We start from the raw sequence: 128,017 nt of genomic DNA on the forward strand, positions 1-128,017 counted from the left end.
CTGCAAAAATGAGAGAAGCCCTCCATGAGATGAATTGACGTAATAACCACAATAACGGACTCAAAAGGATGAAATTGGTCATCCGGATTCCTACTTTTAAAAATCAACTTTATGGAAGTATAGCTTATGTACAATAAACCTTATCATATTTAAAGTATAGAATTCAGTGACTCTTTTGGAGGTGACAAAAGATTTTTTGACAGTTGTATACACCTGCAAAGCCACTACTATAATCAAGATACAGAATATTTTCATCACCCCCAAAAGACTCTTTCTGCCCTTGTGATGGTTAAGATTGTGTGTCAGCTTGGCTGGGCCATGATTCTCAGTGTTTTGGCAGTTGTGTAATGTCGTGATCACTTACTTCCCTGTTGAGATTTGATATGTGATCACCCCCATGATGGGATCTGCTGTGAGTAGCCAATCAGTTGAAAGGGAGTTTCCTTGGGCTTGTGGCCTGCGTTGAATATAAGCGGACATTCTGGCAAGGCAGGGGGCCTTTTTACTCATGATGGATCCTGCAGCTGGCTCCTGTTGATCTGACTTCCGGTTCATGGTGCTTGAGCTAGCACCTTACCTTTGGTTTTGCCTAGCAATCTTGGGATTCATCGATCTCCACAGCCTGTGAGAAAAGCCCTGCTCTTTGACCCGTCTACCCTGGCTTCGCCAGCCCCTGTGGCTATATGAATCAGGAGAAACCTCCATCCTGACTCACAAACTGGAGATGTGCACCCTCTAAAACCTCATGAGCCATTTCCTTGATATAACTCTCTCTCTATGCATATATTTATATGTTTTACTGGTTTTGTTTCTCTAGAAAACCCAGCCTAAGATAGCCCTTTTGCAGTCCAACCTCTGTCCCTGTCCCCAGGCCACCGCTGACCTGCTTTTCATCTACAAATAAGTTCATTTTTTCCCAAATGGGTATTCAGTTGTTTCAGTACCATTTGTTAAAGAGAATTTTTTATTGAATTGCCTCGACACCTCTGTAAAAAATCAGTTGACATCTATATCTAGATATATTTCTAGGCTATTCTGTTGTATCGATCTACATGTCTATCCTTGCACCAGTACCACACTGTCTTGTTTCCTGTAGTTTCATTGTCTTCAAATCAGGTTGTGTAAATTCCCCAACTTTTTTTTCTTTTTGAAAATTGCTTTGGCTCTTAGGATTTTCCACCAATAGAATTTTTGCTTATTTATATTCTAATGCCATAAAAGGCAATTTGCTCCTAACGATAGTAATTTTTGGGTCCTCAAACTCTACCATGAATGAATGTCATAAAAATAAGACTGAAGAAAATGGAATTTTTTGTTGTTTTGATTATTTAATAGACTAACTGGTGTTACGTAGATATAAAAGTTTAAGAACACCATGGGCAAAAAGCTATAACATTTAAATGTGAGTTTATGAAACTTAGTTCAAAGAAAATACATTAAATGTGCAGCAAATGTATCCTTTAACCAACGTTACAAATAGTTGTCAGATACTAGTGTGTGGTGAAGAGCAACTGGGATGGAGTCATGAAGGCAAGTTTGAAATTTACCTCCCTAACTGGCTCCATGACATCTGAAAAAAGAAAAAAAAAAAACATTAAGAGATTATTCTCGTCTTCTATTTCCCCATTTGTTGCACTTGGAACCTGCTCTGTTGTTGGCTTCTCTTCTCTTATCCCTTCTCTCGTAGAAATGGAAAGCTGTGTGACAGTTTATTTGCAATTTTATTTAGCAATGCATTAAAAAAATTTACATTTATAGTGGTATAACCTATTAAAAATCAGGATATGACTATCATCTCCATTAATACACAGAAGTGAGAATTAGATGCTACTGGCATCTAACTGGTACAGATTAGGGCAGCCCCGAATGACAGAGAAAATTCTGACCCCAAATGCCAGCAGTGCTGAGGCTGAGAACCCCTGATATAGCTGCCTTTTTAGATGGACTCCAAAACCCCCTCTGTGTCTAAGAGTGCAGACTAAAATCAAAAGAAAGAATCAAAGGACCCTAATAACTCTTTTCTTCCTTTTGAATCTCCTTGTAAGATTTGTGTACTTTCAAGTAAATATGCAAAAGCACATAAAAGTAAAACTGAAGGCTAGTGCTTTTTTTTTTCCTGGTACAAGCCCTGAAGGATCTGATTATACCAGGTCTTAACCTGATTCTGACAACAGAATCTATGTCTTGCTCCTAGAGTTGGTTCCTGCAAGCAGGCTATATTTTCTTCTTGAGTTATTACACTGGGTTTGAAATACCTGATAGGCACCTAGGTTTTTTTACATGATGGCATGTTTACTTTCTCTTTTTTTTGGATTGATAAAGACTGCCTCTGTTCTCCAAAGAAGATATGTAAAGGGTCAATAAGCCTATAAGGGATGTTCAACATTGTTAGTCATTAAAAAAAAAAAAAAATCAAACCCATCGCTATTGAGTCGATTCCAACTCATAGTGACCCTATAGGACGAAGTAGAACTGCCCCACAGGGTTTCCAAGGAGCAGCTGGTGGATTCAAACTGCCAACCTTTTGGTTAGCAGCCAACCTCTTAACCACTGGGAAATGTAAATCAAAATCACAATGAGATACCACTTCACACCCACTAGGATGACTAGAATCAAAAAGACAATAACAAGTGTTGATAAGGTGTGCAGAAACCAGAGCCCTTGTGCACGGCTAGTGGAAATGTAAAATTGTGCAGCCTCTGTGGAAAACACAGTGGCAGTTCCTCAAAAGTGAAACACAGAATTACTGTATGACTCAGCATTTCCACTCATAGATACACACCCGAAAGAACTGAAAGCAGGGACAGATACTTGTATACGGATGTTCACAGCAGTACTATTCACAATCACCAGAAGGTGGAAACAACTCAGATGTCCATCAACTGATGGGTAAACATAATGTGGCATTTCTACATGATGGACTATCATTCAGCTATAAAGAAAAATGAAGTTCTGATACATGTCATAACATAGATGATCTTGAAAACATTATACTAAGTGAAAGAAGTCAGACACAAAAGCCTGTGTATTGTATGATTCATTTATAAGAAGTGCCTAAAATAGGCAAATCCACAGATAAAGAAAGTAGATTAGAGGTTACTAGGGACTGAGGAGATGGAGCCCTGGTGGTACAGTGGTTAAATGTTGGGCTCCTAACCAAAAGGTCAGCAGTTTGAATCTACCAGCTGCTCCTTGGGAACCCTTTTGGGCAGTTCTGTCACTATGAGTCAAAATCTACTTGAAGTCAGTGGATTTTTTTTTTTTTTTTAGTGTGTAGGAGGAGAGGAGGATGGGAGTGACTGCCTAAGGAGTACAGGGTTTCCTTTTGGGGTGGTGAAAATGTCCTGAAAATAGACAGTGGTGATGGTTATGGAACATTGTAAATGTACTAAATGCCACTGAGTTGTTCACTTTAAAATGGTAAGTTTTATATTATGTGTATTTTACCACACACACACAAGGAATTTTCTCTGCTTAAGACAACTGAATCTGAAAACAGAGCTCCACTGATGACTCAAGAGTCAGTGCCCTATATGAACTCGCATTAATTCTCCAGTGATGTTTTCCTAATTTTCAAGTACTTGATTATGGAGCCCTAGTGGCGCAGTGGTTAAGAGCTACAGCTGCTAACCAAAATGTCGGCTGTTTGAATCTACCAGTTGCTCCTTGGAAACCCTATGGGGCAGTTCTACTCGGTCCTATAGGGTCACTATGAGTCAGAATCAACTTGACGGCAACGGGTTTGGCTTTGTTTTTGGTACATCTAGTAAAGATAAAATGCTGAACATGTAATAGGAAGGGAGGGAAGAAAACAAATTAGGTAGCAGTTTGCTTTTAAATTTTATAAGCTATTTCTTCTATTATGGAAGCCCTGGTGGTGCAACTGTTAAGCGCTTGGGTTTTAACCAAAAGATCGGCGATTTGAACGCACCCAGCAACTTTGGGAGAAAAGACTTGGCAATCTGCTCGCATGAAGATTACAGGCTAGGAAGCCCTATGGGGGCAGTTCTACAGTGTCATATAGGTCCATTATGAGTCAGAATTGACTCAACAGCAAAGGACATTTCTTCCATCAAACTCATTTTCTGGCCTATAAATCCCGCTGCTGAGAGATCCACTGTAGGATATGGCCACGCCATTTAGCTCACAGTGAGGACTATTAGATGTACCTTGGTTTCTATTGGCAAATTAAAGTCACGAACAAAAAAATGAATGTTTTCGTTTTTATACCATTTGCCCAGCATTCACAGGAACCCATCCTGGAAGGGGAAAAATGAGGTATGAATTTAAAGAGCAGCTCATTTGATAGGTACTGAGAAGCTGGACTTAGAATGAGCAACAGGCCGTTCTTAGTTTTAAGGCCCTGGATTCACTCTGAAAACACAATTTCTCTCTGAATTTCATTTCCGTCCAGTCCTTGTAATTATTTGCTGAAATGCTTTTATCTTGCTTATTCCTGGAATTTTTCCTTTTGCTGGAATGAGAGCTTTGCCACCTGGCCGGGACCTCTGAAAACAAGCAGGCATTTTTTTTTCTGGGGATAAAGGTGCTTTGAGTCTTCAAAGATGCTCTGTGCTGCTCATTTTATTTGAAAGTCATGAGAGAGATCTATGGAATACAAAGGGAGAGCTAGTACGGGGGTTTTCAAGAATCCAAATAGCTAAAACAGGAAGGGCAATTCCGCTTGAAATGCCACGGAAAGCAATACCATTTTTTGAGTACTCACTATGTACTACATACCTTACCCACGTTTTATTATTTGTTCCTGACACCATTGCAACAGGATTGTTATTATTCCCATTTTACATATGAGAAAATTGAAGTTATTTGTCAGGATTTGAATCCAGATTTGTCTGACTCAAACTCAAACGCTCTTGCTCTTACCCATTATGTTCTGCCTCCAATGAATGTTTCAAGTACCTAGACCACACTGTTCAATATGGTAGCCCCTAGGAAACTCTGGTGCCATAGTGGTTAGAGCTCAGCTGCAAACCTAAAGGTCGGCAGTTTGAATCCACCAGGCACTCCTTGGAAACCCTATGGGGCAATTCTACTCTGTTTTATAGGGTTGCTATGAGTCAAAATTGACTCCACACCAAAGGGTCTGGTTTTTTTTTTTTAAGTCAAATATAGCTATTGAGAACTTGTAATATGGCTGTTCTGAATTGAGATGTGCTATAATATCTACTGAGCCCAGGTGGCGTAGTGGTTAAGAGCTTGGCTGCTAACCAAAAGGCTGGCAATTCAAATCCGCCTGCCACTCCTTGGAACCCTTTGGCATAGTTTTACTCTGTCCTATAGGGTTGCTACGAGTCAGAATTGACTTGACGGCAGTGGGTTTTTTTTTTTTTTTTTTAAATAATATATGCTATATTTTGAAGGCTTAATGCAAAATAAAGACTATAAAATATTTCAGTAAGTTTCTTATGTTTATCACATGGTGAAGTGGTAACATTTTGGGTATATTTGGTTAAATAATATGCATTATTAAAATCAATTTCATGTTTATCTTAATGTGGCTGTGAGAAAAAAATTTAAAATCACATGTGGCTTGCATTATATTTCTATTAGATAGCACTGATCTAAACGGTTTTTACTTAGGTTCCCAGAAGTGAAATATTTGGGGTTTCAAAGGGAAATTTCCAGGGATTTAAAACATCAGTGGAGCCCATGGGTGGTACAGAACGTCAACATGGTCAGCTGCTAACCAAAAGGTTTGAGGTTCTAGTCTACCCAGAGGCACCTAGAAAGAAAGGCCTGGCAATCTAGTTCTGAAAAAACAGCTATTGGAAACCCTATGGAGCACAACTCTATTCTGACACACATGGATTTGCTCTGAGTTGGAATCGACTTGATAGCAACTGGTTCAAAACATCAATAGGCTACACTCAATCCCTCTTAGTTTACTCTCTTTTGAATGTAATAAACATAGACATTGATACTCTGACACCAACGGATATCCTAAAATAATAATTGAAGCTCTCTCAAGACTGTTTAACATGATGACTCAGTTCATGTACCATCTTTAACTTTTCTGAGATGATCCAATTTATTTTCACCAAAAAACTGACACATGTATTTGATTAAAGAGTATCATTCCTTAGTCTAGGGTGATTGGGCCACATGTGCTGTCTCGAGAGGTAAACCATACTGGGCATTAAAAATATATAACTAAAAACAAGGGCAATTGGTAGTCTCCTTCCCCCCCTCCCCCCCCCCCCTTTTTTTTCCCTTAGCGTGTAAGTCCTGGTGTTGAGAAGTTAGAGGAAACCCTTTGGAAAGCCACAGAGGGGTTAGTAGTCAACGTGAAACTGCAGCTGGAGAGACTGAAAGAAAATATTAAATAAATGTATGCTGGATAAATAAAAGTATGTTATGGATCTAAGGAAGGTGCACACAAGTAAAAAAGAATTCATGCCTTTTTTGTCATTCAAAACTTGTCACTTTATTTATCCTGAAAATTTATGCTTTTGTCACTATCCACACAGTGGCTTAAACAACAACAACAAAAAGCCTCAGCCACATTGTGGTTCTAGCCCCAGTGTAGCAATCATCCTCTTGCTTATAGAATTCCTTTTCCCTTGTCACTGCTTTTGTATGGTTTGCATAAAATGAGGACCTTTGAAAATCAGCATTTCCTATGATCTCAGTGAGCAGTGCCCAAACCAGCAGAAATAGGTAAAATCAGCAGGCTAGCAGATAAAGTACAATCTTCTGGAGCAAGGCATAGTCATGTGCATGTCTAAAAGGTCATACTGACTCACCAGTGGAATAAGGATATGTAGCCTGACAAGACTGCTTTTGGGTGGCACAAACAGTTAATGCCCTTGGCTGCTAACAGAAAGGTTGGAGGTTCAAGTCCACCCAGTGGTACCTCGGGAGAAAGGCCTGACAATCTACTTTGAAAAACCAGCCACTGAAAACACTATGGAGCATAGGTCCACTAACACACATGGGACTGCCAGGTGTCAGGGTCGACTTGATTGCAACTGGTTAGGTTAGGCTGACAAGAGTGAGGTAGAAACGTCAACAGCACTGCATGAATTGTGGCAGGGGTGGCAACGTATACGCCTCACAGGTTAAAGACACAGTGGGGATTTAACATCCACCCAGGTGCTTTCCTGAAAATGATCTATGTTCTAAAAGACAAAGCTACCTAGGGCTTTTTTATGTTCTTCTAACTTACAGAGTAATTTGAGTCACTAATATGTTAGTCCTTCTGGTTTAAAATGAAAGCAACAGGCTATGGCAATGTAAAGAAGGCAGCTGAACTGCACCAGTGTATTTAAGACTTTTTCATTAAATTCTCAGTTACCTCACCTGGAAAAAATGGAGTACTCACTAAAGGAAAAATTTAATAAGGATTTAGCTGGAGTTACAAAAATACATGTCAATATACTAAGAACTGAACAAAGATATAAGATGTGGGGTATTTAAAATACATGCCTCTCCGATCAGCACTAAAAATACAATTTTTTTCTGTACAATCTGTGTTGTATTTAAATATAGGTAAGTTAAAGTTATTTCTGGTAAAAATCACATATGCCACAGAAATTCTTAACGATATACGAAAAAACCTTAAAGTACATTTTGACATCAAGGTCAGGCAATTCAGTTGGAAGGGAGTTAAAATGAATACCACCGAATTTTTGTAGTAAGACTTTTGCTGCCAATTTTGTATTATGTATTTGAATATTCTACATCTCACACAAGGAGGCACAGGTACTTAGGAACTTAGGAAAGTTACTAGAGCTGTTAACACTGAGGTGAAGAATTTGTGCAGCCTTCTACAATTTCAAAGAGGTAGTGGTAGATACTTGACCTCCTGGCGATATCAAATGCCGTCTCATCCAAGTTGTTTTTCAGACCCGGTTTGATGTAACGATTCATCAGAAGGAGTTCCAGGGTATCTCTGCTGTCTCTGTTCCCAGCAGCAAGATGTAATGGGGTCAAGAGGCCTTTTGTCTGGGCGTTGATATCTGCATCATGCTGAAGCAAGAAAGAAGCCACTCTGGTGTTATTCCACTTGCAAGCACTGTGCAGTGGCGTCCAGCCATCCACAGTCACTGCGTGCACATCTGCTCCCTGTGCAATCAGCTCACGCACAACAGCTAAGTGTCCGCTGTAGGCTGCTCGGTGAAGGGGGGTATACTCGTCTTCGTCTCTCGTGTTCACGTGTGCGGCCTTTTCAGAAAGCAGTCTCCGCACTGTACTTAGCTGAGAAGGAAAAAAAGACCTTCAGAAAACCCAACTTGAACCAAAAAAGTAAACAAAATAATACTGTCTAGCATTACTTAGAAACCCCGGCAGTGTAGTGGTTAAGAGCTATGGCTGCCAACCAAAAGATCAGCAGTTCAAATCCACCAGGTGCTCCTTGGAAACCCTATGGGGCAGTTCTACTCTGTCCTATAGGGTGGCTGTGAGTCAGAATCAACTTGATGGCAATGGGTTTGTGTTTTTTTGTTTTGTTTTGTCTTGTTAGTGTTACTTATTTTACTGTTTTTTATTTAACTTAACTTGATTAAATAAAAAATTATCTGTTAAGTTTAAAATAAGAGAACCCCTGAGGGAACAGGAGAGCAGTGGGATGCAGACCCCAAATTCTTGTAGAAAGACCAGACTTAACAGTCTGAATGAGACTAGAAGGACCCCAGAGGTCATGGTCCCCACATCTTCCGTTAGACCAAGACAGGAACCATTCCCAAAGCCAACTCTTCAGACTTGTACTGGACTGTGGGACAGAAAATGATAACTGGTGAAGAGTGAGCTTCTTAGATCAAGTAGACACATGAACTATGTGGGCAGGTCCTGTCTGGAGGGGAGATGAGACGGCAGAGGGGGTCAGAAGCTGGCCGAATGGACATGAAAATAAGAGAGTGGAGGGAAGGAGTGTGCTGTCTCATTAGGGGGAGAGCAACTAGGAGTATAGAGCAAGATGTATATAAATTTTTATATGAGAGACTGACTGGATTTGTAAACTTTCACTTTAAGCACAATAAAAATAAAAATAATTTAAGTTTTTGGGGGGTTATGGGAGAGGGCCAGTGATTTAAGAATGAACAAGTTAGTCTTAACCATACTCTGTTGCTTCTAAGGATATGGCTCTCTGGATATCAAATCATGCATTTACTCTTGGTCTGATTTAGGTTTCTTGCACAAAAACTTTTGTCCTAGGTGAATAATATAGGCTGTAATTGTATTTAACATTTTATATTTGATCTGTGAAGTAGACATAATGATGGATTGATTTTTTTATATTATTATATTTTTATAGTATATCATCACACCAATATAAAACCAAACCAAACCTGATGCCACTGAGTTGATTCCTACTCATAGTGACCCTATAGACCCTACAGGACAGAGTAGAACTGCCTGATAGGGTTTCCAAGGAGTGGCTAGAGGATTCAAACCACCGACTTTTTGGTTAGCAGCCAAGCTCTTAACCACTGCGCCACCAGGGCTCCCACACCAATATACAAAGCACAAAAAACTTTTAAAAAATAAAACTTCTTTTATAGAAGAACAATGGTAACAGGAAATCTAGGGGTTAAAGAGCTCAATTCCTTCTAGCTAGAAAGACCTTAGAATCATGCTTTCAGGTAGTGATTTTCAGTTCAGTCTATTGCCACGGGTGGGCTTGCAGGATGCTCTTGAATTAAAAAGTTATCTAAATATGCAAATCTGTTTCAACTATATCAGCTTACTAACACAGACATGGAGGAACTTGGCAAATCAAGGAAGAAGGTGACAAGAACAGACTTCTGGTGTTAATTTTACTTGGATGACCCTGAACAAATTAATATTCCTGAATTTCAATTTCTTAATTTGTAAAAGGGAAGAATACCTATCTTGTAAGGCTGTATGAGAATTAGATCAAATAATGTAGTAAGGCACCTAGTGTAGTTTGTATTCAATAAATGTTAATTTCCATCCTCCCTTTCCTAAATGATACTTGGCTCTAGGATGATCCTACTGATTTAATATACATATGATTTAATATAAATGACTTAGGAATATAGATGATTGCATTCTATTTTTATAATTACTCGTATTTTTTAGATACTAGATAATAAACAATATGGCACTTTGTGGCTTAATAAGTACTTTCATGTACATTGTCTCATTTGATTCATACAGCTCTGTATAAGGAGATAGGTATTATAATGTCTACTCTTACAGACAAGAAAATAAGAGGTTCAGAGGTGGTAAGATTTACTCAAAGTTCCAGACTAAACGGAGGCAGGTCTTCTAGCTCCAAACCCAATACCTTCCCCCACCATATAATGGTTTCTTCTTCAACTATTTTTTTTTTTTTACCCGATTTTGCTCAGCAGCCCAAAGAAGCAATTTGCTTGGATCTTTTTCCATTTTTTTTTCTTGCAATTGATACCACTCTTCTGTTTTTTCATCTTGCTCCTCGTCTTCATCAGAACTGCCTGCCCAGAGACTTGGGGTACCAGTAGGAATAAGGTGTCTGTGTGTTTCCAACAGATCAAGTTGGTTAAACTGTTCAGAAAAGTCCAGGGAATTCTCTGGGTCTGGTTTTTCATCATCATTTACTTTCTCTTTTTCCATTTTTACTGCTATTCTAAATAGAAGACATTTCAAATGCCAGGGTATAAATAAGTTTTCTAGAAATAGATTATGACTGCTTTATTTTATTCATCCAAACCTGAAAACACACAAACACAAAAATTATTAGCAAAACAGTAGTTAAGGCTTCGATAACATAGGTAACAGTTTTACAAGCATACACAAATAAACTCTGTCTGAACTTTTCAGTGTTTTCCTCACGACTGCTACCCTTTCACTACTGGAGCTGACAGATTTGTCACCTCCAAACTTCAACGGAGCCCTGGTGGAACAGTGGTTAAGAGCTTGGCTGCTAACCAAAACGTCGGCAGTCAAATCTACCACCTGCTCCCTTGGAAACCCTATGGGGCAGTTCTACTCTGTCCTATAGGGTCATTATGGGCAGGAATCAACTTGAAAGCAACAGGTATATGGACTTTAATGGCCTAACACTCTTCGGCTCTTTTTTTCCCTCCTACTCTGTCAATGGTTGACTATTATTTTGAATCTATTCGTTTAGGTATTATTGGTAAGAGTGATGAACACCTGAAGTTCTTAAAGTATAACTAGCACAATAAAGACAGGCACAATCAAGCTTTTTATAAACTAGACACACATAATATAGAATAGGAATAAAAACTTTAAGCGTCTAAAAAAACGACTTTAAAGAATCAGGGATTAGAGATGGGATAGCCCCCAAAGGACATCGGTCCCAACCTCTCACCAATGAAGATATCTTTATCACAGCATCCGTCATAATCATCCTGTTTCTACTTTAATGGTTTCTGGCCTGGGAAAATTCACTGCTTTCAGAAGCCCTAGTCACTGAGAGACAGCTATAATTTTTAGTTGCCGCATTCTTATTTTGAACTTAATTTTGGCTGTCATTCACTCCTTTACTCAATAACTATGAACAAAATATCCAGCATGTGCCATTTTCTGGGAACTGCAATTTAATTAAGATTCATGTCTTGATCTCGAGAATCTTGATGTCTAGTGGGGGTGACTGGCAAAGACAATGTGATACGTGCTACGATAGGACCATGTCCAAATATGCATATTCAGGAAGGTCATAATTAACCCAGTCCTAAGGCTGAGAGAAGGCTTCCTGAAGGAAGGAATGCTCATTCTGCTAGGCTGCCTTATTAATTTATAAACCAGTATCATAATTGCCCCATTCAGTTTCCAAGGATGGCTGGTGGATTTGAACTGCTGACCTTTTGGATAGTAGCTGAGTTCTTAGCCACTGCACCACCAGGGCTCCTAAAAAGTTACCCGCATATTAAGATTTAACCAATTAAAGAGAATGTGAATAATAGATAATTAAAAAAAAAAAATCTTTGCTAAGACTGTTTCTTCAGCCTCCCAGCTATATTTGTTGAAATCTTATCAGTCTTTCAAGGTTCTTCCCAGATGCTGCCTCTTTCATTAAGTCCTTGGTCCTCACAATAAGACTTCACCCTGCTTTCTACTTTTTTTCTTTTGGTGCTATATATTGCCTTTATTTCACCACTAATTTTGTTTTTGTTTTAGCTCCTTAAAAGATTGTAAGATTAATGATAGGGACTGCATTTAACTTTTACTTGTTCTGCTTGAATACACTAGGTGTTAATATTTGTAGAATTGAATTTAATTAAAGTCCTATCACTTAATTTTACCTGAAAATGGATTGAGAGGTTCCAGAGTTCATCACACCCCTTGGACACTGATTTCTTTCTACCTAATTTCACAAGTTTAATAGTATACAATCTTAAGGCAGGGTTAAATTTCATTACTAGTGCTAAGGGTACTAAACTTAGGTTCAAATCTATCACTCATGAGTTGTAACTTCTCTGAGCCTGTTGCTTCATTTGTAAAATGTTAAGGGTTGTATTAACGGATTTCCAAGGCTCAGCCAGCTTTTCCACCTAGTAAGAGACCCTATCAGAACTAATTCATTTCATTACTTTTCTTGGAGTTTCCATTTTTTTCAATCTCAAACTATTTCCTGAACCTTACAGCACAAAAGTGATCATACACCAATTCTCTGAACACTTTGCAGATACCGATAAATAATGTATAATGGAAAGTTTGGTTGTTAATTGCATTAAATATAGTAACATTATATATAGTAACAATATGAGTCAGAATCTATTTGAGGGCACTGGGTTTTATAGTAACATTAAAAAAAAATTTTTTTTTTTTTTTTACATTACAGCACACATATCTTACCCTCCAAATGCCTTTTCTTTTTGTAAAACTTCTTTATTACAAATTCTGAATTTACAGCTTCAGATACAACAAATTATGTATAAAACTTCCTCGGCTGATTTAATTCCAAAGGTCAAGCCCAGGTGCATCTCCCTGATTCAGAGTTTTAAAAAACGGACCAAGATTCTTATTTGATGACATTCCTCCAAGAAGACAGAGTATGTTTCTTTCTTTAAAGGACATACTCCATTTTGAGGGATCGAAACTCCTCACAACTCTGTGGCAGGTGGGGCTACACACTGTTTTACAGATGAAGGCGCTGAAGCTCACATAAATTAAAACAATTTGCCCTACATTAAGAACCCTTCAATGAATGGAAGTGAATAGCCAGACCTTCTAATGCAAAAGATTAACACTGTTTTCTTACTGCTGTCAGCACAAAGCGGTACAGATATGTTGAGCCCGTGGATCCAGTAGCCACAGTATGGGGACGGAGGAAATAAAGGCTTATAAACCGGAGGGTCTGAATGCTCCACCTCTGGCGAGTAGGAGTGAGAGAGAGGGACCGGCCATCAGACCCGGGCGTTCCGGCACGGGCTGGTCACCCCACAGCCTGGGAGTCTCGCTTGCGGCCTCCGAGACAGCAAAGGGCGGAGGAGAAGCCGTGTCAGCCCTACCTGGGACCCACGATGCGGCGTGACCTGTATGACTCGGTCCGGACCGACAAGCGATCCTTCCCTACGGGGCCAAGCGTTGGTAGACGGCACGATGCGCCCCGAAACCGTGGTGAGGCGCGGGGTGGAGGGTCTCACCTTACCGAACAGCCGCCTCCAACCTCGCTTCCGGGGTGCTTCTGGTCGGCTGCTCAGGATTGGCTCCTGCGTGGGGGCCGGGCCTCGCCGCTACTTTCCCCGCCCCCCTGCACTCGGCAGCCTATGAGAGCCTGAGAAGACTGGATGGTGCTTACGTCATCAATCAGGACTCGCGAGAGAAAGAGCTACTTTTCTCTCCCGCCTAAATTAGGTTTATGGCCGGACGCATTCGGTTTCAGGCCGTGCTAGTTGCATTTCTTCTTACGAACTTCGCTCGTTTTTCCCGGGTGAAAAGACTGCCTCGCGTTCCGAGAGGTGGGACTTTTAAGCGTCCAGGTGTGGGATAATTCAGGAGTCGTACCCGCCTCATCTTCGCAGGTTTCCGGGCGAGATCCCAGAGTGGATTGCACCCTGGGGGAAGGGCGGGGATCGGCGGGTTTTGCTGGGGTCCTGGAGGGCTCCGCGATTCTGCGTTCAAAGAGGCGAGTCCAGTGATGGGGGCATGCTGGACCTTGGGACCCCTGAAGAATCGGAGACGCTGGACGTGGAGGGGTTGTCGCGGTGGTGGCCATTTTCAGTTCCCCTGCTGGCGCTTGCAAGGAGCCTTGGTGGTGCGGTGGTTAAGTGCTCGGCTGCTAACCGGAAGGTGGGCGGTTGGACTCCACCAGCCGCTCTGCGGGAGAAAGATGTGGCAGTCTGTTTCCTTAAAGATTTACGGCCTTGGAAACCCTATGGAGCGGTTCTACTCTGCCCTACAGGGTAGCTGTGAGTGGGAATGGACTCCATGGCAGTGGGTTTGGTTTTGTTTTTTGGCTGGCGCCTGGAAGTGTTTATCCGTGGACCACGTGTTGGATTCTGGTGTTTGTTTACACTAACTTTAAACTTGGACCCGTCTCTTTCCACTGAACTAGCTCATTACTTTCAAAAATCTTGTGTTGAGCGGAACATAGGGGGCTGCTTTCAGGCCCCAGACTAGCCTGTGCATGCAACTTAAGAAAAATTTGTGTACACCCATAGTTATCAGTGTGCTAAATCAGAAGCACAGTAAGTGACCCTGCTTTGCTCGTTCATTAAACAAACATTTAACAAAAAAAAGGTTCCCATAAGGGCATGGACAAGAAAAATATTAGATGAGTTTAATCGTAATAGTGAATAGAATGACACTGGAGATGACATGTGTTGTTTTCTATACTTACCAAAAAACACAAAAAACTTAGCTCATTTAAAAAATAACAGCACAGTTGATGAAAATAAGATGCCATTCCAAAATTGCCAGTCTGTTTATTTAAGAAGTCTGTGCCCTGTACAACCTAAATCATGTTGGTTAAATGCATACAACCTTTTAAAATGTGTTTTGTGACAGTACAGTTTTGTTTTTGGAATTTGCTAGGAGAATTTGGAATCAAGTGAGTTTTCTGACATTTTATCACAGGACCCACTGGTACTTGGAGAAGGAATCTGGTCCCCAAGGAGCTGGACTGAACATAAAAATGAGTCCTCCAGATGCACTGTAAGCATATGTATCTTCTGGAATCTTCGTTGCTTTGGGTTTCTGAATCTCATTAGCTATGACCACCATAAGAGAAAACATCTTTAGTAAAGTTAATAACGCAGTAATAAAAGAGCTTGCCTGCGAGCAGAACTGTTAGTCATCAGGAAGAATACTTAGAATGTCTAAGAATTCATTTGCTTAAAAGGTGATAACGCAGTTATCAGTTGGGGGCTTGCAGAGTTTGATACACGCTATAGTATATAAGTTTGTGTTTTAAAAAAGTTGAAGCTATAAGTATTGCTGAACTTTTGTTACAGGATAAGGAGTCGCAGCGCAGGACTGAGCCCTGCTTAGGTTCTTACCTTCTTCTGACCAAGAATGACCAGGAGAGGCTCAGAGATTCCACATGAACAGAGGTTTATTAGAGACAGAGTAAAAGGCTCACGAGACAGAAAGGGACAGGGGTTTCCACCTATGCTAGCCTCCAGTCTCTCAACTGGACAAAGGATTTCATAGGGCTTATAAAAGGGTCGCTATGAGTCGGAATCGAGTCCATGGCACTGGGTTTGGGCTGGGTATACAGAGTTCTTGGTTGGGGGTGGGGGACATATTATCTTTATTCATTAGATGGGTGGGGATTTCTAGAAGGGGAGGGATTATGGAAATCACATGCACACGCTGTTAGAATTCAAGATGGACTTCCTCACAGAGGTGGCTGGAAGTAGGATGGAATCTGTCAGGCTGCTGGGATGTCGAACAGGACCTATTCTGGGATGTCGAACAGGACCTATTCTGGGATGTTGTGCATGTGTGATGCCTCTGGATCTCAGTTTGAGCCCCTGTGAGGAGTGTCTGTTCATGTTTGTCTCATGTGGAAGGTCATCCATAGGCCACGTTGATCTTTACTGTGTATGCTGTGCACCTGGTGAGGCCTTGAAAAAGCAACCCAGGAAGATTATCAGTAATTTATAGCTGGTGGAGCGCACAGGGCCTTGAAATGTAGCCTTTATTTAATTCAGCCAGCCTGATCTCTTCCCTGTCTCACTTTTGTTATGAAGTCTTTGGTTAATAGTCAGTGCAGTTCCATTTAAGCAGGGTTTTAGAGGAATAATTTGCTCTAGTATTGAATCAACTGGAAATTAATTTGAGTAAAATGGAAATAAAAAGACTGTATTATTTACTTGAAAAAGCTATGTGGAAAAGCTGTAAACTTGGAATCTTCTATCCTGGTTTCCTGTCCTTGTTCAGTACAAGCTGTGTGACCTCAGGCACGTCAGCGGCTCTCTGAGCCTTGTCTCAATTTCTTCATTTGTATCATGGGAATAATGCCTTTCTCAGAGCAATTTTGAGGTTTAAATGACAAAATTCCTGTGAAAATACTTAGTTGTTTTGGAAGTGTGGAGTGGTAATGTGATCTGAAAAGTATTCCGATCTTCCTGTGTACGTAGCAGTCAGAACTATGTGGATCTCATTTTTGAAGTTTTTAAAGAGTTCCTGAAGAGAACTCTTTTCTTGAAAGATCTTTTGTATATAAAGATTCAAATTTTGCGTATGCAAAATGTTTAAAGTTCATTATGGTTCAGTGAAGATAGCCTGCCTTTTGATCCTGGGTTTTATTTAGTCCTGTTCCTACCACTAGTTGTGTGGTAAATTAGTTAATTTCTCCATGTAGATTGGGTGGAGTCTTACTTTGTGGAAGCCCTGGTGGTATAGTGGTTAAGTGCTACAGCTGCTAACCAAGAGGTGGGCAGTTCAAATCCACCAGGCGCTCCTTGGAAACTCTGTGGGGCAGTTCTGTGCTGTCCTTTAGGGTCACTATGAGTCAGAATCGACTTGACGGCAGTGGGTTTGGTTAGTCTTACTTTGTAGAGATAATACCTACCTCCTTCCGTGTGGGACATTTCTACTGTGTTCTCAGGGTCGCTATGAGTTGGAATCAGCTCTGTGGCAGCGAGTTTCACATGTGAGACTTGAGATCATGGATACAAGAACATTTTATTTAAAAGTGACATTAAGTTTAATTTTGTGTCTGTGCTTCACTTGAAAGTATTTTTTAATACTACAGAATTAAAATTGAATTGTATTTTAAATAATTCTCTTTTGTTACATGGCAAAACTTATTAATGCAAAACTAACTTTGTATAGGGAGGTGAGTAAAGCAAGTGTCTTTTAGGGCCTGAATGTAAGTTAGTAGCGTATTAGTATAAAGTCTGCTTATAAAATTAGAGGAACCAAACCAAAAACCAAACCCAGTGCCGTGGAGTCGATTCCGACTCATAGTGACCCTATAGGACAGAGTAGAACTGCCCTGTACAGTTTCCAAGGAGCACCTGGCGGCTTCAAACTGCTGACGGTTTGTTTAGCAGCCGTGGCACTTAACCACTACTCCACCAGGGTTTCCAAAGTTAGAGGAAGGGCTTTTAAATTAACCAGTTAATTCTGAGTTTTCTGGAAAAGTGAAAAATCAGATAAATAGCATATTTAGAGATGGGCTCAATCCTGTTGGGTTTTTGCTGTGGAACAGAATGGTAAACAAGAATACTTTCGGGTCCAGGTTGCACCGTAGTTTTTAGTTGTCCTCCAGTCAATTCTAATTCATGGCACTATGAACGTATAAAACTGGTTATAGCAAGGTTGTACAATTTTGAAGCAGTTACAAAACCTTTTTACAGTTTTTGAATGTTTGTTCGGTGTTAAGGTAGTGGTAGAAAGATTATATGACTTAAAAATCTGTTGAATACCGCAAATTTTCAGACCAAGTTTAAGGCTAGAAAATGATTTTACTCTCTAACTGCTGTATGTAGCTTATAAATTCAGGTCTCAGTTTGCTTGAACATCCGTTTAATGAGTCGTATTGAAACAGTTCTTCTTTTTTTAATACAGTGACGATGAAAATACATTTAAAATCTTAGTTGCAACGGATATTCACCTTGGATATATGGAGAAAGATGCAGTCAGAGGAAATGACACATTTGTAACGCTCAATGAAATTTTAAGACTTGCCCAGGAAAATGAAGTGAGTTTGGTTTACGTTTTTGTAGTTTCTACTCTATTCCCTTAGTCAACAAGCTCTTTTCTAAAGTTAAAAGTGTGTTGTATAGGCTCATGTGCTTCCATTGCCTGTTTAAATATTAGTATACTAAAAGCCCAGGGTAGACTTCATGTGCTTTTGTGTCCTTAATTGAAATAGGTAGTTACATTTGTAAAAAGTATTTTTTACAAATATTTCTAAATATTTTTATAAATATGGGGTGTTTGCTGTGTGTGAAATTCTGTAGTTGTCTCTACGGAAGACATAAAGAGGAATCCTGAGTGGTCTCTAGTGGAGATGTAAAGATGACTGCCATAGTTTCTGCTCAGAGAACATACAGCAGGCCAGTACGTAGATAAGACAGATGTCCAGAAATCTCTGGTGCAAGGTCGTAAACCAAAACCAAACCTGCCACTGTCAAGTCGATTCAATGCAAGGTCATAGGTAATGAGAAAATTATAAACACCTTTTCCTGGGGCTTTAGAGGTAGAAGAGATCCCATTTAGATAAGATAATCAAGATGAGCTTAATGAAAGCCATAGCATTTAACGTGGGTTTTGAAGGATGGGTAGGCTTTTAACTAATGAAGAGCATAGAGAATGCACATCCTGGGGAACCCAGGAGTAAGGGCACAGAGGTGAGACAATATGAGGTATGTTAGAGAAGCAGCAGGTCCTTCTGGCTCGCCATGTGTTAGAAAGCATGCTGAAAGACTAGGAACACAGGTTTGAGCAAAATTAAGAAGGGCTTCAAGTACCAGGTTGAGCATTTTACTGCATTGATCATAACAAATTATGGATAACATCATGAACGGTGAGAATTCCAGAACGCTTAATTGTGCTCACGGGGAACCTGTGCATAGATCAAGAGGCACTCACTTGAACAGAACGAGGAAATACTGTGTGGTTTAAAGTCAGGAAAGGTGTATGTCAAGGTTGTACCCATTCACCATACTTCAGTCTGTATGCTGAGCAAATAATCTGAGAAGCTGGAATGTATGAAGAACATGGTATCAGGATTAGAGGAATACTCATTAACCACCTGCCACGTGCAGATGACACAGCCTTGCTTGCTGAAAGTGATGAGGACTTGAAGCACTTACTGATGAAGAAGATCAAAGACTGTAGCCTTTAGTGTGGGTTATACCGCAACATAAAATAAAAATCCTCACAACTGGACCAATAAGCAGCGTGATAAGTGGAGAAAAGATAGAAGTTGTCAAGAATTTCATTTTACTCGGATTCACAATGAATGCCCATGGAAGCAGCAGTCAAGAAATCAAGCAACACATTGCATTGGGCAGATCTGCTGTAAAAGACCTCTTTAAAGGTTGAAAAGCAAAGATTTCACTTTGAGGAATAAGGTGCTCCTGACCCAAGCCACGGTATTTTCAGTTGCCTCATATGCTTGTGAAAGCTGGACAATGATTAAGGAAGACCGAAGAACTGATGCCTTTGAATTATGGTGTTGGTGGAGAATATTGAATATACCATGGACTGCCAGAAGAATGAACAAATCTGTCTTGGAAAAAGTACAGCCGGAATGCTCCTTAGAAGTGAGGATGGTGAATCTTCATCTCATGTACTTTGAACATGTTACCAGGAGAGATCAGTCCCTGGAGAATGACTTCATGCTTGATAAGGTAGAGGATCAGCAAAGAAGACGAAGACCCTCAACAAGATGGATTGACACAGTAGCTGCAACAGTGGGCTCAAACGTAGCAAAAATTGTGAGAATGGCACGGGACCCAGCAGTGTTTCGTTTTTTTGTACATAGGGTTGCTCTGAATCAGAACCAACTGAACAGCGCCTAACAACACCACCACCCAATTCAATAGAAAGTCTTCTGGCAGCAGAGTATAGCCTGAATTGGAGACCGGGTTGAGGCTTTTTAAAGTGGTGGCATTGGGGATGGAAAAGAGGAAATGAATGCAAGTGATATATAGGATATGCATACTTTGGTTAGCTGTAGGAGGTGTGGATGAGGAAAAAGGGATTGACTGTGACTGATATGTGTTAAGTCTTAGGGAATAGTGGTGCTAGTAATCCAACCAACTGGTTCTTGTCCAGTTGATTCTGACATGCAACCCCTTGTGTGTCACTGTAGAACTGTGTTCCATAGGATTTTCAATGGCTGATTTTTTGGGAAATAGGTTGCCAGGCCTTTCTTCCTACTCTGTTTTAGTCTGCAAGCTCCATGGAAACCTGTTCAGCATCATAGCAACATGCAGGCCTCCACTGGTAGATGGGCGGTATCTGGGCATGAAGTGCATTGACTGGAAAACCAACCTGAGTCTCCCAAGTAGAAGGCAAGAACTCTACCATCGAACCACCAGCCGCCTCTCTTATTTAAATCCATTAATTGAATGAGGGAATGGCTCATGTTTTAAGCTATATTTCTGTTTCACTGAGGGCAGAGAAACTTAGACAAGCAAAGAAAGTCTATTTTCTGCCAGAGAACCCTATCTGTGAATTTTCTTTTTTTTTTAAAACTCTTAAGGGATGGAATGTTTCTTCCCTTAGAATGGATTTGAACATAAGTTTCTTCCCTCTACTTTGCCCTGTCCTTCCCTCTGTTTCGTCTTGTTTTCCTTAATCTTAATAACCCCCTTCCCCCATGCCGGGACTTTCAGATGAATATTATTTTTATTCAGCCCCAGCCAGGGAATCGAAGCCGGGGAGTAAGAGACTGTATAGGCGTGACACCCCATAATAAGTCCTGCTACGAATCCCAGAGGCCTCCAGGACAGGAGCCATCTTGGAAAGCTGCTGCCTGCACACAGTAGTTAACATATTTCCGCCTGCGCCTGAGAATAAACGTGAATCTTTTCCTGCCCAAGAACTTTTAAAAACCCAGGCTCATCTTTTGTTCTTTGCTCTAGGCCCTCCTCGTCTCTGCTTGCAAGCATCTTCAATAAAGCTTTGCTCGTGTGGAAAACTACGTGCCTTACCTGCTCATTCTTGACCAGTGAGAGGAAAGAACCTTATTCCAGTAACAATATATTCTCATGGGAAAGAGTTTCAGTTCTCCTAGAATCCAGATTTCTGGGTTCATGGAGTTGGGGTGACCCACTCAGGCCATCTGCCCCAGGGTGCCCTTTTGAGCCTTGATCCTTTAAGGAACTGTTTTTCTCAAGTCACCTTCAAGTCAAACAATAGCCTCGTGAGCAGCTTAGTGGGGATTGGTTTGCGTTATAGGCATTGGGCTCTTTTAGAGAATTATCTATGCGCAGCCAGTTTCGAGGAGGGTCTGACTGGAAAATTCATGGCATGTCCTTACAACTGACCTATCCTGGAACCCTGCATGTATTCTGAAGTTATTTCTGAGGAATTAACGTGACAGTGACATATGGAAGCTGCTTTCACTGTCCCCTCTTCGGAGCACCTTCCCGTAGCTTAGAGTTGGTGCTGGCCATTTCAAATCGTATTTACTCACAGTAAATATATTCAGTTGCACTAATTTTTGGTGTTTCTCTGTGCATTTAGGTTTTTGACACCCACAGTTAGATCAGGCTCTGTGCTTTTGGCAAGAATGCCATAGAGTGAGTTGTGCCCTTAGTGTTCCCTGGAGTCACAAGCCAGTTTCTAAAAACAGTTTTGCTTTATGTATTTTAGTTTTGTTTCTTCATGGCTTTGCTTATGATCATTTTCTTCCCTTACTAAAATCCTGTTCGTTCTTGAAGGCCTAGCTTAAATGCTGCATTTCTGATTAAAGTTTTTCCCACTACTCTAATGTACAGTGATCAGTATGCCTGTGTTCTAGGTACACCATATAAATAAGAACTTCAGTTTTTTTAGGTAAATTGTGTACTTTTTGGAAGTGAGTGTGTGCTGGACATTGGACATTTTTTTTTTCTCCCCTGTATAATTCCGCTCCTTTCCTGATGCTTTTTCTAGAATGCTCTTCCTCAAAGTCTTGTTTATCCTTTATAGTGCAACCAGTGCGCCATGTCAGTGCAGCCTTCCCAGACTCTCCCTCTTCAGAGACACCTTTCCGGCCTCTAGAATTAACTGTAATGTCATCTTTCCTCCTGGTTTGTTCACATATCCATTCTGGTGCATGGCAGAATCTGACTTGTGTTTAGATGCTTAGCAGTTTGTCTCTTCCATTAGATTTGGAACATATTTAGGATAGGGATCACATTTTATTCATCATTGTATCCTCAGGATCTGTACAGTATGAAGTATTGCTCATGATGGGTATTTAAAGAGAGCGAGGTATCATCTGTTTTGTTTATTGCTATTTCCTTAGCTATTAGAGCCTATTGGCACTCTGTAAATAATTGTCAAATGAATTGAATATCTTATCTAGGCTCTATTAAAGTGCTAAGTTTATGTTTGATTTAAATAATAAAAAAGAAATATGATCACCTTGGGCACCATGAATCAGGGACTTGGTGTAGTAATTTGAAGATGGCTTTTTTGAAGGTAGAGTTCCTGGGTGGTGCAGATGGTTAATGTGCTTGGCTGCTAACCAAAAGGTCGGAGGTTCAAGTCTACCCAAAGGCACCTTGGAAGAAAGTCCTGGTGATCCACTTCTGAAAAATCAACCGTTGAAAACCCTGTGGAGCACAGTTCTCTTAACACACATGGGGTCACCGTGAGTCAGAATCAACTCAGCGGCAACTGGTTTGGTTTTGTTTTTTGAAGGTGGCTCAGGAGCCCAACTTAGAATCTGCTTAATTACTAGATTGGAAGGCCCTTTGAATTTAAAAAAATGGAAAAATTTAAGTACCCATAAATAATTAATGTCTTGTGATTTTTTTTTCTATCTAAATTTAAAAAGTTTACCTCTGAAACATACTAATTTTAGCACCGTTTTCTGTTGATTAGGTGGATTTTATTTTGTTAGGTGGTGATCTTTTTCATGAAAATAAGCCGTCAAGGAAAACGTTACATACCTGCCTGGAGTTATTAAGAAAATATTGTATGGGTGATCGTCCTGTACAGTTTGAAATTATCAGTGACCAGTCAGTCAACTTTGGTTTTAGTAAGTAAGTATGTTTATATGCTTTAGTGAATATTTATTTTTTAACATTATTATATTTGAATTTCATAATTAATCATGGGACTAAGTATCTCAACTGTTTTTTGCCATTTTGGTATCTTTTGTTCACATCCTTGGCTAATTTTAAAAATCTGGTTTGTATTTTTTTTCTTGTCTTTTTCTATCTAATATGTAGAAATTATTTGTTTTCTAGGTCCTAAGGATTTGTAAGGGGCCCCAGTGGCACAGTGGTTAAAGCACTTGGCTGCCAATCAAAAGGTTGGCGATTCGAATCCACCACCTGCTCCGCAGGGGAAAGGTGTGGCAGTCTGCTTCCATAAAGATTATAGCCTTGGAAACCCTATGGGGCAGTTCTCCTCTGTCTATAGGGTTGCTGTGCGTCAGAATTGAATTGATAGCAGCGGGGTTAAAGATTTGTCAGGCTTATTTTTTTTTTTTTTTTTACCAAACAATGGATTGGCTTTTGGGTTTTTTTGTGGGGCCTTTTGTTGACAAAAATGTGTAGTTTTGACATAGTCAAATGTATCGTTCTTTTTCTTTAAAATTTTTGCTTTTTGGACTTATTTAAGAAACACATCTAGAATCTAATGTCATATACATTTTTTTTACTAAGCATTATGTAGTATATCACATTGCATTTATTGGAAATTTTTTTGGTTGTCTTCAGTCTGACAGATTCTGAATCTTTCCTTATCTTTCATAACTTTGACACTTTAAAAAAAGGTCATGGTTAGTCGTTTTGTAGAAATTCCCTCTATTTGGATTTTTCTGATTTTTTTCATGATTAGGCTGGGCTTATGGGTTTTAGGGAAAAAATAACAGAGGTGAAGTGCTGTTCTCATAGCATCATAATTAGGGATATATGATATCAACATGACTTATCACTGGTGATGTTAACCTTGATCACTTGGTTAAGGTGGTATCTGCCAGGTGTCTCCACTGTAAGCTTACTATTTTTACCTTCCCTACTCTGTTAGACGTAAGTGACTCAAGAGGAGAAGAATTAAGTTCCACTTCTTAGAGGGAGAGGCATTAAAGAATGTGTAGACATATTAAGAATCACCACCAAAAAAAAAAAAAAAAGCCAAATCATCGAGTCGATTCTGACTCATAGTGACCCTATGAGACAGAATATAACTGCCCCACTGATTTTAGCATTTATCAGTGGCCTGCAGCATTTATTACTGTGGTGTTCTAATGGTGATTATCTCTTTTCTACATTTATTAATTGGAGTTCTTCTGTAAGGAAGACTTATGCCTTCTCCCTCATTTGTATATTGGTAGGAACGTATTTAGTTGTTTATATCAGTGGGAACCTTTTTTCTTTTCTGTCTCTCATTTTTTTGGCATTATAAGATGCTCCTAATTAATTTTGTATTTTCCCTTCCCTAGCTTTAGGCACAACCATTTCTTCAAGGAAATCTTGGTTCCTATTAAACCCGTTGCTGTCGAGTCGATTCCGACTCATAAGGACCCTATAGGACAGAGTAGAACTGCCCCATATGGTTTCCAAGGAGTGCCTGGTGGATTTGAACTGCTGACCTTTTTGGTTAGCAGCTGTAGCTCTTAACCACTACACCACCAGGGTTTCCATTATTGGAGAATGGTAATTAGAAGTCAAATCTGAATGCTAGGTGTGCACATTGCTGCTGGGTTGTCACTGCGTCTAGACTCTGTCAGCAGACAGAGCTAGGAAATACACCTCTGTATGAAAACCCATGAAGGCAGACATACCCATATTTATTTCTTATCTATCATTCTGTATTTTTTAAAACTAAGTTTTTACTGGGAGATAATTTTTTTGAGATTTTGCATGTAAGAGTATGTCTTTATTTTTACCATCCCTCTCGATTGATAGTTTGGCTAAGTATAGAATTGAGTCTAAATGATTTTCATAATTTTTAACGTATGTACTGGTTTGTAAGAATTGTCATTAGTATCTGTACCCTTCTTTTCAAATCTAAAACTTTTGGGACATTTTAATTTAGTCTACCATCTTCCATCTTAGTTTCATCCTGTTTTTAAACTGCCCCCCTTCCAATAAACATGTTTACTTAATAAAATTGATTTATTTTTGCTTCCTCTTGCTTCTTGCATTTCATCCCTTTTATCTAGTATTAACTTCCCTCTTTTCTGAAGTACATTTTTAATAGTTATTTCATTGAATGTTAGTGAGTGGCAAACTTTTAATTTTTTTTTTTTTTTAAATAAAACATCCTCGTTTTACCTCAGCTCTTGAATGATAACTTAGCTGGCTGTAGAATTCTAAGTCGACAGTAGCTCTGTTGTTGCTTTTGAGAAGGCTGCTGTCAGTTTAGTTGCTGGAAAGAAGTATAACAGTGATTAAGAGTATGAATTCTGGAACAAGACTGTCACTTATTGTATGACAGTAACTCACCTGACTTCCTAGCCTCAGTTTCCTCATTTTTAAAATGAGAAAAGAATAGAGTCTGTCTTACAGAGTTGTTGTAAGAATCAATTGAATTAATACCTGAAAATTGCTTAGAATAGTGACTGGCATAAAGAAAACACTCAGGCACTGATTAACGTTCTCTTACTGTCCTTGGTCTTTCTCTGTCTTATTTAGTGGATTTAGTTCTGTTTATCCTATTTGGACTTCATCTTGCATTTCAATCCGAGAAATTTTTTTTCCAGCAATTCTGGGAAATTCTTATGCGTTATATTTTCTAACAGGATCCCTGGTAGTGCAACAGTTATGCTCTTGGCTGCTAACCACAAGGTTGGAGGTTTGAACCCAACCAGCAGCTCTGTGAGAGAAAGACCTGGCAACCTGCTCCCTTAAAGATTACAGCCTAGAAAGCCCTAAGGGGCAGTTCTACTCTGTTACATGGGGTTGCTGTGTGTTAAAATCGACTTGACAGGGCCCAACAACAGCAGCACATTTTCAGATGTTCCCATTCTTACTTTTTCTGAAGGTCCTTTACATCTCTTTCATATTGCCCATAATTTATCTCTTTTTGACACATTCTGGATAATTTCTTCTTCTGGTTTACTAGTTCATATTAAGAAATAGACAAAAATAGCAAAGTTCTGAAAAAGAAGACTATTGAGGAGTGACCAACCTTATTAGATATTAAAATATTACGGTATAGGAAACCCTGGTGGCATAGTGGTTAAGTGCTGCAGCTGCTAACTGAAGAGTCAGCAGTTCGAATCTGCCAGGCGCTCCTTGGAAACTATGGGGCAGTTCTACTCTGTCTTATAGGGTCGCTATGAGTCGGAATCGACTCGATAGCACTGGGTTTGGTTTGATTTGGTATTATGGTATAATAATAAAAAATGTGGTATGATTTGTGAATTGATAGGCACAGAAGTAGAACAGAAACTTCAGAAATAGCCTCAAACACAAATGAGAATTTAGTATTTGATGAAGGTGACGTCTGGCGAAAAATATGGATTATTCAATGAAAGTACTAGAAGAAATTGTTAGATCTTAAAAAATATAATCTAGATGTGGAAGAGGTTTTTTTAAGTATGACACAAAACCCCCAAGCCGTAAAGAAAAGATTGATACATTGTGTACATAAAGATAAATTTTTGCATGGCGAAAACCAAGTGAAGCAAAGGCAAAAGTCATAGTTCAACCAGGAAAAATATTTGTAATTCTTTGCAAATAGTGGCCTAATGTTCCCAATAATAAAGAGTTGAAATTTCAAGTCAATAAAAAAAATAATTAATGAGTTAATAGAAAGTGGATAAAGAATAGGGGCATTGTTCACAAAAGGAAGTAAAATTGCTCATAAAATATTAAAAATAAACTCTCAAGATATATATTATTTATTCTGAATATACATACAGTAAGTAAAATATATGAATGGGGGAAGAGAGGTATTACTCTGGACACTTCTTAGATGATATTTTATTCAGTCCTTTAATCCTCACAATAATTCCATGAGGATTCTGGTTTACCTAATTTATAAGGTAATCTGGAACTCAGGTACATTGTACAGTTTAATCGAGTTGCACAGGTAGTGAGTGGGAGTGCTGGAATTTTTAACCTAGGTCTTTTGAATTGCAAAATATATGGCCCCCACCCCGCAAATAACAACCTTACACAAGAATTTTTAAAATTCGGAAGGCCTACTAACTTTCCATTCATCAGCTATACCACTCTTACAGTTTACAAGCGTTTATTGTTGTTATTTTCTTTAAAATGCGATACTTTGAGATACTTTTAAACTTGAATTGTTGTCTCTGATTTTATTTTTTAATTTTTGGTGAAAGTATACACAACAAAACATACATCAGTAATTTCTGCATGTACAATTCAGTGACATTGGTTATATTCTTCAAGTTGTGCCACCCTTCTCGATAACCATTTCCGATTTGTTTCACCACTGTGGCCACAAACTCACTTGCCCCTTAAGCTTCTCCTCTAAGCTTTCAAGTTGCTGTTGCCAATTTGATCTTATATAGATAATTCTTTTAAAGAACATGATGCTCAAGGCAGACATTTTTTTCTAATTAAACTATTTGATTAAAGATGATTTTAGGGAGTTATTTCCATTTAAGGTTTAAAGATTTCCTGAGGGCAATAGTTTCAGAGGGGTCATCCAGCCTAAATGGCACTAGAAAGTCTGGGTTCCATGGGAGTTTAAAGTTCTGTTCTCCATTTTCTACAGAACCTTTGATCAAATCATTCATTAATGGTACTGGACACTGATTTTTTTTTTAAAGCTCCAAACTAGTGGTCATTTGCCAGTTGAGATCATCCTCTTTGCCTATAATTGCATTAATTTTTTTCAGGAGGATATTGGGAAAAGCAGCTTTTGCTCCTTAGAGAAATTTTAATTTTTTTTTTTTTTTTTTTTTAGGTTTCCATGGGTAAACTATCAAGATGACAACCTCAACATTTCGATTCCAGTGTTTAGTATTCATGGCAACCATGATGATCCCACGGGGGTAATTATTATGTTCTTACAGTTGGTTGAAATTTTACTAATGACCAGTTTAGTTTGTGAAAAGCATTCCTCCCCTTCTTCTCAGCAATTTTTAATTAGATTGACTTTTTAAATACCTAGACGTCCTTCATTTAAGCTTTTGTAATGCTTTTTTTATTTAATCTGCAATAAGAATTGGTATATGAGCCATGCTTTTGTTTCCTTAGCACTAAGGTTAACAGTAGGCAGCCAGGAGGAGGAATAAATACCTGAAATAGCATTTGTATTATGGTTTGCAGTTTACCAAGTGCTTTTTTATCTATTATCTCATAAAATCTCACCTGTAGGAAATGATTGTTTCATGGACAATTTTAAATCTAGCTGAGGTTATCTTATTTCCTCTCTGATATGAAAGACTTTTTGTTGTTAGGTGCTGTCGAGTCAATTTCAACTTATAGCAACCCCATATGACAGAATAGAAGTGCCCCGTAGGGTTTCCTATTCTGTAATCTTTTCTGAAGCAGATAGCCAAGTCTTTTTCCTGTGGAGCCACGGGTGGGTTTGAACCACCTTTCGGTTAGCCGCCAAGTGTTTACCTGCTTAGCCATTTTGTCACAAGGGCTACTTGCAAGTAAGACTAAAGGTCCTGAATTCAAAATACCTTTTAGTCTTATATGTTCATTGCTGTTATAAATCACTATTTAGCTAGTGTTTTTTCCCAGGTCTTCAGAGGTGTGCTTAATATTACAAAACACTTTATTTCATGGCCTGTTTTTGTTTTCATGATGTTTTGAGAGTTCCTGGGTGGTGCAAATGGTTAAGCGCTCAGTTACTAACCAGAAGGTTGGCAGTTCAGACCCACCCAGAGGTGTCAAGGAAGAAAGGCCTGATGATCTGCTTTCAGAAGGGCACAGCCGTGAAAGCCCTCTGGAGCACAGTTATACTGCGCAACACATGGGGTCACCATGAGTACACATTGACTTGATGGCAACTGGAATTTTTTTTGACAATATGTTAACTTTTCGTTTAGCATGTGATTCCAGTTGCAGTAGGTGATTTATTATAATATTAGAAAAAAGATAGCAAATCCTTTTACTGTTGTAATTTTATTTTGAGAAGACTCTCCTAATCTATGTTTTTGTAACTAGTATATAGAGTATGCTTTTAATAGTATGATATGCACGGAGCCCTGGTGGTACAGTGGTTAAAGTACTTGACTACTAACCAAGAGATTGGTGGTTCGAACCCACCAGCCTCTCTAAGGGAGAAAGATGTGGCAGTCTACTTCTTATAAATATTCACAGCCTTGGAAAGCCTATCGGGTTGCTATGAGTCGGAGCTGACTTGATGGCAGTGGGTTTTTGGGTAGTATGATACGCAGATTAATTACTTTTAGATACACATTAATATTGTTTTAAAATTTTTTTGCGTAGGCAGATGCACTGTGTGCTCTGGATATATTAAGTTGTGCAGGATTGGTAAATCACTTTGGACGTTCAATGTCTGTGGAGAAGATAGACATTAGTCCCGTTTTGCTACAGAAAGGAAGTACAAAAATTGCTTTATATGGTTTAGGTAAGATGGTCACAATTTTATTATTTATGTGTACATTACCATTTGTGAAATTGGTAAAGTGGTGTGGCCAGTGGACTAGATGGCTGAGGTGGAACACGGAGCACATAACTGGAGATGACGAGTCATGGCACTTAAAGTCGAGGGCATTAAAAGGTCGGTTTAAGTAGATGTTGAACCACTGAGAACACTGACAAAATTTGAAGGTAGGCAGATGAAAAATTTGAGGGGAAGGAGAGGGCAGTTTAGCCAGATGGCTTAAGCTTCAAGGGAGCAGGGTGTTCTGCAGTCAGGAAAGAAAGTAGTAGTGAGTGGATAGCAAGACAAGGAGGACAGCGACCCCCTTCTGCCCCACAGTACAGGGGTAAGAGCTGAACTGGATGAGACAACCTCACGGGCCAGCCAGGTTTCACTGATGGCCTGAAGGTAGAAACAACATTCAGAGAACAGACCGGTGACATTAGGGAATTTGCTGATTATAAGGAGAGAGCTCTACGGTACATGTGGAGGGTTGGAGTGGGGTGTAGAGCCAGGGTCCAGTTTCAGTGGAACTTGCAGACTAAAACAGACTGGGAAGAAAGGCCTAGTGATCTACTTCTGAAAATTATCCAGTGAAAACCTTACAGGGCACAATGGTCCGATCTGGAACCAATCATGGGGATGGTGTAGAGCATGGGTTTGCCATGAGTCAGGGGCCAACTCAATGGCAGTTTACAACAATAGCAAGGAAGAAAGAATGGTGGGATGAGCTTGGGTGAAAATAGGTGACTGAAGAGGTGTGAAATTCTGGTGGTGATGGGCATAATGGGATCTGTTCTAAGTCTGAAAGTGGGAGGAGCAACCATTTACTGGTGCTATGATACCTAACACTGTAATGGTATAAATACTTACTTGTTTAAACAGCTGTGGAATGAAATTTCTGGAGATAATACTGTTTCCAGTTAGAAAAAAAGTGAAGCAAATCTGATTATACTTATTGATGATGGTAACATGTGATAGAAGGTTTTAGTCAGGTGAATTTTTTTAGTACTTAATTAGAACCGATTAACTGCTAAGCAGCTGTCATACAAGAACCTGGAATTTATCCATTTGTAAGTAAATATTCCAGATTTCAAATACATCTCTAATAGTAAAATGAAATACATCGAGAAGCACATCATTTAGAAGCCTAAAATATATTCATTTTTTTTTAATCAAAGTAAGAAAACAGTTTTAAAATAATGTAATATCCATTTCAGGCGCCATTCCAGATGAAAGGCTCTATCGAATGTTTGTCAATAAGAAAGTAACAATGTTGAGACCAAAAGAAGATGAGAACTCTTGGTTTAACTTATTTGTGATTCATCAGAACAGGTAAAAATATTCTCTGAAAATTTTTGAGCCAAGTATTGGAGTTCCCCAAACCTTGGTGGGTTGTTCTCAAGATTACCTATTTTGAGTCAGTGCTAACTCATGTCGACGACGTGTGTATGAGTAGAACTGTGGTCCACAGGGTTTTCGGTGACTGATTTTTTCAGAAGCAGTTCCCCAGGCCTTTTCTTTCGAGGTACCTCTGGGTAAAGCTTCTGGGTGGACTTGAATTTCCAACCTGTTAGCAGCCAAGTGCATTAACTGCAGCACCCTGGGACTTCATAAACGTACATATAGGTGTGTGTGTGTGTATGTGTGTATATTTGCTGTTGTTGTTAATTGCTGTCGAATATATATAAGATTATTGTAAATGCTTGCAGTCCCCCTCTAGAGCAGGGACTTTGGTCACTGCCGTGTCTCCAGTGTCTGGAAGAGGCCTGGCACACAGCAAATATTTGTTGAATCAATGAATTAATATTAGTTCAGATTAAGTAAATGTTAGGTTGAAATATTTAAATATTTTACTTAAATTCCCAACAGTATAAGTCAATGTTAGAGAAAACTTTTTCTTCCTCTCGTCTTCCCTCACCTTGGGTTTTCATACATCTTTGAATAATAACAACTAATCTAGTTATAAAACCAGAGTTTGCAAATTATTATTTATACAATATTTTGTTTATAGTTGAAAACTCATACCTCTTTTATATAAGATTGGTATTTTCACTCCCATTGTTTTTATAATTAATAAAAGAAACAGATGATATTAAAAAATGATGGAGTATTTTTAGAGATTTGTTTTTATGTTACTAAGTTTAGCCTTAATTCTCTTTCATTGTCTGTATAGTCAGACCAGCTCATAGGTTTTTACTATTGGTAGAGCTCCTGACTTTCATAAAGTGGGAGTCACTCCTCTGTAAAGCCGTTCATGGCCTACCTCTAAATGAAGAATTGACCACTTTCTCTTTGGGGCTCCACCAGCTTGTCCTTGGAAACTCTATGGGGGCAGTTCTCCTCTGTCCTATAGGGTCGTTATGAGTCGAAATTGACTCGGTGGCAACAAGTTTGGGTTTTTGGTTTTTTTTAGTATACCAGGGCATTTTTGACTTCTAACATTTACTTTCTCGTCTGTGGTCTTCCAGTTTGTAACCCACCGGAGGGCGGGAATTAGATATTGATGATATTTGTATGCCCAGTCCCTTGCACAGTTCCTGGCACTTAGAAGGAATGTAATAAATCTTTGGCTGATAGATAAGGAAAGATCTGTATAGACATATTTCATATGAAATTTTTCTACATCTTTGGAAATTTGTGTTACCTTTTTTTTTCCCCTCCATCTCTGTATAGGAGTAAACACGGAAACACTAACTTCATTCCAGAACAATTTTTGGATGACTTCATTGATCTTGTTATTTGGGGCCATGAACATGAGTGTAAAATAGCTCCAAACAAAAATGAACAGCAGCTCTTTTATGTATCACAGCCTGGAAGTTCTGTGGTTACTTCTCTTTCCCCAGGAGAAGCTATAAAAAAGTGAGTAATTGTTATATATCCCTAATCAACTTAAAAAAAAATATGTGTTACAGTAGCCTTCTGATCATTCCATAAGTTCAAGTCACTGACGGTGTTCCTATTTATATGATAGATTTGTTTATGAAGGTGGATCGTCCTACATAGTCTGTTTTACCAGATTCTAAGCCATTTTTTATTGCTAATTGGTTTTGCTACTCCTTAGGCAAATTCAAGACTAACACTTTTGTTTATTAAATTTCAAGTTAGTGTTGTAGATAATGATTACAAATTTTACACAGTCCATTTGTAAACTCATTCACCTAAAACCATTTAATTGCAGCTTTTCTCATTATAAATGTAATATTAACGCATAATTCATTAAAAAATTTTTTTGGGGGGAATTATATAATAAAGTAGTTAACAGCAATTAAGCTCAATATTTAGAGTGGGTCTTATCCTTTGAGTCCCTCAGGTTCTGATTGCTATGATGATAAGAGGTTTCAAAAATAGGATGGTAGGATTTAAGTTTGTTGGCTTTGTTTTCATGGCTCCACTATGAATTCATTTTATGTATGTGTGTATACGTGTATACCAAAAACCAGGACCAAACCTGTTGCTCTCAAGTCGATTCCAACTCATAGCAACCCTACAGGACAACGTAGAACTGCCCCGTAGGGTTTCCAAAGAGCACCTGGTGAATTTGAACTGCCGACCATTTGGTTAGCATGCAGGCTCTTAAACACTGTGCCACCGGAGCTCCACGTATATATATACACAGTGCACGTATAAATATGTATATATATATGCATATAAAATGAATTTTATATATACTATTATAGTACTGATAACGTTCTTTTATACTTGTCCGTCTTCCCTTATTAGACTGTATTTGTCCAGACAGGAAAGATGAGAAACAAGTGGATTTTATCCTGGGGAAGAAGAATGTTAACATTTTTTTTCTCTGTGATTATAACCTTAAGGTTAAATTGTCAGAAACATTTATTTTAAGGGTATGATTTTATACAGAAATATTTTGTAGAAACTGAGTTATAAATATGTTAGTTTTGACGCACACACTTTCCTGAGGAAATTTACAGTCTGACTAGGCTTTCTTTTCCTCGTCACTTCAGACATGTTGGTTTGCTGCGTATTAAGGAGAGGAAGATGAATATGCAGAAAATTCAGCTTCGCACAGTGCGGCAGTTTCTCATGGAAGATGTTGTTCTGGCTAATCACCCAGCCCTTTTTAACCCGGATAATCCTAGGGTAACTCAAGCCATACAAAGCTTCTGTTTGGAGAAGGTAATTTACGTTATATGCATGTGAGTATCTTCGAACTGTTTGAGGCTGGGGCCCATAGCTTACTTTTCTATACAGGTATCCCCCATTTTTTGAAAGTGTGTTTTTTGCCAGTTCGCTTTTACAAAAGCCCTACATTATTACCTGTTTTGCTAACTGAAAGAAATCTGAGAGGATTTTTCACTTCCAAGAAAAGGGGGGAAAAGTGGAAATAGTGTCCAGCGTTTGTTTTGCAGCGCTTAAAGTGGCAGTATGACATCACCAAGCTGTTTCCCTGGGAACTATACTCAGCATCTCAGCTTTTACTATATATTAGTGTTGTTTTAGTTTTTATGTGCTGTTTGGTATGATTTGGTGAGTTGTATTTTGGGTCTAGGAACGATCAGAATTTTTTCCCATATAGATTAATGGTGATTGCGTCATCACTTTATGCCATATCTGCTTATGAATGGTTTCATGGGAATGCTCTACTTTTGGATAGCAGGGGAAACGTATGTTAGCACGTGGCCTGGCACCTGGCAGAAAGTAGGTGCTCCTGAAATACACGTTGAATTGAAAGAATTGACCTAGTAGATCTTCTTAGAGACCTGTACTGTCCCACGTGATATATACACTGGCGCATGTAGCTATTTCAGGTTGAATTAAGGGTAAATCAAAAATTTACATCTTCGCTTGTACTGGCCAAATTTCAACTGATCAATAGCCACATATGGCTAATGGCAGCCATACTGAACACTGCAGGTATAAAACGTTTCTATCATTGCAGAAATTTCTGTTGCACAGCTTTGTTACAGAGAGTAGCTTAAAGGCCAAGATTATAAAATTTTAGACTTGGAAGAGATCCAAGAAATCTAACATCTCACTAGTACTGAAATCCTTTTCACAAGTACTTATTTGAATACTAATTAGCTAACTTCAGATGACCAGTTCTGTTGCGAAACAACTGTAGTTGTTCAGTTTCTTGTCTTGGGGCTAAAATCTGGTTCATTGTAACTTGGTTCTGTCCTCAGGAACAATATTAAATAAGTGTTTTTATCCTTTAGCATGACACAGCTTCAGATATTTGAAAACAGTGGTCTCTTTTTCCTTTAACTTGGACTTCTGGGTATATAATCCAAGATCTTTTGTTCATAGATCCTCAGATATTCTGGTCAGTCTCCTCTGGACATATGACTAAAGAACTAGATTTATTTGGTTTTAAGTTAATGAAATGAGGGAAGCCATATTGAAACAAGAGTAGAAACTTTGCACAAGAGTCACTTTTTTATGTTCTTTTCTAAAATACTAATATTAGAGATTGAACAATTTTCGTGTTAAGAACTTTAGTGAAATAAAATCGTTAAGGAATGATATTAGCGGGAGCATTAAAAGGAGGTGTATTTTTAAAGGTGTTACAGATGAACTAGGAAACAAAGATGGTCTTGTGGCTTAGGATGTTCCTGTGGCTCATAAAGGAATACGAGCTCCTATTTGGATAGCTCAAACTAAGATTAATGTTTTGTTTTTTAATCTTTATATATTTTTGTTTTGAGATTGAAGAAATGCTTGAAAATGCTGAACGGGAACGTCTAGGAAATCCTCAACAGCCAGAGAAGCCTCTTATACGACTTCGAGTAAGCTCCATTTTTGTAAATTAAAAAAAAAAAAAAAAATAGTGCTATCGAGTCATTTCCGACTCATAGCGACCCCATTTTGTAAATTAACCGCTATTAATTTTCAAAGGATAACCATGTATAGTTGACATGGATTTTCTGAAAAGTAAGGAGAGTGCATAGAGTAATAAGGAGAACAATCACCATTGGGAGGCCAAAAATAATAAAACTGTAAAGATTTGATTTAGTTACAGTTTAATTCTGATAGGTCTCTCTCTGTTTTTTAAATCATGCTTTAGGTGAAGGTATACAGAGCAAATTAGTTTCACATTAAACAATTAATACACATATTGTTAGATGGGAAACCCTGGTGGCGTAGTGGTTAAGAGCTACGGCTGCTAACCAAAAGCTTGGCAGTTCAAATCCACTAGGTGCTCCCTGGAAACCATATGGGGCAGTTCTACTCTGTCCTGTAGGGTCACTATGAGGCGGAATCGACTTGACGGCAACAGGTTTTTATTGTTAGGTTTGATAATTTATTTATTTATTTTTAATGTTCTAAACAGTCTGTTGTTATATTTAACAGGCAGCCTGAAATCTCTGATTTTATTTTTGGCTAGCCTCCATCCTCTCACTCCGTCCCAGCCACCCTGGCCTTGCAGTTCCTCAGACATACTCTCACCTCCTCTGGATCTACTCTGTGAGGCCCCGCCGTAATTCACATTGCACCCTGCATGCTTTCTGTCCAACACTCTGGATTTTGCTTACCCTCCTCTACTTTTTTTTTCCCTCCACACTCATCCTCCTAAGCTACTATATACAATTTATTTATTTTAGTCAGTAATTGACTTCAGTTACAAAACTGTAAGCTCTATGAAAGTATGAAACTTTGTGAATTTTGTTAACTAATGTATCCAAAGATCCCAGGACCAAACCAAAAAAACCCCAAACCTATTGCCCTCAAGTCGATTCTAACTGATAACAACCCTGTAGGACAGAGTAGAACTGCCCCATAGGATTTCCAAGGAGCGGCTGGTAGATTTGAGCCTTTTAGCTAGCAGCCAGACTCTTAACCACTGTGCCACCAGGGCTCCTGATCCCAGAACAGCTCTTGGCATATAGTAGGTGCTTGATAAATATGTTGAAGAAATTAGCGAGTATTTGAGAGCATTAAAAAAATCTAAGAAGTTTGTTTCTTATGCCTATAAACTTATCTTTTCTAGTGTGATTAAAAAAAAAAAAAAACCAATAATCCTCTTTTTTGCCCCTGTGCTTTTCCCTTCTAGCACCTACTCTGCCTTTCTCAGTCTCTTCCCTAGCCCAAGTCGCTCAGGGTAGATAGCCTATACTTATCCAACCATCCTGTTCCTCAGCCCGCTATAATCAAGGCTCTGACCCCATCATATCAGGTAGCAAAGGTGACCTTCAGTTACCAAAGCAGGTAGATTTTTTTTTCCTACCCGACTGAATCACTCTTTGGCATTGCCTTCTATTACTTACCTTTATCCCCTCTTATCCCTTAGTTAGCCCTCTTTTCATTCCGGGCATGTAGCTTTAACTATCACCTATATAGTGATGACTCCCAAATTTGTACCTCCAGCTTAGACCCCTTTGTTGACCTGCATGCCTAGGGGTCCCTTAGAGGCTTAGTGGTACTCCAGGAATATGGTCCTCAAACTAGCAGCATTGCCATCACCTGGGAAATTGTTAAAAATATAGAATCTCAGGCCTCATATCATACACAGTGAATCTCGTTTTAACAAGATCCTTGAGGTATTTGTTTTAAAGTTAGAATTAAAATTTCAACTAGAATTTGTGGAAAGAGCATAGTCTGGTGGCACACTGACTGGGTTTGGTTATGGCCCTACTACTAGCTATATGACCTTGAGCAATTGAATCTCTCATCCAACGGTTTATACTGACTTCTTACAGCTATGAAGTAAATGAATTAAACAGTACCTGGTGCAGAGTAAGTAATCTAGTCCCTTCTCTATCCCAGTGTCAGTGCTGTAGTTGAACCCTGGTTATCTCTTTCCAGGCCTATAGCTGCAGCTTCCTACCTGGACTGTACTCCCAGTTCCCCCTACCCCCGCACTTCTAGCCAAACCATCTTCCACACTAATGCCAAAGTGATCTTTGTAAAATGCTGTCTTTAGTATATTTCCTGATAAAAAGGATTTAATGATCCCATAGGACTCAAGGAACAAGTCTAAATTCTTGTAGATGGCATTCAAGGTTCTTCTCAATGTGGTCTAAATCGACTTCTTTGGCTTCTTTCTCCTTTTCCTGTCAGTTCATCCTAAGCTCCAGTTGTATTGGACTAAAAATGACTGTTCCTTGAATCCGGGGGGCTTATCTCACTCTTTTGCATGTTTGCTTATGCTCCTTCAACCTGCAAGGAAGACACCTCCGTCCTTCTTTCTCTGTATCTCCTTCAATACCCAGTCAGAGCCTGCTATCTCCAAAGAAACCTTTCTTGGCCACCAGTTAAAATTGATTGGTTCTTCCTTTGGGTCCTCATTCTACTTTGTACATGCTTCTTATAACACCGTTCACGTTCTGCTTGCAGTTAACTTGTCTACTTGTTTGTCTTCCCTGTCAGCTTGTAAATTTGACAACAGCGATTACGTCGTATATATGGTTGTATCCCTAGCCCACAGCAGAGTTCCTAGCACATTGTAGATACTCAGTAAATGTTTCCTTAGTGAATGCATTTTTCAGCTCTTAAAAAAAAAACCCATTGCTGTTGAGTTGATTCCAACTCATAGAAGCCCTATAAGACAGTAGTAGAACTGCCCCATAGGGTTTCCAAGGCTGTAAATCTTTTTGAAAGCAGACTGCCACACCTTTTTCCTGTAGAGTGGCTGGTGGGTTCAAGCCACTGACCTTATGGTTAGTAGCTGAGCGCTTAACCACTGCAGCACCAGAGCTACTTTTTCAACTCTTAGGAGCAGAAAATTGCACGTAAAGCTAAGCTGGAGTACAGCTGTTAAAAATGAAGATTTTTGGGGACCAGTTGCTTCAGCACTCAGCATTTTCTCTTTTACAGCATGAGAGCTGTTGCAATGGTCTGATAATATAAAGATAGTTACTCTGGGGGAACCATATAGCCAGTCCTCTTTACCAGGGCAAAGGATCCCATGTTCCTTATTAATATCTGCCTGATACTGTCAGAACTAACCAGACTTAAATAGAAGATAGGCATTCCTTTGTGAAACACAGTGAAATATTCATTCCTGAAATGAAAAAAAATAGTTACTGCCAGTAAGCAATATTATGAAAGTATACTGTATCAACTAGAGCGTCCTTGTTAATTAATTGAACGAATATTTATTGAGTACTTTCTGTTCTGGATGTTGGGAGATACAGCGATGATAAAACAAGCAAGGTTTTGAACTGGTGGAGCTTCTAGGAGGTGGAGGCATGAAGAGAGACATAATAAACACATACCAAGTCAAAGAACAAAATTTCAGATAGTGCTAAGTGCGATGAAGAATGTAAGTGGGGTGGTGGTTAGGAAGTACTTTTGAGAGGCTGACCAGGCTGGCCTTGGAGATGATGTGATGCTTCCCAGAAAGCATGCTTTGAGAACAGGTAGTTTAGGAAAATGATTCTATCTCTCAGAAAGAAATGTGGTAATTCTCTCTGTAATGGTCTGTTTACCACTGTAGACTTCTTTAGAAAGAGCCTGCTTGAGAGAGTGTGTTCGTTCTAAATGGATACTGTGCTTTGAAGGTAGCCATTTCTCAAATCTCCTGATTTTTATTCTTTTCCTATGTGGATTTTCCCAGCATCCATCCTTATCTCAGCATGAGAATATATCTCTATGATAATAGACCAATTGACTAATGGGTGAAAGGCTAATTATTTTGGTGGGGGATATTGTTTTTGCTTTGAAAGTTTAGAAATTCATGTAGAATTTTTTCACGGCCTTTTAGATGGTACCCCTGGTACCTAGACTATTAGTGTGGTCACGGGGAGTTGCAATCATCCCAACATTGTGGAAATTTTTGCTCTATCCTGATTCCACTGAATAAAATATTTTGCTTCAGCTTATAGCTTTCCAAACTTAAATATTTCTCTGTAGAATAAATGTTATTAACCCCATCATGATCTTTATTTTTATGATTTCCCTATCTGGATTGATATCTGGTTGCCCTGACCTGTGTTCTAGTCTTGGGTTGTTATCTGAATATTATTGATTTTCTAACCAGAGACCTCCTTTAGTATTTCTTTTAATTTTGGTTTGGTTTTTGCAAATTCCCTAAGCTTCTGTTTATTTGGAAATGTCCTAATTTCACCTTCATATTTGAGAGACAGTTTTGCTGGATATATAATTCTTTGCTGGCAATTTTTTTCCTTCAAGGTTTTATGCATGTCATCCCATTACCTTCTTGCCTGCGTGGTTTCTGCTTAGTAGTCTGATCTTAGTCTTTCTGACTCTCTTTCATAGGTGACTTTTCACTTATCTCTATCTTAAAATTCTCTCTTTATCTTTGGTTTTGGCAAGTTTGATTGTGATATGTCTTGGTGACTTTCTTTTGGGATCTACTTTGTGTGAGGTTCAATGAGCATCTTGGATATACATCTGCTCATCTTTAATCATATCAGGAAAGTTTTCTGCCAACAAATCTTCAACAGTTCTCTCTGTATTTTCTGTTATCCTCCCCGTGTTCTGATACTCCAGTCACTTGTAGGTTATTCCTCTTGATAGAGTACCCCATAATTCTTAGGGTTTCTCTGTTTTTTTAAATTCTTTTATCTGATTTTTCCTCAAATATGTTGGTGTCAAGTGCTTTATCTTCAGTCTCACTAATTCTAACTTCAGTTTCCTTAATTCTGCTCCTATGACTTTCTATTGAGTTGTCTAATTCTGTTAATCTTCTGAATTTCTTTTTGTCTTCCTGTGGATTCTTGCAGCCTATTAAATTTGTCTTATGTTCATCTCTAATCTTCTTAATTTCCTCTAATGCTTCGTTCCTTGGCTTGTTCTGTGTTATGCCTGATTTCCTTCCAGATCTCTTGAAGAGTTCTGTATACTAATGTTTTGTATTCTACTTCTGATAATTCCAGGAAATCCTCTTCATCCGGAAGATTTCTTGATTCTTTGTTTTGGGAGCTTGCTGAAGACATCATGGTCTGCTTCTTTATGTGATTCGATATTGACTATTGTCTCCGAGCCCTCAATAAGTTATTGTATTTATTTATTTTATGTTTGCTTACTGTGTCTCAGCTGCTTCTTTTGTTTTGATATGCCCAAATAGGCTGCTCGTATAAGCTAGTTGGATTATTGGCACCTTTGAAGCTCTACTGTCCTGTCACCAGGTGGTTAGAGCTGTTACTAGGTATACGAGCCTAGGAGTCCCTTTACTTTTCTTGTATGGATTCACCTGAGGTGTCCAGGTAGTTGGTCACCAAGTGTGTGGTACAGGCTCTCACCTGCAGTCTTAGACATGCAGGGGTGATTGGTGTAGGCACAGGTATCTGGCTGCAGTAGGGGGAGGAGTCATGTGCTGAGCAAGGCAGGGAGCTGACATGACAACCATCCCTGCGTGTCTGTGAGGAAAGCGTGTCCCTCTTCCCTAGAGTGTGTAGGTGGGTGAGTTTTGCAGCCAGACTGTGGGCACCCAGTGCTGTTGTCTGTAAGGGCCAGGGGGCAGCACTTATCATTGGACCCCTGTCACAGGTGACTAGGTGGCATGGATGAAGCCATCAGTCTTGAGGCCCCTGACGTGTGTAGGTAAGGACCCTGCTTAATAGGCAGAGCAGTGTCAAATGTCAAGAACCTGCCTCTCCACCATATAGCTGAAATAATTGAAGTTAGACTTCAGATATATACCCTGTTGTACTGTGCTAATGAGGTCCTGCGTTGTTGAAATGGACCCATGCAGGTCTATGCAGGGGTGAAAGGCATTCAAAGTCTGTGGGCCTCTAGGCAAAGGAGCTGTTTCTGCCCTGAGTTCCCAGCTTAGGGGAGCTGATAGATTATTTTTTCCCTGTTAATTTGTTCCTTCTCCAAGGCCAAGAGAATGGCTCAGGGCGCATGACAGGCCCTACTTCTGGCCCAGGGAAAGCGGTTGTCAATGAAGCCGGCTTGGGACCTGGTGCAGAGCAGGGAGGGGTCAGGTAAATGGGACAGAATATTTTCCCGAAGGGGCTTTTTCATCTGCACAGAGATTAGATGCATGTACTTATCTTTTGTCGAGAGCACCACTTTTTGCTGGTTCTGGAGGCATAAGTGGACTCTGTACCATTCGGTCTCTCCTAATGTGGAGAACACATCCCAGATGTCACTGCTTGCCTTACAGTGCTCAAGCCAGCCAATCCGGCCTGTGGGGTGCCCCTTCCCACCAGGTCAGGTCTGGCAACTGTTCGCTGTTTGTGAACCATCTCTCCTTCCCCCTGTCGCTCAGTCTGATTCTTCAACTTTGCCTTTGATGTTCAGAGCTCCTAGATTGTCATATAGAATCGATTCACTTGTTTTTTCGGGTCTTTGTTGTAAGAGGGACTGCAGGAAGGGTCTGATTACTCTGCCTCTTGGCCCCGCCTCCCCATGATGGTCTTTAAAATGTATCATAGAAAATTAACACATTAATTTAAAAAAATATTGAGCATAAGCACTATAAACACTGAAGGATGAGTATGTTTCTTAAAAACTGAAAAAATGTTGTTGCCCAGCCTAAAGCATGTTCTGTATTTCCAGGTGGACTACAGTGGAGGCTTTGAACCTTTCAGTGTGCTTCGCTTTAGCCAGAAATTTGTGGATCGAGTAGCTAATCCAAAAGACATTATCCATTTTTTCAGGCATAGAGAACCAAAGGAAAAAACAGGTAAGCTAGTTTTAATTTTGTAAATTAAAAAATGCTCTCACAGGGTTCACGTAAATAAGTCTTTAGTAAAGAAGTATAAAAAATGATGGAAGAAGTTTTAGTATGTTTCTTTTTAATATTTTGGACAAATAAACTGATAGTTGGAACAACTAAATCTCTTGCCTTCTAAAAACTAAATCGCAGTTATTTTTAAACCTGGGGACATCGATAGGGAAATGGAAGGCCTTCTCTGCTAATATAGTTTTTTTAAAACAGTGCTGTTGAACACACAGATTTAGAGATTTATTGCTCAAAATAAATTATTTATTGTATATTATAAATGATCAGAGAATATACTTTCAATTTTTAGAATATTAAGTGTTTTGACTTCAGAGAGTATAATTAGTTAGGAAGACTCCAGTCTTGGGAAATAAGTGGTGTCTCATACCTTGATGTTTCTGATGATCCAGGTAATTAATTTTCAATTAAATTTCATAAACAGTAATTGCCCTTATTCAGACATTCACAAAGAAGTTCATATGACTGAGTGCTTCTTCATAAAAAATACTGAGCTCATTAAACACAGATGCTCTTCTCTTTGAAACTGTTGAGTCAGAGAATTTTCATAGAAAAGCGTGGCCCTTGTTTACAAGTAAGCTACCTAGGCTTTTATAAAGTCATGTTTAATGGGCTTATATTTTCAGCATCCATTCGTGACCAGAAATTGGGTATGCTGTTAATTCAACCTGAAATTCAGATATTTAGATAGAGTTCAAATAAAACTATTTAGAGGGGAAAAATTCCACAGTAGAGAATTATATTTTTATGCTGTGAATTTGAATTAGTTGCTTATTGATGATAGTTTACTAATTGTACATCTTTACGAATTCCTTAAATTTTACGGGTGTAACCTTCATAAGAATACAGGCTGTAGAGCTAGTACCTTATCCTAGGTTTCATCTGTAATGAGTTTTATTCTAGTGCTTCCTTTTTGGCTTAAACAGAAATTGCTCAGCAGAAACAAGGACGCTTTGGTATGTTTTAGTAAAAGCATTTTCTGTTGTTTTGTTCAGCTCTGCCACTTACTAGATGGGTGACTTGGTACAAATTATTTCACGTCTCTGACTTTTAGTTTTCTCCTCTATAAAATCAGGATAATTTCTGTATTTCATCTGTAAAATCAGAATAGTGCTCTGAGGCGTCTTGCAGCCTCACAGGATTGTTGTGAGGACTAGATGATATGCTGAAGGTCAGTTATCTTAACATAGCATCTGGAGTGCTGGAGGTACCTGTCCACAGTGGGGTGCTGCGCTTCCCGCAGAACTCACTGCGAAGCTATCAGAGACGGTGCCTAAGGAGGAGTCTAGCCACTGGCACTCCACTATGAAATCGATGGCCCAAGAAGGGAGGGAGGTGGGCTGGAGGAAGCCTTCCCTGATGCTGACACTCATCTGTGAAGCTGTCTGAGAGGGTGTGCTAGGAGAAGCTGTTGACAGGACAACTCCCTGCAAAGCTGCTGGGGGTGCCAGGGAAGCAGCCCAAGGGGAGGTGCCTGGCTGGGGGCATTCCACTAGAGACTGCCAAAATAACATCGTGATATGTTGTTTCGGTTGAAATATATGAAGAAAATCTTCTCTCAAACAAAAGGTAGGTAGAAAAAACAATTGCTGTCAAGTTGATTCCAACTCGTGGTGACCCCATGTATATCAGAGTAGAACTGCGCCCCGTAAGGTTTTCATTGGCTTTGGAAGTAGATTGCCAGGACTTTGTTCCGAGGTGCCTCCGAGTGGATTTGAACCACCAACATTTAGGTTAGCAGCTGAGCATGTTAACTGTTTGTACCACCCAGGGACTCCAGGTGGAAAAAGGAGGAATATTTTAATAGCCTTTTCAGATAATTATGGATTCTTTTCAATATTATAGCAAAACTCAATGAGTGGTAATTTCTTAAAGGTGAATTGCAACGAGGAATCTGTACCATATCAGTGTGACTGTTCATACTCTTACATTAAATTCATCAGTATCTCTTTTACTTTAAAACTGAGCTCACCCATGCAGGATTTTATAACATCATGTGTTGGTCGTTTGGAAAACAGTGGTTTACTGAGTTTTGCAGGTCTCGGTCCAGACGTTGATTATATAAGATTAAAAGATTACACTTAACAAATATTGCCATCTATCTAATCAAAAAAGTCTTTAGATGTTAGAAAACCACCAAGCTCTCAGCAGATAGAAATTTTCCAAAATTCTGATTTCTGCTCTAGAGCTTGAATTTTATTATTGGCAAGAAACACTGCCTGTTGTTTTCTTTGAAGCGACCCAGGTTACCCACGTATGGATAACCATAGCGTGTCCAGCAGTTCAAATGGCTGCAGAGTGCTTTTCCTGGAGACAACCATCCTGCATAACAGTGCCGCAGAAGTGCTTTACGCATGTTTCTCATTTGTCTCCCAGAATGTTAAAAAAAAGTACACACTCAAGGGCCGAGATTTAATCAATCACTTTTGCTGTCGTCTAGGACATTTGTCAGTGCAACCTTTTTTTTTTTGATAAATATGAGTACGTGGTGGTGACTGCTAGTACAGCTTTGTGCCACTGCCTTGACTCATCCCAAGATGCCAGCAGTTTTACTCATTATTGCTTTTGTATCTTCACCGCAAATGTTAATACAGAGAAAAAGACAAGTAATGTCTCAGTATTACTAGGAAAGTAGTTTTGGCTTCACAGACTCCCTGGCAGGGTCTTGGTGACGCCCAGAAGCCTGTGGACCATACTATGAGAGCATCTGGGCTAGACATACTACTTGGAGATATGAAAAAGAAGTCCTGACTGTCGCTATTAGCATAAATGGCTTGTTTTTGCCTCAAAATTTACCATGTTGACCATGATGGCCGTTGATGAATTTGTGCTGTACCTTCTCCGTTGACACAATCTGCAATGAGTTTGTGACATTATAGTATGAGATACTGTTTTTTGGGCTTCTTTTTTCTAGGAGAAGAAATCAACTTTGGGAAGCTTATCACAAGACCTTCTTTAGAAGGAACAACTCTCAGGGTGGAAGACCTTGTAAAACAGTATTTTCAAACCGCAGAGAAGGTAACTTCTTAATTACACCTCACTTAAACAATGGCTATCTTATGATAACAGATTTTAATTTAGGATATGCTTAATTGATGGTTTAAACAGAATGAATCCTTACAGTGCTTCTGTGAAGCAAATAGGGTGACCGTTAATTATATTCGTTTATAGTTGTCACACATGGAGAAAAATTAGTGCTTAATTAAGGTTTGTTACGAACACTTACTGTTGTGGCTGTTTTGTTGTTGTTGTTATCTTCTTTCTTTTTATCTCTTCTACAAAAATCTGAGTCCAGGATTTAATTTTCTCACATCTGGATGTAATTTCAGGGTTACTTTACTAATACAGTTCAGCCACATGATGATGAAACCACTCACACTTCCTGTCATGGATTTGTACCACTCTAAGTCCTTCTGGTTATAGTAGTTTCCTACTGTAGCTGTAACAAATGACCCCAGACTTAGTGGCTTCAGACAACACAAATGTATTATTCTATAGTTCTGTGGGTCAGAAGTCTGACACAGGTCTCACTGGGCTAAAGTCAAGGTGTCAGCAGGGCTGTGTTCCTTTCCCGGAGGCTCTAGGGGAGAATCTGTGTCCTTGTCTTTTTGAACTCACAGAAACCACCCACATTTCTTGGCTCATGGCCCTGTTTGTCCATCTTCAAAGCCAGCAAAGTTGCATCTCTCTGCCCATCTTTTCATAGTCAACCTCTCCCCCTGGCTCTCCTCTTCTGACTCCCTATTGCATGCTGATAGTCCCTGGCCTGCCTATGTTATGGTCAGCTGTTAGGAACTTCGATTCCATCTGCAGCTTTAATTCTGCTTTGTTGTGTAACGTATTCATAGGTCCTGGGAATTAGAATGTGGACATCTTTAGGGGCCAGTATTCTTCCTAGGGGGCCTAATAGAAACATCAAGAGGGCCATCTTTAAAGAGTCCAATAGAAACTAAACCCAGTTTCTACTAAGTGTTAGCTGCCATTTCTGGTCTCTGTGTTTTTGCTTCTTCTGTACTTTCCTCCCTTTTCTTGTTTTGACTTTGCTTTTTCTAGCCCTCAATATTTATCAGTAGATTTAATTACTGTTCACTAAATTGTTTTTTTTTTTTCCTTTCAATAGCTCGGTAAATTTTTGCCTTTTTTCCTGGTAATATTATCCTACAGATTTTCCTTCTTCATATATAAGTATTTTTTAAGGAACAGGTACTGTTTTCTGTTTAGTGATTTGTGTCTCTCTTACAGAATGTGCAGCTCTCACTTCTAACAGAAAGGGGAATGGGTGAAGCTGTACAAGAATTTGTAGACAAGGAAGAAAAAGATGCCATAGAGGAATTAGTGAAATACCAGTTGGAAAAAACACAGCGATTTCTTAAAGAGCGTCATATTGATGCCGTAGAAGACAAAATCGATGAAGAGGTAGGTAACTAATTTGGTGGTGGGTAGATCTAGTTCGACAGTCTCTCCTTAAGCGTAGCTCTGAGTTTCTTTCTGATGAACAATTGTTTAACTTCTCAAATTTGGGATAATACAGTGAGGATTAAATCAGAAAACATCTGGAATAGTCAGTCAGTTTTATTTCTTGTAGGTAGCATCTTCTCTTGAAAATCCCAAAAATGCTTTAAAATGAACCTTATGAAAACTTCTTCTCATTTCAATTTTTTAGTAAGCTTTGATTGATTTTTTTTTTGATTGATACTTTAAGTTAATCTAGAAAATGCATTCTCTTCTAAGCATAAAAGTGGTGGAAGAATCACAGATTTTACGAAATAGGAATTTTAAATATTTGCATGTCAGGTTGTCAAAAACCAGAAATAAAAGATGGATGTGGAGAAAGTATTTCTAAGAAATTTGGGCAGAAAAAAGGTGGATATTCTTAACATGGTATTAAAGAGCCCATATTAGTCTTAAGAAAATACTAAACATTTCAATAGGATAATGAACAAAGAATATGAATAGGCGGTTGATAAAAGAAAGATAAGTGACTAATAGCCTATGAAAATGGTATTTAGTCTAGGGTAAAAAAAAAAAGAAAGTCAAATGTATTTTTTATTGGTCAAATTGGCAACAGTTTGGAAAAAATAATATTTAATACACTGCCAATAGGAGCCTTGTTGAAAAGCACTTTGGCAGTGTATATCACGAGGCTTACATTTTACTTTTTAACTCAATCCTGGGAAATTATTATAATCATGAGATAGAGATTTGTTTATGGGGTAACTCATCTTAGTGTTATCCACGGTGGAGGAAAATCGGAAATATATTGGTAATATAAATGTTGGCTCATACATAATAAATATAGAATGCTTTTTTTGTATGCAACCATTAAAAATGACACTTTTGGAGAACATGGAAGAATGTTTCTTATATAACATTAAATGGGAAAAGAATTCCAAAGATGCAAGACTATACACAGTATGACCCGCATTATGCTTAACATGTTTAGTACGTGTATGTGTGTGTGCATATAAAAAAATGGAAGAAAATGTTCCAAACGTATCATCAGTGTTTATGTTCATATTTGTGTTTTTCATATTCCCTCTAAGCAGAAGAACAAAACATTATTCTAAAAACTTACTCCCTTTGGCTTTCATTTTAGTGCTTTTAATTGGTTAACATGGCTCTCTTGAAGCCTTATGGTATCAGTTGCAACTAGTATTAGTCAGTATCAAGTACCTTCAGGGTTAGGGCAGGTAATCCACACTTTAAAATCACTCACTGTATGACTTTGAATGTGGTATGTTCATAATTTTTTAGCATGGTGAATTTTTCAGTTAAGTGGCAGAAATAAAACATGACCATCGGTACCTTAAGTCGTATCTCGACTCCTGAGAGGTGTGTGTGTGCGTGCACACATGTGCACGCACCACCTGTGTTCAAAATCAAAACCCTTCCCAACCATGTGACCACTGGTTATGGTAGTTATCTCAGCTCTCTGTACCCGAGTTCCTCAGCTGTAAAAAGGGAATATAAATAGAACCTCCTTAAAGATTGTTGCAAGGATTAAAAGAATTAATATTTGCAAAGTCCTCAGCATAGTGCCTGTTACATGGTGGTTGTCCAGTACGTATTACTGGTATTTTTACTCTGAGTCTTCTCTTCTTCGCTGAAGACTTAGCACCTAGCACGTTTGGTATTGCACACCACCTAGAGCATTACAGTGAGACCGTGAGGGGCACAAACTGTTAAAACGCTTGGCTACTAACTGAAAGATCGGTAGTTCCAACCCACCCAGAGGTGCCTCAGAAGAAAGACCTGGGCAGTCTGCTTCCAGCAGGTTACAGCCATTGAAAACCCTCTGGCAGGTAGTCCTACTTTGAAACACGCGGGGTTGCAGTGAATCAGAATTGACTCAACAGTAACTGGTTTTGGTTTAAAGCACAATTACGTACTATGTAATCTTTTTATAAAAATTATTTCTGTAGTTTTCCCCTTCTGCCGAAGCATAACATACTGTTATTTCTCCTGGCTTAAAAAACAATAAACCAAATGCTCTTGATCCCACTTTTTCCTTTAGCTGTTACTACTCTATTTCTTTGGTCTCCTTTACAGCAGAATTACTCCAAAGACTTCTCTACATTTGCTGCCCCCTAATTCTTCTCCCTTCTCTTTTCTTAAACTGATCCATTCAGGCTTTTGACTTGGTCATTCCAGGGAAGTGTCTGCTGTTCAAGTCCCCAGTGACCTTCATTGCTAAGTCCAGTGTCGGTTCTTATCTTAAATCTAACTTGATTGCTTCTTAAATCATTTTTTCGTTGGCTTCCTGTACTCCCACTCTTGAAGGTTTCTTCCTGCCTCTCCTGCTCTCAGTCTCTGTTGTTGATTACTCTCATCTCTTTAGCCTCTTAAGTTGGAGTCCCCATAACTCAGTCCCTGGACTTCTTCTTTATCTACATATTACCCTTGTAATCTTGTCCAGTCTCTTGGCTTTAAATACCATCTGTTCAGTGGTGTCATGGATTGAATTGTGTCCCCTAAAAATAGGTGTCAACTTGGTTAGGCCATGCTTCCCAGTATTGTGTGATTGTCAACCATTTTGTCATTTGATGAGATTGTCCTATAAATCCTATCACTCTGATGTTAATAAGATGGATTAGCAGGAGTTATGCTAATGAGATCGACAAGATTTGATAGTGTCTTAAGCCAATCTCTTTTGAGATAAAAAAGAGAGACGCAGCAGAGAGACAGGGGGACCTCACACCACCAAGAAAGCAGCACTGGGATCAGAGCATATACTTTAGACCTGAGGTTCCCGAGCTGAGATGCTCCCAGACCAAGGGAAGACTGATGACAAGGACCTTCCTCCAGAGCCAACAGAGAGAGAAAGCTTTCCCTGGGCTGGCACCCTGAGATCAGACTTCTAGCCTACTGGACTGTGAGAAAATAAACTTCTCTTTGTTAAAGCCATCCACTTGTGGTATTTCTGTTATAGCAACAGTAGATAACTAAGACAATTGGGGACTCTGAGAAGTCTATCCCAGACCTCATGTCTGAACTGCTGGATATTTCAATTTGGATGTTTAGTAGACATCTTAAACTTTTCACATGCTGCACTCTAAACTTCTAATCCCTACTCCCTGCCCCCAAACCTGCTCTACCTAGTGGAAGCCTCATTCTTGACTCCTTTTTTTCTGTCACCTATATCCTGACTGTTAGAATAGAGTAAAACCTGTGAAAGCCGAAACCTGTGTAAGGTAGAAACCTGTCAGAGAAGAAAAACTCAAATATTTTCCGTTAAAAGGAGTGATAAAAAAGTGATGAGACTTCATCTTATCAAAGGCATCAAACTTGTGAGACCCAGGAAAACAAGGCAGTCCCGTTGAGTTAACTGGGTCGCACAGGTTTCACTGTATATACAGAATCTGACTAACTTCTCACCACCTGCATCACTACCAGTGATCCAAGCCAGTTCCATCTCTCACCTAGCCTCCTAACTGGTCTGCCTGCTTCTGCTCTTGTTCTTCCTTTTCCCCATTCTGTCCTCAATTCATCTGTCAGTGATTCTAGCATATTTCAGCTCCTTCTTGTTTAAAAATAGAAAAAAGCTCTTACAGTTGTTCACAAGCCTTATTCAATCTGACCCTCCTTTATTTCTCTGCCTTCACGTCTACTGTAGCCACACTGGGCTCCTTGCTGTTTCCCAAACAGACCGCCATGCTTCTGCCCCAGGGCCCCTGTACATTTTCTTTCCTTTGATTGGAATGATCTTTCCCCAGTTATTTGCGTGATTCGTTTCCTCTCTCTTAAGGTCTTTCCTTGCTCATATATTACTTTCTGAGTCAGGCCTTTTCTGACCATCCTATTTACATGCAACCTACCTCCCTGAACATGTTCTATCCTTCCTGCTTTATTTTCCTTTAAAGGCTTATCACCTTCTGCAAAGATTTTACAAGTTCAAGTATCTGAAAGGACTTAAAAGACTCCACTGACCTTACTCACTTAAGGCTATTATTTAAAGGCAAAGGATCCAGTACAGCAAGAAAAAGAGTGCAGGCAAACACTGGGGACCTGAAAGGCATCCAAGCATAAGCTCCCCAGGTCTTTGCCAGAAGATGCCTTCTGGAGGGGTCGAGGCAGAAGTTCTTGGGGGGGCCCTTTATGTCCCTCTAGTCACAATCACGTTGCGAAGAATGAGAATTCCAGAACACTTAATTGTGTTCGTGAGGAACCTGTGCATAGATCAAGAGGCAGTTGTTCAGACAGAACAAGGGAATACTGAGTGGTTTAAAGTCAGGAAAGGTGTGTATCAGGACAGTATACTTTTACCATACCTATTTAGTCTGCGTGCTGAGCAAATAATCAGAGAAGCTAGACTATATGAAGAAGAACGGGGCATCAGGATTGGAGGAAGACTAACAACCTGAGATATGCAGATGATACAACCTTGCTTGTTGAAAGTGAAGAGGACTTGAAGCACTTGTTGATGAAGATCAAAGACCACAGCCTTCACTGTGGATTGCACCTCAACATAAAACAAAAATCCTCACAGCTGGAGCAATAAGCAACATCACGATAAATGGAGAAAAGATTGAAGTTGTCAGGGATTTCATTTTACTTGGATCCATGATCAACACCCATGGAAGCAGCAGTCAAGAAATCAAAAGACATTGCATTGGGCAAATCTGCTGCAAAAGAACTATTTAAAGTGTTGAAAAGCAAAGATGTCACCTTGAAGAGCAAGGTATGCCTGAAGTGAAGAGGACTTGAAGCACTTGTTGATGAAGATCAAAGACCACAGCCTTCACTGTGGATTGCACCTCAACATAAAACAAAAATCCTCACAGCTGGAGCAATAAGCAACATCACGATAAATGGAGAAAAGATTGAAGTTGTCAGGGATTTCATTTTACTTGGATCCATGATCAACACCCATGGAAGCAGCAGTCAAGAAATCAAAAGACATTGCATTGGGCAAATCTGCTGCAAAAGAACTATTTAAAGTGTTGAAAAGCAAAGATGTCACCTTGAAGAGCAAGGTATGCCTGACCCAAGCCATGATATTTTCCATCACATTATATCCATGTGAAAGCTGGACAGTGAATAAGGAAGACCAAAGAAGAGCTGACGCCTTTGAATTGTGTTGGCAAGAATGGACTGCCAAAAAAACAAACAAATCTGTCTTGGAAGAAGTACAACCAGAATGCTTCTTAGAAGCAGGGATGGCGAGACTGCGTCTTACATGCTTTGGACATGTTGTCAGGAGGGATCAGTCCCTGGAGAAGGACATCATGTTTGGTGAAGTACAGGGTCAGCAGGAAAGAGGAAGACCCTCAACGAGATGGACAGACACAGCGGTCACAACAGTGAGCTCAAGCATAACAACGATTTTAAGGATGGCGCGGGACCAGGCCATCCCTATGTGGTACATAGGGTCACTGTGAGCTGGAGCTGACTCGATGGCACCTAACAACAACAGTCACAGAATCAAGTCCTGCTGCCTAACTGGTTATGCAGGTTGAAAACCGTCTGGACAAACACCTGCCTCTGGAGAGCCAGAGACTTTATATTTGACCCTGTTATTGTTAGTTGCCGCTGTGTTGATTTTGATTCATAGTGACCCCATAAGTGCAGAGGATAACTGCTCCTTAAGGTTTTCAAGGCTATGACCTTTGGGAAGCAGATCACCGGCCCTGTCTGCCAAGGCGCCTCTGGGGAGTTTCAAACTACCAGTGTTTCAGTTGGTAGCTGGAAGCGTAACCATTTATGCCCCTCAGAGACTTCCTAATAGTGCTCTGGGTGGTGTGTAATACACCAAAAGTGCCAAGTACGGAATCTTCATAGACTTCTTCATAGACCAGCTTTTTGGCTAGTAGTCAAGCGCTTAACCATTTGCACCACTCAGGGACCTCATGCTTGACCCTACACCCCTAAAATACGTTATAATTTAGTTAGTTTGTTGCCATTCTTTGGTCCACTCTGCTCTAGATATAAACTCCATGAGGGCAGAATTTTTTTTTACTATTTTATTTACTGTTGCATTCTCAGTTCCTATAATAGTGCCTGGCACACAGTAGGCGCTCAATAAATATTTGTTGAATAAATTATTGCATAAATGGCATTTATCTCTCCAACTGTTTAACTCTACTGTAAGAGCCTTGTGAGCAGGAACCACTAATAAAGGAACCTCTTGTATCCGTCACAGAAACCCTGGTGGAGTAGTGGTTAAGAGCTACGGCTGCTAACCAAAAGGTTGGCAGTTCGAATCTACCAGGTGCTCCTTAGAAACTCTCTGGGGCAGTTCTGCTCTGGTTGGCAGTTCGAATCTACCAGGTACTCCTTAGAAACTCTCTGGGGCAGTTCTGCTCTGTCGTATAGGGTCGCTATGAGTTGGGATTGACTCAACGGCAATGGGTTTGGTTTTTCGGTTTAGTTTTGTATCCTTCACGGTCCCTGGACCATGGTCAGCAAGCAGTAAACATTCAATATGTGACAGTTGATAAAAATGGATCTTCAGGGTCCATTGCTTCAGATACCATTTCAGAGGGCCTCCAACCCATCTTGCAGCCAGATGCCCAGGAATGTTTTGAGCAATGTAATAAATATTTCAAGCTTCGTAAAGGAGACTGGATTTTGTTTTTAACTTTCTACTGAAGTATAACACTCAAGGCATATTAGACTTTTTTTTCTCTCCTGTCTGACAGACCGTTTTTCAGTGACAGAACATTTCGCAGCAGGTAATATAAGTTTGCTCAGGGCCAGTACATTTTTGTTTTCTAGGGTACATTTCTGAAATTTTAATGTAAGTCACTGGGAAAATTTGGTTTATCAATCACTCGTGAACTAAAACTGTACTTAAATTTTCCAGGTTTTATGTTATAATGGAAAGCATTTCTTAATTAGTTGTAGCCGCTTACTTGATATTTACGAAACTGATATATAAGCGACATGTTTGCAGTTTACTCTGTTATGATCTAGGTACGTCGTTTCAGAGAAAGCAGACAAAGAAATACTGATGAAGAAGATGATGAAGTTCGAGAGGTAATTTTTCTGTTATAAATTGCTACGCTTGTATGTCAGTTGGAGCCCTGGTGGTGTAGTGGTTAAGACCTTGGCTGCTAACCAGAAGGTCAGCTGTTCAAGTCCACCAGCTTCTCCTTGGAAGCGCTGTGGGACGGTTCTACTCTGTCCTGTAGGGCTGCTGTGAGTTGGAATCACCTCTACGGCAGTGGGTTTGGTTTTTCTTTTTGATATGTCAGTTTGCTAAATTACAGTAACTAGAAAAAAAAATTTTTTTTTTAGTAGGTTTACTTAGAGCAGTTAATCCACCTAGATTTGGTGGGTGGGAATGGGCAGGCATTGGCTAAGGATGGAAGATGGGCGGGTGGTAGATGGCCGTCTTTGATTTATAGTAGCTTAGCCTATCAATACTCTGCTCACTCACACTGCTCTTTTTTTCTTTTGCTTGTGGCTAAAACTTACTTAATGCGATGTGGGGGGGGGGTGCTTACAATAAGAGCCCTAATTAATCTAAAGAGTGTTTTATCAGTGTAAGTAAGATCTTACCTTGCTGAGCTAATGTTATTTTAGGCAAAAAAAGAAGAAACTTAGTGTTCCAGTTAGCCATCTTTTCATGGGTAGATACAGAGAATTTCCATTGGCCTTTTTGAAATGTGGAAATTAGCTTGAGCTCTACCATCACTGTCTTCTTAGGAGGTACAGGTTAGCAACCATTTACTTAAATTTTGGGCCTCTCTCTGGTACTTGGCAAATTCATTATCAAAATGTATTTTCTTATTTTCTAATTGTCCCTCATGTTTTATGATTGCTACCTGGTATTTAAAAGCTATTTTATAAATCATTTATTTTCAGCAGACATTTTGTGTGGTGCCTGTCATGGATTAGGTATTCTGCCTTATATTAGGAATACAGATATGGAAAAGATATGTAGCCAGTGTTACTCATCATTATGTCTAGAAACTGTTGAACGGAAATGGGCTTTTGCTGTGTATATTTTCACAGATGTGAAAAAGGTCAGTCTGTGTCCATAAGGGAGTCTCAGTTCAGTAGGAGAGACAGATATATGTGTAAAGAAAGTATTAAAGCTTTTCATGGCTGGAAATTTCCCCCTCTCTCAATGAGTACAAATGTCCCACTAGTCCATGGTCATTTTCCTCAGTATTTCTGAACAGTAGCTGACGGTTAGTGAGTTCGAAGGAGTTGAAACACATCCCTGATATTAACTTTGACAAATTCCTCTATTTTCTCTGCTATAATAAAAGACAAATTAATAGGACCATCCACCCCCCTTCAAATAATAGTTTTTGCCTCATTTTAGGCACACTTCTTAGGTAAAAATATCTGAGATACCAAAAAGAGAAAGCCTCCTGTTTAAGGAGATGACTGTCAGTTTACGTTTTCTTTTCTCCTGAGCTCTTCAAATGAATCCCTGTTCAGGAGTTGATCTATTGATGATTACTAGGTAATAACACAGTCTTTAATGTCAAAAGGAATTTTAGACCCTGATACAGGAAAAAATCAGTTGTCAAAAATACTTCTGTACCGTCTCTAGAGACTGAGACAGCTCAAAGGCTTTTCTTTCTTTTTTAATAAAACCTCCAAGTATATTTCTGATCTGCTTTATCATCTGGCATTTTGTACTAGCTATTTAGGATTTTTGGACCCAGTTATAAACCCGATCCAATAATGCCACTTATCTGGAATTTTAGGGGCCAGAAAAATGACTTTTTAGGTGTTGCTTTTTTCTTTCCTTTGTTTTATTACAAAAGTTTGATGTTCTGTGCTGATAGAGGGAGAAAATTGCCGCCTGCCCAAAATCGTGTCCCAGTTCATTTGGATAAAGAGTATGCAGTAAAACCTGCAAAAGCTGAAATCTCTGTAAGTTGGAAACTGGTCAGAGAAGGAAAACTCAGATATTTCCACTAAAACAAGTGATAGAGAAGTAGTATCTTAGGCTCGGTTCCCTAGAGAAGTAAAACCAGTAAGTATATAAATATATAGAGAGAAATTTATATCCGGGAAATGGCTCACACAGTTGTAGAGGCTGGAATGTCCCAAGTCTGTGGGTCAGGATAGAGGCATCTCCTGATTCAGGTTGCCACAGGGACTGGTGGACCCAAAATCGGCAGGTCAGAGAGCAGGGCTTTTGCTCCCAGGCTGTTAAAAATTGATGAATCCCAAGATCGACAGGCAAGACCACAGGTAAGCTGCTAGGTCAAGTCCCAAGAACTGGAGGTCAGATGAACAGGAGCCAGCTGCAGGATCCAGCATGAGCAAAAAGGCCCCAAGCCTTGCCAGACTATGCACTTACATTCAGTGCAGGCCACACACCCAAGGAAACACCCTTTCAACTGATTGGCTACTGAACAGCAGATACAATTATGGAGGTGATTGCATAATACCAAATGACATCATGGAAGTTAACACAGCATCATACGTCCAGCAAACCACTGAGAATCATGGCCTAGCTGAGTTGATACACAACCTTAACCATCAGAAGTAATAAGACTGCACCATGTCAAAGGTGGAAAACTTGTGAGACCCGGAAAAACAAGGCAGTCTCATTGAGTTCTCGGTCTCACAGTTTTCACTGTAGTAACTCAGTTAATTGCCTTTCCCTAAAAAGAATGTGCTAGAATAATCTAAATGTCTACTTTTAAGTTTCATAGATTTCTTCTCCTTTATACTAATTATACAATCTCCATGGAAAAACACAGGATATTTTTCAACATAAACCAACATTACTAGCATTAGTGCAAGTATTGACCACAGCGTCCCCCTGCCCCCACCCCGCTGCTACATTGTGCCTGTCTTTAATAACCTTCAGTACAGAACTAGGATTCCCTGGGTAGCACAAATGGTTAACTCTCGGCTGTTAACCAAAAGGTTGGTTGTTCCTGTCTACCCAGAGGCACCTTGGAAGAAAGGGCTGACAATCTCCTTCTGAAAAATTAGCCATTGAGAACATTATGGAGCATGGCTCTACTCTGACACGCATGGGTCGTCATGAACTGGAATCGGCTCAATGGCAACTGGTTTAATAGAGAACTAAAAGCTACCACCTGGCAACTGGTTTAATAGGGAACTAAAAGCTACCACCGTCCACTAAGTTCCATACTCACCATTCCCAGTGTCAAAGTCATTGCCCAAATAAAAGTATTGGGAAAAACAGAACTGATTACCTACTTGATTTTATTTGTTATTTTCAAGGGAGAAAGGGAAATGACATATATGTAAATTATTTTTGTGAGGTGTCTTGCTTATACTGTCTCAGTTCCCATTTTATAGATGAGGAGGCTGAGACCAATCAAGGTCACATAGTGGGGCTGGAATTTGAACCTGAATATTTCTGCCTCCAAGTCTAGACTTTTCCACCCCACTATGTTCTATCAAAACTTTAGATTAAAATACTAATTCACTTCATGGCCAATGAAGGGGTGAAGTTTTAAAGCTTCTAGAACTGGTATACAGTACATCAAAATCACTGTTGGTTCATAACAAGTATAGATGCAACTGTTCTACATTTTACAGGTTTTGTTTTTTTTTTTTAATGAAAGTTAAGAGGAAGAAAAAACAGAGTAAGGATTATTTTCCACATTTATTATATTTCTATTCATCTTACAAGTTGCCCTTAAAGTAGAAAAGAGTTTGCTGAATGGTAAGAATGTATACTAAAAAGAAATGATGCCTGGTTCTTGAATCTTCTAGCTTCAGCGTAATTAACGTTTTCAGTTTAACAAATTACGGAAATATTTCTTTACAGTGGGTTTAAAGCCATTAATCTCAGTTTTTTTTATTAGTCTTTTAAAGCTTTAAAAATAAGAGTGACTATTTTATACAAGGAAGGCATAGGACGAATTTCAAATGGGAGTTTTTCAGAAGAAAGAACTTTGGGTTTAGATTTTCAACTGTATTTTAAGGCTTTAGCAGGTAATCGGATTCTGAGGTGATTTTCCAGCGTGACATATTATGTTGTAGATTGTTTTTATTCTCAGCATGCTGTTTGGGACTTGAGTAGTGGAGTTAAGACTTTCCCAGGCTCTAATTTACAGCTTTGCAGAATCACTTAGCTCAGAATATGAATCCCAGTACTGTGCTTAAATTATTTAAAGAAACAGAGAAAGGCATTAGCCTTTCCATTTAGATGAAAAAAAAAAAAAAATATGCATTAAAGTCCCTCGTTCACATGGAAAAACTCTCAAGTATTTTCTCTAATTTTAATTCATGTTTAAATAAACAAACAAAAATATTAATGGTCTACATAGAGTTGGCAAACTTTTTCTGTAAAAGTCCAGAGAGTAAATATTTTAGGCTTTGCAGGTCATATATGGTCTCTGTCACATGATCTTCTTTGTTTTTTTAAAAAACTGGTCCCATTTGCCATCGAGCTGATTCCGACTCATGGCGACCTTTATGTGTGTCAGAGTAGAACTGTATTCCTTAGGGTTTTCAAGGGCTGATTTTTCAGAAGTGGATCACTAAGACACTCTTCCCAGGTGCCTCTGGATAGAAACTCACTCCAACCTTTTGCACCAACCAAAAAAAGAAAAACCCAAACCAAACCCATTGCTGTAGTGTTGATTCTGACTCATAGTGACCACCCAAGGACTCCTTAAACTTGTAAAAATCATTCTTAGCCTGACGTGCATGGCACTGTAATCCCATGTTGAACCCTTCATTGTAGTGGTTTAGCTGTTACTTCAAGCAAGATCACCTTCGTGAAGCTGATTACCTCTGACTTCTCACCCATCCCACTCCCAGTTCTCCCCTGCCTGCCTTGTTCATGGAGCCCTGGTTGCACAGTGGTTAAGAGCTTGGCTGCTGATCAGAATGTTGGCAGTTTGAATCCACCAGCCACTCTCTGGAAACACTATGGGCCAATTGTACCCTGTCCTGTAGGGTCACTATGAGTAGGAATCAACCGGATGACAGTGGATTTTTTTTGCCTTGTTGGCATCTCCCCATTAGCCCTGGCTCCCCTTATTTCATGATATCCCAGAGAGCTTAAAAATGTTGTACTCTCCTATTCTCAGACCCAGAATTTACCATTCTGAGCAAGAGGGACTGTTGTCATAGCTTTCTAGGATATGTATCAATTTTGGAGAGCTCTACACTGCCAGAGACTTAGAGACATACATCTCAACTTTCAGCCTTAGCCTGGTCAAAAACCTGTTGCTGTCGAGTCGACTCCGACTCATAACGACCCTATGGCCACTCAAATATTCATGATATTCATTAACTCTTTATCATAGATTTTTTGTTTTGGAGTTGGAGCTATTTTCTAATTTCATTGAAAATATATTGTGTTTTGTTTTTGTTCTCCTTGTTATGTTTGTTTAAGAGAAAATATAAGGGCAGAATTGGATTTATTTTGTCATTTCTAGTCAGAAATCTTGATATTCATTTTAAAGTCAGTCAGAGTATTTGGTTAAGTCTCTTAACTTTTTTGGACATTTTCTCATCAAGTTAAAATTTTGTGGCATTTTTTTGGCCCTAAGGTTTTTATTCTTTCACAGGCTGTAATTCTTTTTATCATATATACGCTTATATATAGCCCATGTTTTTTGATTGCAAAAGTAATATTTTAGAAAAAGTTTATTATAGAAAATTTGCACTATTCAAGTATAAAGAAGAATACAAGAGCACCCTAAAATTTCACTACTCAAAGATAACTTTGGGTTTTTTTTTGTGTGTGTGTGTGGTATTTTCTTGTTATTTATTAAGAGCTCATTGTATAAATCCTTTATAAATGAGATGTTGAGTTACAGGTGACTGCCAGTATTCCCTCCAGTTCCAAAAGCTCTAATCCTGTGTAAATTTTATCTTGTTAAACCTTTTTGGAAGGTTTTATTTCGCATGTAGTATTGTAAACTTATTGTAAACTGGAAAGGAGCACCGGTGGGGCAGTGCTTAAACACTCGGCTGCTAACCGAGAGCTTGGTGGTTCAATCCCAACAGCCACTCTGAGGGAGAAAGATGTGGCAGTGTCTTCTGTAAAGGTTACAGCCTCAGAAACCTCTGGTGCTGTTCTGTTCTGTCCTATCAGGTCACTATGAGTCAGAATCGATTTCATGGCAGTGGGTTATTATAAACTGATCTGACAAATCGTAGGCATTGAATTTGATGGGGGGGGGTTCTCTCCTTTTTTACATTTTTGTAGCATGATTAGTGAAAAATAATAATGTAGGCAGTTTACATATCCCAGGCATTAGTGAGCAGAAATGAACTGGTATTGGCCATTTTGAATTGGACAGTCATATGGACTGCTATGCAGGGAAGACATTGAAGAGGAATGGTATCTCATTCATTGTCAAAAAGAACATTTCAAGATCTATCCTGAAGTACAGTGCTGTCAATGATAGGATAATATCCATACACCTACAAGGAAGACCAGTTAATAGGACTGTTATTCAAATTTATGCACCAACCACTAGTGCCAAAGATGAAGAAATTAAAGATTTTTACCAACTTCTACAATCTGAAATAGATCAAATATGCAGTCAAGATGCATTGATAATTACTGGTGATTGGAATGTGAAAGTTGGAAACAAGAAGGATTGGTATTTGGAAAATATGGCATTGGTGATAAAAATGATGCTGTAGATCACATGATAGAATTTTGGAAGACCAACAACTCCTTCACTGCAAATACATTTTTTCATCAACGTAAACGACCACTATACACATGGACCTTGCCAGATAGAATACATAGGAATCAGGTTGACTACATCTGTGGAAAGAGACCATGGAAAAGCTCAATATCGTCAGTCAGAACTGTGGAACAGACGATCAGTTGCTCATATGCAGGTTCAAGTTGAAACTGAACAAAATCAGAACAAGCCCACAAGGGCCAAAGTATGGCCTTGAGTATATCCCACCTGAATTCAGAGACCATCTCAAGGATAGATTTGATGCGTTGAACGCTAATGACCGAAGACCGGACGAGTTGTGGGATGACATCAAGGGTAGCATACCTGAAGAAAGCAAGAGGTCATTAAAAAGACAAGAAAGAAAGACCAAAATGTGTGTTAGAGGAGATTTTGGAACTTGCTGTTGAACTGAGATTAGTTAAAGAGAATGGAAGAAATGCTGAAGTAAAAGAGCTCAACAGAAGATTTCAAAGGGTGGCTCGAGAAGACAAAGTATTACAGTGAAATGTGCAAAGCCCTGGAGTTAGAAAACCAAAAGGGAAGAACATGCTTGGCATTTCTCAGGTTGAAAGAACTAAAGAAAAAATTCAGGCTTCGAGTTGCCATATTGAAGGATTCTGTAGGCAAAATATTGAACAACGCAGGAAACATCAAAAGAAGATGGAAGGAATGCACAGGGTCACTGTACAAAAAGATTTGGTCGATGTTCAGCTGTTTCAGGAGGTAGCATATGATCAAGGACTGATGGTACTAAAGGAAGATGTCCAAGCTGCACTGAAGGCACTGGCAAAAAAAAAGCCTCCAGAAATTTATAGAATACCGATTGAGATGCTTCAACAAGCAATGCAATGCTGAAAGTGCTCACTCACTTATGCCAAGAAATTTAGTAGACTGCTACCTGGCAAACCAACTGGAAGAGACCTATATTCGTGCCCATTCCAAAGAAAGGTGATCCAACAGGATGCAGAAACTACTGAACAATATCATTAATATCACATGCAAGTAGAGTTTTGCTGCAGATAATCCAAAAGTGGTTGCAGCAGTACATTGACAGGGAACTGCCAGAAATTCAAGCTGGGTTCAGAAGAGGATGTGGAACGAGGGATATCATCGCTGATGTCAGATGGATCCTGACTGAAAGCAGAGAATACCACGAAGATGTTTTCCTGTGTTTTATTGACTATGCAAAGACATTTGACTGTGTAGATTGTAATAAATTATGGATAACATCGCAAAGAATGGGAATTCCAGAATATTTAATTGTGCTCATGAAAAACTTGTACGTACACCAAGAGGCAGTCGTTCAAATACAACAGGGGAATACTGCATGGCTTACAGTCAGGAAAGGTGAGCATCAGGATTGTGTCCTTTCACAATACTTATTCAGTCTTTATGCTGAGCGAATAATTCAGGAAGCTGGATTATATGAGGAAGAATGGAGTATCAGAATTGGAGGAAAACTCATTAACAACCTGCAATATGCAAATGACACAGCCTTGCTTGCTGAAAGTGAAAAGGACTTGAAGCACTTCCTGATGAAGCTCAAAAACAGCCTTCAGTACGGATTGCACCTCAGCGTAAAACAAAAATCCTCACACCTGGACCAATAAGCAACATAATGATAGCTGGAGAAAAGACTGAAGTTGTCAAGGATTTCGTTTTACTTGGCTGCACGATCAGCGCCTATGAAGCAGCAGTCCAGAAATCAAATGACATATTGCATCGGACAAATCTACTGCAAAAGACCTCTTTAAAGTGTTAAAAATGCAAAGGTGTCACTTTAAGGACTAAGGTGCGCCTGACCCAAGCCGTGGTGTTTTCAGTCACCTCATATGCATGTGAAGGCTGGACAGTGAATAAGGAAGACTGAAGAAGAATTGATGCATTTGAACTAAGGTGTTGGCGAAGAATACTGAATATACCATGGACTGCCAGAAGAACGAACAAATCCGTCTTGGACGAAGTACAGCCAGAATGCTCCGTAGAAGCAAGGATGGCAAGACTTCGTCTTATGTGCTTTGGGCATGTTTTCAGGAGAGACCAGTGCCTGGAGAAGGGCGACATGCTTGGTACAGTAGAGGGTCAGCGAAAAAGAGGAAGACCCTCATGGAGATGGATTGACACAGTGGCTCCAACAGTGGGCCCAAACACAGGAACGATTGTGAAGGTGACGCGTGACCGGGCAGTGTTTTGTTCTGTTGTACGTTGACTGGCTGTGAGTTGGAACTGACCCGATGGCACCTAACAACAACAACAATAGGCAGTTTAGCATTACCAGATTTTCATCTGAATGACTAGTTGAATGATTTTTAGGGTGCTGCTTTACCTCCTAATCTGTACTGTCTTGTAATCCCTCTCAGGCTATGAGTAGGGCCAGAGCCCACAGATCTCAGCTAGAGGACACTGCTTCTGCTGTCAGTGCTGATGACCTCATGAGTGTGGATTTGGCCGAAGAGATGGCTGATGATTCTGATGATAGCAACTCAGCAGCAGCCAACAGAGGGAGAGGCCGGGGAAGAGGTCGAAGAGGAGGAAGAGGGCAGAATTCCGCCTCAAGGGGAGAGCCTCAGAGAGGAAGAGGTTAGCAATGAATGTAACGTTGTGCATGTATTCAGACTTTGCCTACCTGTTGTCAGAATTGAACTATGGGTTTTAATTTCTAAAATAAAATCTTTTAAAAGTTTATTTTTATAGTACATAAAGTCAGTCTTTAATAGTTTTGACAGATACCTTTTACTAAACTTATGAATGGCAACACGCACATAGGATTTTTATTACGGTTGTTGTAGTTAATTGCCGTTGAGTCGATTCCAACTCATGGCGACCCCTAGTGTGCCGAGTAGAACTCCATAGGATTTTCAAGCAGATCACCAGACCTTACTTCCAAGGCGCCTCTGGGTGGGTTCTAACCTCCAACCTTTCAGTTCATAGTCCAGCATTTAACTGCTTGTGCCACCCAGGGTTTAACAAATATTTTTTAAAGAACTTCACTGTGTTTCTGACACAGTGCCTTTTGGTACATTTAACGTCATATTTACTTTCACATGTCCAAAGTAGTAGTAAGGCCAATATGAGCTGTTAGGGAAAAGGCCTAACTAATGGCCACTGGCAGCAGGAAGAAAATCTCAGATCATAAAAATGGTTATTTTTGTTACTGTCATAAGTACAAGTGCCCACATGCTTAAAAGTGGTCCTGGTAAAATGTCTTTGAAAAGGAAAGCTTACCTCAAACAATTTGATTTCTAAAACTAGTCATTAGGATTAATTTCCATTAATGTATTTAATGAGACACTTCTTGTCACTGAGTAGTCCAAATAATAGAATCTAGTCATTTCTTAATGTATTATGCAAATCCATTCCTAGGAGTATTTTAAGACCATTTTTAATAAATATTTAACCATAGGCATTATAAGCTGGTAAAATGGATAGTGGTTTAGTTAAAAATCTCTAGGGAGAGAAATCCTAATCTTCCAGAGATAGTTATCCTTACATTTACAAACTTTTTTCCTTAGATTTTAATTGGAATAAATTGAAACAAATGTGGCCTAAGAATTTGCTCTGAAAATTCATTGGTTCAGACTCTAGATGTTTTTTCTTATATGTATCTTTGGCTTTTTACAACTAAACTGTGTTTTGATACAACTATTTAAACTTCATTTTAGTATTGTTTTTAATTAAAAAAATAAAATCCTTATCTCTTGATGGGATCATATATTGATTGTGCTCATTATTCTAACATTAGGCACTGGTATGGCGACAGCTTCTCGAAGCAGAAGCTCCAAGCCCACTACGTCAGCATCATCTAGAAATATGTCCATTTTAGATGGTAAGTACAGGCTGCTGGTGATTATCCAGCAGTTATTGGTAATTTTCCAAACCAGGAAGACCTAGGAAATCCCCATTAGCAAACTCATCGGTTGTGCTGCCATCATTGTGGAATTGAAAGGGCTATTAGGATCGCAGGAGAATTTATCTTTAAAGCCTTTGGCATTCATCAAAGCTGTTGAAGAGGGTGAGGCATAAAAATTATTTTTATAATACCTTTAGACAAATTTGATTGTTATTTCCCTTTTATAAATGGATCAGTAAGTTATAGAAAAGTGGGGCAGTTGGTCAGTTTACCAACAGTGATCAAGAAATAAAGAGATGGAACTGCCTTTTAAGGTATTGTTTATTTTCTTTCTCCATGTTGCTTTCCTCTACAATTAGTACAGAGAACTCATGTGGACTGTATTAAATTAAGAGGTATGTGACTTTAGCAGGAACCCAAGTAAAAAAGACTTGGGCCAGTAAGGTAAGAGAGCAACGTAGCTGTTCAAAACTAATGATGCCTTAAGCTGTTTTAATAGAAATAGTGAGTCTCTACCACAAAGTTGTTCTCCACCTCTGCTGAATTAGATCTGTCATGCCCAGAACGCTGTGTTCATCTCTGGAACTATATTTTAAGAAGGATACCAACTGTACATCACCATTCAGATTAGAAACAATATAATATACAAAATGGTTAAAGGGATTTGGGATATCTAACGTGGGAAAGATTCAGGTCATTCTATAGTTTAAGTTCTATAGCTTGAAAGATGGTCTAGCCTTGATTTATATAAAGGCAGTGGTTTTCAATCTATTTGGGGTCATAGACTCTCTTAGTGAATCTGAGGAAAGCTATGTCTCTTGTCCCCAAGTATATGCAATTTGGACTCAATTTCAAGGCATTTAGGAACCACTGTGAAGCCTATGCATGGGCTCCAGATTGAAAACTCTTGACCCGATAAGGATCAATGGGAAAAGCTAGAACAATGCTAATTTAAGTTTATTATCTGATAAAATGGACCTTGAAGACTTGAGAACAACTTTGCCTACGTCCTCATTTTACACATGAGGAAACTGATCTAAGCAACTTGCCCAAGGTTAATGATACCACTAATAGTACTAATAATAGCTCATATTTATGCAACAGTTACTGTGTGCCTCTTAACAACTCTTTGAGGTAGGTACTATTATTGGCCTTGTTTTATAGAGAAGGAAACTGAGTCTTTGAGAAGCTAGGTAAGTTACCCAAGGTTCCACAGCTAGTAATAGAGCTTGGATTAGTTCCACATTCTCTGGACTCCAGAACCAGTAGTTAACCACTACACTGGTTCTCAGAGCAAGAACAATTCGAAGCCTAGCTACTGGATCTCAGTAGAGGGCCTTTGGATTGTACAGAATAAACTTTCTAATTAATATAAAGATAGAATAAGCTGTCCCAGGAGGAAGCGAGTTGACACTCTATCATGGGGAGTTTCAACATTTATTGGATGACAACTTACATTGGAGAAGGGATTCAAACATCAGATAGATTAAATGACTCCTTAAGGTACCTTCTTACCAGAGTTTCTGTAGCTATGTTTCTACTCAAAGATTATTCAGTACTTGAGGAGAGCCAACTGAGATCCTGATCTTTTGGCTTCGGAAACATACTGCCTTTGTTGACATTTGGGAGATGGCATCCAGAAAGATGGTGTTCTCGTCTTGGCAGGTCTAAGGTAAAACCAAAGAAGAAAGAAAAGAAGAGAGAGAGAGGAGAAAAAAAGAGAAAGGGAGGGAGGAGGGAAGGAAGGGCACAGCATGGTGTTTTGTAAAGAATCCAAGCTGATAAGTGTTAAAGTTGAGGCGAAATGTCACCACGTCTGCAACTTACTTTTAATTTGTTCAGAAAAAAAGGATATTTAAAGAGAAAGAAAGCAAATGTGGCAAGTTGTTAACAATTGCTGGATTTAGATAAAGGGCGTTTGAACATTAATTGTGCCATTCTTTAAACTTTTCTAAAGGCTTGAAATTTTTTAAAATAACAGTTTGAGTGGTGAGGGAAGCCAACAGATGATATGTCTATGCAAAGTTCGTTTACCTCTACTCTCCTTAACTCCTGGGGTCTCAGCTTACGGTAGGGAGAAAATGCATTAGGTTCCTGCCCTAGGGAGGCCCTGGACGATGGTTGCTGTCTCCTTCGTCCTGTCAAAACTGGTCTTAAAACATCTTCCAGATTGACAAATGTTCTCTGATTAAAGGACTCCACTTGCCTAAATTTTAACTTTCCTTCAGTTTTGGCCTGCTGATTGCTTACTGTGTTATCAGCTCTTCAGTGCTCTTAAGAATTTATTTTACTTTTTTTAATGTTTGATGTAGCAGTTTGGTTGTTTTTAGCAGAAGTATGTATCTGAATAACCCAGCCTGTGATAAACAGAACAGAGGTTTAATCCTTAATCTCTTTATTTAAAACTCACGTGTGGCTGTCTCCTTTATATCTAGGACTCTATGTCCCATAAGGGTTTTTACGAGCATTTTTTTACTTTCTAACCACTACGCCAATGAAATTATCAAAGAAATTTCTTAATGACTACTGCTTTGTTACCCACTGATAATGTGAAATAAAGGTATTATTTGTGTAGAGAGGCAAGAGGTCAGTTATGGTGCATTAAAAACTTCACAAGTTGGCATGACTGATCATTTTCCTAAGTAATAATATTATTCATCTGTGAAAGGAGGCTTCATAAGTTAACCAACTCAGAAGAAAGGCTTGTTGATCTGCTTTCAAAAAAGCAGCCATTGACTTCACTAAAGAAGACCAGGTAGCTAACAGATACATGAGGAAATGCTCATGATCATTAGCCATTAACCCATTGCCGTCGAGTCGATACCGACTCTTAGCAACCCTGTAGGACAGAGAACTGCACCATAGAGTTTCAAAGGAGTGCCTGGTGGATTTGAACTGCCGATCTTTTGGTTAGCAAGCGTAGGACTTAACTACTACACCACCAGGCCATTAGAGAAACAAAAATCAAAACTACAATGAGATTCCATCTCACTCCAACAAAGCTGGCCTTAACGCAAAAAACACAAAATAATAAATGTTGGAGAGGTTGAGGAGAGACTGGAACACTTACACACTGCTGGCACAACCACTTTGAAAATCGATTTGGCGCTTCCTTAAAAAGCTAGAAAGAGAACTACCATGCGATCCAGCAATCCCACTCCTTGCAATATAGCCAAGAGAAATAAGAGCCTTTACATGAACAGATATATGCACAGCCATGTTCATTGCAGCACTATTTACAGTAGCAAAAAGGTGGAAGCAACCAAGGTGCCCATAGGCTGATGAATGGATAAATTATGGTATATTCACACAGTGGAATACTCTGCATCAGTAAAGAACAATGATGAACCTGTGAAACATTTCATAACATGGAGGAATCTGGAAGGCATTATGCTGAGTGAAATTAGTCAGTTGCAAAAGGACAAATATTGTATGAGACTACTGTTATAAGAACTCGAAAAATAGTTTAAACAGAGAAGAAAATATTCTTTGATGGTTACGAGAGAGGGGAGGGAGGGAGAGGGGTATTCACTAATCAGATAGTAGACAAGAAATATTTTAGGTGAAGGGAAAGACAACACACAACACAGGAGAGGTCAGCACAACTGGATTAAACCAGAAGCAAAGAAGTTTCCTGAATAAACCAAATGCTTTGAAGGCCAGTATAGCAAGGGCGGACGTTTGGGAACCCTGGTTTCAGGGGACATCTAGGACATCTTAATAAAATCTATTAAGAAAACATTCTTCATCCCACTCTGGAGAGTGGCATCTGGGGTCTTAAATGCTAGCAAGTGGCCATCTAAGATGCATCAATTGGTCTCAACCCACCTGGATCAAAAGAGAATGGAGAACACCAAAGACACAAGGTAAATACGAGCCCAAGAGACAGAAAGGGCCACATAAATCAGAGACTCCATCAGCCCGAGACCAGAAGAACTAGATGGTGCCCGGCTACAACCAGTGACTGCCATGACAGAGAATCCCTGATGAGCAGGAGAGCAGTGGGATGCAGACCTCAAATTCTCATAAAAAGACCGGACTTAATGGTCTGACTGAGACTAGAAGGACCCTGAAGGTCATGGTCCCCAGATCTTCTGTTAGTCCAAGACTGGAACCATTCCCAAAGCCAACTCTTCAGACAGGGATTGGATTGGACTATAAGATAGAAAATGATACTGGGGAAGGGTGAGTTTCTTGACTCAGATAGACACATGAGACTATGTGGGCAGCTCCTGCCTGGAGGGGAGATGAGAAGGCAGAGGGGGACAGAAGCTGGCTGAATGGACATGGGAATACAGGGTAGAGAGAAGGAGTGCGCTGTCTCATTAGGGGGAGAGCAACTAGGAGTATATAGCAAGGTGTATACAAATTTTTGTATGACAGACTGACTTGTAAACTTAAAGCACAGTAAAAAGAAAAAGCATCCATTGAAAATCCTATGGACCACAGTTCTACTATGACACACAGGGGTTCCCCATGAGTTGGAATTGACTCAACGGCAACTGGGGGGAAAAAAAAGTGAACCAAATCAATATGAAACTTAAGATTTCCTGAGTGACATTTCAGGCCCAAATGTGACTGTGATGCCTTTTGCAGCCTAGAATCGTGTTTAAGTACGGGACATCTGGGGTCAGACCTGGTTCAGCAGGCCAGCTCTTCACCCTGCAGCTCAGTGCTGTTGCGCTGTGTGCGCTGGGAGAACAGGATCGGCACCATTCTTGTTCATCGTTGTGTGACAGGGGCTGCCACAGAGTAGATGCTTGGGAATGACTGAGTAACAGTTACTTACAGACTGTACAGCGTGAAAGTAGAGAGCTTGGTTCTGAAGTCAGAAAGACCTTGGTTTGCATTCTGACACCTCAGTTTGTTAGCTGTGTGCCCTGCGGCAGTTTACTTAAACTTTCTAAGCCTCAGTGTCCAGATCTGTAAGGTGGGGTAATGATTGTATCTACCTCGTTGGGTTATTTTGAGGATTAATGAGAAATTGCATGTGAAGTTCCTGACACAGTGTCTCTGCATGGTAAACCCTCAGCAAGTGTAAACTTGTTATTTTATAAGCCTCATCTATAAAATCGGTGATATAAAGTAGTTATATAAATATTAAATGAGCTTATGTATATACAGTACTGAGCATAGCACCTAATAAGAACTCACAGATGATTGCTGCTATTTGTGTTAGTGACAGCGTTGCAGTGTTTTCAATAAATTTGTGAATATAGATATTTCATAAATTATTGACCTAAGTTTCTTTTTTTAAAAAATTGATTTTATTTATTGGCTTTGTTAATACATCTGATGGATATTGAACTCCTTTTTGATAAATGAAACTGATTTTTTAATATGAATGTATAAAACATTCCTTATCAGGTTAGAATTAAGTGTTTTTTAAGTCTGACAAAATAACGATGGGGTCCTAACTATACTTGCCATAACTCTGGGACAAAAGCAACTTTAAAACTATAACATCTACAAAATAATTCTATTATGAAAACATTCTGCATCCCACTTTGAAATGTGGCGTCTGGGGTCTTAAATGCTAACAAGCTGCCATCTAAGATGCATCAATTGGTCTCAACCCACCTGGAGCAAAGGAGAATGAAGAACACCAAGGTCACACGACAACTAAGAGCCCAAGAGACAGAAGGGGCCACATGAACCAGAGACCTACATCATCCTGAGACCAGAAGAACTAGTTGGTGCCTGACCACAACCGATGACTGCCCTGACAGGGAGCGCAACAGAGAACCCCTGAGGGAGCAGGAGATCAGTGGGATGCAGACCCCAAATTCACATAAAAAGACCATACTTAATGGTCTGACTGAGACTAGAGGAATCCCGGCGGTCATGGTCCCCAAACCTTCTGTTGGCACAGGAGAGGAACCGTCCCCGAAGACAACTCATCAGACATGAAAGGGACTGGACAGTGGGTAGGTGAGAGATGCTGATGAAGAGTGAGCTAATTATATCAAGTGGTCACTTGAGACTGTGTTGGCATCTCCTGTCTGGAGGGGGAATGGGAGGATAGAGAGAGTTGGAAGCTGGCAAAATTGTCACGAAAGGAGAGACTGGAAGGGCTGACTCATTAGGGGGAGAGCAAGTGGGAGTATGGAGTAAGGTGTATATAAACTTGTATGTGACAGTCTGACTTGATTTGTAAACATTCACTTGAAGCTCAATAAAAGTTAATAAAAAAAAAAAACTATAACATCTAGATTCATATTACAAATGAAGAATGAAAAGGTAAAGATTAAATCCTCTTATACAAGCTTCATGGAGTATGAAGATTATTGTACTGGAATTTTATTGGGAAACATAGAAATTATGCTTTTAGCCCACAGCAGTTGTAAATAAAAAAGTTGACAACTCAGAGTTTTCCATTGAAGTTAGTCTGAAAAACACTATGACCAAGCAAGTAAAAGTTACCTCTTAAGTCACTGCTTTTACATTGCATTTGCCACCATGGCTACCATCTACTGAATCTACTGCAACTTCTAATAGCTACATTTGTTGGAAGGCTTACTCTCTCCTAGGCACTTGTGAATGCAATTTACATGAACACCTGTTTTTATCCTTTGAACAGCTTTCGGCATGAAGTATTAACATTATTTTGCAGGTGAGGAAATTGAGGCTTCAAGAATCCAGGGAGCTTAACCAATAGTCACCCAGCTATTAAGTCAATGAGTTTCACTCCAAAACCAGAGCTCCTCACCCCCATGTTATATTGCCTTCCTCATAAAATTCAGTGCTTATTTTTCTGATGAACTTAATTTATGTCACAAACATTTATTCATATTTTGCTACAAGAAAGGAGTGTTCCTATTTTCATGCATCTCAGAGTTTGAAGAGTCATTTAGTGAATAATTATTGAGCAGAAATAGTCCTTGGAAGCATCACAGGTCACTGGCTTTTTTATTCAGTTGCCCGTCTAGCCTTTTGAGTAGAGTAGGATATCAGGACAATAATTGCTCCTGCCTTTCCTTTCCCTTTTCAGGTAGACATCACATGAGCAGGGATAGAACCTGGACTAGGAAGAATGAGTTAATCATAAAAGGTGGTCTAGCTAGAAATATTCCTGAGGTTTCCTGACTAGAAGAATTTTTGACTTTGCACAATATTTTGAGTGTTTTGGGTTGTTCAAGTCTCTGTCTTTTCGTCCTTGCCCTGCTTGATTTGGGGGTTGTCTTAGGGGAGACACTTTTATATACAGTAAAATCTGGGAGAACTAGAATTTGATGGGACTACCTTGTTTTTCTGGGCCTTACAAGTTTTCCACCTTTGACAAGGTGCAGTCTCACCACTTTTCCATTGCTCGTTTTAGTGGGAAGTATTTGTGTTTTCCTACTGTGACAGGTTTCTGTCTTACACAGGTTCCAGTTTTTGCAGATTTTACTTTTTTAGCAAACTGGTAATGCTTAGGCAAAAATAAACCTGTAATTGACTATTCAAGGTTTATTCTAGGCTGTGGTCTCAAGGGGAAAGATAAAGAGCTAAGCTTCAAGTTTCTGGCCAAGTTTATAAAGCTAAAAAAGTTAAGGATTCCAAGGAAAGGTTTCTAATGGAATAAAAGGTATGCTGTTTTCTGGAATTCCCCTTCTGGTGTATCCCGCTTCTGGTATTGAATATGGCTAACAGTGTGGAGGAGATAAGGAAGTTCCTATGGAACCACACGGCTCCTAACACAGCCACAGGGAAAGGATTCACAGACTACAAAGCAGGAAGAAGTTAGGGCTGTTTCTTTCTTGATGGGTTTCATGAATGAAGCCCATTTGAGGCTTACCGTCAGTATATTTGGAATTCAGTCAGATGATCAGATTTTATCCTTTGGGTATTTTTCTGCAAAATATTTTTTAGCGTGAGTGTATTTATGAACACTGCTTGTTACTGTGGAAACTCTGGTGGTGCAGTGATTAAGTGCTGTGGCTGCAAACCAAAGGATCAGCAGTTCAAATCCACCAAGCGCTCCTTGGAAACTCTATGGGGCAGTTCTACCCTGTTCTATAGGGTTGCTATGAGTCGGACTCGACGGCAACGGGTTATGGGCTCGTTACTATATTCAGATAAGCTGGGAAATCATATGAGACTGTCAGCTAGGCATTGCGTCATTTGAACAAATAATTCCATCTGCCTCCACGTGTCTATCAGTTTGTCATACTGTGGGGGCTTGCATGTTGCTTGAAGCTATGCCACCAGTATTCAGATACCAGCAGGGTCACCCATGGTGGACAGGTTTCAGCTGAGGTTCCAGAATAAGACAGACTAGGAAGAAGGACTCGGTAGTCTATTTCTGAAAAGAATTAGTCAATGAAAACCTTATAAATAGCAGCGGAACATTGTCTGATACAGTGCTGGAAGATGAGCCCCCAGGTTGGAAGGTACTCAAAAAATGACTGGGGAAGAGCTGCCTCCTCAAAGTAGAGTCGACCTTGATGATGTGGGTGGAGTAAAGCTTCTGGGACCTTCATTTACTGATGTGGCCCAACTCAATATGAGAAGAAACAGCTGCAAACATCCATTAATAATCGGAACCTGGAATGTACAAAGTATGAATCTGGGAAAATTGTAAATCGTCAAAAATGAAATGGAATGCATAAACATCATTAAATTGACTGGTACTGACCATATTCAATCAGATAGTCATATGGTCTACAATGCAGGGAATGACAGCTTGCAGAGGAATGGCGTTGCATTCATCATCAAAAAAAAAAAAAAAAAACATTTCCAGATCTCTCCTGAACTACAGTTCTGTCAGTGATAGGATAGTATACATACAGCTACAAGGAAGACCAGTTAATACGACTATTATTCAAATTTACACACCAGCCACTAAGGCCAAAGATGAAGAAATTGAAGATTTTTACCAGCTTCTGCAGTCTGAAATTGACTGAATGTGCAATTGGGATGCATTGATAATTACTGGTGATTGAAATGCGAAAGTCGGAAACAAAGAAGGATCTATAGTTGGAAAATACGGCCTTGGTGATAGAAACAATGCCAGAGTATTGCATGATAGAATTTTGCAAGACCGACGACTTCTTCATTGCAAATACCTTTTTTCGACAACATAAACGGTGACTGTACGCATAGACTTTGCCAGACGAAATACACAGGGATCAAATCGATTACATTTGTGGAAAGACTCGATGGAAAAGCTCAACATCATTAGTCAGAACAAGGCTCAAGACTGACTGTGGAACAGACCATCAATTGCACATATGCAAGTTAAAGCTGAAACTGAAGAAAATTAGAACAAGTCAAGGAGAGCCAAAGTATGACCTTGAGTAGATCCCACCTGAATTTAGAGACCATCTCAAGAATAGATTTTACACATTGAACAGTAATGACCGAGATCAGAGAGTTGTGGAATGACATCAAGTACATTGTACATGAAGAAAGCAAGAGGTCATTAAAAAGACAGGAAAGAAAGAGAAGACCAAAATGGATGTCAGAAGAGACTCAAACTTTCTCTTGAAAGTCGAGCAGCTAAAGCAAACGGAAGAAATGATGAAAAAAAGAACTGAAGATTTCAAAGGGCGTCTCAAGAAGACAAAGTAAGGTATTATAATGACATGGGCAAAGAGCTGGAGATAGAAAACCAAAAGGGAAGAGCCCACTCGGCATTTCTCAAGCTGAAAGAACCGAAGAAAAAATTCAAGCCCAAGTTGCAGTAGTGAAAGATTCTATGGGGATAATATTAAACGACACAGCAAGCATCAAAAGAAGATGGAAGGAATACAGAGTCATTATATCAAAAAGAATTGGTTGACGTTTAACCGTTTCAAGGGATAGCATATGATCAGGAACCAATGGTACTGAAGGAAGAAGTCCAAGCTGCATTGAAGGCATTGCCAAAAAACAAGGCTCCAAGAATTGAGGGAGTATCAATTGAGATGTTTCAACAAATGGATGCAGCACTGGAAGTGCTTACTCATCTATGCCAAGAAATTTGGAAGACAGCTACCTGGCTGACTGACTGGAAGAGATCCATATTTATGCCTGTTTCTGAGAAAGGTGATCCAAGTGAATGTGGAAATTATCGAACAATATCATTAACATCACATGCAAGCAAAATTTTGCTGAAGATCATTCAAAAGTGGTTGCAGCAGTATATTGACAGAGAACTACCAGAGATTCTGGCCAGATTCAGAAGAGAATGTGGAACCAGGGATATGGTTGCTAATGTCAGATAGATCTTGGCTGAAAGCAGAGAATACCAGACGGATGTTTACCTGTGTTTTATTGACTACTCAAAGGCATTCAACTGTGTGAATCATAACAAAGTATGGATAACATTGAGAAGAATAGGAATTCCAGAACCTGTACATAGATCAAGAGGCAGTTATTTGGGCAGAACAAGGGGATACTGCACGGTTTAGTCAGGAAAGGTGTGCATCAGAGTTGTATCCTTTCACCGTACCTGTTCAGTCTGTATGCTGAGCAAATAATGCGAGAAGCTGGACTATATGAAGATGAACAGAACATCAGGATTGGAGGAAGACTTATTAACCACCTGCATTATGCAGATAACACAACCTTGCTTGCGGAAAGTGAAGAGGACTTGAAGTACTTACTGATGAAGATCAAATACCACAGTCTTCATATGGATTACACCTCAACATAAAGAAAACAAAAATCCTCACAGCTGGATCATTGAGTAATATCACGATAAACAGAGAAAAGATTGAAGTTATCAAGAATTTCATTTTTTTTTTATTATTAACTTTTATTGAGCTTCAAGTGAACGTTTACAAATCAAGTCAGTCTGTCACATATAAGTTAATATACATCTTACTCCTTACTCCCACTTGCTCTCCCTAATGAGTCAGCCCTTCCAGGTCTCTCCTTTCGTGAGAACTTTGCCAGCCTCCAACTCTCTCTATCCTCCCATCCCCCCCTCCAGCCAGGAGATGCCAACACACTCTCAAGTGTCCACCTGATATAATTAGCTTACTCTTCATCCGCATCTCTCTCCCACCCACTGTCCAGTCCCTTTCATGTCTGATGAATTGTCTTCGGGGATGGTCCCCGTCCTGTGCCAACAGAAGGTTTGGGGACCATGACCGCCGGGATTCCTCTAGTCTCAGTCAGACAATTAAGTATGGTTTTTTATGAGAATTTGGGGTCTGCATCTCACTGATCTCCTGCTCCCTCAGGGGTTCTCTATTGTGCTCCCTGTCAGGGCAGTCATCGATGGTGGCCGGGCACCAACTAGTTCTTCTGGTCTCAGGATAATGTAGGTCTCTGGTTCATGTGGCCCTTTCTGTCTCTTGGGCTCTTAGTTGTCGTGTGACCTTGGTGTTCTTCATTCTCCTTTGCTCCAGGTGGGTTGAGACCAATTGATGCATCTTAGATGGCAGCTTGTTAGCATTTAAGACCCCAGATGCCACCTTTCAAAGTGGGATGCAGAATGTTTTCATAATAGAATTATTTTGCCAATTGACTTAGAAGTCTCCTTAAACCATGGTTCCCAAACCCCCGCCCTTGCTCCGCTGACCTTTGAAGTATTCAGTTTATCCCGGAAACTTCTTTGCTTTTGGTCCAGTCCAGTCCAATTGAGCTGACCTTCCATGTATTGAGTGTTGTCCTTCCCTTCACCTAAAGCAGTTCTTATCTGCTAATTAATCAGTAAAAAACCCTCTCCCTCCCTCCCTCCCTCCCTCCCCCGCCTCGTAACCACAAAAGTATGTGTTCTTCTCAGTTTATACTATTTCTCAAGATCTTATAATAGTGGTCTTATACAATATTTGTCCTTTTGCCTCTGACTGATTTCGCTCAGCATAATGCCTTCCAGGTTCCTCCATGTTATGAAATGTCTCACAGATTCGTCACTGTTCTTTATCGATGCGTAGTATTCCATTGTGTGAATATACCACAATTTATTTATTTTTTTTTGTTATGGGTCTATTTAGTTGTTCGACTTCTGAATGTGTTAGTTTAGGTAGATAGTGTTTTTCCAGGAATTCATCCATTTCTTGTAGGTTTGCAAATTTTTTAGAGTACAATTTTTCATAATAATCTGAAATGATTCTTTTAATTTCAGTTGGGTCTGTTGTGATGTGGCCCTTCTCGTTTCTTATTCGGGTTATTTGTTTCCTTTCCTGTGTTTCTTTAGTCAGTCTAGCCAATGGTTTATCAATTTTGTTAATTTTTTCAAAGAACCAGCTTTTGGCTTTGTTAATTCTTTCAATTGTTTTTCTGTTCTCTAATTTATTTAGTTCAGCCCTAATATTTATTATTTGTTTTCTTCTGGTGCCTGATGGATTCTTTTGTTGCCCACTTTGTATTTGTTCAAGTTGTAGGGACAGTTTTCTGATTTTGGCTCTTTCTTCTTTTTGTATGTGTGCATTTACCGATACAAATTGACCTCTGAGCACTGCTTTTGCTGTGTCCCAGAGGTTTTGATAGGAAGTATTTTCATTCTCGTTGCATTCTATGAATTTCCTTATTCCCTCCTTGATGTCTTCTATAACCCAGTCTTTTTTCAGGAGGGTGTTGTTCAGTTTCCAAGTATTTGATTTCTTTTCCCTAGTTTTTCTGTTATTGATTTCTAGTTTTATTGCCTTGTGGTCTGAGAAGATGCTTTGTAATATTTCGATGTTTTAGATTCTGCAAAGGTTTGTTTTATGACCTAGTATGTCTTCTATTCTAGAGAATGTTCCATGTGCGCTAGAAAAAAAAGTATACTTTGCAGCAGTTGGGTGGAGAGTTCTGTATAAGTCAATGAGGTCAAGTTGGTTGATTGTTGTAATTAGGTCTTCCATGTCTCTATTGAGCTTCTTACTGGATGTCCTGTCCTTCTCCGAAAGTGGTGTGTTGAAGTCTCCTACTATAATTGTGGAGGTGTTTATCTCACTTTTCAGTTCTGTTAAAATTTGATTTATGTATCTTGCAGCCCTGTGATTGGGTGCATAAATATTTAATATGGTTGTGTCTTCCTGATCAATTGTCCCTTTTATCATTATGTAGTGTCCTTCTTTATCCTTTGTGGTGGATTTAAGTTTAAAGTCTATTTTGTCAGAAATTAATATTGCTACTCCTCTTCTTTTTTGCTTATTGTTTGCTTGATATATTTTTTTCCATCCTTTGAGCTTTAGTTTGTTTGTGTCTCTAAGTCTAAGGTGTGTCTCTTGTAGGCAGCATATAGACGGATCATGTTTCTTTATCCAGTCCGAGACTCTCTGTCTCTTTATTGGTGCATTTAGTCCATTTACATTCAGCGTCATTATAGATAAATAAGTGTTTAGTGTTGTCATTTTGATACCTTTTTATGTGTGTTGTTGACAATTTCATTTTTCCACATACTTTTTTGTGCTGAGACTTTTTCTTAGTAAATTGTGAGATCCTCATTTTCGTAGTGTTTGCCTTTATGTTTGTTGAGTCGTTACGTTTTTCTTGGCTGTTATCTTGAGTTATGGAGTTGTTATACCTCTTTGTGGTTACCTTATTATTTACCCCTATTTTTCTAAGTAAAAACCTAACTTGTATTGTTCTATATCGCCTTGTATGACTCTCCATATGGCAGCTCTGTGCCACCTGTATTTAGTCCCTCTTTTTGATTATTGTGATCTTTTACATATTGACTTCAGTGATTCCCTGTTATGAGCTTTTTTTTTTTTTTTAATTAATCTTAATTTGTTTTTGTGATTTCCCTATTTGAGTTGATATCAGGATGTTCTGTTTTGTGACCTTGTGTTGTGCTGGTATCTGATATTACTGGTTTTCTGACCAAACAATATCCTTTAGTATTTCTTGTAGCTTTAGTTTGGTTTTTGTAAATTCTCTAAACTTGTGTTTATCTGTAAATATCTTAATTTCGCCTTCATATTTCAGAGAGAGTTTTGCTGGATATATGATCCTTGGCTGGCAGTTTTTCTCCTTCAGTGTTCTGTATATGTCGTCCCATTCCCTTCTTGCCTGCATGGTTTCTGCTGAGTAGTCTGAACTTATTCTTATTGATTCTCCCTTGAAGGAAACCTTTCTTTTCTCCCTGGCTGCTTTTAAAATTTTCTCTTTATCTTTGGTTTTGGCAAGTTTGATGATAATATGTCTTGGTGTTTTTCTTTTTGGATCAATCTTAAATGGGGTTCGATGAGCATCTTGGATAGATATCCTTTCGTCTTTCATGATGTCAGGGAAGTTTTCTGTCAGGAGATCTTCAACTATTTTCTGTGTGTTTTCTCTTATCCCTCCCTGTTCTGGGACTCCAATCACACACAACTTATCCTCCTTGATAGAGTCCCACATGATTCTTAGGGTTTCTTCATTTTTTTTAATTCTTTTATCTGATTTTTTTTCAACTATGTTGGTGTCAATTCCCTGGTCCTCCAGATGTCCCAGTCTGCATTCTAATTGCTCGAGTCTGCTCCTCTGACTTCCTATTGCGTTGTCTAATTCTGTTATTTTATTGTTAATGTTTTGGATTTCTACATGCTGTCTCTCTATGGATTCTTGCAACTTATTAATTTTTCCACTATGTTCTTGAATAATCTTTTTGAGTTCTTCAACTGTTTTATCAGTGTGTTCCTTGGCTTTTTCTGCAGTTTGCCTTATTTCGTTTCTGATGTCTTGAAGCATTCTGTAAATTAGTTTTTTATATTCTGTATCTGGTAATTCCAGGATTGTATCTTCATTTGGGAAAGATTTTGATTCTTTTGTTTGGGGGGTTGTAGAAGCTGTCATGGTCTGCTTCTTTATGTGGTTTGATATGGACTGCTGTCTCCGAGCCATCACTGGGAAACTAGTTTTTCCAGAAAATCCGCTGACTGGGACACTGGCTCCAGTCTCCGAAAACAGTCACTGCTTCCCCGTATTTGTTCGTTTTCCATCTCGAAATGTGTGTTTGTTGTTCAGGGTTCGTAGATTGTTATGTATGTGATCGATTCACTTTTTTTTTCGAGTCTTTGTTGCAAGAGGGATCTGAGGTAGCGTCCACCTAGTCCGCCATCTTGGCCCCGCCTCTCAAGAATTTCATTTTACTTAGATCCGCAATCGACACCTGTGGAAGCAGCAGTCAGGAAATCAAAAGACACGTTGCATTGTGCAAATCTGCTGCAAAAGACCTCTTTGAAGTGTTGAAAAGCAAAGATGTCACCTTGAAGACTAAGGTGCGGCTGACCCAAGCCATGGTATTTTCAGTCGCATCATATGCATGCAAAAGCTGGACAATGAATAATGAAGACCGAAGAAGCATTGATGCCTTTGAATTGTGGTGTTGGAGAAGAATATTGAATATACCATGGACTGCCAAAAAAGTGAACAGATGCATCTTGGAAGAAGTACAATCAGAATGCTCCTTAGAAGCAAGGATGGCAAGACTGTGTGTTACATAATTTGGACATTTCAGGAGGGATCAGTCCCTGGAGAGGGACATAATGCTTGGTAAAGTAAAGGGTCAGCAGAAAAGAGGAAGGCCATCAACGAGGTGAATTGAAACAGTGGCTGTAGCAGTGGGCTCAAACGTAACAATGATTGTTGAGCGTGGTGCAGGACGGGGCAGTATTTTGTACTCTGGTACATAGGGTCGCTATGAGTTGGAAGTAACAACAACAGTTAACAAAAATCTCCAGAATAAAAAAAAAATTAAGATGGTTTTATAATTAATCATCATGGCTGATTGCAGAGAGGACTGAAAAATGTTTAGCTAAAGAAACGTGCAGATTTTTAAGTTATTTTAAGAATAACCTAGTGAGTGTTTCATTTTTTTTATCCTAGTCTTTAAACCTGCAAGACAACAGCCCTCCGGTAATGCTGCTACTAAGAATTATTCAGAGGTAAGGAAAAAAAAAAAAAAAAGCTTTTGTGTTTAAAATCCTTCATTATCAATTGTTAATTCTTGGATCTACCAAAAAAAAAAAGAAAAGAAAAAGGGTAGAATATTAAAGCTGGAGAGAAGCTTGTTCATCATTTAGACCTGAGAGCTTCTAGAATTTGTGCTTTTATTTTTGTTTTATTTTAAATAATGGGTCTTATGATTGGAAATCCATAAATATATGTGTATTTTTATGGATAACAGTGTTGAACCAAGAGGACCCATGCATGGCATGCTAATATTGAAGGTGAGCTCAGTGCATATAGAGGTTTTACTTATATCTGAGTTCCTTTCGCCACTTACGCTCTCGTAATACTCTGGCTTGTGTCCAAATAGCTGATAATTGAGACGCATTTAAGAGTAAGAATCTAAGGACCTCTGTGTTCTTCACTATAGATTTATGCTAGAGCCTTCATTTAAGAGCCTTTTGCTCTACTTTTGAATTCCAAGAAGAGTCCAGTGTGGGCTTGTCTCTCCTATTACCTCCCTCTCAAAAGCCACGTATTTTAACTCCCGAGCCAATACTCTTCCATCTTGATCAGAGTTTCTCAACAGCAGCTCTATTGACATTTTGGATCGGACAGTTCTTTGTTGTGGGGCCAGTCCTATGCGTTGTAGGATGTTAAGCAGCATCCTTGGCCTCTGCCCACTGGATGCCAATAGCAACCCTTCCCCTAGTCATGACAATCAAAAAAGTCTCTAGATCTTGCCAAATGCCCCCAGAGTAGAGGGGGATATAAAATGGCTCCCAGTTGGGAACCACTGCTCTGTATTATACTCCCCCAGTAGCCTTTTCTCGTATTTCATTGCTTCTAGATCTCTTAAGCTTTTGGCACAACTGACTGCTGGTGATCAACAGATACGTTGAAATCTTCCCTGTCCTGATTCTAGTCTTGCTCTTTTATCTCTCTTAACATCATCTTTTTCCTGCTTTTTTAAAAATCTGGCTGTTATCTGCTTATATTGAGTATACCAGTGGTAACTTTTACCCTTTTTTATAAGAAAATAATACTTTTATCCTTAGCTCCATTTAATTATTTGCAATTAACTATTGCCTAGCTATTGCTTCAAGATGAACATATCTGAAAATAAATTTATTATCATGTGTGCATTTTTCTATCATAAGGCAAGAATATGAGTTCGAAAAGAGCCAAGCCATGCCAAACCGACTTTTTCTTTACATTTTTTGATTGAGATTGCGCAGTGGTAAATCAGGAGGATGTTGAATGCATTTGATTCCTTCAAGGCACACAAGACAATCTCCTTATAATTTATGCACAAGATACAGAAGTATTGTCTGGATTCATAGCTGCTTGAACAATTGCACTTAATGACTTGCTTAATCTTTCAGCCTGGAGGGGAGTCCTTGGGTGTTCTTTCCCAGTATTCTCTCCTTGAATTCATCCTTATCTGCGCTTTTTCTCCATAGATGAAGACATAGCTGATATGTTTAGCAAACATCAGGATAACAAAAATGTAGAGGAATAGCTAGGATTTGGATGATAGAATCAAATATCTTCATTTGGACTTAAAACTAAAAAATGGCATTTAACAGGGACAGATGTAACAGAAATACAAATATACAGCACTTCCAACGTGGTCTTTACCTCATTTAAAATTGGACGCTGAACGTTGATGGTCTAGCTTCACATGAGGATCCAAGAAGAAAAGCAGCGGGCACTGTCAGCACATGAGCTTAGGGAGCCGTTTACTGATCTAGCTGGATGTCGCTTTAGACACCTGGGCTGCTGTGATGGCCAGGAGGGAAGCACGCCCAGAGCTATAGATCAGAAGACCCGTTGTGAATGAAGACGGCATTGGAGGAGGGCGGGGCTGGGCTTTGGTTCTGGAGGTTGCTGCTTACATGGCTTCTGCCTCCTTATGGCCTTTTTGTATATTTTTTTAAAAAACACCTTAAGATCCATTTTTACTGAGATGGTTCCATTCCCGCAAAAACTCCTGTTTTGTCTTTTCCCTCAGGTGATTGAAGTGGAGCAGTCAGATGAGGAAGACGACATTTTTCCCACCTCGTCAAAAACAGATCAAAGGTAGGACAGTGTTTTACTGCAAAAAGAAACATCTGAGAACTTGAAAAATGATCCAGAATTCTACACCTATACATTTTTCTATGCCATAGAAATTTAACAGATTTCTTTTCAACTAATAAAGTATGTGGAGAGATATACAAAAAAAAAAAAAAAGACCAAGAACTATTCTGTAGAGTCGATACAGCATTATTATAAGTGTTTTTATTGAAAATTTAAGTAACCTATAGTTTGTTTCCTTTTGTCTTTATTACCCAGTGATTTTCTTGATAGAGAACTGATGATCCTAGCTGAGAGCAATGACATGAGCAAGAGTTTTAGAAATACGGGGGAGTTTGAAGAAAAAATTTTATGTTGATATTTCTCAAACTTTTTTTTTTTTTTAATTGTGCTTTAAGTGAAAGCTTACAAATCAAGTCAGTGTCTCATACAAAACTTATATACATCTTGCTATGAGACAGCACACTTCTCTCCCCCCTGTATTCCCTGTGTCCATTCAGCCAGCTTCTGTCCCCGTCTGCCTTCTCATCTTGACTCCAGACAGGAGCTGCCCACATAGTTTCATGTGTCTACTTGAGCCAAGAAGCTCACTCCTCACCAGTATCATTTTCTGTCTGATAGTCCACTCCAATACCTGTCTGAAGAGTTGGCTTCGAGAATGGTCCCAGTTTTGAGCTAACAAAGGGCCTGGCGACCATGACCTCCCGGATCCCGCTAGTCCCAGTCAGACCATTATCTCAAACATTTGTTTATGAGCTCAATCTTTCTTCAATATGTAAGGAGAAAAGTAAAATTTGATTAAATTAATTAAAATAAGATAAATTTAATTTCTCCCTTATGAAAGACATTATATACTAAATAATGAGATTTTTATCAAGTAGAGATGCACTTGGGAATCCAAAAACCATTTTGATATCTAAGATTTTCCACCTCTCCCAGGAACCAATTTTCATTCCTGGGGTGATATTGACCCCATCAAGAATATACTTTTTATGTGAACTAAGAGTCTGTGTTTGAAAAATTGGTAAATGTAGTTCCACATCCACATACTTACTCAGTTTAATATTATGCTAGGTGCTTTTTTTTTTTTTTTAGGTGCTAGGGATATAGAAAGATGAAAGAAATGTCCCTCCCTTCAAGGAATTTACACTTTACTGGTATGCTAATTACAGGGCACTATATTCTACCAAGATAAATGCTTTATTCAAGTACAATAAAACCTTTGTAGTCCTGGGGTGGTACAAATAATTGAAGTTCAGATATACTCAGAGGCACCTCAGAGGAAAGGCCTGGCAATCTGCTTCTGAAAATCAGCCATTAAAAATCCTGTGGAGCTCAGTGCTACTCTGACACACGTGGAGTTGCCATAGGTCAGAATCAGACCGTCTCGACAGCAGCTGATTCAGTGAAGTCTAACAAGTGCCAATGCCTTTCTGGGAAAGGTCATCGCAGATTTCACAAAGAAGCTGACATTTGAGCTGATGATCAACAGATGTGTAAGAATGCTTTGATGGAAATGAACAAGGTGCAATAAAAAAGAGTAATGTCAGCAGGAGTAGGTATGTACTTGATCAGGGAAAGCCTGTGAGGAGGTTACACTTAAGCTGAAAGTTTCAGAATAAGGGAGATTTGGCCTTGCAAAAAGCAGAGGGAAAAGCATATGAAAAGACTCCTGGGCAAGAAGCAAGCTCAGTGTGATCGAGGAGCTAACTAATATGGCTAAAGCGTGGTGGAAAGAGAGGTGGTATGAGATGAAGTTGGAGAGGAGAGTCGGGGGTAAATCATAAGCAGGAACAAGTGAGCATGGTAAGGGTTTTGGACTTTATTATAAATGCAGTGGGAAGTCACTGAAGGATTTCAAGAGAGGAGTACATGATCTGATTCACATTTATAAAGGATCCTTATGGATGTGGGAGGACAAGAGTTGAAACAGGCTGATCAGAAAGGAGATTATTGTAGATAGTCCAGGTAAGAGAAATGATGGAGGCTTGCACCAGGGTGGGATGGCGGAAACGGAGAGAATAGATGGTTTCAGGAAGTACATTTTTGGAAGTAGTCATGGCAGAACTTGGGGTAGATGGAATGTTTGGAGTGAGGGAGAGTGAGGAACCATGATTAATTTCCAGGTTACCTGCTTGAGCAGTTAGGTAGTGCTCAAGGGCAAAAAAAAGAAGAAGAAAGAAGCAGATTTTTGAAGGGGACAAAGGGAATCAAAGCTCAGACTTTAAACATGTAAAGTTTGAGATGCCTATGAAATTTTCAGGAGGAGATATTTCCATAATGGGCAGTTGGATACATGATTCCAGAACTCAGGTGAGAGGTTTGGACTAGTACCTAAATTACTTATCAACAGTGTATAGATGGTATTTAAAGCCATTGAAATGGGTGGGATCACCTTGGAAGAGAAAAATTGAAAGCGATGAGGGCGGATGTTCTAATCCTGGGATTTCAGCTTTTAGTGCTTAGGTAAAGCAGAAGAGAAGCAACAAGAGAGACATGAGGAAAATTCAGATGTGTATAGAGTTGAAGAAATCAGTTCTGGCCTTTGTAGAAGGAATAAAAAATACCAGATTGGCATAGTTCAGGTTGGTTCATGTATTTGTGGTGTAGGCAGTTAAGGGAGTTCTTTTAGCTCCTACAAAGGTTTACTTGAATTCCTTAAGCTGAGTTATGTGTATTAAACGGGACTCCTTTGGTTCCAGTTGATGGAAACCCACCTGAAATTCACTTTGGGAAAAGATTTCCTAGAAGAATATTGGGATATCTCAGGCATTGAAGGAGGAATCTCTTTGAGAATACTTGTTTGGTTGTTCCTGCCTTTGTAAATTAAAACACACACATATGATCAGGCCCAGCTTTCTGTTTTTTTGTTAGTTTGTTTTTTTTCAGTAGTGGACCAGTAGTTGAGCAGAATGGGGAAGTTTCGCTAATATGGGGGCCTTATTTTTTTACTGGTTGTTCAGTGGCAGAATTCTCACCTTCCGTGCTGGAAACCCTGGTGGCATAGTGGTTAAGCACTACAGCTCCTGACCGAAAGCTCGGCAGTTCCAGTCCACCAAGTGCTCCTTGGCAACTGGCAGAGCAGTTCTGCTCTGTCCTATCGGGTCGTTAGGAGTGGGAATCCACTCACCGTCAACAGTATGCAGAATATCATGGGCAGGCATTGCTCACCTGTCAGTGAAGACTTGCTTATTGCAATCATGCCGAACAGGGTTCAGTGGAGCTTCCAGACTGAGGTGAACTAGGAAGAAAGGCTTGGTGATGTACTGTAGTTTTTATGCAAATAACCTGCACTTTTTACATTTGTTTGCCAACCACACCCAACTTTTCATAAGTGCCACCATGTCGATTTCTTTTACATGTTGGTGTAAAAAAAAAATTAGCATTGTGCCCTCACAAAAATACCTTTCAGTGGAGGAGGGTGGACGTGGTTGGCAAACAGATGTAGAAGGCGTGCTTTATATGTGTAAAAATACGGTACTTCAAGAAATAAGCCAGTGAAAATGCTACGGATCACAGCGGTCTGATAGGCAGCCAATCATAGGGATGGCACAGGACCAGGTGACATTTCGTTCCATTGTGCATGGGGGTCCCATGAGTCAGGGGCCAACTTCATGGCAGCCTTGATGGCAGGCAACAGCAACAATTTTTTTTGATCATTGGAACTAATGAAAGTAATAGTTTGGCATGTTAACATATGTTTAAAGGCATCAAAGAAAAAAATCTTGATTTTGCTACCCTTTTGAACTGTCTGTTTTTCAGTAGGCAAAGTATGTGTTGATTTCTCAGTTACGAAGTAACAAGAATAATAAATGGCAATTGTCCAGCACTTCCTGTGTGTCAGGTGCTGCTGTGAGCTCATTTGATGCCCATAACCACCTCAGGAAGTAGATATAGTTACGACTTTATTATCCCCATTGTACGTACGAAGAAAGTGAAGCACAATTAGTCTAAGTAACTTACCTTAGTTCACCCAGCTTGTTACACAAGCCAGGCATTCTGTTCCAGAATTCATCCCCGCTGCTGCTTCTTAAGATAATAGATGAAGTTCTTAAGCCATGTGCAAGTAGTAAAAATCATTTAAAGTATGAGAGGCTATTTAGAAGTTCAGAAGAGGACATGGAACCAGGGATATCATTGCTGATGTCAGATGGATCCTGGCTGAAAGCAGAGAATACCAGAAAGATGTTTCCCTGTGTTTTATTGACTATGCAAAGGCATTCGACTGTGTGGGTCATAACAGATTATGGATAACATTGCGAAGGATGGGAATTCTAGAACATGTAATTGTGCTCATGAGGAATCTGTACATAGATCGAGAGGCAGTTGTTCGAACAGAACAAGAGGATACTGTGTGGTATAAAGTCAGGAAAGGTGTGTATCAGGGTTGTATCCTTCGCCGTACCTATTCAATCTGTGTGCCGAGCAGATAATCTGAGAAGCTGAACTATATGAAGAAGAATGGGGTATCAGGATTGGAGGAAGACTCATTAACAGCCTGTGTTATGCAGATGACTCAACCTTGCTTGCTGAAAGTGAAGAGGATCTAAAGCACTTACTGATGAAGATCAAAGACCACAGCCTTCAGTATGGATTACACCTCAACATAAAGAAAACAGAAATTCTCACAACTGGACTGATAAGCATTATCATGATAAACAGAGAAAAGATTGAAGTTGTCAAGGATTTCGTTTTACTTGGATTCACAATCAACACCTACGGAAGCAGCAGTCAAGAAATCAAGAGATGCATTGCGTTGGGCAAAGACGTCACCTTGAAGACTAAGGTGCGCCTGACCCAAGCCATCGTATTTTCATTCGCATCTTATACACGCGAAAGCTGGACAATGAATAAGGAAGACTGAAGAATTGACACCTTTGAATTGTGGTGTTGGTAAAGAATATTGAATTGCCAAAAGAACGAACAAATCTGTCTTGGAAGAAGTACAACCAGAATGCTCCTTAAAAGCAAAGATGGCGAGACTGCATCTCACATATTTTGAACATGTTATCAGGAGGGATCAGTCCTTGGAGAAGGACATCGTGCTTGGTAGAGTACAGGGTCAGCTGAAAAGAGGAAGACCCTCAACGAGATGGATTGACACAGTGGCTGCAACAATGGACTTAAGCATAACAACGACTGTGAGCATGGCGGAGGACCGGGCAGTGTTACGTTCTGTAGTACATAGGGTTGCTAGGAGTCGGTACCAACTCAATGGCACCTAACAACAACAACATTTAGAAATTGACGTTTGGGAAACAAATCTGAAATCAGCCTTGGCAGATTTGTGTTTCTGATGACTAACTGGATGACAATAATTTACACTGTTTTTACAGAATTATTTAATGGTGACACAGTGCTTATGGTTTTTTCACTTATAATTTATAGCATTTAAGCTCTGCCACTTACTAGAGATGGACCTTAGGCAAGTTATTTGATTTCTCTGGGCCTCAGCACCCTTATTTTTTAAATGGAGATAATAGTATTTACCTCATAGTATTGTTATGAACCAGATTATGGCTGCTGCCATGATTAAAGAAGCCAGGGCCCACCATAGTTGCTTGGTGTGTTTCTGGGCCCCATTGGTTATTTTCCTGAGAAAACATCAGAAAGCAGGGTCAGATCCCAGTGGGTATTTTTTTCTACAAGTCTCAGCCGCCTCCCCTTGCTCTTCCCCAGCACCAACAACAGCGCAGCAACCTAACTTGCCAACTTTGGCACTGTGGCTTCTTCTCTTGATGGCCTGCCTCTTTCTGTCACAGGTGGAAACAAGTCAACACCTGACCAATTCTTTGCTCAAGTCAGATACAAGAGATTGGGACTCCCCCAGATGGATCCATTGATAAATTCACAGTCCTCTATCTCAGAAGCCTTGTTGCTTTTCAAATTTGCTCGTCAAATCCTCTTGTCCTTTACTTTTGTGCATAAGGACCTGTGGATTTTTCTGTTGCTCTCTGACATAAGATTCCCTTTACCCCCCTATCCCCTCAACCCACTGCCATCCAGTCAATTCTGACTCATACTGACCCTGTTGGACAGAGTAGAGCTGTCCCATAGGGTTTCCAAAGCTGTAAATCTTTAAGGAAGCAGACCTCCAGTTCTTTCTCCCACAGAGTGGCTGGTGGGTTCAAACCACCAACCTTTGGATGAGTAGCTGAGTGCTTTAACCACTGCACCACCAGGGCTCCTAGACCCCCTTTACTCTTCACCCCTTTACACTTATTTGCCTGACAAGACCTTCGGACGTATTTCTTTTGGTATAATAACATCCCAGAGCAAGTTAAAATTTTTGGTTGGGATTTCACAAACACTGCTCTGCCTTTCTATCATTTAAGACAGAAGTTGGCAAACTTTCTTAAAGGGCTGAATAGTAAACATTTTAGATTCTGTGGACCAAGAGGCAAAATCAAATGAAGGCTGTTAGTAGTCCCTGTATAGCCATTTAAAATGTAACCATTTCAAAAGGTGAAAAACATCGGTTAGCTTACAAGTAGTAATAAAATAGACTGGATCTAACCCAGGGAACATAGTTTGCTGGCTCCTGATCTAAAATGATTTACAACTCTTTATTAATAAAAACATGTATCGGTATAAGAGTTCCATTACCATAGTTAAGCTTCGTAAGGGTAGGAATCATGATTTTCTTGTTCACTGATTTTTATCATAGTACCTGGCAAGGAATAAACACTCTTAAGTATTTGCTGTTTAAATTGGATTGAACACAGGTAATACAAGCAGTGAGGCAACTCTGGAGAGTGGTGAGCCTTTCCTAAGATCCTTTTATCCTATTACAGAAACATAACTGAGGTTTGAATAAAAAATATTTTAATGTCACAGTTTTCAGAAATGGGGGATGTGGTAGTAGATACATTTTAATACATGCTAAGAACTATAATAATAAATGTACTAGGTACTGTATCACATATTTAAGTATATTAACACATTTAATCTTTAAAAAAAACCAGTGAGGTGGGGTCGCTATGAGTTGGAATTGACCAATGCAACGAGTTTGGTTTTTTGTTTTTTGTTTTTTTTGATGAGGTAGGCACTATTGTTACCCTCTACAGATGAGAAAATTGAGGCACAGAGAGATTAAGTAGCTTGTCCAAGGCCACACAGCTAGTAAATGGCAAAACTGGAATTCAGATCTCAGCTCCGGAATCCTTTTCCTAACCATTAAGTCCTACTGCCTCTCAGATTGGTTGAAACGAATTGTATTAGTTATTTTTATTCATGAGTGCCACTAGATTGAAAAACTTAGCTAAATTTGATAAATTCTGTAGTAGGCACTTTTGATAAATTCCGTGGTTCATTTTCTTTGTTTTCCATGTTTTTGCCTCAGGAGGCCGGGCGTATCATCCAGCAAACGCGTGTCCCAGGTCCAGATAGCTAAAGGGGTCGATTTTGAATCAGATGAGGTAATAAAGTCATATTGTTAAATGTTAATTTTTAACTGTTTTTAAAATGTAAATAGGCACTGCTGCTTAATTTCACTGACAATATTGTTTTGAACTGTAGTCAGTAAGTAACATCTGTTAAGCGTCCATAAGTGTAATTTTTTCAGATATTTTCATATCTGTGAATTTTTGAAATATGGATGTTACTCAGCTCTTACTAATTTGCCCAGTTAACAGTAAGATCAGAATAGTTTTTGCCAGCTTTTGTCATTTGTCTCTGGAAAAATGCTTATGATCATGATGATATCCCAGAAGCTTTTAATATTGTTTTAAGAGATTATTTATTAAGTGCCCACTTTGTGCTCTCCATGTATCTTGTACAAGGTGATACGTGGCCGTGATTTTTATGTCACAGAAGTCTGTAGGCATTAACTGAGATACTACCTGGGAGGTCGTATGGAAGGACCTTAAATTCAATATGGTGCCTGAACCAGAAAACCAAAAAATCTCTTCTAACTTGAATGAGAAGGAATAGGAAGAAATACTTGCCTCTTGCCTTTATTCATTTGTTTTTCAATTAAGTTGAATTAAAGATACATGACCAAATGATACCGGCCTTTGCCTCACTTCCATGGCTGCCATTTGAGAGGCCTCCCCAAGTTTTTGGGAACTTCCCAGATTTGGAACTTCATCTGTTTCTATCTTGTTCGCTGTATCCCAGCTGTGGTTTTGAAGCAGCTTGAGGAGAGGACTCAACCCAAACGCAGGCAGCAGAGAAAAATGGCAGGGAAAGCTCAATCTACCCATCTAATAACATGTTGCCCATGAGAGGGAGGTCAGCCGTTGTTGACTTGTTTGTTAAGTTCAAAGCATCTAAATAAGCACATGGTTACATGTCAGAGCTAAAATCGTAAGCTGGTTCATGTTAACTGCAAAGAAGAACTACTAGCACATTCTCTATTTCGTTTTGTGTTTATCTCTGGTTTATTAGCAATTTCTGTGTTTGACAGCAGAGAATAAATCAGTAGATGAGAGTGGATTTCTGTATCTCAAGGCATGCATTTCTCACCAGAGATAACTATTGTAGGCAACATTTCAATGTGGTAATACCACCAGTGAATCCAAATGACACCAAATAATTATCGCTTTTTATTAATGTCTTAAAAATAAAACAAAAATTTGTAAAAAGTTAGCTTTTCTCTTTTGAGTATTTATAGAATACATAAGAATCAATTTTACAGTATCCACATCAAATATATAACTTGGCTTATCTAAGATTTGTTAGTTTTTATTCTGTTTAGTTAAGTTCCTAAATAATATCCAGTATTCCTGTTTATTTTGACTTTGCATATAATCTGAAGCTCAGCAGCATGAGAAAGCTTTGAAACCGAAATACTTCATCAGCTTTTCCCAAAAAATGTTTGAAAGATTGCTTTGCTCGGTTTTTTCTTGCATCAGTCCGGGAGTAGCTAGCTATTTCTAGCATTGAATGGGTAATAGCGAAACAAGAATTACACCTCTTTCTGAGTTAGAGCTTCTCCATGTGGCTTCATTATTTTCTTGGCTCTGAATTGTCCAGAGCAGCAGATATACCAGTAATAAAATATAAGTGGGACAAAACCTATTGAAAAAACAAATAGTAATGATTTGAGGAGTAGTAATTTTTCTGGCTCACCCATACTGATTTGCCTTTATGAAGGTTAATAATTGAAAGAAATGTGTATATGTAGTGTAGGTATACACAGAAAGAGAGAACAGGATAATTCTTTTTCTTGTTTAAAACTTTTTTTAATGCACTTTATATTTTAGAGTAGTATTAGGATTATAGAACAATCGTACAGCAAGTACAGAGTTTCCTATACCGCCTCCCACCTGCATGCAGTTCCTCCTATTATTTTAATGTCTTGCACTTGTTACAGTCGATGAACCAATATTGATTAAAGTCCGTGCTTTACTTTAGAGTTGTTCTTCGTGCTGTGCAGTCCTGTGGGTTTTGACAGATGCGTAACATCATAGATCCACCATGACAGTATCCGGCAGAATAGTCTTAAAAAACCCCGCTGCCGTTGAATAGTCTTACTGCCCTTAAAATGTCCTGCGCTTCACTTCTTCATCCCTATCCCCTAGAGGTTTATTTATGTGCACTGAGAATTTAATTGGACTTACTTGTTTCAACACTGAAGTAGCTATTAAGAAAGGAAGGAAGAGAGAAGATAACATATGGACAAGCTATTCACATTTTTAAAGGACATAGAAAAATGTGTTCTCTCCGCCCACCCCCCCCCCCATGAAAGGAGAAAATGACTCTTGTTTTGCCCATAAAAACTTCTGTCTTAATGAAGTACAGGAATGATCACTAACATTGCATTTTTATGTCATTGCAGGATGATGATGATGACCCTTTTATGAACATTAATTCTTTAAGAAGAACCAGAAGATAATAATTTTAATGTCACTTAGAAATGTTCAGAATTCAGGAAGAATTGAAATGTTGCAAGCAAGAGTTTACAGCTGAAGAATTTTCTTAGGAATAGTTGTCAGATAGCTCCTTTTTTTTTAAGTGTTGCTCTTGACTGAAGAATTCAAAAGAAGCTTGCTTAACAGAGAAGTGATATATAAGAACTTAACTATATTTTTGAATAGTATTTCCTGAACATGATTCCATTATTTGAGAAACTTCTCAGCTCAAGAACATAATAGCTTTTTTCCTCCTTGTTTTTAATATGGTTGTTAATATAACCTGGGGATGCTCCTGTAAAATTTAGAATGTTATTTTCCTGACATGTATTAGTGTTCATCTTACTTATGAAGAGCTTTGCTTAAATATCATTCTTGAGTGAAGGAGAAAGTAAATCTACCATTAAACATTTCTGCTTCATGATCAAAGACTATGCCAGTATTTTAATGTGGTTACATTTAACCAAATTTGAGGAAAACAGCTTATAAAATTTAACTTCTTTAGAGATTCTGAATTTCCTGTAGGTAAAAAAATATATGTGAAATAGCACCTAAGCTGTTTGTTGCTAAGTATGTTTTCTTTTTCTAATGCTTGTTACAGTATCAGCTTCTGAGATTTTGGATGATGAGATGTACCTTGTACTTCAAAAATAAGATGTAAGTTTGTATTAAAAATAGAACAGTCTGATGTAGCAAGGTGTATGTAAGTTTTTATGTGAGAGACTGACTCGATTTGTAAACTTTCACTGGAAGCACAATAAAAATTATTTTAAAAAAGGATGTTCAAAAATTATGAGAACATATTAGTATGATTTAAAATCTTAGTCTAAGGTTATGAATAATAGAAAAAAGGGTAATCGATATTACCATGTAATAATCACCTGCAGTCAATGGCAGGCCACCTATCTAAAAATCTCAGGTCTCCTTGGGAGGGATGAGTAATACAATTAAAAGTCTCAGATATCAAAAAAAAAAAAGAACAGTCTGTCAGATGTACCTTGAGTTACTCCACTTGTAGCAAAGATGCTGAAAGGTTATGTTCCCATTGAGTGGTAGTAGTTTTCTCTGTTATTCTCTGTCATTTATAATTCTTCTCTTTTTATCTGTTTCTAAGAAGAAAAGGGTTAAAAAAATTTTTTTAAATATCATTTTGGAAAATATTGAAGAACTTTTTTGAGATAGAGTAGTCTGTTGAACATTATGGTTTCATTAGATTAAAATGTTCAAATATAACTTCTGTGGAACATTAATGCCAAGATTTCTCAATGATATTTTTATCTTACCAGTGGTTCATATAAAACATCTCTGAACGAGCAGTTTTGGAAATCTTAGTGAAGTAGCCCATATTAAGCTTCCTTTTTCTTAATTGTTTTAAAGGGGAAAAAAAATTTCTCTTTAAATTTAAATTAAATAATCTTACTATGTAAAAAGGCCCCTGAGAATATTTTTTGTTTTAATCTTATGAGGTAGCTATATTTAAATACTCCTTAAGGAAGGCGTAGGTTTGACTGTACAGAGGCCTGACATTTCTTCTTCGGCAGAAACAGTTGACTCAGCAACATTCATGACTATCAGAATAGTCATACTTGAGATATGTCAAATTATAAAAGAACATTTGGATAGCAGCTGCCTCTATATTATAGCCTCTTTGAAATGGCCTAAGTCAAAACTTGTAATAAAACATTCTAATGAGTTTCTTAAAAAATATTTTTCATGCCTGAACCCGTTGCCTTTCAGTCGATTCCAGCTCGTAGCGACCCTATAGGACAGAGTAGAACTTCCCGCAAAGTTTCCAAGGAGCGACTGGTGGATTTGAACTGCCCACCTTTTAGTTAGCAGCCATAGCACTTAACCACTATGCTACCAGGGTTTCTACACGTGAGTATAAGGATGATTTTAGCCAATGCCAATAGCATTAACTCACTAGAAGGCATTGTCCTGTGCAGTATTCTCAGCCAGATCTACCCACATCATTAGTGGAATTTAACTCTAATGTCCCCAGTACCTGAACCAAGGAGAGATTCAGTTAGGGGTGGTAGTTGTTTTCCATGATGGCGTGGAAGCTGGTACGGGGTGGCAGTCCCAACACATGGCACACTGACTGTCAGACTGAGCTATAGGCAGCGTCAGCTAATAGCTCTTCTCCACTGCCAGTTAGGTAATGGCTGGTGAGGGTGGTAGTGAGGAGATGTCCCAAAAGTAGCCTAATAAGGCTTTCTCCCTTTTTAAAAATTGCTCTAGAGTATGAAAGAGCTGCTAAATGTGCTGCATTTAGCTGCCAAGGAGAGTGATTCCATGGCAGTTACAGAGGGTGAAAATCTCTACAGCTAATTCAAGTCATTTTGTGAATAGTACTGGCGCAGTGGTTAAAGTGCTCGGCTGCTACTGGGAAGGTTGGTGGTTTGAACCCACTCGCCCTTCCACGGAAAAAAAAGACCTGGTGACCTGCTCCCATAAAGATTCACAGCCTTGGAAACCCTATGGGGCAATTCTACTCTGTCCTGTAGGACCGCTGTGGGTTGGAATTGACCCCATGGGATACAACAACAGCAGTGTGTGTCAAGCCCTGGAAATAAGATAATTAAAATGTGAAAGAAACACCTTTTGATTAATTATTGTTGCATAGTTAAATATACCGCATATTTAACTGATATTCTGTACTGATGCAGCAAAATCTAATTCTTTTTACAATTTTCAGACATGTTGGTGTGGGTGTGTAGTTGTCTTTCAGATGATTCCAGAGACCTGCAAATAATCTTGGAGGCTGTGAGACAGCAGTGATGAAAACATTCTGAGAAAAATGTCTGTAGGGAATCCTGTCACTTAACCGAAGAATTTTTTTTTCGTCTCTTTTTTGGTGTTTTATTTCCTATCATAAAAATGCAATAGTCCATTTACAAGTTTAAGAATGCATTGTAGTTCTGGAAAATTCTAGGAAATGTTACTGGTGCTTAGAAAATTCAGGGATGTAAACACGCAACCTTTAATTCATGTACATTTAAAAAATTTTTTCTCAACTTTAGGAATTGTGAAATATAAACAGAAAAGCCAGTAAAATATTTATATATCTACATATATACATATACACACACACATATATACCTGGTGGCACGGTGGTTAACACATTGGCAGCTAACCAAAAAGGTCAGTAGTTCGAATCCACCAGCCATTCTTTGGAAACCCTTTGGGGCAGTTCTGCTCTGTGCTACAGGGTTGCTATGAGTAGGAATTGACTTGACGGCAACTGGTTTGGGTTTTTTGATTATGTTTGTTGTGGAAACCCTTGTGGCTTAGTGGTTAAGTGATATGGCTGCTAACCAAGAGGTTGGTAGTTCAAGTCCACCGGGCGCTCCTTGGAAACTCTAGGGGACAGTTCTACTCTGACCTATAGGGTCACCATGAGTCGGAATCAACTCGATGGCAACGGATTTGGTTTTTTTGGTTTATATATGTTGTCGTTAGGTGCTGTCGAGTTGGTTCCAACTTGTAGTGACCCTGTGTACAACAGAACAAAACACTGCCCAGTCCTGCATCATTCTCACAATCGTTACGTTTGAGCCCATTGTTGCACCCGTTGTGTCAATCAGCCTTATTGAGGGTCTTCTCTTTCACTGACCAAGCCTGATGTTCTTCTTCAGGGACTGGTCCCTCGTAATAACATGTCCAAAGTGCATGAGACAAACTCTCGCCATCCTTGCTTCTAAGGAGCATTCTGGCTGCGCTTCCAGGATAGACTTGTTCATTCTTCTGGCAGTCCATAGTATATTCAATATCCTTTGCCAACACCATAATTCAAATGTGTCAATTCTTCAGTCTTCCATGTTCACTGTCCAGCTTTTGCATGCATGTGATGCTATTGAAAATACCATGACTTGGGTCAGACACACCTTAGTCCTTTAAAGTGGCATTTTTGCTTTTTAACACTTTAATGAGGTCTTTTGCAGTGGATTTGCCCAATGCAATCTGTTGTTTGATTTGACTGCTGCTTCCGTGGGTGTTGACTGTGAATCCAAGTAAAATGAAATCCTTGACAACCCCAATATTATCTCTATCATGATGTTGCTTGTTGGTCTAGTTGTGAAGATTTTTCTTTATGTTGAGTTATAATCCATCCTGAAGGTGTCATGCTGGTGCAGTGGTTAAAGCACTCGATATTTACAGCATTGGAAGTCCTATGGGGCAGTTCTGCTCTGTCCTGTACAGTCACTGTGAATTGGAATCAAGTCACCAGCAATGGTTGTTTTTTTTTCTTTTCAGTTGATCCATACTGAACGCTGTAGTCTTTGATCTTCATCAGTAGTAAGTGCTTCAAGTCCTCTTTGCTTTTAGCAAGCAAGGTTGTGTCATCTGCATATCACAGGTTGTTAATGAGTCTTTCTCCAGCCCTGTTGCCTCATTCTTCATATAATCTAGCCTCTTGGATTATTTGGTCAGCATACACATGCAATAAGTATGGTGAAAGATACAACCCTGGCGCACACCTTTCCTGATTTTAAACAAGGCAGTATCCCCTTGTTCTGTTTGAACGACTGCCTCTTGGTCTATGTATAGGTTCCTCGTGAACAGAAGTGTTCTGGAATTCCCATTCTTCACAATGTTATCCATAATTTGTTATGATTCACACAATCGAATGGCTTTGCATAGTCAGTAAAACACAGGCAAATATCTTCCTGGTGTTCTCTGCTTTCAGCCAAGGTCCATCTGACGTCAGCAATGATATCCCTCCTTCCATGTCCTCTTCTGAATCTGGCTTGAATTTCTGGCAGTTCTCGGTCCATGTGCTGCCGCAACCGTTTTTGAATTACCTTGAGCTAAATGTTACTTGGGTGTGATATTAATGATATTGTTCAGTAATTTTCGCCTTCTAGCGGATCACCTTTCTTTGAAATGGGCACAAATATGGATCTCTTCCTGTTGGTTGGCCAAGTAGCTTTCTTCCAAATCTCTTGACATAGATGAGTGAGCACCTCCAGCGCTGCGTTTGTTGAAACGTCTCAGTTGGTTTTCCATCAGTTCCTGGAGCCTTGTTTTTCACCAGTGCCTTCAGTGCAGCTTGGACTTCTTTCTTTAATAGCATCAGTTCTGGATCGTATTCTACCTCCTAAAATGGTTGAATGTCGACCAATTCTTTTTGGTGTAGTGGCTGTGTATTCCTTCCATGTGCTTTTCATGTTCTCTGCGTCATTAAATATTTTGCCTATAGAATCCTTCAGAATTGCAACTTCTAGGCTTAAATTTTTCTTTCAGCTTAGGAAATGCCGAGTGTGTTCTTCCCTTTTGGTTTTCTAACTCCAGGTCTTTGCAGCTTTCATTATAATACTTGGTTGTCTCAAGCCACCCTTTGAAACATTCTGTTTATCAAGTGACAGTCCGGAAAGCTTGACTCCATCCACATCATTAAGATTGACTCTGCTTTGAGGAGGCAGCTCTTCCCTGTCATATTTTGAGTGCCTTTCAACCTGAGGGGCTCATCTCCTGGCACTGTATCAGACAATGTTCACTGATATTCATAAGGTTTTCACTTGTCAGTTTTTTCAGAAGTAGACTGCCAGGTCATTCTTCCTAGGCTGTCTTAGTTTGGAAGCTCCACTGAAACCTGTCCATCAAGATGGACCTTGCTGGTGTTTGAAATATTGGTGGCATAGCTTCCAGCATCACAGCAACACGCAAGCCACCACAGTACAACAAACTGACAGGTGAGTGGTATATATATATACATACACACATATGTGTGTGTGTATGTGTGTATGTATATATATACACACACAAATATGTGTACATACAGTTTAACAATTACAGTAAAACCTGTGAAAGCTGGAACCTATGTAAGACAGAAACCTGTCAGAGAAGGAAAATAAAATATTTCCCACTAAAATGGATGATATAGAAGTGGTAAGACTGCACCCTGTCAAAGGCGGAAAATTTGCAAGACCCAGAAAAACAAGGCAGTCCCATGGAGCTCTGGCACTCACTGTGTATAGTGAGCAGTCTTGTTATTACTATACAGGTCAAGAAGTAGAACATTACTGTCGTCGACTTCAACTCAAAGTGACCCCATAGGATAGAGTAGAACTACCCTATAGGGTTTCTTAGACTGTAATCTTTACGGAGCAGATTGCCAGGTCTTTTCTCCGGAGGAGCAGCTGGTAGGTTTGAAGCACCGACCTTTCAGTTAGCAGCTGCTGTAGTGCCCAGAAGTCCAGCTAGTGTACTTGCCTCCTCTCCTCTAGATAACCAGTCCTGACTTCTGTAATTTAGATGCGCTTCCTCGTACCACAAGGAGGTGCTTCCACCATTAGATGCAGTTAGGATGATGCAACTGCAAATCTGAAATTAAGAAAGGGTAGTTTTGCAATAAATTTGAAACCTATGCAGTAGTACTAAATCTGTGCAGTAATACCAAAATCAGCCTTCTAATCTTATATGTAAATTGCTTTACATATTTCACCTAGCTCAGCATGTTAATAGGGAAATTGTCAGTTTGATGGGTTTGACTTACAAAAGTTCAAGAAGAAAATGTTTAATGTTTTAATAAACAGAAAAATCCTTATTAAGGAAAATTGAGTAAAAAGAGTCTCCCAATGTAACATTTTCTCTTTGAAACATATTACATTTAAAGATAACTTTTCCAAGAAATAATCTGATAGCCTTTTTTTGCATCTGTCACATGCATAGCATTAATTCCATAGCATTTTGTGGCTTTTTAAAACCTACTGCCATTAAAATTATGGAAGTTTTATGTAATAAAGATTTGATTTTTTGAATCCAAAGAACTTCTGTATTCTTGAATGAAAACTGTTCAGATTTCCTCATTTTCTTACCTAGTTTCCTTTTAATGTTTTTGAACTCAGTGTTCATTAGCAAGGTGTGAAAATACTAGTATCCTAGTTTGATCTCTCTGAAGCTGGTTCACGTAGCTTGGTATTGCCATGTGTGCACGTGTATATGTTTACCATGACTGATCACTAGATCTGATTTTTAGCTGTTTTTAAGTTATAAAACCAATGCGTATTTACTGTTCAAGATTCAGACATTGAAATATGCATCACAAAGTACGCGTTTCTCCCCAGACATAACCTGTCAAAAATTTGATATGTATTTCTCCAATTATTCTTGGTACGACAACCGAAAGAAATTGTTGAATTAGAATCCCAAATCATAAAACGAAATCTTTCAGTCCTTATATCAAGGTACGTACTCACCTTGGTACCTATCTTGACATCCTGAGTTTTCCACATCTGCCTTGTCAACCGCTTTTTATTGAACCATTATTGTTCATTTTGAGAGAAAACATACTGGTTTCCAATGTGTAATTTAAATGTTATTGCTCAGTTTGGGTCAAGTAGAAGAATACTTAATCTATGGTGCCTTGATGGCAGAAGTGGAAAGTGATTTTCAAGGGCCTCTTGTCTGGCAATTACGCTCATGATTGATTTGCTGAATGAGGCAAAATGGTTATTAGACTGGCTGAACCAGGCCACGCTTTGTTCTGTCTCTCAGAGCTGAGGTGCAGTCCTGATGACTCATATGCAGACACCCAAAACCAGTGCATAAGGACCCTTGATCACACTGCCTGCTTAATTTCAAGGGTTTCATGTTTGTTATATTTAAAAGTCCGTATTTGCCACACTACAAGCTTATAAACTCCAGTCTACCTATTAGTGCATTTGAGCAAATTTTGCTAGAGGCAAAAAGTCATTGCTAAATGAGAGGCACAACTGCATTTCTGTTGGTCCTTTGGTAGCCTGGAGATACGGCTCGCAGCTTGTGAAAGGAAGGCCTTCAGTTTACATTCATGAAAATGCCTTGCCTTGGTTTTTTCGTAAAAATTTAAGATTGGGAATAAATAAACATTGATATCAATCCATTATAGGCATACCTCAAGGCCCCAATAATTTATTATTCCAATCCTGATTTCTGAGTTTTTTAGTAGTGCTTTAAGTCCAGAGCACATTTTAAAAACATTTAATTTTGAAATAACATCAGATTTACAGAAAATTTGAAATAATACAGAGCTTTTTACCCTTTACTCAGATTCATCAATTTTTAACATTTTGTCATTCTCTTTTCCTTTTTTTTTCTCTCCTATATACGTGTGTGTTTGTGTGTGTGTGTGTGTGTGTATATATCCATGGAGCCCTGGTGGTACAGGGGTTAGGAGTTCGAATCCACTAGCCACTCCTTGGAAACCCTATGGGGCAGTTCTACTCTGTCCTATAGGGTCGCTATGAATTGGAATTGACTCCATGGCAATGAGTTTGGTTTTTGGTTTTGTATATATATATCTATATACAAACAGCAAACCCTGGTGGTGTAGAGGTTAAGTGCTACAGCTGCTAACCAAAAGGTCAGTAGTTCAAACCCACCAGGCGCTCCTTGGAAACTCTATGGGGCAGTTCTACTCTGTCCTATAGGGCTGCTATAGTTGGAATCGACTCAACGGCAGTAGGTTTGGTTTTTTGGTTTATATACAAACGTATATACACACACTTTTTTTTTTTTTTTGCTGTTGTCAAGTCATATAATTTTTTTCTCATTTTTTTGAGAGTAGGTTGCCACTTCATACTCCTTTACCCCTTAATAGTTCTGTGTGTATTCCCTGAAAATAAGGCTGTTCTCCTACGTAAACACAGTACAGTTATCAATTTCAGGAGATTTGACACAGATTTAATACTTCACAGTCCATATTCCAATTTTGTCAATTAGCTCAATAATTTTCTCACATAAATTCCCCCCTCTAGTCTACAATCTACTCCAGGATTTAATTTTATTTTTTGAATGTGTAGAACATTAACATGCTTCCAAAAGTCTAAACTATTCAAGATGTGTACTCAAAGAAATGTTCCTCTGTTCTCTGTCCTTGCACCCCTTTGACCCCCGCACCCCTATTGCAGGTAACCAATTCCATTCTTCTTTTTCTTTTCTGCATTTCTCTTTGCCAAAATAAGCAGATTTGTTTTGTTTTTTTCATTTACACTTTCTTCCACAAAAGGTGGCATGCTACATATACTCTCTCTTTTTTTTTCAACAGTATCTCCTAGAAGTTACTCCATATCATGTTATAGAAATATTCTTCATTTTTAAAAAGCTACACAGTACTTCATCGAGTTTACATACCAAAGTTTATTCAGCCATTCTGTATTTGGGAATTTAGGAAATGCTACAATGAATAGCCTTGGTGTGTTTGTATTTTCATATTTTTGGAAGTGTATCTTCAGGATAAAATCCTAGAAGTGGGATTCGTGGCTAAAAGGATAAATGCATATGTGTTTTGTTAAATATTGCCAAATTCTCATCCAGAGGTGGTGACATTTTGTATTCCCATGAGCAATGTGAAAGTGCCTGTTTCCCCGTAGCCTCACATCAGAATGTGTGGTCAAGCTTTTGCATTTTTTTGCTGATGTGTTGGGTAAATGGTAGTTCAGTGTAATTTTAATTTGCATTTCTCTCTTTATTAGTGAAGTTAAACTTTCAAAAGTATCTTTAAGGGTCATTTTTACATCTTTTTTTAGGGAGTTGCCTCTTCATGTATTTTGCCCATTTTTCTAGAATCTTTGTTTCTTTTTCCCACTCAATTTCAAGTTTTTTTCTTTCTTTTTTTTTTAAATATTAGGGATATTAATCCTTTGTAATGCATTGTAAATATTTTTTCATCATTTCATTTTTTTATTTTCATTTGTCTTTTGATTTTGCTTATGATATTTTTTGCCATGCAATAGTTTTTTTTTTTTTTTTTTTTTAACGTAGTTAAATTTATTAGGCTTTTTCTCTCTGTCACATCTTGACTCAAAATAATAGGAACTATTCCTCTACAACCCAGATTGTAGAGGAATATACAATATACTCATGCTTTCTTCTTGCACTTTTATAGTTTCATTTCTTCACATTGAGATCTCTGGTCCATTTGGAGTTTATTCTTGTGTAAGGTTGAGATAGATGGATTTAATTTTATCTTTTCCAAAAGGCTATTCAGTTGTCCATACACCATTTATTAAAAAGTTCATCTTTGCCCCAGTGATTTGAGATACCATGTTTAACATGTACTAAATTTTCATGTATAGTGGGGTCTATTTCTGGACTCCTATTATATCCTCTCTCTCTCTCTTTTCATGCACCGGTAGCACAAGGTCTAATTATAGAGGCTTTGTAGTACGTTTTAATATCTGATAGGGCTAGTCACCTATCATAGCTCTTCTTTCTCAGTGTTTTACCAGCTATTCTTCTGTGTTTTTCCACATGAACTTAAGTATCAACTTCTTCGCTCCAGGGACAAAGAAGCTTTCTTGGTGTTTTTATTGGAATTGCATTAAATTTATGAACTAGGAAGCACAATTTGTTGAGATGTCCTATCCAACAATAAAAGATATTTTTAGATTTGTTTAAGTCTATTTTGTGTGTTTCAGAAGTGTTTTAATGTGTTCCTCACAGAATTTTTGAACATTTAAAACATTTACTCCAAAGTATTTTGTCTTTCGTGTTGCTATTGTAATTTCCATTATATCTTTTAACTGGCTATTATTCTTATATATGAAAATTAGTTACTTTTGCATGTTAATTTTATATCCTGCTACCTTGCTGAATTCTTTTATAGATTGAATTGGTTTTGTCTTTGTTTCTCTAGGGTTTTCCAGGTGTAGTGTTACGTGATCCATCAGTATAGATATTTTTACTTCTTTTCGATTCTTATGTCTCTATTTTTTTCTCTTTTCTGATTGCATTGGCAATACATCAAAAATTGGTGAAGTGCTGACAGGGAACATGAAATTTTTTCTCTCTACTTTGGTGCAATATTATTAAAGTTAAAAAGCTTGCATAGCTCTGAAAATCCAGCTTTTCCCAGACAGGCTTTATAAATTAACCACATTTTCCAGTTGTCCTCAAGTCAGCATATGTGTCAGAGTAAACTGGGGGAACTTCATATAAATACAGTTATACAGTGTATGCTCCCTGTGTTTAACTTCTTTCACATAACTTTATGCCTGAGATATATCTGTGTTAACAGTAAATACAGGCAGTCCCCAGGTTATGAATGAGATCCGTTCCTGTATATTTAAGTCTTTAAATTGAATTTGTAGGTAAGTCAGAACAGTGCATATGATTCTTATTTAGCCTTAATGCAGTGCAAGAAAAGGCTTGAGGCCTTTGCAATGATTTAAAAGCTGTAAGTACAGCAAGTGAAGGTGATGGTCATGAAGAATTTGTTTTGTTGGGAGTAGGGGTTGGTTAAATTGTTTCAAAGTGAGGGCAAATTTATATAACTTTAAAGGGCAAGTAGAAGTTGTCCTTAACTCAGAAGTTCATAACCCAGAGACTGCCTGATCTGTAGCTTATACTTTTTTATTGCTTGTACCGATTTACATTGTCACCAGCAATTTCTGAGAGTTCATGTTGCTCCATACCCTTGAAATACTTGGTACTGTCAGTCTTTTTAATTTTAGTCATTTTGGTGTGTATATAATAGTTTCTCACTGTGGTTTTAATTTTCATTTCTCTGATGATTAATGATATTATAGACTGTCTTAGATGTTTATTGGCCATTTTATTGTCCTCTTTTGTGATGTGTCTGTTCAGATCTTTTGCCTATTTTTATTGATTTCTAAAAAACAAAGAACCGACTACTGTGGAGTTGATTCCAACTCATAGCGACCCTGTAGAACAGGGTAGAACTGCCTCATAGGGTTTCCAAGGCTGTAAATCTTTACAGAAGCAAACTGCCCCATCTTTCTCCTTTGGAGCAGCCGATGGGTTCGAACTGCTGACCTTTTGGTTAGCAGCTGAGTGCTTTAACCACTGTGCCACCAAGGCAGCTAGGAGCTATTTATATATATTTTTATACAAGTCCTTTGTTGGATATATGCATTACAAAATAATCTGCTAATCTATGGCTTGCATTTTCATTCTGTAACTGGTATCATATTGAACAGAAATTCTTAATTTTAATGAAATTCAATTTATCGGTCTTTTATTTTATGATTAATCATTTTGTGTCCTATTTGAGAAAACCATTCCCTACCCTAAGGTCATGAAGACATTCTTCTGTGTTGTATTCCATAAGCTTATCTATTTTGCCTTTCACTTTCATCTCTGCAGTTGAGCCAGGAATTGATTTTTGTGGATGGTGTACGACAGGAGCTGTGCGTCTTCCACTTCCATGTGGAAATGCACGTGCTGCAGCACCATTTATTGAGATGACCATCCTTCCCTCTGCTCTCAGAGCCATGTTTGTCATTAATTAAGAATCCATATATACATAAATCTGTTTCTGAACTCTATTTTGTTCCATTAGTCTATTTATTCTTGGGCCAATACAACACTATGTCAATTACTGTAACTTATTAAGTTTTTTATCTACAAGAACAAGTCTTCCTACTTTGTTTTCTATAAGAGTGTCTTGATAATTCTTAGCCCTTAGCATTTTCATATGAATTTTATAGTTATATATAATGCATGTGACCTAATACAAGGTTTTAACAAGAATAGCCTTCTAGTTTTAGTTTGGTTATAATTCTAACAATTGTCAATTGCAGTTGATTAAATTAAACTTTGCTTTTGTTCCCAGGCTTGACTAGATATTTCCTTTGATAGCCAAAGAAACTGATTTTTGTTCCCAGAACTAAAGCTTGCTCTGTGAGTTAAGAAAGGTCACCTGCCTTTGCTAGACTATTTCAGTTTCCTACCTGAAATGTTATCAACCCAATTTATTGGCTGAATGTTCCTCTGCTCCCTTGTGACATAACCTAATCAAGACAGGGTAATAAATGTTTTCCACCCCCACCGCACCTGCCTTCCCTTCCTCCAGCCTCTTTAAAGGATGTATTGCCTTTCCTTGCCTAGGTTTAAAAAACTCACAATCCAGGCTTTCTTCCATTTCTGATCCTCACTACCCAAACCCCTCTTTATTTCCACTCATGAGCTTCCTTCCCTCCACAAATCTAGCACCAAAGAAACTTATATTCTTCAGGAATCCTCCCCTCCCATCAAATGCAACAGATACTATGAAAGAGAACAAGGAAAAGACAACGGGGGAAAAGGAAAGAGAAAAAACTATTGGGTACGTTGGTGGTTCGGTGGTAGAATTCTCCCCTTCCGTGCAAGAGACCAGGGTTTGATTTCCGACCAATGTGCCTCATGCACAGCCACCCCTTATCAGTGGAGGCTTGAGTGTTGCTATGACGCTTAACAGGTTTTATCAGAGCTTCAAGACTAATGAAAACTCTGCAGATCACAATGGTCTGATCTGCAAGCAATCATGGGGAGGGCGCAGGACTGGGCAGCATTTTGTTCCATTGTGCGTGAGTCGACAGCAGCTAAAACAACTCCACGTCAGGTCCAGGGGTATAGACAGATTATTACCGTGAAACCTGTGAGAGCTGGAACTCAATGGGACTGCCTTACTTTTCAGGTCTTGAAAGTTTTCCACCTTTGACAGGGTGCAGTCTTACCACTTTTCTCTCTCTCTCTATTGGTGGAAAATATTTTAGTTTTCCTTCTCTGACAAGCTTCTGTCTTATACAGGTTCTGGCTTTTGCAGGTTTTACTGTATTATTATTTAATTCTCATAACAGTATTTAAGTCTCATATCAGCACTATAAAGAGGTATTTTTACCCTTCTTTATAGTAAGGGAAAAAGCTTAAAAATAAGATCATAACCTAATAAATGCTAGAGCTAAGATTAAAATCTAATTCTGTCTTAATCCAACTTTCATTCTTTCCATGGGACCACACTGCCTCTCATTATCTGAGCCATGTCCTGACTTACAACTAAAAACATAAACCTCCATTCCTGAAGCACGTTTGCCCAGGGACCATACAGAAAAGACAGGCAAAGTCCAAGGAGAAGGTGAGTTGTGTCTAAGTTGGTGAGTGGCCCTAGCAGGTGGATACCAGGAGGAAGCTTCCCTTGAAGAGAGACATTTCAGATAGGTTACAGGATTCTTCTTTTTTTATTATTTGAATTTTTATTGTTGTTGAAAGTATACACGGTAGAACATATACCAATTCAGCAATTTCTACATGTATAATTCAGTGACAGTGATTACATTCTGCAGTGCAACCATTCTTGCCCCCTTTTTCTAAGTCGTTCTTCCCCCATTAACATGAACTCACTGTCCCCTCAGCTCCTATCTAATATTTTGAGTTGCTGTTGTCAATCTGATCCCATATAGATAGCTCTTCGAAAGAGTATTATGTTCAAGGCAAACATTCCTTATTAAATAAGCTAACTTATTGTTTGGTTTAAAGAAGACTTCAGGGGCTATTTCTGGTTTAAGATTTAAAGATTATCTTGGGGCAGTAGTTTTGGGGGTTCATCCAGCCTCCATGGCTCCAGAAAGTCTGGAGTCCATGAGAACAGACAGGATTCATATTTAAACACTGAGTAGTCAATATGAATGACTCATTGGCCAAGTGCTTGTGAGTATTGAAAATGAAATGGCTTCCAATCAGTTTAGACAAAATCTGTAATAGATGATAGACTGAAAATGTGCTTCTGCTGGGATTTTCAGGATTGAATCAGTAAACTTAATGTGCCCATAAGCTAAAAGTCTATTTAATAGTGATTTCCCACAGGACATTTTTCTTTTTTTGTTGTTTTTTCCAAATCACATTTATAAGGGTTTTTTTCCTGATTATAAAAAGTACATACTATTCTAGAAAACCTGAGAAGTACCAAACAACATAAAGAAGAATATATATAGATATTCCCACGTAAAAAAAATATTCCCATGTAAAGCATATATAAATTTTATATATATATATATATATGTTGTCATTGCCATCGAGTCGATTTCGATTCTTGGTGACCCCATGTATACAGAGTATTACTGCTTCTTAAGGTTTTCAAGGCTGTGACCTTTTCGAAGCAGATTGCCAGGCCTGTCTTCCAAGGCACTTCTGGGTGGGTTCAAACCACCAACCTTTCAACTGATACTTGAGTGCTTAACCCTTTGAGCCACCCAGGGACTGACTCTCTTTTTCTCTCTCTCACAAATATATATACAGATAGATAAATAGATAGATAGATACTTATGAATATAGTTGCTTTGTTCCTCCAGGAAACTCTTAGGTGTGAACTTACGGAATGACCAACGGACATAAAATTTAAAATGACAGATTGGGAATACTAATGGCTAAAAACGTAGCACTTTAAAAAAAAAAAAGTAATTATACTTTAAATGACATATAATTTTTAGCTATCAAAACAATGTTTTCATCCATTCAGTAATGAGTGCCAGCTATGCATCAGGTACTAAGCAAACACCAAAAAAAAAAAAACCCCAAACAAAAAACCAATAGATATGATCTCTTGGAGCTTTTAGTTTAATAGAAATATAACATTTATTGAACAGTTATTATGTGCCAGAACTGTGCTAAGCACTTTATAAACATTATTGCATCCAGTCACCCCAAAAGCCTCTGAAGTAGGTATGTTTTTATCCCCAAATTTACTGAACTGGGACGCAGATGTTCAGAGACTAACTTGTATAAAGTCATACAGCCCAGGACTGACTGACTCCAAAGACCACACCAGCATCCTTTGGGTGAAGAAGTTTTTTAAAGCCTGAAACCAATGGAAGAAACCTTTTACATGCATTTCGAAAAATCAAGTAAATGATTGGGTGCTGGTTAGGGCGCATTGAAAGAAGTGCTCTTGTGTTGCTCCTGGGAGTGTAAATGTGCATGTTCTTTCTGCAAAGCAATCCGGCAAAATTATCAAAAGCCTTAAAACATTTCATCCCCTTTACCTTAAACTTATTATATTGGACTCTATCCTAAGGGACGCTCCTTGGAAGTGAGGATGGCAAAACTTATCTCACGTACTTTGGACACGTTATCAGCAGGGACCAGTCCCTGGAGAAGAACATCACGCACGGTAAATTAGAGGGTCAGTGAAAAAGAGGAGGACCCTCAATGAGATGGATTGACACACTGGCTGCAACAATGGGCTCAAACATAACTATTGTGAGGATGGCGCAGAACCTGGCAGTGTTTCATTCAGTTGTACATACGGTTGCTATGAGTCAGAACCGACTTGAGGGCACCTAACAACAACAACGACAACATGGTGTGGTCAAAGATTTATACAACTGACTTGATAGATGATTTTAAACAAAGAGTATCCGTATCTTTTACAGATATACACTAAACAAGTTACAGATTAACTGATAGGATGCCTGGATTTTGCTTCAAAATAATTTGGACCAGAGGAGAGGAAACAGATTGAAGCTGGGTGAGGGATACATATAAGTTTATTATACCATATTTCCATTTAAAAGTCTAAAAACATTTATTTAAAAAGATTCCATGAAGCGTTATTTATTATAGTAAAAAAATATGGTATGGTATTCCATAAGACAAAATACTATGCAGCCATTAAAAAGGATGTTTTTGAAAAAAAATTAGTAATGGAAAATGCTTTCAGTACAATGTAAGTAGAAAAAACAAGACATGAAACTGATAAATTTCATCTCAATTATGTAAAAAGTTATTAATCATTAAAAAAAAAGGAAACATCTGTCTTAGTCACCTAGTTCTGTTATAATGGAAATATCACAAGTGAGTGGCTTTAATGTATTTTCTCATACTTTTAAACCAAAACCAAACCCATTGCCGTCAAGTTGGTTCTGACTCATAGCAACCCTATATGACAGGGTAGAACTGCCCCATAGGATTCCCAAGGAGCAGCTAGCGGATTTGAACTGCCGATCTTTTGGTTAGCAGCTGAGCTTTTAACCAATGCGCCACCAGGGCTTCTCTCATAGTTTAGGGGAGTAGAAATCCGAATTCAGGATGCTATCTCTAGGGGAGGCTTGCTGTCTTTGTTAGCTCTGGGGGAAGGTTCTTATCTCTTTTCAGCTTCTATTCCTTGGATCCCTGGTGATCATGTGGCATGGCATCTATTTTCCCTCATGTCTGCTTTCTTCTCTGAGCCTAATCTATTTATATCCCAAAGATGATTGGTTTAAAACATACCCTACACTGATATGGCCTCTTATCATAAAAAAGAAAACCCATTTCCAAATGGGATTATAACCACAGGTATAGGGGCCAGAATTTACAACACGTGTTTTTGAGGAACACAAATCAATCTAAAAAAACACCAAAATGTTAATAGTAGGATGATGTTGATTTGTATTTTCTTTGTGTTCTTTTATGGTTGTCAGGTTTTCTACAAACACCATTTACATTCAGAAAAAAAAAAAAGTTGCAGTTTACAGAAGAAAACAGTCAATCCTTACCTGTAACAGGTCCTTTATTATTGTCACTGTCGCATGGGCCACTGGTCCGATTAGCCAACTGAGCTGATCTGACCCAGGGGGCAATTTTTGTCATATGGAAGGAAACCATTGGCAGAGAGGAAACCAAACGGCTGGCTTTGTAATTTATACCCTCACCTCTACCACAAGGATCCCTGGTGGTGCAGTAGTTAAGGTGCTCAGCTGCTAACCGAAATGTCGGTAGTTTGAACTCACCAGCTGCTCCATGGAGAGAGATGTGGTAGTATGCTTCCATAAAGTTTACCGCCTCGGAAACCCTGTGGGGAAGTTCTACTCTGTCTTACAGAGTTGCTATGAGTTGGAATCTACTCGACTAATGGGTTTTTTGTTTTGGACCACTACCACAGGACTGGAGCCCTGGTGGCGCAGTGGTTAAGCATTTAGCTGCTAATCCAAAGGTGGGCAGTTTGAATCCACCAGCTGCTCCTTAGAAACCCTATGGGGCTGTTCTATTCAGTCCTATAGAGTTGCTATGAGTTGGAATCAACTCAACGGAATGGGTTTGGTTTTTGTGGGTTTTGTTTGTTTTTTACCACAAGGCACACACAGCCGTTTCTGTTTATGAGAGGTATTTCCATTGCCAAGGAGTGATGGTGAAATTAACAGCCCTGCTTTATTTCCCCTAGTGCTTTGGAATTTTTGTCTTCTAAAAACTTTTAATCATGTTCTCACATATTCATGCATTAAGTACTTAGTGAGAGCTTGCTCTGTGCCAGGCACCACACTAAGCATCATGTAAAAGATGAAAAGAGCCGTGTCCCTTCCCTCAAGGAAGCTCAGTCTGATGGAAGAGGCAGAGCATAGATGGTTGCTGCCTGGTGTGAAGGAGCATGTAAGCTCGGGTGATAGAAGTAAGCTCAGGATGAATGATGTAACCCAGGCTGGGGGCGCACAGGCTTCTCAGAGGTCACTTGCTGCTAAGATCATTTATTTAACGATTAAACTAGGTATATCTTCATGTGGTTTTCTAAGTAGCCTAACTGATCCGTCAAGATTAGACTTTTTTCCACTTAACATTCGGACCCCACATGTTTACTGCCTTGTGTACAGATTTTCCTCAAATACCACAGCTGTCTTTGGATCTATTGCTGGCAAGCTGAATTTTCCACAGTAATTGCTAGAATTCGTATCTATCATAGCATAAAAAAACTTTATAAAATAGAAGTCAGTCTAAAATTAATACAAGGAAAAACTTTTTTTTTTTTTTCCTGGCACTCATAATTAATGGTTCCAGGTGGTAATTCAAAAAAATTTTTTTCTGCTAAAGTAATGACAGCTACTCCCTGCATCCTGTGAAAATGAGTGGGGACCCAATAATGCTTTCTAGAAGTGTCTTACGCAGAGTTTTATGTGGTGTTGCTATAAAAAAGAGAAAAACCTCACCACCTTAACCATCATTTCTCCTTCTGTAAAATGAAATATTAACCAAATGGCTTAAATATCATGCTTAATTATCCTCTTTCTCTCTTTGAGGACCTGATTTGAAAGGAAGCACACAACTGAAATAAAAAACAAGCAGGAAAAAATAGCCCAGTAGCAGTTAAGAGCATAGAATTAGAGATAATGGTTAAAGATGTGACTCACACTGCAGGATTACAGAAAAATTCCCTTGAAACATTCGTTCCATGGCTCTCCCCATTAAAGAAACTATATCTTCTTCTCCTTACCCCCTTAGAGAGCTAATGAAGAAATTCTCATTTTAAGTCATTAACCAGCAACAGAACCAAAAAATACAATTATTTTCACAGAAAGTGGGTTTTATGCTGTGTATAGAAGGTGGAAGTTTATATAATTTTAAATTATAAAATTTAGAGATGCCCCAGATAGATAAAGGAGTATTCAGGAAAATTAAGGCTTGCATCCTGGGTGGTCTGATTCCAAGTCCAGCATCTCTACAACAATACCACCCATTTCTCTTGTCTGGGGACTTTGCTAGGCTCCGGGGGGTAGTGGTAGGAGTAAGAACAGTTCTTGGCTTGGAAGAGCTGATAGTAGGAAAGACAGATATGTGACAAATAATGAGACTACAATAAGGGAAGTGCAGCATCAGAGCAAATCACGTTATGCGAGCACATTTAAAAGAGTGGGTTTGGGGGGCACTGGCTCTGCTCCTTCTGGGGGCGTGGCATCAAGGGAGAAGGGAGTCCCCGCAAGGGAGACATTTGAGCTGGGTCTTGAAGAATGAAGAGTTGTTTTGTATGTGTGTGTGTATGCATGTGTGTAAGGGATGGGAGGATGATTCTAGGCAGAGAAACACCATCTTCAAATACACAACGTCATGAAACCGGTGGGGGTGTGAGACGACCCAAAAATTTTAACCATGGGAAACAAGTGAACAAGAAAACGATTAAGTATAAAGAAATGAGAGAAAAGTGGGATATTATGAGTTCAGTTTGGAGTGTGGTGAATTTAAAATGTGCGCAAGTCTTGCAGGTGAAAATATCCAGTGGGATAGTACATAGGTATGGAGCTTTCAACAGTGGTAGGAATTAGATACAGATTTTGGGATCATTGATGGGTGATGGTTGAGCCAATGAAGGTGGCTGTGATCACCCCGCTGGGATATTTGATTCAAGATGAGTAGATAATGCTGTACCCTCCATCTGTAAGTTTGTTGTACTGGGTGGCTTGTTTGTTGCCATGATGCTGGAAGCTATTCTGGTATTTCAAACACCAACAGGGTAACCTGTGGTGGACAGGTTTCAGTGAGCTTCCAGCCTAAGACAGACTAGGAAGAAAAGCCTGGTGATCTACTTCTGAAAATCAGCCAATGAAGACCTTATGGATCACAACAGAACATTATCCAACCTGCTTGCTTTGGACACGTCCTCAGAAGGGATCAAATGCTGCAGGAGGACATCACGTTTGGTGAAGGAGAGGGTCACCGAGAGTGTGGGAGACCCTCCATAAGCTGCTACAATGTACTCGAACATTTTGGTGACTGAGTATGATGCAGGACCAGGCAACATTTTGTTATGTTGTGTATAGGTCGCCATGAGTCGGAGCTGATTTAACGACAGCTAATAACAACAGCAAAGAGATAGATAATGGAGGATGGCACTTGGAGCATCAACACCTTAACTAGCAGTTAGCAGTTCTGTGGTACAACTAATGCTGCATTATAAGTTAAATGGGCTGGGGCTGTTATGAGTGGCCTAAACCATCGTTTACAATACTTTCTGTGTAAAAGTGCAGAGTGAATTCAAGCAATTTATAAATTAGTTTAGAGGCACAAATTGTTTGTAAGATGGGAACTGGGTGTACTTCCTATTAGCTGCTATTGTTTACTTATCCCAAATATACCATTTTGCCCTGTGGTTCCAACGTACCTGGACTTGGAAACCAAATCCTAGCTTAGCCTGCCCACACGCTTTGTGTTTTTATTGCATTTGAGCATACCTTCAGTTACGCTTTATATTTCAGGTCTACTTGGTGTATTTGTAACTCAAGTATGATAACATCTAACTTGTGCCATTAAAGCAAACAAACTTTGTGTCGTGCACCTGGCACTGTGCTAATTGCTCTTTCTTTCCGTCTGCCGCTTTGGTTGGCACCAGAGAGGAATTCTGGGTGTGATGAATTTTTAATTCAAGGAGGACCTTTTCAGAAACAATATTGGTGTTAAAGGTGCAATTGCTTGTGGTGTCAGGAATATTGATGTGGCGAGGCACTCAGAAACACCTGTCTCTAATTCCGCTGTGTGATGTTATCATTATCCTATAATTCTTTTCTTGGCTTTATTAAAATACTTGTGAAGTGATTTACGATTTTTCTTTTTTTTTTTTTTTCGTTTCAAGTCTATTTGGAAGAGTTAAACACTAAACTCTGCTCTTCGGCATGTTTAATATGTGTGACTATTATTAGAGATGTAGAAATATAATTACTACTTGGCACATACTGAATATGCACAGTATCCTTGCTTTTATTCAGAATGTACAACAGAAGGAGCTGGCTCATTCTGTAAAAGCAGCTTGTTGTTAGGTGACATCAAGGCAGTTCCAACTCATACAACCGTATGTACAACAGAACGAAACACTGCCCGGTCCTGCACCATCCTCACAATCATTGTTGTGTTTGAGCCCATTGTTGCAGCCACTGTGTCATTTGACCTCATTGAAGGTCTTCCTCCTTTTTGCTGACCCTCTACTTTACCAAGCACGGCGTCCTTCTCTAGGGACTGATCCTCCTGATAACAAGTCCAAAGTATGTGAGACAAAGACTCACCATCCTCGCTTCTAAGGAGCATTTTGGCTTTACTTCTTCATAGACAGATTTGCTCATGCTTCTGGCAGTCCATGGTATAGTCAATACTCTTCAACAACACCATAATTCAAAGACATCAATTCTTTGGTCTTCCTTATTCATTGTCCAGCTTTTGCATGAATATGAGGTGATTGAAAATACCATGGCTTGGGTTGAGCACACCTTAGTCCTCAAAGTGACATCTTTTTAACACTTTAAAGAGGTCTTTTGCAGCAGATTTGCCCAATGCAATACAAAGTTTGATTTCTTGACTGCTGCTTCCATGGGCATTGGTTGTAGACCCAAGTAAAATGAAGTCCTTGACAACTTCAGTCTTTCCTCCGTTTATCACGATGTTGCTTATTGGCCCAGTTGTGAGGATTTTTGTTTTCTTTATGTTGAGGTGTAATCCATACTGAAGGCTGTGGTCTTCAATCTTTATCAGGAAGTGTGTCAAGTCTTCTTCACTTTCAGCAAGCAAGATTGCGACTCTGCATATCACAGGCTGCTAGTGCGTCTTCCTCCAATCCTGATGCCACATTCTTCTTCATAGAGTCCAGCTTCTCGTATTATTTGCTCAGTATACAGATTGAATAAGTATGGTGAAGAAACACAACCCTGATGCACACATTCCTGATTGTAAGCCACACAGTATCCTCTTGTTCTGTTTAAACAACTGTCTCTTGGTCTATGTACAGGTTCCTCAGGAACACAATTAAGTGTTATGAAATTCCAATTCTTCACAATGTTATCCATAATTTGTTATGATCCACACAGTCGAATGCCTTTTCATACTCAATAAAACACAGGTAAACATCTTTCGGGTATTCTCTGCTTTTAGCCAAGATCCATCTGACATCAGCAATGATATCCTTCATTCCACATCCTCTTCTTAATTCAGCTAGAATTTCTGGCAATTCTCTGTCGATGTAGTGCTGCAACTGTTTTAAAATTATCTTCAGCAAAATTTTGCTTGTGTGTGATAGCGATGATATTATTCCATAATTTCTACATTCTGTTGAATCACTTTCTTTGCAATGGGCACAAATATGGATCTCTTTCCAGTTGGTTGGCCAGGAAGCTGTCTTCCAAATTTCTTGGCATAGACAAGAGAGCACTTCCAACGCTGCATCAGTTTGTTGAAACACCTCCGTTGGTATTCTGCCTGGCTTTCCTCACACCGCATAGTTATTTTGAGGTTCCACCACAGTGCAGCATATATCATAAAAAATTTCTATTCATGGCTGAGTCTTGTTTGTCTGTTTCTTTGGCTTTTTGGTTTTGATTCTCCATAGCTGGCCTGGCCCCTGTGCAAACTGAGACAGATTTTCTTCAAGAATATGGCCACTCTTCAATGGGGAAGGACTGTGCTCCTGCTTGATTTCCCGGAGGCTCCCACCAGCTCTCCTGCTTCATTAATGTGTGAATCTTCTCTTGGCGTGGCTTTGGCAGAATCTGGGAGAGCCAAGGGGACCAGAGTTGGTGGCTGCCAGTGTAACACCCCAGTCTTTGCTCTGTTCTGTTCCTCAGAGTCCAAGTCAGACCCCGGTGACACCCCTACTCCACAGTGCAGAGGCTCAGGGCCCCATGGAGTCTTGACATAGGGACTTCTGGGCCAGGCTGGCAGGAGCAGGGCATCTCAGTGGAGTGTGGGCAGAAGGCGGGACACCCTTCTTTCAAGGGCGCCATATTTCCTCCCTTGCGCCAGATCAGACACCAGCTTTTCCTAAGGAGAAATGTAGGGCACCACCACTATGTCTCATAGTCAACTCAAGGTCTTTAATATATTTCAGCCAATGCCACTGCATGAGGTGAACAGATCATACGGCATCAGCCCAAGTTCTTCAGATCCACAAACTCTGGAACACCCGCTGCCTCCAGGAATACATCTGGGCAAGTGAGCATGAGTCCCACCTTTGTTCATCACTACTGTCCCAAAAGTTGAGCAATAGGCAACAAGTCTGCAGCTTCTCCTCCAGTGGTGGTCACTCAGCCCAATGCAAAATATACTTTCAAAATCATAGTTTCTCCCAATAAGCCCCCTGTGGTTTTTCTAGGGATGGTGTCCCCTACCTTTGAGCTAAAAATCTTCTCAACCATCCCGACCATTATGTAGAAACAGAGAATATTCACTACCTCACGGACCCCACTTTAGCACATGTGAATAGAATAAGCGAAGCATGGAAGTTGAGTATGGGGTCTGATGATGCTGCCTACACACAAGCTTTAAAAGTACACCAGAAGGCCAGAATGGAATGCCTTCAAAGAGAGCTTGAGATTCAAAAGAAAAAGCTGGGTAAACTAAAAACTGAGATCAATGGAATGGAAAATAATCTAACTCAAACATGCCTGAAAAGATCAAATTCCATATCCCAAATACCTTCACTTGAAGAAATGCAGCAGGATTGACACTGACTGCCTGACCGAAGAAGTCTATCTTTTTCAAGCCCAAGGACCACATTTTAATCCCAGCAGTATCTGTAATTTTTACAATATTGAATTTGTAGGCCCTGTGTTGCTATGAGTCAGAATTGACTCGATAGCAACGGGTTTGGTTTTTGTGTTTTCGGTGGCCCCAGAACCCAGAGATCAATAGTCCACCACCAAAACACCAAAGAATCAAGCCACAGAACATGATGACGGAGCACAGTGGAATTGCACTGCTTATACTTTTGTCAACCATTCTGCCTTCATTCGTTGTTAACAGTGTGAGATGCCAAGGCATGTCTAAGCCAAAAGGCCCTCTGTCTTCTCTAAACTCACATCTTAAAGTCAGGAATCTAGTCTGTTATCAGGGGAAGCATTTCACTGCTACATTGGATTTGTCAACTTGAAGGTATGACAAGATGGTGTTGTGCTAACGTTAAATGTCACCCCACAGAACTAATAATACCTGGAAGGTCATAGGCAGTGAAATCCATCACATGAAAGGTAATCTGCTGGAAGACTTTGTTGCTTGCTGTACAGTGTCACCAGTATCCCATTATAGATATCCTCGGTATGTTAATACCTGGATGTTCCCAGTATCTTTTCCCTCTCGCGTCACTACTGAATTTTGACAGGAAGAAGGAATAGAATGATCACTTTTTATTTTTAAAGCTTTCAGTGAAACACTACATACACAAGGAAAAAGAACAAGATTTAACTGTTTAAACGGTTTGCTGCCGCATAGTGCCAACCGATAGAGGAAGAACTTCACACCTCTGTGGTACTCTTGGCTGTGTCTTTGTCTTCCTTAAAAATGTCTTTATGAAGCCAGCATCTAGAGTCTAAAGAGGAAAAGGAGAGCCGCAAGCGTTGTTTATACAAACATGCCGTGACACGCCCCAGAGCTTTTCTTACTGTATAGATCTCTAGAGTCTGCTTTCAGTGATTTCTCTGCTCCTTCATTATTTTCTTATATTTCTATAAGTAATTTTCTCTTTTCCTTTTAACAATTAAACATGATCATGTCCCTTTTTATGCCTTACCTGACAGAAGAAATACCTTAAAATCAAAAGCATTAATAAAATGAAGCTATGCGTAGGGTCGCTTTGAGTCAGAATTGACTCGACGGCAGTGGGTTGGGTTTTTTTTTTTTAATGCACAAAATCCCTTTCCTCTTTTTATTCTGTACCGGCCGTCCTATGTGCCGGTGTGCTGTGAAGACGTGCAAATGCGTGCAGTGAATTGGGGAAGGTAGTGAAGGATCGTGCCATAGGTCACACCCACTAACTTTAGCAGTAGGTGACACAACAGAGTGTTTTCTTCTCCACAGCAAAGCTTAGCACAAAAAATATTTTTAGCCCGCTGACAGAGCAACAAGGTGGAGCTGGCTTCGTCTGCCTGGTGTCCGGCCGAACTTTCGCCAGAGGTCATGATCGGGGAAGTGGCGTTTCCAAACCAGCAACAGCAGCAGTGCATCCAGACCTTTTTATGGAGAGTTTAAATGCTTTACTGTTTGGACAATCAGTTTCTAAACCTGACTTGGTGGCAGTATCATGTGTATTTATGATACAAGGCTAGTCGTTTAGGACAAGTGAAGAAAAGCTGGAAAAAAGAAAAACAAGCAAACTTGAATACTGAAGCCACCTCAAGCATCTCTCTGTTTTGTTGATATATTGTTATAAGGAAAATAAATATTCAGATGATCAGGAAGGTATATAACAAAATGTAATCAAGAAACAGAAGTATCATTATGCATTTCAAAAGACAGAATTATGAAATTATATACCAGTGCTTAGAAGTGAGGCTGAAGAAAGCATTGAAAGGTAGCAGAAGATAGGAGACCCTGTAGACTGTCTTTCACTGTGCGTGTTTGCAAGAGGATGTTTTTAAATAAGCAGGATTATTACAGGTGATCTAGATGAATGCCAAAGCCTTGACTTCCAGGCTTTTCACTTTTGTATATGGGGAGAAATATGACAATCCTACTTAAGTAGACACTAGACTCAAAGCCCTTGCATTTGACGCATTTTGTTTTAAACAGGCCTTGTTTTTCAGCTTCATGTGCAGTTCTATGTGAAGATGGATTAATTAGTTTTTACCTGTTTTATTAATAAAATGTAATGTGGAAAAAAAAAAAACTGGCTTTACAAAACTGAACAGCTACATTGAAGGCAAAAAGAAGAAAGAGATGAACATGAAGGTAATGGCTGCAGTGACAAGCTTGGCGGAGCCAGGTTCAGGCCCTTTTAGTGAGTCTACCATTCCCATTCCCTGTAAGTCCCTTCTGAACGGCAGTCTGATCCGCCCAAGCCTTCAGAGTCAGTTGTCTTCGTTGAAGACAGAGCCAAAATGACTGTGTTTGTACAGTCTTTCGATGAATTCTCTAGTGCCCAAAAGAATCAAGAACAACTTTTGACATTAGCAAACGTTTTGAGGGAAGAAGGAAAAATTTTCAATGAAAAAGTTTACTACACCACTGGCTATAAAAGCCCTTTAAAATTGCTTAGTAGAAATAATAAAATGTGGCTGATTCAGAAATAAAGAACCCTCCAAAGAAAATGAATGAGAGAATGAAGAAAGTGCCACTGCCAGGGGCAAAACTTCTGTTTGATATAAACATCAACACTACCTATAAATAGTGAGTCTAGTATCTTCTACCTGAGAATACTGCTCTGAACTGAGTTTATTTCCAATGTGCCTCTTTAATGCCTGGAACTTTATCTAGATACAAAGAAAAGATAATAGGGGATAGTATTCTACAATTATATATATTGGTCATCTTTACTTCTATGAGGATCCAGAGAAATACCATGTTGCTTCCCCCTTCTCTACTTCATCACAATTGTGTTGTCTTTTATCTACTTGAATTTGTGTCAGTTGGATGTTATCCCTTTCAGACATTATCAACAAAATTTTAAAGATTAAAAAAAAAAAGGCAGTTTGTATCTTCCCACATCCCCTCAGTGAGGGCAACATGAACAGGATGACTAACACCTCTGAGGAAAGAAATTATTTTAATAATTTAGCCTTAGTGTGGGGTAAGGTAGGGGGGTGGTTCTTATTTCCTTAAACTGGATCGTTCCAGCAGTTTGGGATGAGAAGGAGGCAGGGCCGGATCAAGGCATGTGAGGGCCCTAAACCCTGATAATCTGTGATGCCTTCTCCTCTGCTTACCCATGCATTTGAACAGGATATGTGAGTTATATGCATGCCCAAACCCATGGCCGTCGAGTCGATTCTGACTCATAGCAACCCTGCAGGACAGAGTAGAACTGCCCCATAGAGTTTCCACGGAGCTACTGGTAGATTTGAACTGCTGACCTTTTGGTTAGCAGCCGAGCTCTAAATTGCTGCCCCACCAGAGCTGCATAAATGTGTGTGTGTGTGTCTTAGCTGTCTATCCATGATGTAACTTCTTTTTAAATGCAACTATATTGTCAACTATTGAACGAAAAAGTGGTGTATGCCATTTTAGGGGAATGAGATGAACGTATTAGAAAATTTTTAGTGGAAGTGGGGTATTGAGATTTTTACTGTATACCACATTTTCTACAAAAACAATATTCCATATATCCTACCACAAAGAAAAGGAGTCAGTGAACTCAGTTGTTTCAACAATCAATGCAAAATTCTGTCGCTCTCCCACAATGAAAAATTGACTTTCACCTATTTTCTTTAAATGGCTCATACTTCAGTTTTGATGCTTGTTTTGTAATAAATGCTATAATTATAAATGAACAAATGAAAAGATGTCATAAAAGAAAATTTTAATGATCAGGAAACAAATGCTACAACAAATTACTATATTTTATTTTTAGATAGATCTTTCATCTCTGTTAAAATTAAAAATATTTCTTCCTATTCTTTGCTCTTACAAATTCTTCAGTCATTTTATCACCATTAAGCTGCCAAACATATGTAATAAGAATAATGAATTGTGTCTTTATTGAGCCATTGTTGTACACTGAGTGTTTTTGAGTCTCTCTAGGTACAAAAATGCATGTTCTGTTGTGCAGTTTGTGATCATTCATGTTAGAAATATGTGTAAAGCAATTTCAACATTGGGAAATATGTATTTTACCTTCTAATATGGAACCATACATGCCTACATGAGTAAAATTTGTCTTCACCATAACTGTAAACTTAGTTTTCGCGTAAGACTGAAATTGTCACAGTTCTTTGTGAAGATTTGTATTTAAGTCATCAGGATAAGTCTGCACTAATTTCTGACCCAAGCCATGGTGTTTTCAATCACCTCATCTGCATGCAAAAGCTGGACGGTGAATAAATAAGACCAAAGAAGAATTGATGCCTTTGAATTGTGGTATTGGCAAAGAATACTGAATATACAGTAGACTGCCCAAAGAATGAACAAATCTGTCTTGGAGGAAGTACAGCCAGAATGCTCCTTAGAAGCTTGGATGGCAAGACTTTGTCTCACATACTTTGGACATGTTATCAGAGGGACCAGTCCCTGGAGAAGGACATCATGCTTGGTAGAGGGTTAGCAAAAAAGAGGAAGGCCCTCAACAAGATGGACTGACACAGTGGCTACAACAATGGGCTCAAGAGTAACAACAATTGTGAGGATGGCAAAGGACTGGGCAGTGTTTCATTCTGTTGGATAGAGGGTGGCTCTGAGTTGGAACCGACTCGACAGCACCTAACAACACCAACAAAAATTTCTTGGATGCCTTCGTGCATTCTTCATCAGGTATATCCGCATTGTTTAAGAAAGAAAATTTATTTGATAGAACTTCATACACTTTCACTCTTCTTTTCATGCAAGATTCAAGTGTGTCAAAAACAGTGTAGTATGTGGTTAAGCAAAATTGATCTCTGGCACTCATTGGTACTTCTGGAGCCTTCTATCATTTACTTGTTTCTTTCTAATGCTTCTGCGATGGTGAACTGCTTGATAATCTGTATTTGTTTTGTAGTGTTTTAAAAAATTTCAAAATCTTCTCTTAAATTATGTAAATACCCTCCTAATGACTGGTAGAGATCTGTGCATACCTTTAATTTACTTCTGAATCTTGGAGAGCTTGACTCATCTGATGAAAATGCTGCAATGTATTATTCCACATAACCAACATGAATACATACCCTAGTGTTTGCATTTTGTTGGTGATGTTTTCAGCTCCTCTTTTGGTATCTCCTTTATGTGTCTGGTCTTCAGCAATATTTTATAAGGCATCTAGGATGTGAGTGTACAATTCCAAGATTGCAATTCTAACTACAGCTTGCACTTCCCAACCTGTATTCGACAGATATTTTAATACTCGATCATTGCCTAAAAATGGCTTAAGAACTTCCCATCGGTGATTAGAGGTGGCAAAAAATGTGTAGAGTAACTGAGCAGTAGAAAAAAATTCGACTGCTTCCAGGCAACAATCTACAAGCGATATGTCCAGCACATAGTATGAAAATAACATATTCATTACATTCTAAAATTTTCTGTGCATGCCCTTGTAACTCACTGACATATTGGTAGCCTTGTCATAGGAATGGCCTCTGCACTTAGAAAAATCAATTTTGCAAACTTGGGATAGTGAAGTATTGATTTGCAATTTCTTCAGTGGTATGAGCTTTTAAGCTAGTAAATGTGATCAGTCACTCAGCAGGCTTTCCATCTGTTGAAGATACATATCTTAAAACAATACTTAGCTGAGTGGAATCTACAGACAAACTGAAATATTGAGCCATACTTATTTCACTGAAAATAGTTGGTTGAGCTTTATCACTTATGATTAAGTTTATTAATTCTTCACACGCTGTCTTAGACATATACGAGGGGTTGCTTTTTCCTGTGTTACCATATTTTGAGATGTGATCTGCTAAAAATGGATTGAACTGAGCAACAAGTTCAAATAAATCCAAAAATTTTCATTTTGTGGGGACCCAAACGCTTCATTTCTTCCTCAAAAAGATAGTTCACATTCAGCAATTGTTATAATGATAGCAATGACACGTTGGGAAATGTGTTTCTAATACTGTCATTCTTCCTTAATTTGTGTTTCCAGTTCATGAATTAAGCCAAAACCGTGTCTTCGGTTTAACTATGACCACATATAATCTCTATGAATTGAACTGTTTTCATGTTTATCGATCATATTTGAGCTGTATCAACCACTAAATCCATCAGTAGCAAATTGAGAATTAAATTATTTAGGACTGAATAGTTTGCAAACAAAACAATATAGAGAGCTGACTGATGGAGAATACAGTAGTCATTCCCTCTTATGATTTTCACCATTAGCTTAGCACCCTAGAAATATATTCTGGCTACAGAATCTTTGTTCTTTACCGTACAGAAACTTTTGATACAAATTTTCAAATGGTTCACTGTGATGTTGACAATAACTTGACCTTCTTTTGATCCAATAGTTTAACTCATTAGAAGAAAAACTATTCCACAAAGCAGGGTCTGTATTTCTGTTATTTATGGGGTCTGCAGATGTGGCAACTTCAGATTCTAAAATAGTTTCACTTTCTACACTATTATTAATTTTCTTCTTGCTGATTCTTTTTGTGTCTGTGCGTGTGTACTTTAGATGGAGGTTTACAGAGCAAATCAGTTTCTCATTAAACAATACACATATTGCTTTGTGACAATGGTTGCCAACCCGGTGATGTGTCAACCCTCTCCCCTTCTCCACCTAGGGTTCCCCATTTCTATTCGTCTAGCTTTCCTGTCCCCCTCCCCCGCCCCGCCTTCTCATCCTTGCCCCTGGGCTGGTGTGCCCATTTAGCCTCATGTACATAGTTGAGGTATGTGTATCACTATTTGTTTTACGGACCTGTCTAATTTTTGGCTTAAAGGTAAACTTCAGGAGTGACTTCAGTACTGAGTTAAGAGTGTCCAGGGGCCATACGGTCAGAGTTTCTCTAGTCTCTGTCAGATCAGTAAGTCTGGTCCTTATTTTGTGAGTTTGAATTTGGTTCTATATTTTGCAGCAAGGAAGGGATGCAGAATTTGGAACAAATTCTATTATATTCATGTTGCTATTAGTAATATTCAGCACTAGTTGTACTAGTATAATGATTTGCACCCATTAAACTTGAGTGTTCAATGGAAAAAATCTTTTCTGATTCATTAGGTTTTCAAAAGGAAGTTAATTTTGGAATTGTCTTTAGGGATTCACAGATCATTTTCTTTTTGTCTTCTGCAAGCTTTTGTTTTTGCACTCTCCTTAGTTGTTGCTGTTTCATTTTACCTGGATATAAAATTATGTCACTTTTAAAATTTGGTTCTACTGTAGCTGATAAATTTGAGTAATTGAAAATAAATAGAATTTATAAAACAAATAAAATTTACATTCAAATTTGGACATTAACACAAAAACTTATATTTGAAAATTAGTAAGTAAAAAAATGGTATGGAACATGTAATTTTGTTCCTCAGGTCTGAGGGAGTCAAAAGAAATAGTATTAACAAGGCGGCTGGAAATAATTTCATTTGTTGTATGATGTTTGTTGGCAGGTTCTTTGCAAATCTTCACGACTGTTTTTTGTCTTGAAATAATACTTAAAAACTTGTGCGCTCACTTTCCATCTTTTGATGCTGCATCTTCACAGTTCATTGGACTACTGCTAATACCTGACGAGGGCGAAAGATCGAAAAGAACATGATACAAGTACAACGTATGCTCAATCTAAAGACATGTCTGGTTCGCTTTGCACAGGACCAGATGCGTCATGAGTCATGTGATTATAGTGCCACCGATGTGTTCTTATGTGGTTGATGAGAGAGAACTGAATGTGAGGGTATACCCAACCAGTCCAAAATGAAAAGGAAAATATGATTGTATTGTACACACAGTTTATAAAACGGTATTGATTTTATTTAAAGCCATCACAGTTCCCTTCCACTGCGGCACTCACTTTTCCTTGCGTCCTATCTCCTTGGCATCTATGGGTCTTTGCTTTGGACAACTGCTGCCCCTGTCTTGTTGATGACTTAAGCATATGCTTACCTTGGTCATTGGTAACCTGTCACTGGTTGAAGGTAGTGGTGGTGGGTTGGGAACGTTTAAGTGACCAAGAGTCAAGCTGAATGCTTAGGGAAGAGGAAGAAGAAATTCTAGGCTTCATGCCTAACCTTGGATTCTGTCAGTGCTCCTTCCTCCATCAGAACCAAGGCTTCAAACTGGTTCATTTAGGTTTGAGCCCTTGCTGAGAATTTGCGTTTCTGTGCCAGATACACTGAATTGGAATCTACATTTTAAATAAGATATACATAAGAATCACCATTAATCCATAAGAATCATCTGAGGTCCTGTTAAAATATAGATTCTGATTCAGTATATATGGGGGTGGAAATGCAAATTCTTGGCAGGGGGTCAAGCCAGAATGAACCAGTTGGGAGCCCTGGTCAGACTACACCAATCCAACACCCAACTGCCAGCACCTGCATTTATTTGCCTAAAGGCTTTCTCTTGCCTCTGGAACCCACTTCAGCTGCTTACTTGGCAGGCCAGAAGTGCAGAGAATTAACACACCCCTGGCAGAAGTCTTCAGCCAATGATTGACAGGATTTGGCATGTAGATACCCCAGCTCCCTCACCTGTTGAATTGGATAGCAGAGGTGTGCATTTTGTACTGGCTTTCCCCTCATTTTTTTTTTTTCCCACCTCAGGATTAAGTTGTAATCACCTACAGTGGTAACTGGCATGACCCAAACAAAACCCAGTGCCATCGAGTCGATTCCGACTCATAGTGACCCTATAGCACAGAGTAGCACTGCCTGGCATGACAGCTCACCTTTTATTGGCTGCCTTGTGGTGCAAATTATTAACACGCTTGGCTGCTAACTGAAAGATTGGTGGTTCAAGTCCACACAGAGATGCCTCTGAAGAAAAGCCTGGCCATCTGCTTCCAAAAAAGCAGCTATTGAAAACCTGTTCTACTCTCACACAGATGGGGTTGTCATAAGTTGGGATGGACTTATCGGCATCTGGGTTTCCTTCCTTGTCTTACTACTCCACTCCCCTACTGGTAATTTCTTTCACTTCCCAAACAAATCACTTGCACTAGAATCTTTGTCTCACAGTATCTTCTGGGGAAAGAACTAAAGCACCTCGCTTCCTCTGTCACATAGAAAGTTTCAGGCACCCGCCATGAATGACCTCACACCTACAAAGTGGGCATGATGAAAAAGAAATCAAAGCCCAGATTAAGAATATGCCTGCCGTGGGACACCAAGCAGGGTACCCTCTCCTCAAGAAAGTGCTTGGAAGGACAGACTACCTCTAATTTCTTCTCTGTGTTTAATGCTTACTATCCCCCTTCAGCCCATATACTTTTCTCAACACTTCAGCCCATATACTTTTCTCAACACTAGGCACTATTCGGTTGACTCAGATTCTGTTTTCTAAATTACTATCACATCCCAGCCTTGCCTCCCTGAGATGGTTCCAAGCCATCTTGATGCACTATCAAGTCTATCCAAGCTCTTGAGTTACACATTTACAGGCCACGTCTTGGCTTATTACCTGTGGCTAAATACCTATTATTGCATCCCTATCTTAGTTATCTAGTACTGTTATAACAGTATTACCACAAGTAGATGGCTTTAACAAAGAGAAATTTATTCTCTCATAGTCTAGGAAGCTTGTTGTTGTTGTTAGGTGCTGTCGAATCGCTTCCAACTCATAGCAACCCTAGGTGCAACAGAACGAAACACTGCCCAGTCCTGAGCCATCCTCGAAAACTTTGTTATGCTTGAGCCCATTGTTACAGCCATTGCATCAATCCATCTTATTTAGGGTCTTCCTCTTTTTCACTGGCCCTCCACCCTACCAAGCATGATGTCCTTTTCCACGGACTGATCCCTCCTGATAACATGTGAAAGTATGTGAGATTAGTCTCACCATCCTTGCTTCTAAGGAGCATTCTGGTTGTACTTCTTCCAAGACAGATTAGTTTGGAAGTCCATGGTATATTCAATAATCTTCACCAACACCACAGCCATGGTGTATTTGATAATCCTGGGCAACACCACGATTCAAAGACATCAATTATTCTTTGGTCTTTGCTATTCGTTGTCCAGCTTTCGCATGCATATGGGCAATTGAAAACACTGTGGCTTGGGCCAGGTGCACCTTAGTCTTCAAGGTGATATCCTTGCTTTTCAACATTTTAAAGAGGTCTTTTGCAGCAGATTTGCCCAATGAAATGTGTCTTTTGATTTCTTGACCACTGCTTCTATGGGTGTTGATTGTGGATCTAAATAAAATGAAATCCTTGACAACTTCAATCTTTTCTCCATTTATTGTGATGTTGCTTATTGGTCCAGTTGTGAGGATTTTTGTTTTCTTTACATTGAGGTGTAATCCATACTGAAGGCTATGGTCTTTGATCTTCATCAGTAAGTGCTTCAAATTCTCTTCACTTTCAGCAAGCAAGGTTGTATCATCTATATATTGCAGGTTGTTAATGAGCCTTCCACCAGTCCTGATACCCCATTCTGCTTCATGTAGTCCAGGTTCTTGGATTATTTTCTCAGAATACAGATTGAATAGGCATGGTAAGAGGATACAACCCTGACGCACACCTTTCCTGACTTTAGACCATGTAGTATCCTCTTGTTCTGTTCGAACAACTGCCTCTTGATCTACGTACAGGTTCCTCATGAGCACAATTAAGTGTTCTGGAATACCCATTCTTCACAATGTTGTCCATAATTTGTTATGATCCACTAGTCAAATGCTTTTGCATAGTCAATAAAACACAGGTAAACATCTTTCTCGTATTCTCTGCTTTCAGCCAGGATCCAACTGACATCAGCAATGATATCCCTGGTTCCACATCCTCTTCTGAATCCAGCTTGAATTTCTGGAAGTTCTTTGTTGATATACTGCTCCGGCCGTTTTTGAGTGATGCTTAGCAAAATTTTACTTTTGTGTGATATTAATGATATTGTTTGATAATTTCCAAATTCGGTTGGATCACCTTTGTTGGGAACAGACGTAAATATGGATCTCTTCCAGTCAGTTGGCCAGGAAGCTGTCTTCCATATTTCTTGGCATAGATTGGTGAGCACTTCCAGTGCTGCATCAGTTTGTTGAAACATCTCAATTGGTATTCCGTCAATTCCTGGAGCCTTGTTTTTGTCAATGCCTTCAGTGTAGCTTGGACTTCTTCCTTCAGTACCATCGGTTCCTGATCATGTGCTATCTCCTGAAATGGTTGAATGTCAACCAATTCTTTCTGGTATAGTGATTCTGTGTATTCCTTCCATCTTCTTTTGATGCTTTCTGAGTCGTTTCATATTTCCCCATAGAATCCTTCACTATTGCAAGTCGAAGCTTGAATTTTTTCTTCAGTTCTTTCAGCTTGAGAAATGCCAATCAAGTTCTTCCCTTTTGATTTTCTACCTCCAGGTTTTTGCACATGTCATTATATTACTTTACTTTGTCTTCTTGAGCTGCCCTTTGAAATCTGTTCAGTTCTTTTACTTCAAAAAATTTCTTCCTTTCGCTTTACTCAACATTCAAAAGCAAGTTTCAGAGTCTCTTCTGACATCTATTTTGGTCTTTTCTTTCTTTCCTGTCTTTTTAATGACCTCTTGCTTTCTTCATGTATGATGTCCTTGATGTCATTCCACAACTTGTCTGGTATTCTGTCATTAGTATTCAATGCATCAAATCTATTCTTGAGGTGGTCTCTAATCTCAGGTGGGATATGCTCAAGGTCGTATTCTGGTTCTCATGGACTTGTTCTAATTTTCTTCAGCTTCAACTTGAACTTGCATATGAACAATTTTGGTCTTTCACAGTCAGCCCTTGGCCTTGTTCTGACTGATGATATTGAACTTTTCCATCATCTCTTTCCACAGATGTAGTTGATTTGACTCTTGTGTATTCCATCTGGCAAGGTCCACGTGTATAGTTGCCGTTTATGTTGTTGAAAAAAGGTATTTGCAATGAAGAAGTTGGTCTTGCAAAATTCTATCATGTGATCTCCAGCATCATGTCTATCACCAAGGCCATATTTCCCAATTACCAATCCTTCTTTGTCTCCAACTTTTGCATTCCAGTCACCAGTAATTATCAATGCATCCTGGTTGCATGCTTGATCAATTTCAGACTGCAGAAATTGGTAAAAATCTCCAATTCATCTTTGGCCTTAGCGGTTGGTGTATAATTTGAATAATAGTCATTACCTTGTTTCCTTGTAGGCATGTGGATATTATC

General features: G+C 39.1%; 2 protein-coding genes across 8 annotated transcripts; one reads left to right on the top strand and one right to left on the bottom strand.

The window, feature by feature from the left end:
- Nucleotides 1–6,254: 6,254 nt before the first annotated feature.
- On the bottom strand, nt 6,255–13,627 carry ANKRD49 (ankyrin repeat domain 49). 4 transcript variants are annotated; one of them, XM_049889540.1, is made up of 3 exons: nt 13,583–13,627; nt 10,321–10,675; nt 6,255–8,217 (listed from the first exon to the last, which is right to left on the bottom strand). In XM_049889540.1, exons 2-3 carry the CDS (start codon nt 10,576–10,578, stop codon nt 7,756–7,758), a joined length of 720 nt encoding a protein of 239 aa, XP_049745497.1. In that variant the 5' UTR covers nt 10,579–10,675; nt 13,583–13,627; the 3' UTR covers nt 6,255–7,755. The 4 variants fall into 4 exon arrangements, with proteins under 4 accessions (XP_049745497.1, XP_049745494.1, XP_049745495.1 ...); XM_049889537.1 differs by having other exon boundaries at nt 13,443–13,614; XM_049889538.1 differs by having other exon boundaries at nt 12,787–13,614.
- Nucleotides 13,628–13,744: 117 nt separating this feature from the next.
- On the top strand, nt 13,745–92,664 carry MRE11 (MRE11 homolog, double strand break repair nuclease). Of its 4 annotated transcripts, none has more exons than XM_049889511.1 (20): nt 13,745–13,913; nt 15,010–15,087; nt 17,953–18,085; nt 22,933–23,093; nt 27,943–28,030; nt 29,442–29,583; nt 30,819–30,933; nt 32,275–32,460; nt 33,570–33,741; nt 35,271–35,351; nt 42,034–42,160; nt 45,132–45,235; nt 46,460–46,633; nt 53,630–53,692; nt 62,682–62,901; nt 64,064–64,147; nt 79,880–79,938; nt 81,957–82,024; nt 89,364–89,439; nt 91,803–92,663. In XM_049889511.1, exons 2-20 carry the CDS (start codon nt 15,068–15,070, stop codon nt 91,857–91,859), a joined length of 2,130 nt encoding a protein of 709 aa, XP_049745468.1. In that variant the 5' UTR covers nt 13,745–13,913; nt 15,010–15,067; the 3' UTR covers nt 91,860–92,663. The 4 variants fall into 4 exon arrangements, with proteins under 4 accessions (XP_049745468.1, XP_049745467.1, XP_049745466.1 ...); XM_049889510.1 differs by having other exon boundaries at nt 13,745–13,892; XM_049889509.1 differs by lacking the exon at nt 13,745–13,913 and adding an exon at nt 13,920–14,223.
- The last annotated feature ends 35,353 nt before the right edge of the window (nt 92,665–128,017 follow it).

The sequence above is a fragment of the Elephas maximus genome, chromosome 7, assembly GCF_024166365.1.
Source record: "Elephas maximus indicus isolate mEleMax1 chromosome 7, mEleMax1 primary haplotype, whole genome shotgun sequence".
In the NCBI taxonomy this organism is placed as follows: domain Eukaryota; kingdom Metazoa; phylum Chordata; class Mammalia; order Proboscidea; family Elephantidae; genus Elephas; species Elephas maximus.

What these genes read in the sequence shown, in the direction of transcription:
- ANKRD49 (XM_049889540.1), bottom strand. Translation starts at nt 10,578, where the DNA reads ATGGAAAAAGAGAAAGTAAATGATGATGAAAAACCAGACCCAGAGAAT. An exon ending in GGGCTGCTGAGCAAAATCGG is followed by an intron (nt 8,218 to 10,320) that starts GTAAAAAAAAAA and finishes TTTCCTTCTCAG; the next exon opens with CTAAGTACAGTGCGGAGACT.
- MRE11 (XM_049889509.1), top strand. Translation starts at nt 14,072, where the DNA reads ATGGGGGCATGCTGGACCTTGGGACCCCTGAAGAATCGGAGACGCTGG. An exon ending in TCGTCAAAAACAGATCAAAG is followed by an intron (nt 82,025 to 89,363) that starts GTAGGACAGTGT and finishes TTTTTGCCTCAG; the next exon opens with GAGGCCGGGCGTATCATCCA. An exon ending in TCGATTTTGAATCAGATGAG is followed by an intron (nt 89,440 to 91,802) that starts GTAATAAAGTCA and finishes ATGTCATTGCAG; the next exon opens with GATGATGATGATGACCCTTT.